This window comes from Mesocricetus auratus, unplaced genomic scaffold (genome assembly GCF_017639785.1).
Source record: "Mesocricetus auratus isolate SY011 unplaced genomic scaffold, BCM_Maur_2.0 Super-Scaffold_4256, whole genome shotgun sequence".
Taxonomy (NCBI): Eukaryota; Metazoa; Chordata; class Mammalia; order Rodentia; family Cricetidae; genus Mesocricetus; species Mesocricetus auratus.
The window spans coordinates 68,413,858-68,522,042 of NW_024429182.1; the positions used below are offsets into that span (position 1 = coordinate 68,413,858).

A 108,185-nucleotide genomic window follows, 5' to 3' on the forward strand; every position below is an offset into this window, starting at 1 on the left:
CAACTGTGAGAAACCTGCCCAGCCCCGCGCGATCGCCTGGGAAAAGTTCCCGCGGGTCGTCCAGCACCGAGGGCGGTCACATAGACCCGGGCCACAGGGGAAATGGACCAGTGCCCAGCATAGGGGACTGTGACCGTGAATCTGACCCCGCCGTGGGAAGGCAGCTTCGGTGGGGCTGGCAGAAACCCAGCGCCCAGACCTAGTTTCAAGTGAGAAAAGCAAAAAGCAGAGGCAATTGACAGCATACTTCTTCCTGACGCTTCTTTTTTTTTTAAAGCTGTTTTCCGTGGTGTGCGTGCCAGCGCACTCGTGGGTATCTGGGGTTGGTACCTGAAAGGGCTCGCCGGGAGCGTGCAGCGGCCGCCTACTTTGTACGGTTTGTAATTTCTTTTCACCCTGAGTTATCAGGGAATGTGTCTTTACCACACAAAAGTGCCCAGCCCTTGCAGTCCCAACAGTTGGGCAAATCAACCGGGTCCCTATCTCAAACAAAATATTCTTCTGTGATCTCTCATGTGACAATTTCAGTGACTTCTTTGGGAAAGAGAAGAGCAACTGCGACACCGGGAAGGGGGTCTCTGTGCCTGGGGCCAGTGCTGTATTGGAGGGCCAGAGAACTGAACGGTTTGTGCTTGTCCCACCTGAGTTGTCGCCTTGCTCCCACACACACCCGGCAGAGTGCTGTTGACCTTGGGGAAAGGAGGAGACACTGATATGACTGATGTAGCTCTAATCTGCATCTGGGTTGCTCCCTTGGGCACAATTCCTTTTCCAGTAAGAATGCTTTAAAAAAAAAATAATAACACCCCAATGCAACTCCCCTCAAAGCATCTCCCGCCCCCGTGATAAGTCCCTCCCACCACGGGGCAGCAGTAAAGGGCCTCCCAGGAGAAATACTTTGGGTCCCAGCTGAAATCCTCTGACCCTACAACAGGCCCAGGAAGGGAGTCCTTAACCCGAGATCCACTCACCTCCGGATATGCCGGAGACCTTGTGCTTTCTTCTATTGTAATTAACAAAAGCTGGGAGCCGAGAGGATACATTTGCTAAACTGATCAGCAAACTTTGTTCCATCCCAGTAGACCGACAGGAAAAATGGGGTGATAAATTGCGAAACTAAGACTGAAGACTCGAAAGGCTGAGTGATTCCCCCAAGGAATCAATCACGCCACGAGTTCAGAGCAAGGAACCAAATAACCTTCCGAACTGCGCCTGCGCCAGCCGGTCCCACCTTCCCCGCTGGAGTGAAAACACAATGTGGGGTCAGTGAGCTGGCTCACCATAAAAGTGCTTGCCACCAAGCCTGATGATCTGACTTCAGTCCTTGCGACCACGTGGTAGAAGGTGAGAAATGATCACTGAAAGTTGTCCTCTGAAGCCCCGAAGTGGTGGTGCATGCCTTTACAAAGGCAGGTGGATCTCTGTGAGTTTGAGGCCACAGTGGTCTACATAGTGAGTTCCAGGACAGTCAGGGTTACACAGAGAAACCCTGTCTCCAAAAAAAAACAACAAAAACAAAAAACAAAATAACATTAAAAAATCATATCCAAAACAAGGCAGGTCCAATAAATGCTTCCCAAAAAGTCTAAAGCAGTGGTTCTCAACCTTCCTAATGCTTTGACCCTTTAATACAGCTCCTCACGTTGTGGTGACCCTCACAAGACGCTTTGTGCTTTCTCTCTTCTAGAGTCTTCCCCTCCGCAGCCACGTATAGAGACCATTTCCTTTTCCTTTAGGTGCACTTTTTGATACATCATGAAAACTCATTTCTCCTCCATCAGGTCTTGGCACCATTCCCTCGAGAAGTTTTTTCCGGAGTGAAGAGGAAAGCTCTGATGCTGAAAGGGCAAGTCCCTGCCATTCTTTCTCAGCCCCAATTTCTCAGATTTAAGCTTCAGTTCTGTAAAGTTGATCTAGTCATGAATAATGAATGAGGAGACACCACAGCTGCCAGAGCCTTACTCAGCAACAGAGGCTACGGAGTTGACCCCAGCAACTATGGCTACTGCACAGCAGGAGAAAGATCTGTCATTCGCTTGTGTACAAAACACCCAGAAAGGTGGGGGATCGGGATGCCTTTACTTCATTAGGTCCAGATCAAAGGAATTGTATTGATGATTTTGACTCTTCCGGTACTAAGAGCACGCCCTTCCTCTGTTAGTCCCAGAAAGATTAAATCCAAGCTTCTTCATTCGCTTTCCAGTATCCTTCCGGCCCTCACCAAACTGTCCCTTGAGCCAGGCTGCCCACTAATCCCAGGACAGCAGGCAGCCTTTTCGACACATCCACCCCCAACACCACCATAGTAACAGACTTGTGAGCTGTTTCAGGGTTCCATTCTCTTGAGCATACTCCCTCCCTCACATCACTCCATCAGAGGCCTCACAGATGCACTCTGGCCATCTTCCCAGCGGCAATCCTGTTATCTGTTCAGTTTTGGTTCACTGTGAGAAATATTTCTCCAGCATGTGCCATGGGGCAGGCAAGCCCTCAGCAAAATTCTGTATATGACAGTGAGTGACTGAGCTCAGCCCCCAGGAACTCAAAGTCTAGCATTCCCTGCAAGAGTGGAAATGCTCTAGGTGGGTACTGCCCAAGTATGACAACTAAGTAACTGAAGAGTGGTTGGGGCAAATGAGAAACTGGGTTTTTATTTTTATCCAAGTTTAAATTAACTTAAACAAGGGGCTGGAGAGATGGCTCAGAGGTTAAGAGCATTGACTGCTCTTCCAGATGTCCTGAGTTCAATTCCCAGTAACCATATGGTGGCTCACAACCATCTATGGTGGGATCTGGTGCCCTCTTCTGGCGTGCAGGCATACATGTTGTATATATAATAAATAAATAAATCTTTTTAAAAATCAATTTAAATGAAATCTGCCACATGAGTTGACCCCATAAGCCTCAAGAAGCCCGTGCCTGTCACACTGAAGAAAGGGAGCATAAAAAACCAACCACAGGGTGACAGTGGGGTATCTGATGAGGGCTGGGGAGTTCAGGGCACTAAGGGGTTGACCAAGCGAAATGAGCCAGGTATAGGAAAAAAGGCAAACAGCACATGTTCTCACACCACAAATCTAGCTCATGAAACGCAGTATGATAGTGACCATTGGAGACTGGGAAGGGGAGAGAAAAAAGATGGGGAAAATGGGTGTCAAAGCATAGTTAGCTAGGAGGATTAGGTCTAGTGTTCACAGCATGGGCAGGTGGCTCCATGACTCGATGATTAATTTCGGTTTTCAACTTTACAGATCACCCAAGAGACAAGCTTCTGGGGGTGTCTATGAGGTCATTTCAAAGATGGCCAATGGAAGTGGAAAGACCTGCCATGAACAGTTGCAGTGGTGCGGTAGGGGAGGGGGAGGGGAGGGGTAGGAGTGGATACCATGCCGTGGTCTGAGGTCCCAGGCTACAGAAAAAGGAGAGAGTGACCTGAGCACCAGCACTCATCTCTCTGCCTCCTGACAGTGAGTGCAAGGTGACCCACCCCCCCACTCCTGCCCTCATCCTCAGAGCCACCTCCCTCCATGACGACTGACAGTACCCTCAAACGGGAGCCAAAATAAGCCTGTCCTTCCTTAAACTGCTTTTGTCAAATATGTCACAGCAATAAGAAAAGGGGCTAATTAATATAAGTTCAAGGTAAGAACGAGAGGCCTGGAGAGATGGCTCAGCAGTAAAACCACTGGCTGCTCTTCCAGAGGACTGGAGTTTAGTTCGCAGCACCCACATGGTGGCTCACAACCATCTGGGCCTCCACTTACATATCCTAAGGAATCTTATGCCTCCTTCTGGCCTCTGTGGGCACTGCACACACATGGTACACATGAACATGCAGGAAAAAAATTCATACACATAAAATTATTTTTTAAAAATTTTTTGAAGAGTAAGAACCTTGAAAGAAAGAAGGAAGATGGCTAGAATAGTCCAAAAGTTCCCAACATTTAGAAATGACAAGCATGGAGGCAGCAGAAAGGCTGTTCACACTGGATTTTAGCACAACACATCATGTACACATACTGGACGACCCTCTTGTACCCTATAAATGTGTGCAAATATATATCTACTAAAACATTTTCAAACTTTTGAAAAGGGGTTGGGCTGTATCTCCAAGGACAGGGAGGCTTGGGCAAGTAGAGCATGCACCTGGGGACAGTGTTAGAGGTCCCCATAGGTGGGGAGACTCCGAGCTGAGCAGTGAGTGCAGCTGAAGACAGGCCAGGAGACTGAAGGGGAGGGGCTTCCCAGATGGAGGGTGTGCCCCCCTAAAGAATTGGGACTTCGCCGGGCGGTGGCGCACACCTTTAATCCCAGCACTCGGGAGGCAGAGGCAGGCGGATCTCTGTGAGTTCGAGGCCGGGCTGGACCGACAGCCTCCAAAACAATACAGAGAAACCCTGTCTCGTAAAAACAAAAAAACAAAAAAACAAAAAAAAAAAAAAAAAGAATTGGGACTTCACTGTGAGGTGGAAATTTGTGCCTTTAATCCCAGTAGAGTCAAGCTGATCTCTGAGTTTGAGGCCAGCCTAATCTACCAATCAGAGTTCCAGGACAGCCAGGGGTACACAGAGGAACCACAATGAAAAACAAAACAACAACAAAATAGGACTTCACACAGATTCTGGGGACAAGTTCCAGCCAGCTGTTAAGCTGTATCTTTACAGAATCACTGTGCTGCAAAATAAATGGTAGATTGGGGAAAAAAATGATTCAATAACATCTTAAAATATAGACATGTCGTTCTGTTGAGGATCAATTTGCATTAGAATGATAATTAGGCTAATGGAACCCGGTGGGTTACAGAGACTTCAATGACTTTGTAACATTTCATTTTCAGAATGACCCTTCAGTGCACTGACTTCTTCAGAGTCAGTACAAAGGCAAGAATGCTGAGACTATTTTTTGAGGATTTCTAATACACTTTCGAAGTACTGCCATTTCTGCTAGTAAATCAGAAAGCATCAATAGTTATTCATTGCAGAAGGCTAGATCCCTAATCACCAATCCCAGTGCTGGTCGCTGCTCTGTTGCTCTTCAAAATGATGCATTTGGTGTAATTTGAAGACCTCTAATTTAAACGGTTTCTCATATTAAACCAATTGCACAAGTCCACATGACTGCACTGGTAGGCTTCTTCCAACACAGGAGCCTTAGGAAAGTTGGATGTGCCTGGCTTTTGAGCAGGCTCTTCACCATGAGATGAGGCTCAGATCAACATGAGTTCACCAGCATATGCCAAGGTGCAAAGAATGACAGGTGGTCAAGATTGTTATTCACAGACAAAGCATGAGCCAGGTCATGTTTAAGACAGGGTATCTTCAGGCAAAATTATTCAAATAAAGGCAATTTTAAGTCATACAGCCAATAGGTCTACTTAGAGACCACAGATCTAAGTTGAGTTTTTTGGTTCTTTTGGGGGGGGGGCAGTTCCAGATGCTTTGTCTGTGTAGTCCCAGCTGTTCTAGAACTCATTCTATAAATCAGGCTTGCCTTGAATCACAAATAATGCCTCGAGAATGCTGGGATTAAAGGCATGTACCACTACCATCCTGCTCAAACCTAAGCTTTTTAAAAGAAATGTTAAGTAGCATTCTTATATATTATTTGGCAATTTCATACAAGTATACATATATGTGTCTAAATCATACCCATCAGCCTCCACGCTCCTTGGGTCCTCCCCAACATGTTCCCCCTCCCCCTTTATTTCTTCCTTCTTTTCTATTATATTTTTATTATTCTGGGTTTTTTTTCAAAACATGTTTTTCTGTGTAGTTCTGGCTGTCCCAGAACAAATTCTGTGGTCCAGACTGGCCTCAAACTCAGAGATCTACCTACCTCTGCCTCCCAAGTGCTGGGACTAAAGGTGTGCACCATGCTTTCCTTTCTCTTTAATGTTGGGGGAAGTCCTGTGCATTTGTCAATAAAGTACTGTTGAGCCTATAGGGAACCAAGATAGGAGGGACTAGGAGTCCAGGAGTCGAGATGTAACGCCATTGGGGTAGGAGCCCGGAACTATTCTCCGGTAAGAGACATACTTAGATTAACAATTATGGGGTAATTACTTAAAGCAGAGCTAGCCAGTAAGAGACAAGCAAGGCCAACAGCTTCATAATTAATATAGCCTCCTGTGTGTTTATTTGGGGACTAGAAAGCGGCAGAGCCCAGGTGGCTGGCAGGGGATAAACCAAAGCGGCTAGCAAAGAAAAAGCTTCACTTAACAAAATGGTGATCAGGAGTGGGATCATGAATTTCCACGCAGAATGACAAAAGCTTTAAAGGAATTTTAGAAACAGAAGAACGGAGAGAAGCACAGATTTTGGTAGCAGCATTTTTCTCAGGTGTGCTCTGTTTTGCTAGCAACAAGCCGAGATTCACGCGGCTCGCTTACGGGAGTCTTCCTGACTGGGCATAAAAAGAAAAAAAAATCAGCCAGCAAGGTTGTTTTAAGAGACTCTGCTAACGATTGAAAGGTGTGTACGTACAGCTGGAAGTGGCAGCTTTTGCTGGATGTCAGCATGGACTGAGGCGGTAAGCTGGAATCACGCTTACGCCCGCCATCTTGAAATGGCAGTTTAAAACAGCCGAGGGTTTACAGATAAGACACGTGGCCAGAAAAACATAAAGATTTACAGTAAAGTCAGACTTGGATAAAGAAAAACCTCTAAAGGTTTACAGTGTGTTTAAAAATATACGTGAGATTGAGAGAGAAAATGAAACGACAAAGTGGTAAATAAATACAAAAGCCGGCGTTGTGGTGGCGCACGCCAGTAGGATTTACTCCAGAGGCAGAGGCAGGCGGATTTCCAAAGAGAAACCCTGTCTCAGAGAAAAATAAATTAAAATAAATAAAGTAATAATATATAAATAAATAAGCCACGTAAAGATGGAAAATACACAGAGAGTCTGGATACTGTACGCTATTATGTTTTTCAGTTTTTTCATTGCTAAGGAAGGAACAGCTACTGAAGTACACTTGATTATAAATGCTGCTAAATTAATTCAACTTATATCTTTTGAAAATGCCTTGACCTCAAAATTTAAGTATAAGGATATGTTACTCGGAAAAGGAGTTTTAATTTATGTTTCCACAGAACATAAAAAGCTGAGGATTCCTTCCAGGCTTCTGTGGTTCGACGAACCAAGACCCCCGGAAGCAGTGGATCAGATGTTCCAACAATTGAAACAGCTAAGATGATGCAGTCTTACAGACCCCGAAAATAAGGATTTATACAGGTTTCTGAGTTTTGTTATGATCCCTATGGTATGAACAGCGCCCCCTTCCAGCATGAAGCAGTTTGGAATGAGCGACGTCCTAATTCCCATCTTGTTTATAAATCTTTGTTTTCATTTAAATGGGTTGTTTATAATTGGCTAATGATCACAGCCGATCTCTTGTTAATGGTAAATAAGGGAATTATGGTATGGGCAGTGTTTTTCATTTATTGATACAAATTCAAGGTCAATTTTGTGATGCTTATATTTCTCCTCTTGATTAAGTATTGTGCTTATACTGATCTTTTAAAACGTAATGCATAATTGAATACAGACTATAGTTAGTTACTTATAATAGAATTTATAGTTAGGTTTTCTAGATATACAGAAATATATTTAAGATAGATAGGCGGTCTTCAAACCTCTCAAAGACCTTCAGAAAATGGCATTTAAAATGGTTTAGGGTTTTTCTTGACAATGAAAAATGTCTGCTCTTGGCAGCACCAATTATGTCTGAGAGGAAGATGGGCATCGAAGAAACTTGTTATGGAGTTTACTTTCAACATGGCAAGATTAGCCATTTGGACAAGAAACTGCTCTTGCCTGTACTGCTTGACTGTTGTTGTATAATCTGGACATGAAGGACCCACAGGAAAGTGACAGCTGAACTCAGTCTTACAGGGTTCCTGCTTCATGGAAGAGTCTACGAGACTTTCTGCAGGACAAAGAAAAATGACTGACAGACTGCCAATGCAGATGGACAGTTTTGAAATGTCCTGCTTTGCTGAGAAATCTTCTGGATACATTGTGGCCTATGGGCTGAAGATGGATGCCCCAAAGTTACAGAGGAACTTTGGGTGACTGTCCAGGTAGCAAGATATCTCTGTCAATCCTAGTGTTTATATATTATCCTTCTGTGGTCTTTGATGGAGTTGAAGACAGATAGCTATAATTATAGTTTTCCTTAGTTATGATAAGAGATAAGCTACATATAGGACTTTGGACTCACAAGAATGAGATAGATGATATTTTCTTTAAATCTTGCTAAAATATTATAACTATGTTCTTACTTGATAACTGTTCTGTTATATATAATTTGACGGTGTTAAAGTTAAGACCTTTCTTTTTGTTTAAACAGAAAAGAGGAGATGTTGGGGGAAGTCCTGTGCATTTGTCAATAAAGTACTGTTGAGTCTATAGGGAACCAAGATAGGAGGGACTAGGAGTCCAGGAGGATTCTGGGAAGGAGAAACACAAGAGAGTCGAGATGTAACGCCATTGGGGTAGGAGCCCGGAACTATTCTCCGGTAAGAGACATACTTAGATTAACAATTATGGGGTAATTACTTAAAGCAGAGCTAGCCAGTAAGAGACAAGCAAGGCCAACAGCTTCATAATTAATATAGCCTCCTGTGTGTTTATTTGGGACTGATGCAGATCTGGAACCAGGCGGGCGGGAAGGCTCCTCTCAAGGAAAGCTTCTCATAACATTTTAAATAACACACTAACAATGGTGACACACACCTTTAATCCCAGCACTCAGGAGGCAGAGGCAGGTGGATCTCCTGAATTCAAGGCCAACCTGGTTCCAGGACAGTCAGGGAGCCAGTAATACACAGAGAAACCCTGTCTTGAAAAACAAACCAAACAAACAAAAAACTAACAACAACAACAAAACCCACTGAGTCCCAGTTAGTGTTGCCCACATGCTCATAAGTGTGGGCTATCCACAGGAACATGGGCAACCTATCAGTAGCCACACCCTGAAGAATAATGAGGTCCCCACACCCTATACCTCCCCACCCATGCTAGAATGTTCATAGATTAGTCTTGTACTGGTAGCTGATAACCCATGGCAGCTGTGAGTTTGCCAGTATATCATCCAGGAAACAGCATTTTACATTATTCCTGTCTTGTTTTCCCTTCTGTTGCAATGGGAAAATACTCTGCTCAAAGCACTTTAAGGGAGAAAGGGTTGATTTTAGCTTCCATTCCAAAGGGCTAGACTCCATCATGACAGAGATGCCATGATGCAAGAACATGAAGCTCTGGGCTGGGGAGATGATTCAGCTGTTAAGAGCACTGGCTGCTCTTCCAGAGATCCTGAGTTCGATTCCCAGCAACCATATGGTGGCTCACAACCACCTATAATAAGATCTAGTGCCCTCTTCTGTCCTGCGGGCGTATATGTAGACAGAACACTGTGTGCATAATAAATAAAAAATAAATAAACAAACAAAAGAAAAGAGTGCCAACAAATGCCAGACATGTGTTAAAAAGAGAAAGAGAGAGAGAGACCCTTAGTACCTCCAGTGAAGCTTCCACAAACTTCCAAAACAGCCTGTTCCTCTTCCCAGCCACACATTCTCACTACCATAGGGCCACTAGCTATTCCCCAACATCCAGGTCCCCAAGAGATTCCTTGATCTGTCTCCCACTTTCTCACAGCCCACTTGGTCCTAGAAAAGAAGGATGCCTTGTGTCAGGGTAGAGAAGTATAAAGTAGAGACAAGGACACTGTCTTCTTGCCAAGCCAGTTTACTGTCTAGTCAGCCTGAGTGGGTATGACTTTCCCTACATCAGACAAAGGGGTCAGGACACCCTGGCAATTCTTCCTCGGACTGTTGGGTGACCTTGGGGCGAGCATCCTTTAGCTCTCATAGTCCTTGTCTGCTCCAGGAGATAGTGGAAGTCCCTGGTGCCAGAAAGAGTTAACAGACAGGAATTTGGCAAGCTTGACTAAGTTTGGTAGATCACAGTACTTAATCAAGATTGGATTCTTGTTTTGATCATGTCGTAAGAGAAAATTTTGGCTTAGTATTTTTAGACATTATTAACATATATTAATTATATAAAATTATGAGTCTCATAAGATTTTTTATACATGTATAGACTATCATCTGATTATATTCATGCCACTGTCTTTGGTTTTAAAGAAAACCCTGCTGAAGTATTTAGATATAAAGGGCCCACATGTTTAAACTTTGGACTTTTAAACTGTTGAGACTGTGTTAGACTATGGGGACTTTTGAAATTGGACTAAATGCATTGTGAATATTATTAAAGGTTTATGGGGGCCAGGGAGTGGAATGTGGTAGTTTGTATTTCACCCCCACAATCTCATAGGGAGTGGCACTATTAGGAGGTGTGGCTTTGTTGGAGCGGATATGGCCTTGCCAGAGAAAGTGTGTCACTGTGCAGGCAGGCTATGGGGTTTCTTATGCTCAGGATAACACCCAGTGAGTCAGCCAACTTCCTGTGCCTACAAGATGTAGGAATCTTGGCTGTTTCTTCAGCACCAAGCCTGCCTGCATGCCACCATGCTCCCTACCATGATGTCCTGAACCTCTGAATGGTAAGCAAGCTCCCTCAAGTAAATGTTTTCTGTATGTATGAGAAAAAAATAATGAAAACTTCTGTCTAGGCCTGAAACTACTTCAAACTAATGAACTTTTAAAGGAAAAAAAGAAGCCAGGTGTAACATCACATGCCCTTAATCACAGTACTTGGGAAGCAGAAGCAGGCTTTGAGGCCTGGATTTGAGGCCAGCCTGATCTACAAAATAAAGTCGAAGACAGCAAGGGCTACACAGAGAAACCCTGTCTGGAAAAATATATATATATGTGGAGGAGAATGACCCCAATGAATGAATGAAAAACTCTAGGGGCACCAATTACACATGAGAAGATGCTAAACCAAGCAGCATCAATCAACAAATGAAACTTTCAAGTGAAAGGATGAGAAAGTCAGACAGCAACATAGTATGGGTATGGAAAAATCAGAGTCCTGATTGGGAGGAATGCAAATGGTGTCATGACTACGGAATGGCCCTTCTTCAATTAAATGAAGAGCTCACATATGATCCATATTCTTACACCTAAGCATACATATAGCCAAGAAAAATGAAAACATGTCCACACAGAAGCTTGAGGTCACCATCCATAATGGCATTATTCATGAGTCAGAAGGTGGAAGTAACCTAGACATCTATATCAACTGATCAGTAAGCAAGCAAAACGTGGCATATCCACAATGAAATACCAGTCATCCATAAAAATAATGAATGTCTGACCCATGCTACAACATGAACCCTAAACTGAACCCTGTGCTAAATGAAAGAAGCCAGGCTCAAAAGAACACATTGTACAATTCCTAAGAACACACAAAGCGGAGAAAACTAAAGACAAGGGGCTTAGTGGTTGCTTAGGGCTGAGGAGGTTAAATAGCTCACAGTTTGGGGCTGCTTTTACAGATAAAGAACATGTTTTAAAGTTGGGTGTGGTGATACACACCTTTAGTCCCAGCACAGGCAGGTAGATGTCTGTGAGGTTGAGGCCAGCCTATTCTACCTTTTGAGTTACAAGCCAGCCATATTTATATAATGAGGCCATCTTGAAATAGATAAAAAAAAATGAAGTGTTTTTCTTTCTTCCCTTTTTTTTTTTGAGACAGGGTTTCTCTGTGTAGCCCTGACTATTCTAAAATTACTCTGTAGACCAGGTTGGCCTTAAAATCGCAGAGATTTGCCTGTCTCTTTCTCTTTGTGAGTCCTGGGATTAAAGGTGTGTGCCACCACCACCACCACCTGGCTGAAAGAGTTTTAAAATTATGATGGCCGCCAGGCATGGTGGGCTGTAATCTCAGCATTTGGGAGATTCATGCACGAGTACCAAGAGTGCAGGGTCATCCTCTGATACATGTCAAGTCTGAGGCACATCTGGGGCCACGCTGCCTCAAATACTAAGAGGCCAGTCATTGTGATGTGTCTGAATCAAACGCAGAGCTGGGTAACTTCAACCAGCAAACTGTATGCTGTTTAAATTACCTGTCAGTGTAGCTAAATAACTGGGATGGGGACGGAGCATCTTCTGATCTTAACACTCAACCGATTCTAAACGGCAGTGCTGAGAGCCACAGACAGCCCATTCTATGTACTGACACCATGTGGGGACATATGCATGTATATTTCAGTTATTCACATGACACTTGCATGTGTGTGTATGAGTACATATGCCCATGTGGGTACATGTGCATATAGAGGCCAGATTGGGAAGTCCTCCTTTGGTGCTATCTATATTGTTGCCTTGAGACAACAGTCTCTCACTGAAGTGGAAGTTCTCATTTGGGCAGAAACCACCCATCTTCGTTTCACATTGTTAGGGATACTGGAATACCCAGGCACACCCAGGTTTTTTCTTTTTGAACATGGGTGCTGTGGATTTGAACTCAGATCCTGGTGCTTACAGAGCAGGCACTCTTTCCCATGGAGCCATCCCCCTCACCTGGTTATTTTGTAATGATTCTGTAATGACCTTAAAAGGTTTAAAACTCTGGGACACTCAGTGTTTTAAATTAGCACTCATCTTTACTCAGCCAATCTGTGTCCAGATGGTGACTTCACCATCCTCCCCCAACATGGAAGTCTGACTTGCCCAATGTGCCCTCACTGCTGGCTATACAGCAGGCTCAGGTCTGAGGTTGCTGTGTGAACAGATGCTTGTGGCCCCAACCAGATTCAACACATTTGACTTTCATTTAGTTTCTTTCCTCAAACTTTCTTCCATCTTTAATGAGACTCTCAGCTGTAAGCTGTATGCATGCCAGATGGGTAATGGCATGGCACCAGCAGAGCATTGTCCCCAGTGATTCACGGCTGAGGTACTTTTCCACTTGGCCAGCTGCCAGCCTGCCATCTCCATCCTCCCAGAGAGCCCTAAGGCCTTGACTTGTAGCATTTGTGTTCTTCCCTGCCTGGCTGCCATGTCTGGATGCTCTTGCCTGGTCCTGCACCTGGCACCAGTCAGGAAATTCTCTCTCCATTCCTTTAAAAAGAATAGTCACCAGCTTGAGAAACTAGAACCCTGGAAGTCACACCCCCTTCCTTTCAGGAAGACCAACAGCTTGGAAAAAAAGAGAGAGAAAACCTATACACCCTAAGCTTCAGGAAGACCCAGCCCAGACACTTGGGTCACTCAGAGGAAACTCGGGAGCCCCTCCCTAATGGCTGAACTTTCCTGGTTTGAGGTTCGAAAGGAAGTAGCCTCCCTAGAGTGAGCCTTGCTGATCCACCAGGCAAGATTCAGGAGATGAAGCAAGTGTGTGTTGCTGCTCTGACAGTTTGACGAAATTGTTCTCAGACCCAAATCTAGTAGGGATTTATGGGGGGCAAGGGTGTGCTCCTTGGATGGAAGGGGGTCAATGGGTGGTGTTTTCTGCTTTTAACTTTCTACACTAACCATTAACACTGGAGGAAGTTGCCGATAAGACTACCAGGGAGGAAAGGTAAAGAAAGCCAGCTTTCCCATCCATGCCCACACAAGCTGGCCCTAGACAGCTCCTCCCTTTAGAGGTCCCACCCAGCACAGGGCTCAGCTCCTACCTGCTCTCCTTCTTCTTCCCCAGTCACTTCAGACCTAGCCTGCCCAACTCTGAGCTCTGCACCTGACTTCTCCTTCCGTTCAACCCTCTCCCTCCACCTACCTCTGCTCTCTGAATTGACCACTCACCTGGGGGTACACCCCGTGCCCAGCACCAGAAGATGAGCACAGGCTCCTTCCTCTTTTCAGTATTCTCACGACTAATCCTGAGATGGGCGACTTCTTGCCAACACTTTCCAATGAGATGTGTTTTGATTCGCACTCCTTTTGATAACTTCAGCCTATCTAATCCTCAAAGACAGAAGCTTCGGGGTTGGGTAGATAGTTCTGTTGGTGAAATTTTGCTTGTGGTGTGGACATGAGGACCTGAGTTCAAACCCCAAGAACTCAAACACACAAAAAAGCCAGACATGGTGGAGGGCATATAATCCCAGGCTGGGAGGCAGTGACAGGTGAATACCTGGGTTCACTGGCCAGACAGCCTAGCTTAAGTGGGAGAGCACCGGTCTAGTAAGAGATTCTGTCTGAAAACAAAATTATCTCCAAAAAGTCAAAGATGGCTGGCATCTGAGGAGCAACACCCTAAGTTTGACCTCGTTTGTGTGGAACATGCACACACACACACACACACACACAGATGCATGAACACATGAGAATCTTAGGTCTTTCCATATCTACATGTGTCTTACTCTCCCCTTTTTCCAGTTTCACCTTCCCTGTGCCTCGTAGCCCTGTCTGTTTCCTAGCATAACCAAACAGTTTGCAATCTAACTGTCTCCACTAAGGTGGCAGCTCCTGGGATTCCTTTGCAGATGGTACCTAGGTCTCACAAGGTAAGCTGGCACTGTGGTGCCTCCAGTTGGTGACATGCTTGGGGAGGTATTGTTTGACAAAAGTTTTCCTGGGGAGACTCAGTACATGTCTACTCATCCTGGCAAGGGAGCTCAAGACAGACCATACCGTATAGATACCACCCAAATCTGACTCGATGAGTTTTACTGGGGTTACTTACAGGAATAAGAGTAAGGGGCTACTTTTAGGAGCAGAAATAACTCAAAAGACAGCTCCATCACCTAATACCACCCAACACAGGTGGAAGCTCACAAAAGCTGAGAACCTGGAACATGCTACACAGCCTGCAGGCAGCTCAACGGGTTTGAGCATGTCCTTTCCAGCCTCAATTGTTCTAAACCTCTTCAGTCAGCTCAGATGGTTTCTGCTTCTTCAGGCAGCTGTTGGTCTGAATCTTCTTTGCAGTTTGTCTTGTTTCAGAGTCTTTGCAGCTTTTACTGCTTACTCTGGCAAAAAGAGGCCTGGTGAATCTGGTCAGTTTCAGGGACTTCCTGAAGCTATTTTGAGTTGCTTACTTTCCTGTTTACAGAATCTCTTAGGTTGCACAACAGGAAGTTCAGGAGATAGCCTTGCTGGAGGAAGTATGGGCATCGGGGTTGATGTTTCAAAGCTACTGCCATTCTCAGTTCTTTCCTTCTCTCTGCTTGCTTGCAGTCCAAGATGTGAGCCTTTAGCTTGCTGGTTCTGCCACCATGCCTATTGTTGCCATGCCCTCCTGTCATGGTGGACTCACCCCTCCAGAACCATTAACCCAAATAAACTTCTATAATTTGCCTTGGTCATAGTGTGTTAGCAAAGCAACAGAAAAGTAACTAACACAAAACCTCTATGTTACAATCCTCTAAGATCGTTCCTGTAGAATAGCCTAGAGTGTTCCTTCAATAACTATCTGGTGTGCCCTGTAACATAGGTGAACTTTGTGTGTCTGCCTCTCCTCCTCCTCATCCCCTGGGACCTAAGGAAATTTCAGGCCCACGTGAAGCCCTTGAATGCTAAGTGAATTTAATCAAGCACATTATTTCTTCTGCTGGAAAGAAACTGGCTAAGCATAGCCACAGACACTGTGCAGTGTTCATTAAGGCTTGTCCTAGTTTTAAGCGTAAGGACAAGAATCAATCATGAGCCAAGCTGTTAGGTCAGCAAAAAAAAATCCCCTAACAATTAGGGCTCCATGAAAGCTGTCTTGGAACAGCTTTCAGAATCAGAATAGAACCCAATGTTCAGCATGTGAATGCTGGGCTCCTCTCCCTGGGGGCCTTCCTGTCACCTTAATCAGGATGATGACACCAAGCAAGGCAACAGAAACTGGAGCTACAGTGAAACCATGTTGGTCTTCATGGACCATGAGGCAAAAAGCATTGGAAGTGATCAGAGGTGTATGCATTAGAGTGACAATGTGATGACTGTGAGTGTGTGTTGTTTGTTTGGTTTTTGAAACAGTTTCACTATGTAGCTCTGGTTAGCCAGGGATTTCCTATGTAGACCTCCTGGCCTGGAATCTACTAAGATCTGCCTGTCTCTGCCTCTCAGTGCTGGAAATAGAAGATGTGCTCTGACATCCTTGGCTTAAATGTTTAAAAAATAATACATCATAGGGCTGGACAGATGGCTCAGCAGTAAAGAGAAGCTACATGGCAGCACATAGACAACTGTAACTCCAGTTCCAGGGGATCAGACACCCTCTTCTACCCTCCATGGGAACCAGGTATACATGATGCATTTATTTCTTCTGTCTTTGTGTTCCTATTGCTGTGATAAATATCATAACCAAAACAATTTTGGGGGCTGGAGAGATGGCTCAGCAGTTACGAGCACTGGCTACTCTCCCAGAGGTACTGAGTTCAATTCCCAGCAACCTGGTGTCCTCTTCTGGTGTGCAGACATACATGCAGGCAGAATTCTGTATCCATTTAAATAAACAAATATTTTTTAAAAACAAGAAAGAAAGAAAAAAACCTTTGGGAGGAAAGGGTTAGTTTGACTTACATATCCCAGGTGACAGCCCATTAAGGGAGGCCAAGACAGGAAGCTGAAGGCAGGAACTGAAGGAGAGGCCACTGTTTGCTGGCTTGCTCCCCATGGCTTGCTCAGCCTGCTTTCTTATACTGCCCAGGACTACCTGCCCAAGGGTGGCACTCCCCATAGGGTCACCTGCACCCCCCGCCCCGGCAGCAATCACTAACCAATGTTCTTGTCTACAGGCAATCTGATGGAGGCATTTTCTCAACTGGGCTCCTTCTTCCCAAATAACTCTAACTTCTGTCAAGCTGACTTTTTCAATTCCAAATTTGTTTATCTAACTGCCTGCTGGCCATTTCTACTTGGATGTCTAGCTAAGTATCTCAAACATAACATGTTCACTACTGAGACTGTGGGCTTCTCCCTCAAGCCTGCCTACCTGCAGATCTACTACCCCAGACACAGCTCATCTATGCTTCTAGTTATTCAGGCCAAAAAACAGGCTGTCCCCTGTATTACTGGTGCCTCGCTCCCTCTCACTTGCCACACAGGATCCACTGGAAAATCTCTCACATTCAAAATATAAACAGGCAAATGGAAGAGTGGGAAGAAAGGATAAGGAACAGTAGGAACCAAAGTTATAAGCTAGGTATATATGATGGTCACCAGGCACAGATGTCCTAGATATATATTATGGTCACCAGGCATAGATGTCCCTGGGACTAAAGGCTCCCATTCCCATTTGGAAATAACAGTGTGATGGTTAACTTTGATTGTCAACCGGACAGAATGTAAAACCACCTGGGAAAGGGGTCACAATGAAGGACTGTCCACAACAGGTTGGCGTCTAATGAGGGCATGTCCATGTGGATTGTCTTGATTATGTTAACTGAGGTGAGAAGATCTGCCTACTGTGGGTGGTGCCATTCCCTGGGTAGGGTATCCTGGACTATACAGAGTGAAGAAAGTGTCAAGCGCTAGCATACATACACTAATCCACCGTTCTCTGCTCTTGACTGCAAATGACACTGTTGCTTCAAGTTCCTGCCACCTTGACTTTCCAGCAGTGATGGACTGTAACCTGGAAATGTGAACCCAATAAGCTCTTTTCCCTTATGCTGCTTTTGCCGGCATTTTATCATGATACATGAAAGGAAATTAAGAGGGCGAATACCAGGTAGGAGGACTTAACTGGGCAAGTTCCTCAGTCATGGAAATTCCCCCCACATTCTCTCCCTTTCTTACCTTCCACCTGAAGAAAACTAGGAAAAGGAGAGATTTGTGAGTCATAGCTTTTAAGAGAGAAAGGTCCTTGAACCTTGAAAAGAATAACTTAAATTCTCTATCCACTTGAACCACTGAGATTGCAAATCAACATCATGCATTCCTTGTCACGTAATACAGAAGTTTCCTAGAAGCACCTTGTTCTGGGCTTCCTAGACGTCCTCTCTACTACACTGCTTCTTATCCATGCCATCATTCTTTGATCATCTTAGCCTCTGGAGGTGTAGTTTTCCACAGGAGATCTTATTGTGTGTTGAACTTTCTATTTGTTTTGGCAAATTCTTTCATATCCTTAAGTCTGCAGTGCATGGAAGACAAGAATCTGACCCCAACCCCAAGAAGTCAAAAGAAGATAAACATCTACCAGTTATGTATATAAAACAGTTATCTTTACATTCACTCTCTACAGCTACATCCAAAGCCTGATGAGTCAACAAGATGGCTCAGTTGCTAAAAGCAGCTGCCACTAAGCCTGAGCTCAATCCCCAGTACCCATAGGGTAGGAGAAAATGGCCTCCCCAATGTTGTCCTCTGACCTGCACTTACATGCTCACACCTACATAAATAAGAAACCTTTAAAAAAGGTTTTTTAATCAGCACTTGCCTTGCACTGTGGTTATCAACAAGATATTTCCCTGTTATTCTCAAAGTTAACCAAAACGAATGTAAAAAGACATCTGTCATGTGAAATAGGTGTCTGACAATAAACTGAAAATCCCATTACTTACCAATCAGGAGATATGAAGGGCAGTTCTCAAGACTCCTACACAGACAGCAATACCAAAGGGACTAAGGGTCAAACTTCAGCATCTGAAGATTGTTTTAAATCCTTTAAATGCCTTTAGGGAATTGAATGAATTTGTGTTCAAGCTATAAGACAGCAGATGGGTCTGACTCTACGAGGACCAAGGGGAATCCTTATAGTGATGGGACTATTCCATTTCTGGACTATATCATGGTTATAATACTGTACTATAATTTTAGAAGATATCATTGGGGGAAAGCTGAGTAAAGGGAGTACTAGACAATCCTATCTCCTATTTTTTTATGACATTTCACTGTAGACATGCCCAGCTTCTCTTTATTATTTCTTGTATATGTGAAGCTACAGTTACCTCCAAAGAAAGTTTAATTAAAATAACTTGGGAAAGGTGATTTCAAATTTCTATGAATTTCAAAGCTATCTTATGCTGTTATGTAACTTGTCTCATTTCCTTCTGGGTAAAGTAAAATAGATGTCAAACTACTTTAAATATAGCAACCAATACCAGAAGGTGGCACTATTGTCACATGAACATAAAATAGTAAGTCACTTTTTAATGTCAGACAGTGGACTACCAAGATTTCATCAACTAGCATTGTAAACACTATCTAGTTCAGCAATATTTTTCAACACAACTCACTTAAAAATTTTTACTTCTATTATTTTTTGTGTGTATGGAAGTGTGTGTATATACATACATGGGTGTAGGTGCATATACATGAGCACTTGGGGAAGCCAGAACACTTCATGTATCCTACTCTATAATACTCTGTTGGGTTAGGGTCTCTCCTTGAACCTGGCAGTCAAAAGCCTGAAACTCATATAAATGTCCTCTACCAGCACCGGGGTTACAGGCACAAAATGACCACAACTAGTTTTTTATGTGGGTGCAACTGGTCTTCGTGCTGTGTGTCGAGTGCTCTTACCTACTGAACCATCTCTGCAGCCTCAAGACACATCTTGACGTTTGAGAAAAACACATTTTAAAAAATGTGACTATTTGAAAATCTGACTTTCTATTTTCTGAAGAAGTCTGAGGGCTATCTGCCCTGTCTGAGAGCTAAGGGGACCAAGGAATTTTAGGGAAAATGCAATCTTTACAAATCATTTGAAAATGGAGAAAGTTGAATCTCTGTAATGTGAAGATTACCAAATGGAAAATACAAAGCCATCTAATTAAGTATGCTTCTAATCATGTCTTGTATGGATTTTCAAACCGTTCCAAACACCAAGATTCTATATGAGATTGGAATTAAGCTATTGGAACTTTTTTTTTTTCTTTCTTTCTTTAGAGACAGGGCCTCACTATGTAGACCAGGCTGGCCTCAAACTGGAAGAGCTCTGTTTGCCTCTGCCTCTCAAGGGCTGGGAGTAAAGGAGTGCGTCACCACGTGCAGCCCTGTGTCTTTACACTTAATATGGACTTGCTTACAGTTTCAGAGGATCAGCCCATCACCATTCTGGGGAGTGTGGTGTTATGCAGGCAGGCACGGTGCTGGAGAAGTAGGTGAGAACTTATATCCTCATCCAAAGGCAGAAGGCAGATAGAAAGGGAACTGGGAATGGTGTGGGCTTTTGAAACCAATGACAGAACTCCTCCAACAAGTCCATACCTCATGATCTTTTCCAACAGTTCATCACATGCAAATATATGAGCCTACAGAAGCCATTCCCATTCAAGCCAGCACAGAGGGGATCTTAATCCCCAAGTTGGAGTTACAGGTAGGTGCTGGGATCTGAACTCGGGTCCTCAGCAAGAGGACATGACAGCTGAACCAAACAAAATGGGAATTAAGTGAAAATGAATTCTGAGCAGTTTATTCTCAAGTCATTACAGTGTTCAACAATTGTACATACAAAGATAGCAGGTGTAACAGTAAACATCAGGAGGCACATTCCTGTTCTGAAAGGAGACACGTTATGCACACAGAAAAAAATGCAGCAAATATTACGGTATTCAAAGGAACTGTTGACACTTCAGATGTGACATATTTACAGGAAAGTACGTTTTAAAATAATTAAATAATTTTCATAAGCTTACAAAAGAATGGAGATAAATATTAGGAGTCTCTGACGATCACAAGAACATATTTCTATGCTTTTGAATAAGGCTAATTCTATAAAAAGTCCCAAAATAGAGCTAATATTTTGCCACCATGAAATATATCAAATTACCAATACCAAAATATGTTCAAATGAACGTGCACTGTGGAGGCTGTACCAAAGAAAACAGCGCCAAGTTCATCAATACTGCCAAGTGTCTGTACACGGGTTCCTAGGCATGTTTATGAAAAAGGAACTTCCAAAAGAGCCTGGATAATGAACATGGCAGCAGAAGGGTAGTAACTGCTTAAAAACCTTGTTGTCCTATGGTTTTCCATGCAGTTGCAAAAGAGAAAACTACATAAAACTCTAGCATATTAGCTTATGAATACAAAAGGTGAGTGGTGTGTCCTTGTACTGGGCAACCAAGCAACACATCTTAATCCCTAGACCCCACCACAGTAGCAAATTTCTTATCCTCCAACAAGTAGTCTTAGAACATTAAAAGGCAAAACACTAATACCCATGACTCCAAAACAGAAGTGTGTGGGATTAGAAATACCATGGAGAAGCAGCCTGGGAAAAGCAAACACTTAAGACTTGCCACAAACAGTACTTGCTCAGACCAGTCTATCGATCAACACCAGAACTATGGGTTCTTTAGAGAGGTACTTCTATTTAGGATATCCCCACAATTAAATGCATACTCAAATTTGTTTTTCAAGACAGAAATATTGCACAGGTAGTAGAACACCAAGATCTGGTATCTCTAACATAAAATGCTATCTTATTTAATATGTCAAGCTATGCTACTGAAATTAATTTATTCAAACATTTAATTAAAGCCAATCATGTAGGACTTTGGAGCACAATCCTAAATGACATGAGAAGACACAGGCACTTGGATATAGGTTATTAATGATGAAAAGGTAGAGGCCACAACAATTTCACAATTAAGGGCAGTTATGACTTTATATATGAACTGAGGTCTTACACTGATCCAAATTCAGAAATAAGATCTATTTACCAAAAAAACAAAAAAAACAAAAAAAAATCAGCTAAGTAGTGGTGGTGCATGCCTTTAATCCCAGCACTCAGGAGGCAGAGGCAGGCGAATCTCTGTTAGTTTAAGGCCAGCCTAGTCTGTAGAGCAAGTACCAGGACAGCAAGGGCTACATAGAGAAACCGTGTTAAATCAGATCTTCCCAAAATTTACGATCAAAATTTTTTTACTGAAATAAAATACCGATAGATGCAAGTACTAAGTTTTTTCAAAAAAGTGTCTCAGGCTATGTGTTGGTGACACGGGTCTATAATTTGGGAGGCAGCAGAGGCAGGAGGATCACCATAAGCTTCAGGACAGCCATGCTACACAAAAATTAAAAACTGTCTCAAAAAAAGTCCCACAAAAAAAACTTAGCTATAGCTGAGCTCTAGTTCCCACATTTGCTGCTCCCCATACCTTCAATTCATACCTGCACCAACAGTCTAATAAAATCTTCTATGCAAAGTTTACCACTCACCTGAAAAGCCAGGATATCAAAAATGGTTAGAATTTCTAAATAGTCCACATTGCAATATAAATTTTGCAGCACCACAGACATTATGAGTTTAGGAGTTTTTGTTTGGCAAAGTCCCGTTTTATAATGTTAACCAATAAGAATGTGTAAATATTGATTAAATATTTCATAGGGAGTCATATTAGCTTTTTTAAATGACCAAAATAATAAGAAATTTTAATGTTTTAAGTTGTTATTTAAAATTTCAAAGTTACCAGGAAAAACACACACATACATATACACACATTTTTACCACCCAAACATATAAAGCTTCAGACAGACACTCAATATGGACACAGCTTTTTTCCTTCCTTTCTTAAAGAAATTACATTGACTTGGCCACTCCCTAGATTCTTGGCTTGCCAGCTTACAGAGTACACCCAAGAGACAATATATAATATGTGCACTGAAACCATTCACCCTCTCTTTTATCATCTTTGGCTAGAAGCCTCATGGAAGGACACTGAGGGGTGAGTGGGGCAGGCACCACGTGCTCCCACCTTACACATCACTGACTGGCAGGCTGGCATCATCTAAGTCCACTGGCTCACCATCTTTTCCCTGAGGGCCATTTTTACTTTGAGGTCTGGGCAGGGCTTGTTCAGTCACTTTGGAAGCTGGTTCTCTTGAAGAGACAGTCTGGACCTTGAAGTTCCCTGGCTTGACCTTGGCAAGAGATTCGTAAAATCCTCGCTTCTCCATGGTATGGCTTGAGACCAGAGAGTGGCTGCGAGAGGCTGCGGAATGTGAGGTGCCTGCTGCTGCCCCGGCAGGACGGACAGTGTATTTGGATTCTGAAGGACAGCTGGAATGCTCCTGGAAAGAGGAGTGGTGGTCAGACACAGCTAATCACAGACAGCAAAGTTAGTCAGTTACTCAGTGTGAGACTTGATTCTCTGAAAAACAAACAACACACATACACACACACACAAAGCAGAAGCATGAGCCATGCAGCATAAATGTGCAAGTTCCTTCCCAAAGCAATGCATTTTAGGGGTGAGTTCAAAGCAATGATAGCCAACAACCAATTCCCCTAAGAAACTGGTTCTGTCACCAAAGCTGAATTTGTCAGCTTATGACACTTAAGAAGACCTAGCTAACCTAAAATGAAATATGGTGTTCCAACTGCCAACTGAATTGTGTTGAAAGAAGAGTCTACCAGCATTTATTTAAGAGTAATGGGAATTATTCCAAGTATTAAAAAAAAATAAAAAGACAAAACATAAAAATAAAGGGCTATAAATCAACAAGAATCAAGACTTTTCAGACAGTAGTCTGACAATTTGTTTTTGCTTCTCTTAATTTCACTGCATCTAATTGCAAATGATTTAATTGTTTACTCTGGATAAGTCGCACATTCATATGGTTTAAGATTTTAAAAGTAAGAAAGGGTACAACTGAATCATTTAAAACTCTGATGAAGTAGGATCGGTTGTGAATACTGATTTTATTGTACTTCTAATAACAAATCTGAAGACACTGCCAGGTGCCAGGCAGCTCCTGGCGTGTGCTCATTTAGGACACTAGCTGCTTTGAAAACAGTACCACAATCAGCAAACACTACAGGCTCCCATTACATGGTAAACTTCACCAGAGCTATAAAATGTCATGCAATTCTGGTGACATAGTTTATCCAATGTGGATGCGTGCAGAAGTTTGCCTGGATCAGAACAAAGGCACATTTTAAGTGTTGTATAATAATAAAAAAAATCTCAAAATACATAAACTATGAAAATCAAAACTCTTGCAGCAATTCAATTAGTTTCTGAAACTCTGGAAGCTTCCATTAGTATGATTGCTTTTGACTTTTGTTTTTTACTATACATAGTCAACCTGATGACTACAGTAAAATAGTTTGCGTTAGTGATGACAACTGCAAAAGGCAGTCCAGTTAACTCAACCTTCTATGATCAGTTGTGAGTAGGGAGCGAGTCCAGGCCCTCTACTAAGAAGGCACATTTGCATGAGAGCCCACATACGTGCTGCATTCACCAGCTCTTGATGTATACCTCTGTATACAAGGGTTCGACAGCCTTCTGGCCTGCCGCATCTGGAACACAGTGCAAAGCTAAGATTAGAGTTAACCTATATTGGGAGAGGGAGGAAAAGAGAGAATTCTGCTGATAGTCACGGCTGGACAGTCCAATTTGCCCCCACCACAAAGCACAGAACGCAAACACCCTTCTCCAACTTTCCCTCTTCCCAACAGACACTGTTTTTGCAGAGAATCTCATACTTGACTGTTGAAAGAGTAACATAAAATGCAGGCAGTTACAAAACTAACACCCATGAAGGAGATTTCTCCAGTATTCCTAAAGGAATGCTAGTATAATGAAAAATGATTAAGGAATGGGAAAAGTGGATTACTATCTACTGATGGTTTATTATCACTATCAGGAAACTACTAAAAGTCAGTATTACTACCAGGAAAAATACTGAAAGTACAGGGTATCTAGGTATATACAGAATCTACATCATAAAGGCTATGGAATGGAACACTAGGACAGTTGGCAACAGCGCTATTTTTTAATTTTATTTGTTTGTTTATTTAGGTTTTTGAGACAGGATTTCTCTGTGGCTTTGGAGGTTGTCCTCGAACTAGCTCTCGTAGACCAGGCTGGTGTGGAACTCAAAGAGATCCGCCTGCCTCTGCCTCTGCCTCCTGAGTGCTGGGATTAAAGGCATCCGCTGACACCACCACCACCAGCGGCAACAGTGCTACTTTTAAAATGTAATCTCTCAAAAGGATTTACATTTTCAGAACAGTATTTATTTGAACAAGATGAACAACAAGTGTTTCTCTTGCTACATCTGAGCAGATCGTGTACTTGTTCCAATGTTACTACCAAACTACACCAGAGATAACAAGCTTTTCTATCAACCTGCTAAATAAATGGGAACACAAACTGTATTTAAGTTTGGTCAGCAGTATTCCAACACCACTAAGGAAAAAAAATCTTAACTGAAAATTGGCAAGTAAAGGGAAAACCAAGACATCACAAAACTGTTTTACTAGAACTGAAAGTGCCCTGAATGGTGAGGTCAATGCCACATCAAGAGAGCCAAACTGCCACACCTAGACCTACTAACAAGACTAGCTTCACAGAACAAAGGAAGAAAGGCTCTATTCTTTAGCTGCCCAGCTTGTGCATCAACACAATGTGCACAGAAAGTTATGTACATGTGACACTACAAGGAAACTCTGAATTAGGGTGCATTATTTTTGCAAGTCCAATTGGTATGAAAGTCAACATGCAAATAATCTCAACAAAGAAAGAAAGAAACTGAAGGATTAGGGTGGAGGAAGAAAGCAACTCCATAGGACAAAGTCTCCCCAAGAGGAGAAAACCTACAGAAGATGCTGATCTGCCAGGTCCCCGCTGTGCTACGATGGCGCCAGAGACTGCTTTAATCCAACTATGCATCTCTTCGGGGCTATCAGCCTAAAGGAAATCAAAGAGATGGTTCAGTCAAATTTCTCAAAAATCACCTTCTATTTCCATATATTCCATACCTTAGTAATATATTACCTGCAAACACATTCAAAGGCAATACTTTCTTTTTAAAATGTTTTCAAAGTGCTTTATTTATTTTTGTTTGCTCTGTTTTTTCAAGACAGGATTTCTCTCTGTAACCCTGGCTGTCCTGAACTCTCATTGTAGACCAGGATGGCCCTGAACTCGAGAGACCTACCTGCCATCCACCTGCCTCTGCCTCCCAAGTGCTGGGATTAAAGTTGTACTCCACTATGCCTGGCTTCACCTTTTTAAAAAATGTATTAGTGTGTGGGGGGGGAGAGAGGGGGGGAGGGGGAGAGAGAGAGAGAGAGAGAGAGAGAGAGAGAGAGAGAGAGAGAGAGAGAGAGGGGAGTGAGGTTCAATAAACTCATGAGTCATTGGTCAAGTGTTTCCCAGCTACAGAGTCAAAAGAGGGCATTGGGCACCACTGGAGCTGTAGCTACAGGCAGTTGTGAGAAACACACCATAGATTCTGGGGATAAAGCTTGGTCCTCTGCAAGAGCAGCAAGTGCTCTTAACCTCTGAGCTGCCTTTCCAACCTCCAAAAGCACTTTTTGTGTGAGCACGTTATTGGGAAGTAAACCAAGGCATTCAAATGTTCAAAGAAAACACTCTACCACTAAGCCTTTGTTGTAAAATTTGTGTTTTAGTTTTGACAGAGTACACTAAATTGCTCAGGCTGGCCTTCACTTCACTCTATCAATGTTGCCCTTGAACATCCGGCTTCAGCCTTTTGAATAGTTATGGTTACAGGTATATACCACCAAGCCCGGTTCTAGAAATTATTTTGAACCCAGGTGTTTCTGAACAAGGTACTATATGGAAACATACAATAGGCACTGCATGTTTTAAAACCAGATACATAAAATTGCCGATGATGTTTTTGGAAAGGAAATAAGAGGAAGAAACCAAAGAAAGTTCTTATTTTGCTGTCAAATGCTACAGTCTGAACTTGCTACATGTATAACTGCCACCTTAAAAACCATTCTGACACCCTTTTACATATTAATTTTAGGAATAATTTCTAGTAGGACACTGCATTAAAGAGACACTGGTAGTCAAATTCAAAAGTAGTCCTCTTCCTTTTTTTTTTTTTTTCAAGACAGTTTCTCTGTGTTAATAACTCTGACTGTACTGGAATTCACTCTGTAGACCAGACTGGCCTGGAACTCACAGAGATTCATTCACCTTAGCCTCTCAAGTGCCAGGATTAAAGGCGAGTACCACCAATGCCCAGCTATAGTCCTATTTCTTGATAAAGACTGCCAGTATGAATTTAAATAATATGAGAATTGAGGTGGTATGGCCACAAAACAAGCCTGAGAAGGTAACAACACATATCTTCTGTTATTTTAGAACCCCTTCATCCTTGAGAAGTGATCTAAAATTAGAATCTACAATTTCTAAAAAAGTAAAATACAGAGTGTTTCTGAGCCAATAATATCTTTTTTTTCTCTCTTAAATGATGATTCTTCACTTTATTGTGGCAAAACAGTTGTCCCTATTTGTTTAAGGTCATGTTTTTTCTATGTACTTTGTATAGTGCATATTGAATTTTGTGGTTTTTTAGCAACTCTTTATCTGTATTTTGAAGATATTCACCCCCTCTTGTAACTCCTTTCTCTCTACTTTCCCATTCCTTTCTACTCAACTTTGAGCTCTTCCCTCTACATCCTCTTCTCCACCAAGTCCAGTCTGTGTTGCACAGCTATTCTTGAGAGTGGGGCCTGCTCTGGTACGTGATCAGTCTACCAAGAGTCACATCAGTAAAGAAAACGTCCCCCTCTCCCAGAGACTGTCAAATGCCAATCAATTCAAAGAGCATTTTTAAAAGGTAGAACTTGGAGAGGGACAGGGCAGAGTACACTTTCATTTGGTGCTAGTAGGAACACAATGACCGAAGGCAATGTGACAAAGCAGAACGGCTGTTCTGATGGTTAAATCTAACCTAGAAACATCTAAGGAAATCAGAAATTCAGGTCAAATTTTAAAACAGATGCTCTCATTATCATACTTTCACAGTAAATGTATGAAAATTATGCAAATGAATATTTAGTCACAAAAGAACAGAATTTGTGGAGTAGCCATACATGGAGTAGGTGTGGTGTATACAATTCTAAAATATTTACAGAGGTGGTTTTATTTATTTATTCATTTCTTTGTTTATTTATTTGAGGTAGGGTCTCACTACACAGCCCTGGCTGTCCATGGATTCACCAGAATCCACCTGCCCCTGTCTCCTGAATGTCTTTAATCCCAATTAAAGGCACAAACCACCAGAGTCAACTATTTCCAAAAAACTTTTAATGGCATAGGAAAAACAGACACAAAAAACAAACAAGATTTTATACATTTAGTATGACCCTGCTTGCTGCAAAAATCAGTGTATGGATGTGGGAGTATATACATTTTATAAACTACCATTTATTTAACTTTTCAACAATAAGCAAATGTATTAACTCTCATAAACGAAAACATATGCTCTTTCCAGTAATTTTATTTATATACATGAGGCCTTCCTTTTTTATAACGTTAACAAGAAATAATATTAAAGAAAAACACTGAAAGATAATACATTTGAAGGCATACTGCTAAAATATAAATAAAACCGTACTTCCTTTCTTCCAAATGTGACTTTGGTCCATCTCACTAACTCATAACAGAACACCCCCATTTCTGAGCATATATTCCAGCACCAACCCACTATCTGACATCTTTCAATAAGCTGGCAAATTAGACTTGTCAAAACCAACAAGCTTTATTTATATTTATTTCACCTCTAAATGTTATTACTTTCTTGTAAGAGAATCTATAATCTCCAAGTAAGAGTCTTACCTGCACATAAAAAGTTCGAGACGTTGTTACAATTTCAAACAGGTTGTCCCTCATCATTATGTCACTGTTATGAAAAACAATCATCCAGTTGCATATAAATCACAGTTTAATAGTTTCTCTTTCAGCTATTTACTCAGTACCAAATATGTGTCAATAAATAAATGTTAAAGAGAAAACACTAATTTAACAAAACCACATTATTTTTCCCCAGGTTTGCATTCCAATTCACATGTTTTACACAGCTCATTTAGAAAAGATTCATGAAGCAACTTTAGAGTCCAAGTGTTTACAGTTTATTCAATTCAGCATGGCACAGCTGATGCAGCTCCTTGTGACACCTGCTCTCAGCACCTTGACACACTAAAATACCTCCATCTGTTAAATTTCAGAAATTTCTCATAATAATTTTTCCTTTGCATTAATGAGCTACTTCTGAAATGTGGTTTACAAATGAGTTGTTTCCCAATTTTTAGTGTTCAAATAAAATACTGTAATATCTCACAGATTAAAAAGCTGCAGCATATCTCAACCACAGTTAAAAATCCACACAAGAAGGGAGAAGCACACACTGTAAGCTCATGAACCAGGGGAGAAGCTATTCTTCAAACTGTGCTGTGCCAACGTCAGGCAGTCCCTTACCTTTGCTTACACTCTTGGACTTTATGAACTTCTTTAAGTGGTATTACCCGCAGAGGTTCCTTTTCCTGGTAAAAAAAAAAAAGCAAATAGACACAGGACATTTCATCTCAAGGGACAGCTATCTTATGTGGCGCTCAAGTCAATCTCAGACACAATTCCACCTTCTGAAACTCGCAGCAGCAGGACAGCTTGTTTTTATGTCCTAATAGACACCACTGTTTCAGATTCTGGTCTCAGTGACAGTCACTAAGCAGCAGACTTGGTTGTAGTATACCATCAGGACCAATAGGTGCTCTACTTCCTCTATTGGAATGTCATCTTGACATAGAAGGCACCGTGTAGCAAGCCCAGCTTTGCTATTAGCCTGTGCACATGTGTCTGAATACACTTCGGGAATGTCTGTAGGCAAGTTAAAGATTATGTATCTACACTAGGTACTTGTGTTTAACTTCTAAAATAGATTTTCCATGATCAAGGCATAGATATAAAGCCCAAACCTCAACATCCCTATAGTATGACCACAATCCATAAGCCACATTCTGATCTTACAAGTTTCCCCATAGGTATCCTTCATGGCAGAAGACAAGCTGACATATTTTTTGCCCAAGATTCAGTCTACAGCAGACTTGCTGCACTGTCCCTTCTCTTCATCTCCTTTACTTCAGAGTAGCTACTTCATTGGTCTTCTGTGATCTTACAGAGCTGTAAAACATCCACTTATTTCATAGACTGTGTCCTTGCCTGGATCTGTCTGATGTTTATTTATCCTGATGTCTAGGCCACATGCTTCTAGAAGGAACCATAGCAACCGACTCCTTGGCAGCCATTCCTACCAGGAGATGCACACTGTGGACTTGACCAATTGGTGGTGTATGACTCATATTGGTCACTACTGAGACACTTGGAGTCTATATGAAGTACTCGATTTTCCAACACAATTTTCCCACCAGTTTCACCAAATATAGAAGATTCTCACCTGAAATCATTACTGGCCGCTACATGGTGATTTTTCTAATACCACTCACACACATATCAATCTGGAGCTTGAAAAAAAATCCCTATTCTCCACTTATTTTCTCAGCTACAGACTCATGACTGATGGGAACTATCTGTGCAGTGAACATCTGTATTTCCCTAATCCTGAATAATGCTGAGAACTGTTACATACTTCTGAAGACTAGTTTATTTTTATCACTTAGTAGTGCTGAGGCTCTATCTCAAGGCCTTGGATACACTGGGTATGCATGCTATCACTTAGCTCCACACTCAGCCTAATTTCTTTCTAAATGAGTTGTTTGTATTTTCTGTTTCTTTTCCTACTAGATATTTTCCCTGTTTCTCTTTGAACCTTGAGACAATCAGAAATTTACAAAAAGACTAAGAGCACAGTCACTTCAAGCTGAGCTGCTGCTCTAGTCTGCTATCCTAAAGTCTTCAAATTATGGCCATCAAAGTCAGCAAGAGGCTTCCACATTGTCTTACAGGGTGAGAGTGCTTGCTCACTGTCTCTCTTTTCCTTTAGTACCAAGAGTTCTTCAAAAGAGGAACATAGAATCCTGCAGATCACAGCAGTTACTTTATTTTGTAGACTGTCCCCTCCCTTGGATATGGTTACTGTCACCTGTTGGACACACTCAGACTATCCACCTTTAACAGGAGCAGCACAGAATTGGTGCTGTGTTCTTTTCATGCTATCCTGCCAGGTGGTAAGCAGTTTCACCATCCTCGGCACCAATGAAGTTCACTGCACCTACTGCTTGATGGGACTGGTCTGCCAGGCCTCCACTGTCCAGCTGTTTTCTTCCCTATGCACTCAGATTGGGCTCTTGCTCCTATTTAGGCATCTTGTCTCTCACTGTAGTTACACGAACTCAGTCACCACTGAAGTGTTGAGTTACATCTATATGAACACATGGACAGACAGGCTGTAATGTTATAATTGTTATGTATTTTCATACTCTCACTGTCCATAATTTGGTGAGGGAACTGTTTGTAAAGCCGTTTCTGGGTGATTACCATTTTCTCAACATGTTCTTACTTTCTGACATAAGACATTCTAGGCTCATCTTGAATTTATTTCTTTTTCCCAGCTATAGAATCTGCTATGTCTCCACGGAGTCCAGGTTTCTTTCAGGGGAGGAGGAATGATCATTTTCTCAAAACAAATACACTCACATGAATTCACACCAAGACATATTATTTACATCTGGTTCTATGTTTGTTGAGTTATATCAAGACAGTGTTGTTCTGGTGCCTTCACTCAAATACAGCATGGAACATACAAAAGTTTCACACTTTTGTAGAAGAGGTAGAGAATTTCATTAATTTATGTAATAATCCACTGTAAGATTCAGGATACGTGACATCTTAAATAGTCTTTGATTCTGCCTTCAGAATATAACAAAGATATCTCAAATGAAACGGGAAAAGAAAGGACTAAGAAAAAGCAGGGCAGAGAAGGAAGACAAGTAAAGAATTGAATGCTGCTTTTGGAGGGTTCCTTTCACCACATCTTCCAATGCCCCTCAGACAGAGGTTAACATATGGGGGTGGTGATAATTTTAGACCCATCAAAATGGAATGCTTCCTTGAAGATATAGTAGTTTTATTCAAAACACATTAAAGAAAAATGTGACTAACCAAATGTATTACAACCAAGTAGACTGAAATTTAGATACCTCAAAACCAGAACCGGAATATTTGAAAAACAAAACAGCACACAAGCATACAATCACTACAGTATAACTTGCCAAGTATACTTATGAAGTAACTGCATACCAGTTCAGATTTGAAGTAGCCTATTGTGTTTTCATCCAACTGAAAATATCTTCTCTTCCAGTTTTTCATCTACCAGAGAAGACACAGACACAGGCTTCAAAGACTGTCCAATGAAAATCATCCCTTAATCATTCAAATAAGAACCCACAATCAGAAATACCAAGCACGCAGAAATAACACCCACCCCCCTCACACCCCACCCCGAGGTAAGTGGTAAATGGCACCTTCTCCCATCAGGCCTTGAATAATGGCCTCAGCTTTGAGCAACTCACTTTTGAGTTTGTGGATGACTCTGGTATTTCAGATTTTAAAAAAAAACTTTATTTTTATTTTATGTGCATTGGTGTTTTGCTTGCATATATGTGTGGAACTGGGTGCTGGGAATCAAACCCAGGTCCTCTGGAAGAGTAGTCAGCACTCTTAACTGCTGAGCCATCTCTCCAGACCCTCAGATTTTTTTAAGATTTATTTATTTTATATGTATGATTTCTCTATTTGCATGCATGACTTTATACCAGAAGAGGGTATCAGATCCCTCTACTGATGGTTGTGAGCCACCATGTGGTTGCTGGGAATTGAACTCAGGGGCCTCTGGAAGAACAGTCAGTGCTCTTAATTGCTGAGCCATCTCTCCAGCCCAGTATTTCAAATTTTGATCTCCAGCAGTGGAAAAGAAAGAAAAGGTATTTCCTTCCCTTCTTGCCAGCCCAGACTACAAAGTAAAGATCAGCATGGGAAATGTCTTCCCATCAGGTTTCTCTATCCACAACACATATTTCAAGTATTTCAGATATAACAGGTCAGCAATAAACACAAAATAGAACAAACCCATACAGAAAATATTTAACACACATTCATATGAATATTTATGTCAGTTTTTTAGCACCCAAAAGTATCTGTAAACAGTGTTGGAGGGATGGCCCAGTGGTTAAGAATGTTCAGTTCTTAGCACCCACACAGCAGCTCATAACTGTCTCTAAGTTCAGTTCCAGGGGGTTCCTACACTCTCCTGCTGGCCTCCTCTATCACAGCACACATGGTACACACATGGTACACAGATGCACATTTAAGTAAACACATACACATAAAATTAGATAAAAATATCAAAAAACTAAGGAAAAAAATCTGTAAATATTTTTTTTTAAGATTTAGGAATAAAGGTTACCTCTTTAAAAACCTAATGAGCCTACAACTAAACCTCACAGCCTGGGGATATTCTACCTCTACCTGTAGACAGCCTACCTTGAGAAACCTCTGGCCCCACCTTCCTTTCCCTGGGACCAGTGAACCAATAGGCAAGAATGTTCCCAAACTGAGCTGCCAGAAATTGGAGAACAATCAAGCAGAATTACCAGGAGAATCTGAAGTATTTCTTTATTCACATTTTTTTCCTTTTGTTTTCAAATGTTAACTTTATCTTCTCTTTGGATTCTCAAGATTTAGTTCATACAGAATAAACTTTAGAAAAGTTGATTTAAAAAAAAACAAAAAAAACCCATCAGTTGGGAGGTAGTGCTGCAGCACACCTTTAATCCCAGCACTCTGGAGGTAGAGAAAGACAGATCTCTGAGTTCAAGGTCAGCAGCCTAGTCTACAGAGAATTCCAGGACAGCCAGGGCTACAGAGAAACCCTGTCTCAAAAAAAAAATCAAAACAAACAAACAAAATGTCAAGTTTGCTATATGGCTCAGGCTAACCTAGAACTTTCTTTCCTTCCCTCCTCAGTCTCCCAAATACTAGGTGTTGTTCTTTTGTTTCAGTTACAAGTAGAGTAGATGGAACAGGAAACCATGCTTCAGTCACGAATAGATGAAAACACGAACCACATGAAAACACGAACCACGAGACTCAACAAACCCATGTGGAGTTTATTGAAAGGAAAGGAAAGAAGAAAAGGGGGAAGGGGGAGAGAAAGAGAGAAGGGAAGGGGTTAAGAGGGTCAGAAAAGGGAGAGAGAAAAGAGGGGGGGAGGGAGGGAGAGAAGAGAACATGTGGAGGCGCTCTCTTAAAAGGGGAAGCTTGCACATGCGTACTGAGTCCTTACGCAGCCCCATAATACGTAATGTAGCCATGACATGGCCACTCAACACAGGGCCGTTTGAGCCGCTTAAGTTATCTGTCTGAATGCTGATATGCATGTCTCACCCATTGTCAGGGGGCAGGGTCAGCATAATACTGAGTTCAAACACTAGGATTATAGGTGTAAACCACAGCACCTGGCAGAAAAATACCTGGAGTCTTAAAAATACTGGATGCCGGGCGGTGGTGGCGCAAGCCTTTAATCCCAGCACTCGGGAGGCAGAGGCAGAGGCAGAGGCAGACGGATCTCTGTGAGTTCGACACCAGCCTGGTCTACAAGACCGAGTTCCAGGACAGCCTCCAAAGCCACAGACAAACCCTGTCTCAGAAAACCAACAGAAAGACAGACAGATGCAGAAATCTCTTACCATGACACTGATAATGGGGACAACCTGGACTCACCTGTGGTGCTTGTTTAGCACCTGGAGCTGTGCCAAAAGCTATACCTGTCATTTGTCTCTTTCAAAAACCATAGACCATAGGTTTTATAAAACAGCCTCCCATAAAATAAATTTGGAAGCCTGGGAGATTAAGTAGCCCAACCTCAGAGCTGTTCTCTGGGAGCCACTCCGTCTGGTACTTCCACTTCTCCTATGGTTCTAAACCTGACAATTTCTGAGGGTGTGGGAAATAACAGAAGAACTTTCTGGGGGTTAAGATGGCTCAGCAGGTAAAGGCAGTTGCCTGAATATGAGCCTTGGAATCCAAGTGCAGGTGAAGAGAGAGAACTGACAAAGTTGTCTTCTGATTTCAAAGCAAAAGAATTGCATTCATGCTTCTTTCCCTCACCCATATATGCACACACATACACAAACTAAAGTTTTTAATTAAAAAATAAACAAGCGAAACCCTTTGTCATGAACCTAAACTTAGGAAAGCTCACTGCAACTAAATGTTTGTGGAAATATGCGTTAACTTACCCAGCTGCCCAAAGATCAAGGAAATACTATGCTGTGTGATAAACATGGAGCAACCCCTCTCTACCCTTCCCAGCAACAGACTGCTCTCCACTCTGGGCCTTTCAAAAATAAAGCATACAACTTGAATTACGACTTGCAAGCTTGCTAGCACATAACCATCCCAACTTCACATGTATGATTAAGCTACTCACCACGGCTCCTTGTTTCACACAATACCCGGCTTTGATAATTGCACTGTCTGGAGGTGGCTTAGGAGCAAAGTAAGGAAGATGGCTTTGTGACCGTTTCAAATTGTTTCGGTCAACAATTTCACCACATTCGTTTACTTCTTCTTTCTAAAACAAAGCAAAAGACATTATTTTCTTGCTTTAAAATATACTTCGTTTAATGCTGTCTTAGAAAATCTTAAAATCTGCGACACTCAATCAGACTTTCCATAGTTCTGCAAAACTTTCTTTAGTGCTTTTCCTTGGGGTTGGGCTTTTATACTGAAACAATTTAAACAGATTCATAGGAAGTTACAATAAATATAAAAAGTAGCAGAAGTCCTGTATACTCTTCAACCAAATTCTTCCCAAACGGGAAGGGCATATTTCCAGAGTACGTTACACAAACCAAGCATCCATAAATTCGATTCAGATTTCAATAGTTACATAGTTTGTCCATATGTAATACTGCCACATGTAGCTGCTTGTTGTGGGATATTTGACACTGTGTGAAGATATATTGCTGTGATTGGTGTAAAAAAGAGCCGAACAGCCAACAGCTAGGGGGACTTCCGGGAAGAGTGAGGAAGTTGGAGAAGATAATTGAGCACAGGGGAGATGCCAGGAGACAGAGAGGAAACAGGAAGTGAAAGTTGGAAGAGAGCTAATGACACGTGATAGAGTGTAGATTAATATAAATGGGTTAATTTAAGTAATAATAGCCAGTTTGGAACAAGCCTAAGCTATAGGCTGAGCTTTCATAATTAATCATAAGTCTCCATGTTGTCATTTGTAAGCTGGTGGCCCAAAGGAAAGTCCCACTATAAGCTGCACAATAATCGCCATAATCAACACAAAGAACTGCTCACTGCCACAGGGTCTGCTTGTGACTGCCCTTGTAGCACTGCTTCACAACCATTCATTTGTTCCCAACACAGTAAAAACTGTCACTCAACAGAACTCTCTGAAGGCTCATTCAGGTGGCTCTTGGGGTCATCAGTTCATCATCTGTGCTGCTATATCCAGAGCTGTGGGTGTACCACCATACCATGCTACTGACCACCTAACCCAGTTAACAGTGTGTCTTATTTACAGCTTCTGGCTACTAGGAATGAAGCTCTTATAAGTATCCACGTACAGGGTTTTGTATGACCATAATTACCTACTTCTTTAGAATAAATGCTTAGGAGAGTACTTACTAGACTGGAGAGTAATTACAAATTCACTCAAAGATGACAACAAAAAAACTACCACACTGAATTGTTTTTTTTAATTATCTATTTATTACATACACAGTATTCTGCTTGCATGTATGTCTGCATGCCAGAAGAGGGAACCAGATTTCATTATAGATGGTTGTGAGCCACCATGTGGTTGCTGGAATTTGAACTCAGGACCTTCGGAAGAGCAAGCAGTGCTCTTAACCGCTGAGCCATCTCTACAGCCCCCTGAATTGGTTTTTTTTAGAGTGGCTGAACTGTTCTATTTACATCTCCACCAGCAATGGATGAGAGGCCCAAGCATCTCTGCTCAGGTATAATCACTCACTGTATCCTTAGTTCGAATTTCTTTAAACTGGCTACAAATGGGGACCATCTCTCCTAGTGCTTATTAGTACATATTTCATTTTTGGGTGAATTATCTGTTTATGAATTTTGTCTATATTTAAGGATTTTTTTTTGGTTTGCTAATTATTGGGCTTTAAGAGTTTTTTTTTTTCCTCTGTAGATAAAAGTCCTTAGTTGGATAAGGACTTGTAAACTTTTCTTCTAGTCTCTTTTTTGTTTGTTGGATTTTTGGTTTTCAAGACAGGGTCTCTCTGTGTAGCCCTAGCGGTAGGAACTCATTCTGTAGACCAGGCTCGACTCAAACTCAGAGATCCACCTGCGTCTATCTGAAAAGTGCTGGGATTAAACGCATGTACCACCACAGGTGGCTAGTCTATCTTTCCTATTCGTCCTCTGAACAGGGCCTTTGACAAAACAAGCATCTGAAATACTGATGATGTGCAGTTATCAATCTTCTCCTTTATGGACAATGTACCTGATGCCAACTCTAAAGGCTCTTTGCTTAATTCTTGACCTGCAAAATTCTCCCATGTTGCTTGTTCTTCTCTTGGCTCTCTCCTCTTGCTCTTCTCATACCCTCCTCTTACTCTCCCCCCCTTTCTCTCTCTCTCTTCTCCCCTCCTCCCCTTTAATAAGCTCCACGTGGTTAATGTTAAAAAAAATATTCTCCCATGCTCAATCCTGAAAGTGCTAAGTTTTTATGGTTTTGTTTTTTTGTTTTGTCTTTGAGACAGCACTTTTCTGTGTAGCTTTGGAGCTTGTCTTGGAACTAGCTCTATAGACTAGGCTGGCCTCGAACTCACAGAGACAGAGGCCTCTGCCTCCCTCTGCCTCCCTTGTGCTGGGATTAAAGGCATGGGTGCCACCACTGCCCACCCCACCCCCATTTTTTAAATTCAACTTTGACCAAAAAAATTTAAAAAGTAACTCTAAACTTCCCCTCGAAGAAGCAGAGGCAGGCAGATCTCTGAATTTGAGGCCAGCCTGGTCTACAAAGTGACTTCCAAGACAGCCAGGACTAAAGATGGCGCCGGCTTCTGCCTACCACCCTCCCGGCTTTCTGAGTAAACAACTCCATATTTGGCCAAGGCTTGGATCCAGGCTTGCTTCCGTGTATGTGGACCTATCTGCTATCGCCAAGTGGCGTGCTAGGGTTGGCTATGCCTAGGCCATATAAGCTGTGGGCTGGCTTTCCCTGGGGTCAGAAGACTGTTCAAGGTTCCTGAATAAACCGCTTGGAGAAGAGTTCCTGTGTCACATCTTCCTTGCTGGTCGAGCCGTTCGCGGCAACTGGTGAGGACTCAGAACTTCTTGTGGTTAGGGCAGTGCACTGGTAAGTCCCCAGGTAAGAGGGGGATCCGCGTCAAGAGTGGGAAAATAACCATGACAAAGTGGGGTAAAAGGACCGAGACAAGAGCGGGGTTTTGTTGCTCCCTCTGTGGATAAAGACAGAGCGTCTTGGGCCTGCAAGAGTGCTGAATGAAAGTAAAAGGAGTAGAGGTCGTTTATGGATCCTTTTCTGCTCCTGGCTATCTGGGTCTTCTGAACGCATTTATCTGGTATTTCCTTTTTGCCTGCTGCTGGGAAACTCAACTTCTCATCCAATTTTTCTGGCTCTAAGTGAGTTACTTCGTTCAAAAAATTTAAAGATTAAAAAAGGTACTCTAAAAAGGTTCTTAGAGGAGTGTGATACCATTGCACCCTGGTTCTCGATCTCCGGGAGCCTTACTATCCCTTCATGGAAAAGCTAGGCAAGGACCTTGATTTTGCCGCAGATCAGGGGATGCTCAAGGCTGGGGTGAGGCCAGTTTTTGGTAAAGAGCTGTCTTGAAGAACAAAAGTGCAGTGAGGCGGTGGAGAATGGACAGGCAGCCCTAGAAATGTTACAGGAAGAGAGGTCTGAACATACAAGCAGTGAAAGGGAGAGCACAAAGGGAAAAGGGGTTTACCCTGACCTTAAAGGCCTGGATGGGATGGATACCTCCGACGCCGAGGAAGGGTCAAAGACAGAGGAGGAGCAGGAACAGCAACAGGTGACATCAGCGCTAAAAGGACTAAGGCTAAAGAAGAGAACAGACAAAGGAGGGCCGTCCAGGGGCATTAGCTTGCCGTCTGCTCCCCCTCCCCTGCCCTATAATGACTCGGGCAGTACGGGTACTGGAGCCTCCCGTTGCCCCCAGGTTTGGCAACAGGTCCAAGCTGACTTGCCGGTGGCATTTCCAGTGTTCACTGACCCACAGAGGCAGATGTATTATGAGCCCTTAGACTTTAAAACCGTCAAGGCCCTGGCGGAGTCAGTGAGAACATATGGGGTCTCTGCATCCTTTACTGTCTCCCTCGTGGAAACCCTCACCCGTCTCTGCATTACACCTACTGACTGGATGAATCTAGCCCGCGCCTGTCTTAGCCCAGGGCAGTACTTAGAGTGGAAGGCATTTTTCAGTGAGTTTGTAGAAGAACAGGCGGCAATTAACCAGACTATGGGTGGTCCCGAAAGAGCTGGCTGGAATAAGAAAATGCTCCTCGGCCAGGGTCCCTACACAGTTCAGCAGACAGGTTACTCCATTCAGGTTAATCAGATTGCTGTTAGAGCCTGGAAATCCATACCCAACAAAGGGGAGGTGACAGGTAACCTTACAAAGGTAGTACAGGAGCCCATGGAGCCATTTGCTGATTTCGTTACCCGCATGATTGAGGCTGCTGAGAGAGTGTTTGGAAATGCCGAGGCGGCCATGCCCTTGATAAAGCAGCTGGTATACGAGCAATGCACTAAGGAATGCAGGACTGCTATCACCCCTTATACAAATAGAGGGATGGAGACATGAACAAAAATCTGCAGGGAACTTGGCGAGCCGCTAACCAATGCTGGCCTTGCAGCCGCAGTAGTCCAGTTAACCCGGGGTGCGAAAGGGAACCCAGGTGCCTGCTTTAGATGCGGCAAAATAGGACATATGAAAAGGGAATGCCCAGAAAGAAAGAGTGAGGGAGACTTAGGAGGCGGCTTTGGCTGTCGGCAGCCCGGTCTACTCTCCCACACCCCAAGAACCGAGGAGAGCCACTACAGGCTCGGCGGGATTGGACCTCCGTTCCACCGCTCAACTCCTATTGACTCCCCAAAAGGGGGTCCAGTTAGTGGAGGCAGATTTTCAGTGACCCCTGGAGCCAGGCACGGTGGGGCTTCTCTTGGGAAGATCCTCCACTACCGTGAGAGGCCTCAGAGTGCATCCAGGGATAATTGACCCAGACTATGCCGGCACAATAAAGATCATGGTAGAATCGCCCAGGGGAGTGACGTTATCTCCCCTGGGGACCGGATCGCCCAGCTTTTGCTTTTGCCCAGTCTCCATGAGCAATTCGCTGCACAGCCTAAGAAAAGGGGGAAAGATTGTTTCGGATCCACGGGGACAGACCTAACTTTTCTGTCTCTGGACTTAAACCAGAGACCAGTCCTAGAACTTGACATAGATGGCAAACGGATTCTAGGCTTACTAGATACAGGTGGGGACAAAAGTATAAATGCTAAAAAAGACTGGCCTACAGGCTGGCCCATCAGGCTTCCTCTCAAACCCTACAAGGGCTAGGTTATGCACAGGCACCGGATATGAGTGCTAGACAATTATAATGGAAGGATGAGGAAGGTCATTCTAGCACTATACAGCCTTACGTCCTGGAACTTCCGGTTTCCTTATGGGGAAGAGATCTTCTTAAAGACATGGGCTTTAGGCTGAGCAATGAATATTCCCCTGCTTCCCAAAAAATGATGAAAACCATGGGGTATCATCCCACTTATGGAATAGGGAGGTACCTACAAGGAAGAAGGGAGCCAATCCAAATGCAGCAGAGAGATTCCAGGCAGGGTCTGGGTTTTTCCTAGGGGCCACTGAGGAAGGAATTCCCATTACTTGGAAGACAGAGGAGCCTGTATGGGTTCCTCAGGGGCTGCTGTCCTCTGAAAAACTGAATGTGGCAAAGGCCCTGGTGGCTGAACAGCTAGCATTAGGTCTTATTAAACCATCTTTGTCTCCGTGGAACACCCCCATTTTCGTTATTAGAAAAAGGTCAGGAAAATGGCGCCTGCTACATGATCTAAGAGCCATCAATAATCAGATGCAGCCCATGGGCCCAGTACAACGAGGGCTACCATTGCTCTCTGCTTTGCCGGCGTCCTGGCATATTATTGTGATTGGTATAAAAGATTGTTTTTTCTCTATTCCTCTTTTTGGAGAGGATAGTGAAAGATTCCCCTTTATCCTTCCATCTCAGAATCACGAAGAACCCAATCAGAGATCCGAATGGGTGGTGTTGCCACAAGGAATGGCCAATAGCCCCACCATGTGCCAACTTTATGTCGGGCAGACCATTAAGCCGCTGAGAAAAGAATTCCCTACCCTAAGATGTTTCCATTATATGGACAATATATTATTGGCTGCAAAAGCGGAAGAGCCACTGGAGAAGGCCGATGTAAAACTAGTGAAATTACTAGAAGGAAAAGGGCTATTTATTGCCCCTGAAAAGGTTCAAAAGGAAAAAATTATACATTACTTAGGTACCAAAATTAATGAGAGTTGTGTAGTTCCACAAAAGGTAGAATTGAGAAAGGATAATTTAAAGACCCAAACGATTTTCAAAAATTATTAGGAGATATAAAGTGGATTAGATGTTTTTTAAGGCTACCGAATTATGGGTTAAAACCTCTGAATGATGTATTGAATGGAGATCCGGCTTTAGATTCCCCTAGGCAGTTGACCCCTGAGGCAAGGCCTGCCCTACAGAGGGTGGAAAAAAGGCTACAAGGTGCCTTTTTACAGAGATGTAGAGAGGGACAACCCATCATTATGTGCATCCTTCCTACTTATTATCAACCTACAGGCTTGCTCTGGCAAGAGGGGCCATTATTGTGGTTATACCCCAAAATATCTCCTGCAAAATTCATTGAGTATTATCCCACTGCAGTGGCAAAATTAGCCTTAAATGGCATCCAACAGTGCTTACAATATTTTGGCACAGCCCCTAAAATGATTGTGGTGTCTTATTCCAGTCATCAAGTCCATATTCTTTGCACCACAATCGATGATTGGGCCATCCTGCAATGCGGATTTAATGGAGATATAGATAATCATTACCCTAAACATCCATTGTTAGGATTTTTCAAGGAACACCCTGTGATTTTCCCAAAGATAACTTCAAGTACACCAATCCCAGGTGCCCCCAATGTGTTAACAGATGGCTTCAAAACGGGTTGTGGAGCCTATATGGTGGGGGCACAACAACCTGTACTGCATCAGTTCCACCCCGGCTCCCCTCAACTAGTGGAGTTAAAGATTGTGATAAAAGTCTTCAAGGACTTTAACTTAATATCTGATTCTGCCTATGTTGTTAATGCTGTAAAAATGTTAGAGGCTGCTGGCCCTATAAAGACCAGTAGTCTGGTTTGTTTGTTGTTTCAGCAGCTTCAAAATTTAATTTGGCGTAGAAAAAATTGCCTTTTTATACAGCATGTTAGAGCACACACAGGCCTTCCGGGTCCTGTTAGCGAGGGCAATGATTGGGTTGATCAATGGACTAGAGTGGAATTTATTTTCCTTGGCTCCATCTTAGATAAGGCAAGAGACTTTCATAGGAATTTTCATGTGAATGCTAAGACCATACAACAAAAGTTCCACCTTTCCCGAGCTGATGCTCGGCAAGTGGTCCTGGACTGCTTTCAATGTGTAATTCATCATCACCCGCCCAGTTATGGAATTAATCCACAGGGGTTACTCCCCCTCAAAATTTGGCAGATGGACGTCACTCACGTCTCTGAATTTGGAAATCTCAAATATGTACATGTGTCTGTGGATACCTGCTCAGGTATCATGCATGTGACACCCTTGACAGGTGAAAAGGCGGGCAATTTTAAAACACATTGCCTTGAAGCCTGGGCTGCCTGGGGCAAACCCAGCCAGCTAAAAACTGACAATGGACCAGCCTACACGGCACAAACCTTTGCCTCTTTCTGCCAGCAAATGGAAGTACAGTTACTCCATGGATTGCCCTATAACCCTCAGGGTCAGGGTATTGTGGAGCATGCCCATCGTACCTTGAAAGAATGTCTAGAAAAACAAAAAGGGGAGAGTAGGCCAAGGCCGCACCCCTAAGGAAAGGCTTTCTCTCACCTTATTCACTATCAATTTTTAAAATTTGGATGCCCAAGGCCACTTTGCGGCTGATAGACATCAGGATCCACATGGCCCAGTCAAAGGGATAGTGAAGTGGAAGGATATTCTGACAGGCCTCTGGCGCAGGCCTGATCCTGTGCTGACGTGGGCATGAGGTTCTGTTTGTGTTTTTCCACAGGACCAGCAAGATCCAGGGTGCCCGAACGCCTGGTCAGAAGGATTCAACACAGAGAACATCTCGAGCGCCAGCATGATAACCCTCCTACTCCTTCTCATGATGAGCCAGCCGGGAATAGAAGCACAAAGATGGGGTATTCTGTCGGTATTCCCTAAGCCCATGCCGGTGATGCATAATGCGAGGGTTTTTCCACACCTATTTGTTTCCAATCGCAGCTTAGATCTCCCCTTTTTACCCCGAGATGAGCAGATTAGCCACATTGAGGATACACGCCATTTTGATTTGCAGGGCAGCCTATGTTTCTCTCTATTAAGTAATACAAGCTCGGGGTGCATTCTCCTCAAGTACCAAGCCGTGGGGGGGGGGGCGGGCAGGCTGGGATGTGTCACAGGGAAGGAATGTATCCTGGATTCAGGGGTGGTGGCCTGCCAAAGAAGGATCTGGTTACCCACCATTCCAACCCATGTTGGCCCCCTTTTTCATAGACGGCCCTCAGTGCCAGGGAAGCCTTCCATGGTCAGGCTACCAGAGTAGGGAGATCATTTGGGCAAAGGAGAATTATTTCTCCTTCTCCCCTGATATAAGTGTAAATAGTTCTCAGGCACCTGTCAATGAGTCCTCCCCACATTGGTATAAGTTAGATGCCTTTAATATTTGGCTGTTATGTGGAATCAATGGGAGTTGTATGGATTTATCTCCTTTGGCAATGGTTGGGGGGGCACTAGGAATCCTACCCACTCCTACAAGAGTGGAGGAGATGTAACCTCAAGTTCCCCCTTTCAGTGGAAGAGCGTTCATAATACCACCTTTTTACCCACCCCTGTGTGCGTTTGGCCGCCATTTGTATGGCTGGTGAGCAATGGTAGCACAAATGCCAGTGAACTCCATTGTAATCAGACCACATGCTTTTATGTTCTGTGCTGGAATGCTACGGCCTTCCCTCTGGCGGTGGTTACCCACTTGCCTCGTTATGTGCCTGTGCCCGTGGAAGCTCCCAGCAGTTGACATTGTTTAGAGAGAAGAGAGATTTTGGCATAACAACAGCCATAGTGACAGCCATCACCGTTGCTGCTGTGAGTGCCACTGTTTCCGCGGTGGCCTTGTCAGGCATGGTGCAGATTGCAAATGTTCTAAATAATCTCTTTGTCAATGTTGCTAATGCATTAGACCTCCAAGCTTCGCTTAATTCGCAGGTCAAAGGAGGTCTTATGATCGTTAATCAGCGCATAGATTTAGTGCAGGAACAGATTGATACTCTGTGGCAGTTAGCCCAACTGGAATGTGAGTGGAGAATGGCTGGACTATGTGTTACATCGGTACAATATCAAAATTTCACTCACGCAGCAAACCTGTCTAAAAGATTGTCTCCGTTTTTATTACAGAATTGGACATCTGAGTTTGAAGATACCATGAGAGAACTCAGGATGGCTATTGTGCATGTGAACTCCACTCAAGTAGACCTGTCCCTTGCTAGCAGCCTGACTTCCTGGTTAAATTCCGCCATGGACCATCTAAAGGAATGGGCGGGCTTGGGGGCGCTTACAGGCCTTTTGGTACTGGTCTCCCTGGTTTGCCTATGGTATATTTGCAAGATTAGAGTCACACAACAGTGTGATGCAGCCATGATCACCCAAGCCTTTACGGCCATAGAGGCAGGACAGTCCCCCCAGGCCTGGTTGGCCGCTATTAAGAACTGAAATTCATCTCCGACCGGGGTGCGAGGCTAAGCACTGCACAAGGGTTTGCTTGTAAGCAGTTAAGCTACCCTCAGAAGACAAGCCCGATTGCATGAAGGTTGTACCCGAGATCCTTCCCCTGGGAAAATAGGTACGGGATGGGTCTGGGTCACCACAAGCGTAGAGTCTGTGGGCATCACCAGCACATTATCCCAGGTCTGCACACCAGGGATCGGGCCTCTATCTTCACCCATTCTGTCTTTAATTAAAGAAGGGGGAACTGTGGAGAGCTGTGACGTGCCGCGCCTTAAAGATGGCACTGGCTTCGCCTACCACCCTCCCGGCTTTCTGAGTAAACAACTCCATATTTGGCCAAGGCTTGGATCCAGGCTTGCTTCCGTGTATGTGGACCTATCTGCTATCGCCAAGTGGCGTGCTAGGGTTGGCTATGCCTAGGCCATATAAGCTGTGGGTTGGCTTTCCCCGGGGTCAGAAGACTGTTTCAAGGTTCCTGAATAAACCGCTTGGAGAAGAGTTTCCGAGTCGCATCTTCCTTTCTGGTCGAGGCAGTCGCAGCACAGGACTACACAGAGAAACCCTGTCCTGGGGGGTGGGGAGCTAGTAGGGGAGGGGTCTACAAAACATCAAAGTCTTCTAAGATCAAAAGACAAAAGTAATGAGAATATTTAACACTGGCAATAGCCATCACTTAAATTCTTATTTCACCAACTATTACTAACTTAATTTGCATTAAAAGTACATTTCCTCATTGAAACCATACAGAGAAGATTAGCATGGTCTCTGGGCAAGGATGACTTGCAAATTTGTGAAGTGGTCCTTATTTTCTTTTCTAAGACAATGCAGGGGTCATAGTAAACAATAAAAGTGAGATGAAAGGTTCTGCTATTACAGGTCCAGTTGCAAAGGAATATGTAGACTTGTGGTCCAGGACTGCATCCAATGCAGGCAGTACTGCATAATTCTCCAGTGTATTTGTAAAACATATTCATTAAAAAATAAAAAAGTGCATTTCCTCAATAGCAATATAAGAAAATTAACTGCATATAAAAGTTTCAGGTTCATTTTTTTAATTACATAAATTTATTTTTCCTAATACCTAGGCACATCAGTACTTTTAAGATACAATCCAGCCAGAGTTGCAATCCTCAGGTTGCACGGAACAACACACACATACACGCACAAGTTTAAAAAAATTACATATATTTGCAGACTCTCACCCAGCATCTTTACTTCCAAGAATGAATTTATTTTGATGTAGACCTGTAACCTCTGCTGCTCAGAAAACAGAGGCAGGGGGAGCTAAGGTTCAAGGCTGATCTGAGCTACAAAGTATATTTGAGGACAACTCTATAAAGAACTAAGATATAGCTCAGTGGTAAGGCTCTAGCATAACATGCATAGGCCCCCAGCATTACTGTTCAACATTTAAGATAAAAGAATGTTTATCACAACATAGGAAAGAAGGAAAGGAAAGGAAAAAGGAAGAAGGGAAGAGAAGAGAAGAGAAGAGAAGAGAAGAGAAGAGAAGAGAAGAGAAGAGAAGGAAGGGAAGCCCTCCATTTGTCTATCAGTAAAAGCTTATAAATCATGGTAAATCCACAGCAGAACCCTGCCGCCATTAAAAGTGATAGAGAATAACTTCTGATGACTAAACACAAAGTTTGCAAAACACTTTCAGAATAGGAAACTAAATTAAAAGCTTTTGTAGTTAATAATTAATTCAGCAAAGACAATCTGCTCAGTTTTGATGAAAATACAAGTGTCAATATGCAGTCATGAGACCTACATTCAACAGAGCATTAATTTGTTACCTGAGTTGGAGTGATGATGGGAACACCACCAACAATATCAGTTCTGTAAGACACTTGCTTCTTGCCACAGTCACCTTGACGACTCAGGCTGTCAGAAACCGGCTGTGAGTCTGACTGCTTTGGTACCTGGAAGAGTGAGGTGGATTATCATGCAACCAAAATTGCACAATTGTATTTGCAACCCTCTCCATCATCACAGCATTTTCAACTAGTTGTCTGTAGATAACGAAAAACTAATAATCTATTTGTATTTATTACGATTCAAGCTCTCAGATTGCCCCAGTCAGAGAGCACTTTAGGATATAGCCATCACCATCAACTGCTGCTGCTTCTGCAGTCATTACTTCCTACACTTCCTCTGTCTCCCCTGGCCAACTCTCAGCACAGCTGAGAAGGAAGCAGAGCTTAGGTGCAGCAGGGAATATAAGTTGAGATGCCTGCTATACTATATTCTAGCCAAGTTTGTGCAATAAAATGAAATAATCACATGTGGCATCAATTACATACTGAGTATGATTTAAAGGACATTTTATTTAGGAATCCTCACAGTCCTTCAGAAATATTAACAATATGAATGACAAACACAAAGGTAAGACATAAAAATGTTTATTTAAAATTAAGTCATTTGCCCATCACCTGTGAACTACAAAGAAACTACTAACACTGTAGTCAAAGGCCCTACATGTTCTAATGTGATTCCGTCCAAGGCAGGGAATATACATAAGCTATTACCCAGGAACATCACTAAACACTGTAATCAGGCTCTATCCCCAGAATGAGTCTCTAGAACATTCCCCTCAAACTGCTTTCAGAAGGAGCAGGTGCTTGAGGGACAGTATTTCACAAAGTACACATCAAGAAACTGTTCCACGTTATGCTCTCTTTGTACATCACACCACATTAACCAATTTGGAGAAGAGCTGGTGTACAATGCAGACAAGGGTTTATTTCAAAGACACGCTTTTCAGAGTACTCAATAAGCACGGGCCATGTGTATGAGAAGATCCCATTCCATTCGTACCCGTGGACATTAACTGTTCATGAGTAAGAATGGCTTATATCATTACCAACAGAATAGAAGAGATGGAAGAGAGAATCTCAAGTGTTGAAGATACATTAGGAGAAATGGATTTATCAACCAAAGAAAACCTTAAATCCAACAAATCCTTAACACAAAACATCCAGGAATTATGGGACACCATGAAAAGACCAAACCTAAGAATAATAGGTATAGAAGAAGGAGAAGAAATCCACCTCAAAGGGGCAGAAGGCATATTCAACAAAATCATAGAAGAAAACTTTCCCAACCTTAAGAAAGACATGCCAATGAAGGTACAAGAAGCCTACAGAACACCAAATAGAGTGGACCACAAAAAAAAATTCCCCTCGCCACATAATAATCAAGACCCCAAACATACAGAATAAAGAAAGAATATTAAGAGCAGCTAAGGAAAAAGGTCAAGTAACATATAAAGGCAGACCTATCAGAATTACACCTGATTTCTCCATGGAAACTCTGAAAGCCAGAAGGTCCTGGATAGATATTCTACCTACACTAAGAGACCATGGATGCCAGCCCAGACTACTATACCCGGCAAAGCTCTCAATCACTATAGACGGAGAAAACAAGATATTCCATGACAAAACTAGATTCAACCAATATGTGTCCACTAACCCAGCCCTACAGAAAATTTTGGAAGGAAAACTCCAACCCAAGGAAGCTAACTACAACCAGAAAAACATAAGCATTAGAGAATCCCTCTCTACCAACAGCCAAAAGAACAAAGGGGCGAAATTCCACCCATAATTCCACCAACAACAACCATCGCAAATCGAAGAAGGATGAGCAATCAATGGTCATTAATATCCCTCAATATTAACGGCCTTAACTCACCCATAAAAAGACACAGACTAGCAGAATGGATTCGAAGACAGAACCCTTCCTTCTGCTGCATACAAGAAACACACCTCACCCTCAAAGACAGACATTACTTGAGAGTTAAAGGTTGGGAAAAAATTTTTCAATCAAATGGACCCAAGAAACAAGCAGGGGTAGCAATCCTAATATCTAACAAACTAGACTTTAAAATAAAATCAATCAAAAGAGATGAAGGAGGTCATTACATACTCATCACAGGTGAAACCCACCAAGACGAAGTGTCTATCCTGAACATCTATGCCCCCAATACAAAGGCATCCACATTCGTTAAAGAAACATTATTAGAACTTAAATCTCATCTAAAGCCCCACACAGTTATAGTGGGAGATTTCAACACACCACTCTCACCACTAGACAAGAATACCAGACAGAAACTCAACAAAGAAGCAAAGGGTCTAATAGAAGTAATGACCCAACTGGGATTAACAGATATCTATAGAACATTTCATCCACATAAAAAAGAATATACCTTCTTCTCACCACCACATGGAACCTTCTCAAAAATCGACCACATACTTGGCAACATATCAAACCTCAGCAGCTACAAAAAAATTGGAATAACTCCATGCATCTTATCAGACCACCATGCCTTAAAATTAGAATTCAACAACAACACAAATTGCAGAAAACCTACAAACTCATGGAAATTGAATAATGCTCAACTGCACCATCCCTGGGTCAAAGAGGAAATAAAAAAAGAAATTAAAGACTTCCTCGAATTCAATGAGAATGAAGACACAACATACCCAAACCTATGGGACACTTTGAAAGCAGTGCTACGGGGAAGTTCATAGCACTAAGTGCTCACATGAAGAAACAGGAAAACAGTTATACCAGAGAATTAACATCACAGCTAAAAGCTCTAGAACACAAAGAAGCAAACTCCCCAGGAGGAGTAGACGCCAGGAAATAATCAAATTGAGGGCTGAAATCAACAAAGTAGAAACCAGGAAAACAATACAAAGAATCAATGCAACGAAGAGTTGGTTCTTTGAGAAAATCAACAAGATAGACAAACCTTTGTCCAAACTTACCAAACAGCAGAGAGTGAACACGCAAATTAACAAAATCAGAAATGAAAAGGGGGACATAACAACAGACTCTGAGGAAATCCAGAGAATCATTAGGTCATACTTTGAAAACCTGTACTCCACAAAATTCGAAAATTTAAAGGAAATGGATGACTTCCTGGACAGCTATCATTTGCCAAAACTAAATCAAGAACAGATAAGCAATTTAAATAGACCTATAACCCCTATGGAAATAGAAGCAGTCATCAAAAGTCTCCCAACCAAAAAAAGTCCAGGTCCAGATGGCCTCAGTGCAGAATTCTACCACAAATTCAAAGAACAGCTTATACCAATTCTTCTCAAAGTGTTCCACACAATAGAAGCAGAAGGGTCTTTGCCAAACTCTTTCTATGAGGCTTCAATAACCTTGATCCCCAAGCCACACAAAGATACAACCAAGAAAGAGAACTTCAGACCAATATCCCTCATGAACATTGATGCAAAAATACTCAATAAAATACTGGCAAATCGGATCCAAGAACACATCAAAACAATCATTCACCACGATCAAGTAGGTTTCATCCCAGGGATGCAGGGATGGTTCAACATACGAAAATCCATCAACGTAATCCACCATATAAACAAGCTGAAAAACAAAAATCACATGATCATCTCACTAGATGCTGAAAAAGCCTTTGACAAAATCCAACACCCCTTCATGATAAAGGTCTTGGAGAGATCTGGGATAACAGGGACATACTTAAACATAATAAAAGCCATATACAGTAAACCAACAGCCAACATCAAACTAAATGGACAGAAACTCAACGCAATTCCTCTAAAATCAGGAACAAAACAAGGCTGTCCACTCTCTCCATACCTTTTCAACATGGTACTTGAAGTTCTAGCTATAGCCATACGACAACAAAGGGGGATCAAGGGGATACAAATTGGGAAGGAAGAAGTCAAACTTTCACTGTTTGCAGACGATATGATAGTTTACATCAATGACCCAAAGAACTCTACCAGGGAACTCTTACAGCTGATTAACACCTTCAGCAAAGTGGCAGGTTACAAGATCAACTCAAGAAAGTCAGTAGCCCTACTATATACAGATGATAAAAGGGCTGAAAGAGAAATCAGAGAAACATCACCCTTTACAATTGCCACAAACAACATAAAATACCTTGGGGTAACGCTAACCAAACAAGTGAAAGACCTGTATCGTAAGAACTTTGAATCTTTAAAGAAAGAAATTAAAGAAGCCCTCAGAAAATGGAAAGATCTCCCATGCTCTTGGATAGGTAGGATCAATGTAGTAAAAATGGCAATCCTGCCAAAAGCAATCTACAGATTCAATGCTATCCCCATTAAAATCCCAGCACAATTCTTCACAGACCTTGAAAGAACAATAATCAATTTTGTATGGAAAAACAAAAGACCCAGGATAGCCAAAACAACCCTGTTCAACAAGGCAACGTCCGGAGGCATCACTATCCCTGACCTCAAGCTCTATTATAGAGCTATAGTCCTGAAAACAGCTTGGTATTGGCACAAAAATAGACAGGCAGACCAATGGAATCGAATTGAAAATCCGGGTATTAACCCACACACGTACGAACATCTGATCTTTGACAAAGAAGCTAAAAATATACAATGGAATAAAGAAAGCATCTTCAACAAATGGTGCTGGCATAATTGGAGACTGGCATGTAGAAAAATGCGGATCGATCCATGTTTATCGCCATGCACAAAACTTAAGTCCAAATGGATCAAAGACCTCAACATAAATCCAGCCACACTGAACCTCTTAGAAGAGAAAGTGGGTGGTACCCTTGAAAGAATTGGTACAGGAGACAGCTTCCTGAACATAACACCAGTAGCACAGACAGTGAGATCAACAATTAATAAATGGGACCTACTGAAACTGAGAAGCCTCTGTAAGGCAAAGGACACAGTCAGCAAGACAAAAAGGCAGCCTACAGAATGGGAAAAAATATTCACTAATCCCACATCTGACAGAGGGTTGATCTCCAAAATTTACAAAGAACTCAAGAAGCAAGTCTCCAAAACATCAAAGGACCCAATTAAGAAGTGGGCTGCAGAACTAAATAGAGAGTTTTCAATAGAGGAGTCTAAAATGGCTGAGAGGCACTTGAGAAAGTGCTCAACATCCTTAGCCATCCGGGAAATGCAAATCAAAGCAACTCTGAGATACCATCTCACTCCTGTCAGAATGGCTAAAATCAAAAACACCAATGACAATTTATGCTGGAGAGGATGTGGTGAAAGGGGGACACTCCTCCATTGCTGGTGGGAGTGCCAACTGGTTCAGCCACTTTGGAAAGCAGTATGGAGATTCCTCAGAAAAATGGGAATAAACCTACCACAAGACCCAGCAACTGCACTCTTAGGCATATATCCAAAAGATGCCCATTCATATAACAAAGATGTCTGTTCCACTATGTTCATAGCAGCTTTATTTGTAATAGCCAGAACTTGGAAGCAACCTAGATGTCCCTCACCCGAAGAATGGATAGAGAAAATGTGGTACATCTACACAATGGAGTACTATTCAGCAGAAAAAAATAATGGAATCATGAGATTCGCAGGCAAATGGATGACACTAGAAGAAACCATCCTGAGTGAGGTAACCCAGTCACAAAAAGAGAAACATGGCATGTACTCTCTCATATATGGATTTTAGACATAGATCTGGGGAGTGCCAGCCTACAATCCTATTGCCAGAGAGTCTGGGAAACAGAAACTTCATTTACTGGCTGGTTAAGTACTGAGCTGAACTCAAGAAAGCCAGTATCAGAGAGGGAGGACTGATGATCAAAGGGATTAAGACTGGGCTGGTTGAACCCCCAGAAACAGCTGACCAGACAAAGGTTAACTCTTGAATCCCAGGCATCAGCCTGGGAATCCAGCATGGGACTGATCAAGACCCCCTGAATCTGGGTGTCAGTGAGGAGGCCTAGGTAATCTATTGAGCCTTGGACAGCAGATCAGTACCCATCACAAGTATACACACGGTCTCTGGACTCCCATAGAACAATGTGAGGTGCACTCTTACCCTGAACTCTTGGGGAAGGGTCTAGGCCCTGCCCTATATGAAATGACAGACTATGGACACCCCCATGGAGGGCCTCACCCTCCCTGGGGGAATGAGGGGATAACGGGGGGGGGGATGGAGGGGAGGGCACGGGAGGAGGGGAGGGAAAGGGAGAGGGACCTCGTACTGACTTGTGAAGCAACCTTGTTTCTTATCTAAATTTAAAATGGAAAATAAAAAAAATATTAATAAAAAAAAAAGAATGGCTTATATCTTAGGTAATGTCATTTTCTCCCACTGCCTCCCTTGTCAGGCTTTCTATCTGGCCCTGGCAGCACCCTCCAGCTTCAAATGCATACTTCCAATACAGCTATCAGTCACTGGTGGAAACAGGAGGGAGAGAGAAAGGGAGCCTGGCAGTGGTGGTGCACACCTTTAGTCCCGGTGCTAGGGAGGCAGAGGCAGGTGAATCTCTGAGTTCGAGGCCAGCCTGGGCTACAGTGAGTCCCAGGACAGCTACTGCTAAACAGATAAACCTTACCTTGAAAAAGCAAAACAGAGAGGGGAATGGGGGGAAAAGAGGAAGGGGAAAGGAGAAGGAAGGAGGGAAAGGGGAAATGAGGGGAAAGGAAAGGGGAAGGGAAAGGAAAAGGGAAAGAAGGAGATGAATCCTGAATGCCCTGAATTCTAAAAGGCTACACTCAAGTGCTTTTTAACAGTGATTGTAATAGTGGACAATGTGCTAGTTGTTAGCTAAAATTAAGATACCACACCCTAGAACAATTTACAGATAAACTCTAGTACATTTTCCAGAATCACATAATTTATTTCAGTCATTCTGTCAACTCACTGAAAACAGAAAAGAACAGTAAGAGAATTGGAAACTACAGAGCTGACACGAGACAGCTGCTCTATGGTGATCTGCACCAGGAGTGAGCAGTGGTATCCGCCAGGTAAGGGCTCTCCTACTTGTAGGGACTTCTAAAGACAAGTCTTTCACAGAAACTTAAATACACTAATATATGCTGCTTTTCCCACTTTTCTTCCAGAAGCATATCACACAAAAATTCCTTTTCTGTGCAACTGGCCCACTGCTGACAACCTTCACAATAAAGTCTATGCAAGCACAACTGCCCCACTCAAACTGAAGATTACAATAAAAATTATCTAAATTACAATTACCTTGTTTTCAAGAAAAGTACAAGCAAACTATCCAGATAGAAAATTACTCCCTTGGAATTTACAGAAAACTCTTAATGAAAAGTGAGTCAAATCCAAACACTAAGATAAAGAACCCCAACACACACACCCCACCTTCAAATCAGCCAACTGTTAATGAGCATCAAACAGCCACTCACAGGGCAGAAGACGAATGTCAGAAATTAATTATGCTCTGTTCTATTGCTTCTTCCTTGCTTTTTGTGACTATTTCTTGGGAGGGGTCTGAACGTGTTCTTAGCAGGCATTTACTATGACCACAATAGAACGTTCCAATATTAGAAAAGAAAATAATGACTAGAGAAGGAAGATATGAGCAAAACAGGCATTTATGACTAACATAAAAGGCTACGGGCTTCTCAAAAGTTACAGGAGAGTGAAATTCAGCTAACAAGGAATGAGGGCAGAGGTGGAGGACAGAACCTAAAGTATTTGATAAATTCTTTGACAGCAAGACCTGCAGTTAGTTCCTCCATCTGACCTGGCTGGCTGGCAAAGGCTTGGTTAACACTGCAGGACAGCAAGTGCACTGTTTAGACCAATATTCAGCTGTGATTTAAAAAAAAAGTCCCTGTGGAGTTTCTGTTTAAAAGCTAATGTAGACTTCCAAATTAGAAGTTATGGTGGAAAAAGACATTTTAGAAATAGTGAACTCTGCTTAGGAAAAAGCTATGGGTAACTTCATCACTCTAAACCAGCAAGGGTCAAGGAACCACTACACTGGTGGTAGACAACTACACATTTAAAAGCATGTCCTTTAAGAATATTTTTTCTAATACTGACTTTTTAAAAATCTTTTTGTTTCTTCTTTGAGATTTAGGAAAGAATTTGCAATGTACACAGACAGGGGAGGCAAAGAAAGACAGACTACAGTTGTGAAGGCAATGCACTAAGGTGCAACTACTACAACTGGAACCCTTAACTAATCACCATGCTCTCAGCCACATTGCTCTAACAATCTCTAAGGTGAAACAACATTCTGGAAAACTCCAATTTTAAATTTCTGTATGTTTTAAGTTATAAGTGACACAGTACTCAGAAGATCACTAAATTATAGTTGATCAAATGTCATTTGGAATGACTGAAGAGGAAGGTAAAACTATACATGTACTAAAATGGAAGTATTAATCTTTCAAAGATCCTACATATAAATCATTAGCCATTTAAATATGAAATTAGACATATCACACTCCAATATACTTAAATGTGCAAAATGCCCATGAGGTCTAAACTGGTAGGATCTTTAAAAAAATTTAACAAAATATCTATTTTTAACTACACACACACACACACACACACACACACACTTGGTTTTTCGAGACAGAGTTTCTCTGTGTAGACCTGGCTACCCTGGAATCTCTACTCTGTAGACCAGGCTGGCCACAAACTCAGAGATCTGCTTGCCTCTATCTCTCGAGTGCTGAGATTAAAGACATGTGCCACCACTACATGGATCACTACTTTTTTTTAATTTTATGTGTATGGGTATTTTGCCTGTATGTCTATGTACCATCTACATGCCTGGTGCCTGTGCAGGCCAGAAGAAGGTACTATATCTCCCTGCACTGGAGTTATAGACAGTTGTGAGCAGTCATGTGGGTATAGGGAACCAAACCCAGGTCCTTTGCAAGAGCAGTCAGTGCTCTTGCTCTTGATCACTATGCCATCTCTCCAGCCCCAACAAAATACATCTTATTAAAGCCTGTGAATTCTCTCATTGTCCTAAGTTTACCTAAAAATGACTCCAGTCAATTACCAGTTCTAAATCCACATCACTATACTTATAATTACTGATGATTTCTGTATCTTACTTATATTTGTATTTTCTAAGTATGAATTATAAAATTATAGAAATCATTTTCCAGATTTACCTAAAAACAGTAAAAATGTCACATAAAATAAAGCTGCAAGAGCTAATTAAAGCTAATTAAATATTACCAGTTTCTACTTCCTGCTAAAAAGCTTGCAATGACATGAAGAACTATTTAGTTCCACAAATAAATGAGAGCAATTCAAGGCATTCCAACTTCATAAAATGCTGAGAACATTCATTCCACTTTCCTTTAAATCACTAAAAGAAGCCAGTTCTACTTATTATTGTAGACTGTGAAAAACAAATTCAGGAAAGTACTACATATGGACTTGTAAAGACATCTTCCAGGTAGGGTATATTTACTAAAAGCTCAACATAATCAGCTAAAACGTTATAAGAACATAAACTTCTGAATCTGCTCAAAATATTGCTATCTTGAAACTGCATAAACCCAAAAATAACTTCTGCTTCACAAAGAGTTCAGATGTGGTATGTGGGCGTTTTCCGTCATGTGGTAACAAGCTGTTCTGATGCAAGACAAAAAAACTGACCTAAGAACAGCCTTGGTTGGCCATCTTAACTCCGCTGCTGTGTGGCATAGACACCGAATATTCACTTTAGATGAGGACTATATGCATTGATTTTCCAGGAACATGCTCTTTGACCAAGAGTAGATCAGGACCAGTAAATAACTATACTTCACTGAAAACAAACTTTAACTGATACAACCCCACAAAGGAGGAGCTCCTTCCCAATCCCTTCCAGGTAGCCAACTCTGTCTAAGGAGGAAAGGTACAGCAAGTCAGTCCATGGGCTCAGTAGCAGCAGCAGGAACTTCGCTCAGAAAAGTTTGGCTGACTTTAGGAAGGAGCTCTATGCTCACTGTACTGCAGAATTCAGGGTCCACCAACCAACAGGCTTGCTTGGCTGGCTTCCAACCTCATAGCTTACTTACCAGTGCTAAAGGCTGTACAAGTCACTCAACCTTTCTGGAAAGCTGAGGGATTAAAATCTCCCATCTAAAGCCTGCCTGCTGGTACAGTGTAAGTAGTCAGTAAGTACTGACTGTTGTTCATTTCAACCAAACAAAAGAAAAGAGTTGAATAGCTGTGAGTTGTAGCATCAGCAGGTAGGGAAGAGTAGCAAGTCCTGGAACTCCAGGGAAAAGGGCAGATGAGAAAAGGAGTTTAGAACCTCAGACATCCCTAGAGCACACAGGAAGTACCCTCTGGTTCCCACAGCTCTTCAGACTCAATCTCTATACCTGGGCACTCCCTTGTTCACACTCATATTCTCCTTTGCCTGTCATGGCTTAGAAACAGGGAATGCTTGTGCCCATCCCCAGAGTAAGTGGTCCAAAGCCTCTCATCCTACTCTAGACTTAAAATGGCTCATATTCAGAACTTATCTTTTAAACCAAGCTTGAATATGCAACCTGATGGTAAGCTGAAGATAATAGATACATTTTAAAATGTAAAGGTTACTTCTGTAAAGGGAAAATTTTAAATACATACTTACTGTAATTTTTATAGCTTTGTTCAAGACATTTACCCACTCCACTAAGTCTTGCTGATCATTGGCTTGTAGGAAGTATTTTCTCATCCCTGCATTCATAACTGTCAAAGAAAATATATGAAATAATATAGTTGTTACCTCTAAATTATGTTGAGAACAGTTGCAAACCTCTTAGCATATTTAACACTGCAACTCTTGGATTTCACAAAATACACTAGGCCATATAAAACACTGCTTTCATGGATGAGCTACACAGGCAAAACGCTTTCACGACCAGTTTTCATCAAATGCATATACCGCTAAATAGTGAGTCATTTGTCCAATGATGTATACTTCAATCCTAGCACTTGGGAGGCAGAGGCAGGGAGATCTCTATGAGTTCAATGCCAGCCTGGACTACAGAGAGAGTTCCAGGACAGCCAGGGCAGTTACACAGAGAAACCCTGTCTGGAAAAAAACTAACAAAAAAGAACATCACAATGAAACATCAGGTAGGCATCTTCCTCCACACTTTGGCCAGTATTTCTGGGTAATAATTTTCTTGATACAGACCTAATGAGTCACAGTGAATTAACATTTAAAAATCTTGTTGGGGGGGTGGGGAATGGAGAGACCGCTCAGCAGTTAAGAGCAATGGCTACACTTTCAGAAGACCTGTTCCAGTGACTCCAATACCCTCGTCTGGCTTCTGAGATCACTACATACAAGTGGTACACAGATATACATGTCAGGAAAATAACCATACTAATAAAATTAATTTTAAAAAGCATTTTTAAGATTTCTAATTTTTTAAAGATTTATTTATTTATTATGTATGCAGTGTTCTGTCTGCCTGCAGGCCTGAAGAGGGCACCAGATCTCATTACAGATGGTTGTGAGCCACCATGTGGTTGCTGGGAATTGAACTCAGGACCCCTGGAAGAGCAGCCAGTGCTCTTAACCTCTGAGCCATCTCTCCAGCCCAAGATTTCTAATTTTTAAAAATTTTTGTTTTGGGCCAGATATGGTGGCACATGCCTTTCATCCCAGGACTGAAACTCCACCAGCCTTTCCAAGTGTTGGGAATAAAGGCTTTTTTTTTTTTTTTTTTTTTTGGTTTTTCAGGGCAGGGTTTCTCTATGGTTTTGGAGGCTGTTCTGGAACTAGCTCTTATAGACCAGTCTGGTCTCAAACTCATAGAGATGCCTCTGCCTCCACCTCCCGAGGGCTGGAATTAAAAGTGTGTGCCACCACCGCCTGGCTAAAGGCATATTTTCTGTGAAACTTACAAATGCTCCCTTAGGCGCTGGGATATACACTTCATAAAACACATCTTTAATTACACCTATTTATATCATATGCATTTGTTGTAGGTGCTAAGGCATCTGAATAGCCACACTACTGAAATAATTCAAATATAAAATCAACTTCCACGGTCAGGCGTGGTGGCACATACCTTTAATACTAGCACTCTGGAAAGCAGAGGTAGGCCTACCTCTGTGAGTTCCAGGTCAGCCAGTCTACATAGTGACTTCTAGGACAGCCAAGGCTACAGAGTGAGACCCTGTCTCAAAACCATCCAAAAAAGCAAAAAGCTAAAAAAACTTCCCAAAGTCTCCACCACAATATTGGATAATTAATGTACTAGCACTCAGTTGAATATGACTAAGAGAAGAAGGAAATGAAAACCCTCAAGGGAAAAGAAAAGTTATTTCTCAAACACATAGGACTTTGAAATTGGACCCGAGAACAAGCTACTCTAAACCAAAGCTCCCTAGACTAAGTTGAAGATCACAGCAAAGTATATCTTATAGAGTGCTACAGAAAAATTCATCTGAAAAGTAAAAAACTATCACACACCATTATTGTGCTTTTGTATGTTTCAAGAGCAGTGGTTCTCAACCTGTGGGTCATGATCCCATTGGGGGATTGAACAATCCTATCACAGCAGTCCCGTAAGACCACTGGAAAACACAGAGGTCTTACATTACAGTTCATAACTATAGCAAGCTTACAGTTATGAAGTAACAAGGAAAATAATTTTATGGTTGGGGGGGTCACCATAAATGGGGAACTAGGACACTACATCTATCTACAAACAGCTTCCATTGTCAGCTCAGTATGCATTCAGACCTTGTCCAGCACTGGCTCAATGGTGACTTCCTCCCCCAAAATGTTGTTTGGGGAATCAGCTCACAACGCTGAAGAGATTTACAAGCTAAGTATTTGGAGCTGGAGAAATGGCTCAGTTCTTACAGAGGGCACAGTCCAATTCGAGTACCCATGTGACCCAGGGAAATCTGCCAGGTACCACCGGCACACACCTGGTACCCAGACATACACACAAACAAAACACCCATACATACAAAATAAAATAGTAAGTTCAAAAATAAATAAAATCTAACTGTGCACTACAACAGCTGGCACAAAATAAATGTATAATACACATACTTCTAAATGAATAAAGGCCTTTTCAAAGAAAAAAAGAGGCCAACATAACTAAACTAAAAAGATTCCTTACAGTTTGAGATGTAGCTACCTCCGTGTTTGCCGACCATGCACAGGCTCTGGGTTTCATCTCTAGTTCCCAACCCCCAAAACTAAAAACTAAAACAAACAAACAAAAAAACGAAACTCTTGGTATACTTTGTATTTTGAATTTTAAAAAACCTGCATGCTTTTATTTTATGGCAAGAGAGCAAAGAGACATCTGCTATAAACTAAGAAGCCAGAAATCACCAAGACTGATAAACTTATGCTGTGCTCCTGAGCACTGTCTAATCTGACTCTTGCTGTCCTCAACTATGAATCAGCAATGTCACACGTGCTTTCCCAGAGAAAAAGTGACAATGCATGTGAAGACTGGACACAACAATTCTCTCAGTCATTGCCCTCAGACCTCCAGAGTGTGAATTACTGGAAAGTGGTGCGCATGCAGCGCAGGGGAGGGAGCAGACATGAAAGGGAAAGGAAAGCTGTGAATACTACAAACCAAAGCTAGGACACCTCTGGGCTGTCAAGCTTTTTAAACGAGAGTGTCATATGAACCTAAGTCCTCAGGGGCTTATCTGCTTCCTGCCTTTTCATCTGAGTACATGTTTTACTTAAATCTTTACAACGGAGCAAATAAAACAAATGCATAAAAACTACAGCACAGACATTACTGTAACTGCAGCAAAACCTCTTCTGATCCAGGACTAAATGGCTGTGGCTCAAGTGTGGCCACAGATCTGGTGGTGATATGGCATGCACCAGGTCCTTTCTCACTTCCCTGGTTTTCTCTCACACTTTATTATGACTATCACTACTTTACTTTTATTTTTTTGAAAGTAGCTCAGTACATAGTCCAGGCTGGTGGCCTAGGACCTACGATCCTCTTAAAATGCTGAGATTACAAGTTTATAACTGAGACTGCCACATCAATTTCTCTATTACCTCTTTTTAACTTTTGCTGTTTTTTTGCCTTTTTTTTTTTTTAAAGTTAGCAAGATGGTAGTGGCGAATGTCTTCAATCCCAGCACTAGCAAGGATTTCTCTGAGTTTGAAGCCAGCCTGGTCTACAGACTTTCAGGCCAGCCTGGGATACACAGAGAAACCCTAAACCCTGTCTTGGGAGTTGGGGAGTCGAGGAGGTTTTCTCCTGAGTTTGCATTACTTGTTTCTTTTTTCTGATAATTCTTTTCAAATACTAAGTAATCTGGGCTGTCTGTTACTATTTTAAAAGAGGGAGGGACTAAAAGGGATAGTTGTACCCTCTTGGGTTATAAGGCCAGTCCTGGTGGAAATATCCAGATGTCAGTACCATTCCTCAGTTCTTGAGTATGTTCTGGCTCAACCCACCTAATACTGGCTGCAGCTGGCTGCAGGTTCCCTGGGGCTGCACAGGACAGGGCTCCGTTCAGTATTCAGATTCTCCTTTAATCCTCCTTTTCAGTTTCATGCCTCATTCCTTCCCTTCTCCGGGATTAGTGTTAGTTTCTATTTCTGGACACACCACACATCCCATTCCCTGCTGGGCTGGGGGGAAGGGTGGCTGACCACAAGAGCCAGATGGAGATAGAGACTAGATTTTTTTAAAGATATCCAAACAAAGAACCTGTTTTCAGTCCCCCTTTATTGTAACTTCCCCCACCCCCCCAAACAGGGCCCATTACCTAAGCCTATTAGACAGGGATGGGGCAGAGCACTGAAATGGTTAGCTCTTCATTGGCCTCTTTCTCTGCTTTGCAAAATGAGCTGCTATTCCTCCATCTGCTTCCATATTTATACACCGAGGGCCACCTGCTTATGTATCCTACCTTTATCAAAGATAAGGTTTGAGTGTTGCTTGTACCCTGTTTCAGGGGAATTAGAGATATTCTGCCACTTAGAATGAAGTCGGGTCTAGTATCTCTCTCTGAAGGCAACTATTTTACGAATCTCTTCTCTATTCCTGTCAGACGTAGAGTACTATAGAAAGACGAACAAGAGGCGCATCTTACTCTTTGATTCCAACTAAAATCATCTACTCTAACTAGGCCCAATAACTATGAATGTTGAGTTTATTACTTTATTCTATGTCCTCAAACTATCAAAGAGGATTTTTTTTAAGTGTTAAGAATATGTGCATTTAGGCTGGAGGTGTATTTAGCTCAGGGGTAGAGCATTTGCTAGTATGCCCAAGTCCTAGGTTCACTATCTAGCACTACAAAATAAGTATGTGGTCATATATTCTAACAGAATTCTCTGTTAGTCAATGAGCCCTAGTACCCTTTGATTCCAAGGCTCTGAAACATTCTCTTATTTAGTAACTGCAATAACGTATAACTTTTACACAAGTTTCTTAGTAATGACAAACACAACTGAGCAACTAACTTCAGGCTGTTCATAATGGCTTTTCTTATTGGATATATGTGGCTGCTACCAGATACTGCTCTGAACACCAACCTGTGGGAGAAAGTCACCCTCTACACACAAAAGAAAGCAAAGAACTTAACATTAACACTAACTTTGCCCCAAAAGTACCATTTTTAACTTCAATGTAAAACAGTCCCCTTTTTACACCAGTTAGTCTTAATTTCTGTCCCTTCCCACTTTTACACACTAACAGGGCATCGATTTTCTCAGTTTCACCTACCGCTCATTCTCTTAACACACTCTAAATTTCTCCACACATTAATGGGAAAAGCCACGAGGTACCACTCTGTTCATTCTCCCTGGCTCCTCTCTTGTTCCACGTTTTAGTTACTTGCCTCACTGCTGTTAACACAATATCCGACAGAAGCAATTTAAGGAATTCTCACTCACAGTTCCAGGTGATACAGGCCATCGTGGCAGGAAAGGTAGCAGGAAGAGGAAGTGACAGATCACGTTGCATCCATAGTCAGGAAGCAGAGAGTGAATAATGTGTGTGCTTTGCTCACTTCCTCTTCAAGCCCATGTATGCTAGGACTCACATTTAGGATGGATCTTCCCACCTCTGTTGATCTAATCTAGAAACTCCCGCACACAAGTGTTTAGAGGGTTGTTTTCATGATGATTCTAAATTCTGCGAGTTGACAATCAAGATTAGACATCACACCCCAGCATCCTGTTCTACACTGTTCTACATAAAGGAAGGTTCTTTTCTCCTTCCCTGACCCTTTCTACTGTCATTTTTACCTCCGATTTCCACATATAAGGGGAGGAAAAAAGTCATTTCTGGGCATATGCCTAAAGGAAATGAAATCAGCATACAAAAGAGACACCTGCAAACCCATGTTAGCACGATTTGTAATAGTCAGGATATGGAACCTGCCTGCGTGGATGCCAAATCTCCAAGTCTACCCATCCTTCTAATGTTCTTCTAGCTTCTCTCACCTCCATTAGCTCCATCCCAGTTTAAGACCTTAAGTACAGCAGTTCGAAAGTCACATGACTGACTCATCTATCAGCTTAACTCCCATGCATGGAGCCAGCACCCTCATTCACCTCAGGTCTGCTTCAGGCACTCTTGTACTTTCTCCCTTTTTCAAAATAAGGAAATATGTTGATTGTTAACATTCCACACCCTGACTTCTGCCTCCAGCATCTGCCTTCAACTTCCTACAGCACGTTCTCCTCCCCTGCACACCTCTGCCCATGAGGTCTTCTTACTGGTAGTAAAAAGTGGTCAGCGATTTACTTGGCTCCCAGCATGGGGTGTCCTCTTCCATGGTGGCACCCTTGGCTCTATATCCCTTGAGATCCTTGAGGAACCAATACTCCTTATTCTCCCACAGCCCAAGGTGTCCTAAGCATTCACTAAGCACCTGCTCACAGTTTATGTAACATCCTCAATTCCTCCTGCCTCCAAGTTGTGAATCTCTCATTCCCTTGCAAAAGACCAAGTCCTTTGCATTATTTATGTGGTCAATAGAGAAAATAAGGTAGAGAGTTAAAAACTACCTGAACTACTGCTGGGTGAGGTCCTAACAGTTACACATGAATGTGGGGAGGTTATGACTAGGATGAGAGGAGGAAAGGCACTTGGGGTTGGGAGCTAGGGTCAAAGTTTTATTCCCTTACTTGAATGATAGCTGTAAAGGAATTTCCTATAGATTCATTAAGCCATAGGTTTGTTTCTTGTGACTGTATTACTTTGTATCAGCCTAATTTAAAATAACAAACAGGGCTAGCAAGATGGCTCAACAGGAAAAGGTTCTTGCTCCCAAGCCTGATAGCCTTTGTTCAATCCCTTGAACCCACATGGTGGAAGGAGAGAACTGACTTCTGTAAATTATTCTCTAATTTCCACATGAGTACTATGAGACACACACACACACACACACACTTTTTTTTTAAAAGAACTAAGAGGAGGTTGATGGAATGATAGAATTTAAAATTTTTTTTAAAGTAAATATGGTTACTTACCAAAACAGAACTCTGCCTTTGGTCTCAACTTAGTTGCATCACTAACCTAGTAAAAAAAAGAGGTCTGAGTAACTCCTTCTCCACATGCTACAATATTTAGTTTCAAGTACTATATACTCTGCCACATGCACAGTTTCCCACTTAGCATACCAACCTGAAATTAAATTAAAAACAACCTAAAGATAGCAAATTAGATACAGAATCTGAGTCCCAATTGTAATATAAGACAAATGATATTTCCACATTTTCTTTGAATAAACTTCTTTTTTCCAGGAAATGTGAGGAAGGTGAAAGTGTACCTGTAGGCGTTATGTTACACATATACTTTTATAACATAATCTACAACACGCTCTCAATGAATACAGAAACTATGGATATCCCAAAGTTATTTCTATGTTGGCAGCCGATTGTAAGCAAACATAGTAGAGTGCAAGCTTGTTTATCTAAAGTCCAAAACTCCAGAAGGTCTTAATCTCTTTGAGACATCAACATGGCACTCAATATCCTCTGGTTCTAGGGTCATTAAATGCACAACAGCTCATCTCATAAGGTGAAACAACTAGTTACACTACATCAGTAGTGTGCCCTCAAAACCCTATTCATGACCACCTCTGCTGGGCTGTTCCCAATGACATGACTCATATTTTGTATTTCAAAATGCATTCTAGTCTGGGATTCCTGTCAAATCCCAACTACAAATTCACAGCCCAGACATGATGAAGTTTGTTCATGGGATAAATTTTAGGGAAAAATAGCATGTATAAAGTAGGGCAATAAAATGGTACAATCCAAATTACAGCAAGCTACAGGACAGAGTTGAAGGAGAAGCACTGCACAAAAAGGGTTACACTTTAACTAGGAGTAGTGAAGTGGGGGACAGTGGCCACTTCCTGCCTGCTTCACTGAGCTAATTAATCCTCGATTTCAAGAACAATTTCCCATTTTAAAAGACATAAGGCAACAAATGAGATATATGCAATGGGCAGTACTCCATTCTCAGCAGTTCATTACAACTACTCCTTCTCATATCACTCCATTGACAGTGAAAAGCACTTGGCAGTATATCTGCATCATAGTGTACATGTACTATAAGGCAACAAGAAAAATGGCGGTCAAAGTTCATTCTTGCAATGGAATCCTACTTCTCCAAATAACCATCTCTACAGAAGGCAGGCTGCAAGCTACTCTGAAAAAATATTTTCATTGTCTCAATTTACAGAAAATATTTGTCTTCTGAAATCTTATAATTTGGCTTGTGCAAAAATGCTTCTGTTTAAATATATAATCTATCTTGTCCAGGAACAATACAGATATATTTTGTCAATGAGAACAAATGCCTGTGTTATAAAACTGATAACAAAGTATTTTACCTATAAGGATGGGTATCTTAAATAGAGGCTATGGTAGTTTGGATGTAATTAGCCCCAATAATATCATACAGGATGGCACTATTAGGAGGTGTGGCTTTGTTGAAGTGGGTATGGATTATTTGGAGGAAGTATGACTGTGGGGTCAGCTTTGAGATTTCCAATGCCCAGCATTCTGCCCAGTATCTCAGCTAACTTTCTGTGGCCTGCATTTCAAGAAGTAGACAGTACCACATCTGTATGCACACCACCATGCTCTCTACCATGATGATAATGAACTGAATCTCTGAACCTGTAAGCAAGCCCCCCAATTAAATGTTTTCCTTATGAGTTGATATCATCATGGTGTCGCTTCACAGCAATAAAAACACTAAGACAAGGCACATCTGTAAATTGGTGTCCTGTTAAAGCAATCCACATCTGTCACAAGACAACAGCAAATGCTCAAAAGTACTGTGTCTCTACCATTAACAGTACTAAATATGTCCACAGTATTAAGTGAGTCATCGCCACTTGCACCTCATATTTTAAGTTATCAACAAATACGGAAAAACTTGTGTAAAACAAAGCCACACATCCAGACAAACTCATAGACCTAGCACCTCAGTAACTTAATCTTAACTTTACAAAACATTGATTAAAAAAAGAAAGAGAAAGAGGGAGGGTGGGAAGAAAGGAAGAAAGGAAGGAAGGACAGAAAGAAGGAAGGAAGGGAAGTTATGGTGGTCCACACCTTTAATCCCAGCACGTGGGGAGGCAAAAACAGATGGATCTTTGAGTTTAAGGCCAACCTGGTCTAGATTACTATGTAGTAATCTCCAGAGCAGTCAAAATTACAAAGAGAGACCCTGTCAAAAAAAAAAAAAAAAAAAAAAGCTTGCAGGCATGGTTTATCACTCCTTTAATCCCAGCACTCTAGAGGCAGAGTCAGGTACATCTCTGAATTCAAGTTCAGCCTGGACTACATTGTAAGTTTGTAGATCACCAAGGTTATATGATGAGACCCAGTCTAAAAAAAACCAAAAACAAACAAAAAAGTCATTAAACAAATATATAATCTAAATTTTTGAAAATTAAAATTCAGTACTAAAAAAATCTATTTCTTTTATTTATTTATTTGCTTTTTCAGGACAGGGTTTCTCTGTGTTGCCCTGTCTGTCTAGAACTTGCTCTGTACACCAGGCTGGCCTTGAACTCAAAAGATCCACCTGGCTCTGGCCTCCCAAGTGCTGAGATTAAAGGCATGTGCCACTGCTACCTGGCACAAAATCAATTTTAAGAAATAGAAATTAGTAAAAGCAAAGTGGAAAGGTAAAACCCTCATTCCTTCACCACGATGGCTGCACATTTTCCTCAGAATAAAACAGACAGGGGCTAGAGAAAGCACAAAGGTTAAAAGCACTCACTGCTATTTCAGAGCCCCAATTTCAGTTCCCAACACCCATGGCAGGTGGCTCGAAACCATCTAACTCCAGCTCCTGGGTTCAGATGCCCTCTTCTGGCCTCTGAAGGTACCCACATACACATGTGTATATGTACACACACACAAATAATAAAAATAAATCTTAAAAATATATAAAAACAAATGCCGGGTGTTGGGGGCACATGCCTTTAATCCTAGTACTTGGGAGGCAGAGGCAGGCGGATTTCTGTGAGTTCGAAGCCAGCCTGGTCTACAGAGCGAGTTCCAGGACAGCCTCCAAAACAATACAAAGAAACCCTGTCTCGAAAAACCAAACCAAACCAAAACAAAACAAATTTATTTATTTAATATATATATATATGTATACACACACACACACAATGTCAGAGACAATGAAATTTTTTAAATTGGGGGAAAAACTTTAAAAATGAATATAAACTTAACAAAACTTTTTTTAGAACTTTCAAGACAGAATCTGTTAGCTAACTTCTCTCCTACTCTTTTTACTTATTATTTAACTTTCAGACAGTGTCTTGCTGGGTAACCAAAGTCAACCTTAAACTAGAAATCCTGCCTCCACTTTCCCTGCTGACTAGGATTACAGGTTTCCCACTGTCCTTAGCAATTTCTCCCTTTTTTGACACCCACATACCTGACCATAAAAATTAACATTAATTCTATAATTTATCATATCCCACAAATTAATTTCATATTCCTTCTAGTTTTATCAACTTACAGAATTTCTAGTCACAGTAAGCAGGGACAATCTTTAGCATTACTGGAACCGGAACATCACTGCTAAATGACAGAGAGAAGCTACTCTGTCTGTCTGTACTCCCTCCTGGGGCCAGGAATTCACATATGAAAGTAACACAATGAGAAATGCACAGAATGGCGCACAAATGTAATCCCAGCACTCAGGAGGGTTGAGGGTTCAAGGCTAGCACTACATAGTTAGATTTTGTTTCAGAAACGCCATACAAAAAAACCCAAAAAATTAATTTTTAAAAATAATATAGAATCTACCTTTGAAATGTAGGTAAGTTTAATGGCTCCAACCCGTGATGATCCTGAAGGCAGGTTCTAAAAAAAAAAGGTATTAAAATACAATTATCACCCAGTATTATCTATTTATTTTATAATATAGTTCATATGTACTAAAAACATTTGAAATTTTTAAAAATAACATTTTATGCCGGGCGGTGGTGGCCCACACCTTTAGTCCCAGCACTCAGGAGGTGGAGACAGGTGGATCTCAGTAACTTCCAGGACAGCCTGGACTACACAGAGAGTTTCAGGACAACTAGGGCTATTACATAGATAAACCCTGTATGGGGGGGGGGTAAAGAAGTTAGAAACATACTTTATTCAGTTTACATAGTTACTCTAGATCTGACATCAAGATAACAACATAGGACTGTGGGTTGGCTCTGTGGTAGAGCACTAGCCTAGAGCACTAGCCTAGCATTTGCGAGGTCACAGGTTCTAACCCCTGTAGGCAAAAAAGTGAAACAAAGCAACAAGATGACAACTCGGATAAGGAGCTGAGTCTCACTCTGCTCCACTGTGGTGTATCCTATAGCTAAGGAGCTGTCTTTCTCATTGTAGCTAAACTAATATTCTTTTTTGTGAGCTTAAAGATTTATAAGATCAAATTTTGTTTATGAAAGCCATGAGAGAATTATTTAGAGACACAAAGCAATACAGTTATAAGTTTAAAAAAAAACTACTCATTTTACATTGATCCAGTAAAACTTCTTTATCAAATATATCTCTTTAAAAATATTGGTCTTTTGACTCCAGGAAGGGAGCAAACCCTTGCCTTGCTCAGCCATCCTGAGAGAAGCTTCCTCCTGCAGCAGATAGGAACAAATACAGGGACCACAGCCAGACACTATGCAGAATGAGAGACCTTGGAACACTCCGTCATAAACAGAGTGTCTCCATCAAATCCCTCCCCTCAGGGCTCAGGGAACCCGGCAGAAAAGTAGGCAGAAAGGGTGTCAAGAGCCAGAGGGGATGGAGGACACATCATTTAAATGGTTCAAGTACTAAGCTATAATCTATTTTAATGCTTGTTTTAAAAATATTAACTGATTCTCTTTTTAAATGGAAATGTGTACACTTAGAAGTTCCTTGGCTCATTTTGCCAAATATCAAACTTTTTAAGTCTCTTCAAATTCATTTCCTAGTGTAGACACTTCATTAATTCTGTATCATTACCAACTTCCTCAGCAAAACATAGCTATAAAATGAGTCCTTGTAAAAGACTAGAGTGAATTTTTAAACTGATGGCTAGTGGCAAAGAAATCAGTGAAAAAAGGAAGTGTTCCCCAAGGAGAGGTGAAATGAACTGCTTATTTTACCAAAGCTCTTTAGCACTTGGACATATGCAATAACATACAACCATTTGAAGTTGCCATTTTTCAGTAATTCAAAATAGCTCTAAAGTGGCAATTTCATAGGGCTTAATCTAATAGTTTCAGCAAGATTTCAGGAAGATGTATGTATATCTTAGTCTTTATATTTAAAGGTGAAACAAACTTGGCATTAATGACTATTGTACTGATTGACAGAAACAAGATTTTTAAAAGTTCACTTAAGCTAGAAAAAAACTGTAAGGACTGAAAAAAGACTTTAATTATATACAATGTTCAGAAAACTCAACATAATGATTACAAAAAGAACGAATGTCTTTTAAAAATTTCATGTGAGCTGGGTGTGGTGTTCCACACCTGTAATTCCAATGCACAGGAAAGGGAAGAAGGAGGATTAAAAGTTCAAGACCAGCCATAGCTCTATAGAATTTAAGGCCTAGCTTGGGTTTTATGTGCCCATGTCCCCCCAAAAAAAGACCAAAAGCCAGAAGTTCTCAGTGGAACAGCCTAAGTTTAGTATAGCTGGGGCAATCACCAGCACCTGCCTTAAAGCTTAGAAGACACTTCCCTGTCAAGATGAACTATTAATCCAAACACACTGCAGACACCTACAATGATTCCTTTGCCCTTGTTACTCTGAATCCAGGAATCATCATCACTCTTATACCTCTAGGCCAAGTCAAAACCAATCTTCTAGGTCAATTTTAAATGTCACTATCTCCAGTATAATACCATCTCCCTCTGCTTTTTGTAACTATGCCTGTTCCTGAGTCTAAATCTGTGTTTCATATGTGGTAACAATTTACTTCATTTTGTATCTATCTTTGTTTTTATCCGTTAAGTCACAAACTTTGATAAAGGGAGAATTGTAAGAAGAATCTGCACAAGGATAGAAAAAAAAATAACAAAGGGCTTTACAGAGAATTCAGGAGAACCATTTGTAAGGTCCTCTACAAAGAGAGGCAAATCAGGGAGAAGCATTGATAACATATGCCCTGGCTCTGCAGGAACCAATAGCTGAGATCTTGCAAAGAAGATTCAGTGTTATCTCTGAGGGAATCATGTCCCATCTAAACACAGGAGACCATAAACGACAAGAATCTGATTTATATGCTAAGGAAAAGAAATCAATATGAACTTTTGATTTCTGCTGCCCTGTTATTTCTCCCACTGACTCAGACCAAGTAAATGAAAATAACCATGCAGTTACTCAGAGAGGTAACTGCCTCCAAGTAAAAATGTCAGTAAGCTCTGCACGGACAGTGACAGAGAATGCTACTGCTAGCTAAAAAGCCTCATCAGACAATATGAGTACACAACTAATATAAACCAAATTAAAATGGAACCCATCCCATCCACCCAAATGTCCAAGATTGCCTGCAAATAAAGGGCTAAACCTACATGGTAGAGAATCAGAGAGTAAAATGTGTGAGAAGAGTCAAAGAATTGGATTTCAGCTCTGACAAAAATAATAATTGACAATTTCAAATATGATACATACCTTTTAGTCTGTGTTATTCAAGCTATATCTAAACTGAAGAATAGGGAAATGCTTTCCTCCATTAAGGAGACTGAATTAATACTAAGGTCATCTGCAGCCGCCAGTCTATATAAAACAATTCTTAGACATTACCCTATCAGTACAGGTTATGTGTCTGGCTGTGGTCTTTATTTGTTCTTATCTGCTGCTGTATAGATTACTACTGTTAAGGACTGAGGAATGTCTCCGTGAGTAAAGGCACTGTTATATATTTATTGGGGCAAGAAGGTAGGAGGAAGGGCACACACATGATGGCTCAAGTACTGAGGTCAGAGAACAGTTTTGGGAGTTTGGTCTCTCCTTTATCATATGAATTCCAAGAATAGAGCTCAGGTCCCGAGTTGGCCACAGTGCCTTTACTCACTGAGACATTCCTCAGTCCTTAACAGTAGTATTCTATTTTTCAGCTTCTTGTATCTATCCCAAAAATTTGCAAGAAAACAACAAGATTAAAGTCAATTTCAGTCACAGACTCATCACAGTGACTGACATTCAGGTGAACACCACATGATAAAAGAACTACCTGTGCCCCAGAGTATCAAATAGTTTCAGTAGTTTTTCTCAACAGTAACACTCACAATCTTAGGTATCTTAAATCTGTAATTAGTCAAAATGTTTCTACAAGAAGACTACTTCCCTCACAAGTGGGAGAAAATATATATGCATGGGTAAATTTTAATTTCAATCAAATAAACTTAAGTTTACCTTCTGAAGTTCAAACAGGAGTACAAGTACAGGCACCAAAGGGGGAGAAAGTTAAACCAGTGGAAACAAATCTAAATATGTACTATTTAGGAAGACAAATTTATACTCTATATCAAATATTATAATAAATACAACTTTTTTATGCTGTTACAAGGTAATCTTTGGTTTTTACAAACCTGTGGATTATCCATGTACCATACGAAGCTGTCTTCTCTGGTATCCAGGATGAAATACCGTCGAAGAAATTTCCCACTGTTTTCATTTTCTTCAATGTCTAGAAAACCACAAATGCGATTCTGTCGATCCACATAAGGCATTTCTGGGCTTGAACATTACACTGTAAAATGAAAACAATGACAGTAAGTTCCTAGGACAAAGTAATTTCTAAGTGAACAAACAGTCTCTTCCACAAACAGCACATTTTTCAACGTAGGTGAAGCAAGTTAACAGGAGCTCACACCAACATCAGACACACAGGCAGAAAGCACTTTAAGACTTAAGTGCGCACAAATGTGCACTAAATCCAACCTCAAACTGGTGTGAGCAAAGAGTCATTTTACTCAGTTAAATAACTCACTTGACCTCCTTCTGCCTAAAATAAAACCAAGTGTGTTAAAAATTAGCCATTCAAATTTTAATTTCCTCATAAATCAAGATGATCTACCTTTTAAGATTACTCATGGTTTAATTCTTTTAAGATTTATTTTTTGTGCCGGGTGTTGGTGGCACATGCCTTTAATCCCAGCACTCGGGAGGCAGAGGCAGGTGGATCTCTGTGAGTTCGAGGCCGGGCTGGACCGATAGCCTCCGAAACAATACAGAGAAACCCTGTCTCGTAAAAACCAAAAAAAAAAGATTTATTTTTTGTTTGTTTTCAGACAAGGTTTCACCAGGCGTTAGTGGCGCACGCCTTTAATCCCAGCACTTGGGAGGCAGAGGCAGGTGGATCTCTATGAGTTCGAGGCCAGCCTGGTCTACAAGAGCTAGTTCCAGGACAGCCTCCAAAGCCACAGAGAAACCCTGTCTCGAAAAACCAAAAAAAAAAAAAAAAAAAAAAAAAAAAAAGGACAAGGTTTCACCATGTTATTTCTGGCTGGCCTAAACTCAGTGTGTAGACCAGGTTGGCCTTCAGATAACAGAGATCCTCCTGTTTCTGCCTCCTGAGTACTGGAATTAAAGGCATGTGCCACCACACCTGACTGAGTTATTTTTAATTGTGTGGGGGTGGGACGCGCGAGCGCAGGGGGATGTGCGCATCCAAGCACAGGAGCCAAGTTCAGAAGACACTGCCAGATCTGTGGAGCTAGAGTTCCAAGAGGATACATGAGCTGCGTGGTACAGGAGCTAGGATTTGAACTTGAGTGCTCTTCAATAACAGTTCACACTTAAACCTCTGAGTCATCTCTCCAATCCCTCAGAATATTTTAAATTTACACAATAATAGCTAACATTTACTGACCACTGCTAGCCTCGGTGGCAGGTTCTCTTCTAAGCACAATCTTAATCTTCAAAGCAATTCTATGAACAGGAATCAGCATTTCTACTTCTCAGAAGTCAACACTGACAGGGGAAGCCAGCTTTCCTATTAAGATAGCAAGGACTGGGCATTGGTGGCACACTCCTTTAATCCCAGCACTCGGGAGGCAGAGGCAGGCAGATCTCTGTGAGTTCGACACCAGCTTGGTCTATAAGAGCTAGCTCCAGGACAGCCTCCAAAGCCACAGAGAAACCCTGTCTCAAACCATGCTCCTTCCCCCAAAAAAGAAGCCAAATTGGGAAACAAAAGCATACACAATCTGATTTCTTCAGAAAGTAAAGAGGAGCTACAGATTTAACCTGTTAGAGGGGTGAGAGGTGGTCTAGCAGTTAAACAGCAATGGCTGCTCCTCCAGAGGACCAGGGTTCAATTCCCAGAACCCACAGTTTCAGGGCATCTGATGCCCTCTTGAGCCTCTGCTGTGCACTTCATGCCCATGGCACACATACATATGCAGGCAAAACATCCCACACAAATAAAATAAAAATAAATTCTTACAAGTGTTACAGTACTCACTCAGTATATACAAGGACCTGGGTTCTAGCCCCACCAGTGCAAAAAATAAAAAGAAGCCACAAACATGGAAGAACATATACAGTATACCTCTATCAGATAAATTGTATCTAAGAACAGTTTATTATTACAGTTCAATAAAACAAACAACAGTAAAATGGGCAAAAAGCTTACATAAAGCTTAGGTCAGCTAGCAAAGATATACAAATAATGATGCTCATCATTATTCAGAAAGATATGGCAGATTTCTAAAAACTTCGAGGACAGTCCAAACAAAACAAACAAAGCACTTAATACCCACTGTCAGGGATGAGAGACAAGCAAACTTTCATACACACCGCTGGGGTGCAAAACAGTTCACCAACTCTGAAAATCAAGTTAGCAACAGCTTCCAATAAAGTTAAAAATACATACAATACAAACCAGAAATTCCACTTCTGGGTATTTATCAAAAATCAAATGAAGGTCTGTTCACTCAAAATTCTATAAGCAACTGTTTACAGCAACATTACTCCTAAGTGTCAAGAGTCAGGAGCAACCCAACTGACCTGTGCTGAGTGCGCGGCGTGCTCTAGCCAGTGCAAAGGAGCTTTACTTGGAAAGGAGTGAACTACTGACACACAGAGCAACAGAAATCTCATCTGTTCTGTGCTAAGTGAAAGAAGGCAAACTAAGCATGCTGTGGAAACAGAATGGATCACTAGGTGAAGAAGCTGACTGCAAAGTGGTAAATCCAGGGTGTGTGTAATAGAATGTTCTGTGTCTTACTTGTGGTGAAATACAAACTATGCACTTATCAAAGCTATAAAGTCTACAGGACAGAGAAATCAAGCTGGAACTGAGTTGTAGAGTCCTTCCCTGCTGGCCTGAGAAGGCTGCTAAGGTAAAAAACAATGATTTCACCCACCTGTAGACCTGTGTGCTACAAAACTGAGCACCAGGCAAGAGGTACCCTCTGGAGCAACAGTAGCCAACTATTTTAGGGATAAACCAACCACTTTGTGATTGGGATTGGAGGACTGCTCCACAAAAGGAACAAACATCTGGTATAACCTGGTCAAAAGCCTGTTGCTAGGGAGGTCAGAGGTCCAAAGGGAGAACTTAATACACCATTGTTGCCCTAAATGGACATGTTGTCAAACTACCATAAACTTAGATTAGTGCCACTGGAAGTCTAAGACCAAGAAGTTCCTTTCTGCAGGAGGCAATAGTTAACGCAGAGGCTCATAGCTGGCCAAAATGCCGAGAAACAGTGACTGTTCAGAGCTCAGTCCTACACAGGATAGATATATACATCACCATCCCTACCACCTCTCAAGGCCCACTAATGAAGTGGGGGGTGAAAGGAATTAAAGAACTGTAAGGAGGAGGGAAGTGCCACAAAATACTGCCATCCAGACACGACACTGCCATTGCAATTACGAACAGCTGCTATGGATACCTTCACAAGACTGGACCCTTCAACATTCCATCATAGACAGAGGAAGTACCTATGGGGCTCCATCCTTTCCTGACAAGCTCTCCTGCAGCCACTGGGGGACTAGTTGAGGAGAGTAAGGACTTGAAATAGAAAAGAAGGTAGAACATAGAGGGTAATAGGGTGAACAGAACCACAATACACTGTATATATGTATGCAACTGTAAAATATAAAGAAAATATAATAAAAGAATTAACTTCATGCAAAGAAAAAAGAACAAAGCAGTCATTCCACCGTGGTAGAAAAGGTCACCATACTTGGCCAGGGAAAGGAACAACTACAAAAGACTTAAAAGATTTGAGGGTCGTGTTTTGATTGTAGTAGTTACACAGTTGTATCTTGTACCAAAATTCACAGAACTGTACATTAAACTGATTAAAATTGATTGCATGTAAATAACATTTCAATTATCCTGGGCTTAAACAAATAGTAGCATATATACCCAACAGAACAGCTCAACTGAAGCAGACTGGCAATACAATGTATCATCAAGGACATATTAAACAGTAAGCCACTTCACTCATAGTTCTGCCCTGGGACCAACCTATCCCATCCCACATATCAGCTCAAGAGAAATGAAAACATGGAAGCACAGAAAGATTGACAATGCTCAGAGTAGCTTTATTTACAGGCTATAAACTAGAGACAAAGACACCCCTCAGCAAGTCAACAGACAATAAATGCAGCACAACTAAATGATGGAATACTGGTTTATAGTACAAAGTAATTACTGACATGCAACAATTTGGATGAATCTCAAAATCATTATTATATTAAGCAGAAAAAAAAAGGCCAGGCACAAAGAGCTGCACAATAAAGAACACAATTCTAGTTGCTTGGAACTGGGCAAAAGGGGGAAGATAATCATCAAAAAGCAAATTTAAAGAAGGTTAATAGCAATCTTGAGCTTGGTGTGATAGTACGTGTCTTTAATCCCAGCACTTGGAAGGCAGAGGCAGGCACATCTGTGAATTCAAAACTAAGTTCATCTACAAATTGAGCTCCAGGGCTATGAAAGAGATACTGTCTCAAAAAACAAACAAACAAATAAAACAGCAACAATTTTTAAGCAACCACTGATAAATAACTACAAGTAATTTTTAAAGAATTTGGATGGCAAAAAATAATATGCAACTTATTCCACAAAGGGCTACCTTCCACTGCCAAGAAATATCAAGGAAAATATATCAAAAGTTCAACACAAAAAAAAAATGAATCAGACATGAATAGATATTGCACAGAGAAATTACAAGCAAGACTTTGTGTGCTTCCTCACAGAAAAGCACTATATCCTGAGAGCCTAAAAAAGAGCAAACAGAAAAAAGATATGTCTGTACAATGTATCTGAATCTAAAAGTCTGTGAACTCTAGATCTTTGAAAACATGAGGGCAACAGCAAATGAGTGATCAGATGTAAACACCTCTAACGAACATTAAAACCAACAGACGAAATGTCCAAGAAAAAATAATCATACAGCCTCAAACTATCATTTCACAGTTTTCTTACTATTCACAAAGAAGAAAATGTATCTTTTCAAAGGAAAGCTTTTTTTTCTAGGTTTTTCGATACAGGGTTTCTCTGTGTAGCTTTGGAGCCTATCCTGTCACTGGCTTTGTGGACCAGGCTGGCCTGGAACTCAGAGATCCACCTGCCTCTCTGCCTCCTAAATGCTGGGATTAAAGGTGTGCACCACCAATGCCCTGCCTCAATGGAAAGATCTTATAGTCCCACCTTTACCAAGTGTTTTAAAATCTAACGAAGCCAGAAACTTGGTCTTAATGGATGACTTCTCTCTCAGTAGAACACACTATATGATTCTCCTGGCATAAGACATCCAAAATAAACACATAAAGCAAGTACATTAGCAGCTATCTATTTATAGGAGAGTAGGCAGGAAATGAGGATGGGAAGGTATGTGGGATTTTTTGGGGGGGAGGGGTGATACAAATATTCAAAATTTTGGTGACAGCTATACAACTGTAAATACACTAAAAAATCAATGAACTGTATGTAACTTTAAGCAAATGAATTATACTGAGCTGTATCTAAGTAATTGTCTTTCATCCTAGAGAGCATCAGAAATCCTCAGGGGCATTTCCTCTCCCAGACCTGTGAATGATGGTATGGTCTAAGGCTTTGTTTCTATTTAAACCTGGTCTCTTGGGGAGCTCACTTTCACATGTCTAAATAGTAAGGGTTCTAGACTGGTACCTTCACTCTTAAACATCCTTGAACTCTAGACTCATAGATACACTGCCCACACTATGTAATCCACTTACTTCCCTAACATATGTCTCCAACTCATAGAACTGAACCCAGACACTCCCCTCATAAACCTGACCTTCTTGTCTTGTCCATCTAAGAAAACCACTGTACCCTTCTTCAAACAGTTCCAGCAAAGTATCTCATGGAGTCATGCTTGATTAAAGTTCTCCTCTCTCACTCCATGTCCAATACACCAATAAATCCTGTTGGTTCTATTGTTTAAATATATACAGATTCCTTCCACTTTCCATTCTTGCTGCTATCTAGATTACTGCTTGGACTGTTAGTCTTTGCCCCATTGCAACCCATTCTCAAAACTGCAATCAAAGTGATCCCATAATTTAATAAAACACAATTCACGTGTTTACTCATTAAAAACACAGATATGTACCTCTTTTTAGATGCTGTCCTAAACATTAGTTTAATCCTTAAAACAATATCACAGATGAGAAAACCAAAGCCCAAGGTCACAGGGTTGGGAAGAGGCAGAGACAGGATTCAAATGCGGGGAGCCTATGTCCCCTAAAACTACAGTTTCCCAAAAAAGGCCCAGTAAAGTGGATGTGAACTCCAGCTGTGTGGCAGAATTTCCAATGCCTTGAACTGCCTGATGATGTCTCACCTACCCCCTCCATACAAACTACAGAGGAAATTCTGGGATTGAATCCAGTCACCAGTACTTTCCTGTTCATTCAAGGTTGAAACACTGTCATTCCAACAGGATCCCATATCAGTCAGAGTAAAAATGAGGGCCTTTACAAAGACCTAAAAGACTTCACCTCCCTGTTCCCCGCCATCCCAGTACACCCCCACCTGCCCACTCATTCATCTGTCACCAAACTAACCAAACAAGCTCCCAGTGTAGGGCAGGGAAGGGCCTCTTAACGTTACTTCCTTCTGTGAGGACTCTAGGCCCAACCCACTTCTCATCCCCCTTCCCTGCTTCACTCTTCTCTTTAGCACAGATGAGGACCGATTTTTCATGTTGCCTACACCCCCACTCTGGAAAGCAAGCTTCCTGAGAGCAGGGATTTTGTTTTTGTTAATTCACTGCTGTTTCTCCAAAATCTACAAGAGCACGGCAGAAGGTGTTCACAAACCACCATCTGAATGAAGTGTGAAGTAACCCATAATTACTGCATCAAATATTCAGGGGTTCCAGATACAAAGCTGCTTTTTCTTCATCAGATAAAAAGTCATATAGCAGACTTAACTGGTTTGTTTAGATGACAGGGAAAAAAAAGAGGCCCTAACACTATAATCCTACTTGAATTCATATTCTCAGTAAAGCAAGCATCACAAAAAAAATTACATGATAAACCCACCTCTCCTCAAATCTATTCTTCACCTTGATATATGTACTAAGGCATAGTTGGATTTAAAACTCAGTCACAAATTATCATTCACAGTTTCCATCTCATCAGTTGGGAACCAGGCAAGACAAGACACAAAACAAAAATAAGACAGAGAAAGAAGAAAAAAAAAAAAAAGAAAGAAAATGTAAATGTTACACTGAAAGACCTCCTCAGGCCACAGAATGTCATACTGTTTGTTAATCAGATGTTATATGGACCAGAATCCCACACAGCCAAAGCAGAGGACATTCAGTTATTCTCCCTTACCCACGGGGATTGGCTTCAGGGCCCCATGGATACCAAGGTCTCTGCTGCTCAAGGTACTAAGTGAAGTGGCACAGTGTTTCCCCATAACTCTTATTCTTCTCCTTCTGCTGTACAGCACCTCTACATTACTTACAACACTGAGCGCGCCGCGCGCACACACACACACACACACACACACACACACACACACGCTGCGCATTAATATGACAAGAAAAAAAACTGGACATGCTTAGGACAGATGAAATCTTTTTAATCTAAGGGTGGCTCAATTTTTGGACAAAGAGTCTACACTGTATGGACATCTATGCAGTTAGGCATGGCCTTCACCTACCTGCCACTGGCACTCTGTACCATTAACATCCTTTTCTTCAGTAGAAGCAACTGACAGAGAAAGAGGAAAGAAATGTTTCATATATTTGTGGAAAACAATGGAGACAGGAAATGTTCACTACCAAGTAGTAGTAGGGGTCTCCATTCTATTCACTAAACTTGGAATGCCTAGGAGACAGGGAGACTGGCATTGCATCTTCCAATTCACTTTCAGCCTGCACAATAGACTATACAACAGACTCTGCCTCCCTGAGCAAGGAAACAATGAGAACTGATTATAAAAAAAAAATTAATAAAAGCAGCAGGGCACAGAAAGGCAGTTTTAAGTAGCTGCCTTCAAGCAAAGAAGTGAGTTTCCATTGGAATGTGTGGCAACTGCAGGCATAGCTATACTCAAGTGGTCCTGGTGTTATCAAAAAACCTGACTACAGAGAAAAAGACCCTTAACCCTCTCCACCTTCACACACTAAAGGGAACAAGCTGGTGGAGTGAAGAATGGAAAAGGCTTGGCCACAGGAATTTCATATGCAGGAATTGTGCAGTAGAGAGTCTCCAGGCAAAATCTAACCAGAAATATTAGCTTGTGTGTCAGACCTGCCACCATTAATTAAGGAGAAACAGATAAGGAATAAGTGCATTTTTCCATTCTTCTTACCATCCCTATCCAAGCAGATCCCCAAAGAGGAACAGCAAAAGTTACATAGTAACAAACAGCAATCCCTCTGTATCCCAGGAGCTTTTTAGGCAGTAAATAGCCAGATTGTGAGTTAAGAGAGGAAGGAATTTTAAATTGAATATCAGACTGATGCTTTAAATTGGAATAGATTAGACAAAACCTTTTTTTGGGGGGGGAGCTAGACAGGGTCTCACTATGTAGACCAGGCTGTCCTGGAGCTCAGAGATCTGCCTGCCTCTGTCTCCCAAATGTGGACTGAAGGAGTGTGCCATAACACCTGGCTCTGACTAGAGCTTTTAATAGCTGTAAATAATAAAAAAGCTATTCTTACTCATAGGGTATGAAGGAAAAAGAGCAAGATTCTTCAAAACATGACTGGAAATAGTAAACATTAAAACTACCTTACACCAGGCGTTGGTGGCGCACGCCTTTAATCCCAGCACTCGGGAGGCAGAGGCAGGCGGATCTCTGTAAGTTCAAGACCAGCCTGGACTACCAAGGGAGTTCCAGGACAGCCTCCAAAGCCACAGAGAAACCCTGTCTCAAAAAAACTACCTTACATTTATTGTCACTAGCTCAGACTGCTCAATAATCCAATGGCATATGGACCTGCATAACCACCTTTAGTAATGGGAGGGAGCACCTGACATGGAAATTCTCAGGGAGGATTTACTGTACCCGCTAAAAAGCTGCATCAGAAACCCTCTGAGATCACTCCCAACTCTGGCACTGCTAACAACTATCTTTTCTTCAAAAAGAAAATAAACAGAATCCAGAACCAAGTACTCAATGAATCTCGAAGAAGCAAGGTTGCCTAAAGGCATAGAATCACAACTTTTTTGAGTGTAAAGTTATCAGATTGAGTTTTATTTGGAAATAGCATCTTATTCTAAAAAATCATTCAAATCCTACATGACTCTAATTTTCTCTTACATTCAAGAAACATTCCAGTTCAAAGAAAGTATGGTATAAAAATTGCTAAAACACTATCATTTAAGATCAAAGCTATTCAAATTGTCCAATGGCTCATCAAACAAATGTTCACTTAAATATATTCTGGGAATCACAAATGTGCATATTCTTTATCACACAGAGCCTACAAGGAAAACTATTAATCCTTAAATTATTTAGTTACTCCTTAATTATAAGAGTCCTAGTTATGCAGCAAGTTATCAACAGAACGTCTTTTTCTTTTCTTTTCTTTTTAAAGACAAGTTCTTTCTATTAATGTGATTCTGATTGTCCTGAGTCCTGGAACTCACTGGTATCCACCTGCCTCTGCCTCCTAAGTGCTAAGTTTAAAGACAGCCTCAAGAGGATGCCTTCTTTTTATATGAAAACATTCCATACAAGTATTTCTAAAAAATGGCTGAGTATTATAGGCAAGCATCTAAAGACTGAATGTTTCTGTCAAAAGGAAATAATTTCATATACAAGTCAATCCGTTCTCAAATGCTGCATACTCATAGTCTAAATAAATGAATAAATAAATAAAACTAGAATTGGATGTTTATCTCGCACTGAATTAATCTTATTTTATTATTGCAGGTCTGAGATCATTTTTGAAATTTTAAATAAAGTCTTGACATGCCAAAAAAAAAAGCACTGTTCAGACACATGGAAGATGATGATTTCCCTATCTTCAGCTCACAGCCGGCATCCGATCCACTAGCACAGCTCTTGAAACTTTTTAGTCAAAGCAAAGTAGCTCCTGGCCCATCTGTACCATCTTCCTTATTCTTACTCCACAGCTATTTTAACAAGAACAAGACAAGTGCACACCACACCACATGTCCATGGCAAAGTCTGACTTAAATCATAGTAATAAATCATTTCTTAGATTTCCTTCTGGGTTACAAATTATATGGGTGTGGGGGGGGGGTTGCAATCTGACCAGATACATAACAGTAAAGAACTTTCATTAAGTCTTAGGCCCAAAGGTCAGTTTTTCAGCAGAAAAGTCCACATAAAGATGTAAGTTTCTACCTTTCTCATTGCCCATAGCATCTTATCCCATCTTTGAATACTGCCCACAATAACTGTTTAAAGAAAAGAATCCAATGCTATTCTTAACACCCTTAAATACTTCTAAAAAGGTCCTTCCTGCTTATGAACTCATGGCCGTTTCCTCACAATTGTATACTTAGCCTGTCCCACTGTCTCAGTCTCCGCCAAACAGATGTACACAGCACCTCTTTCCTATTTTGCTACACTACTAAACCCAGACAGAAAAGAAAAAAAAGATACAAACCTACTCCTTTTCCCCCAAGAGCAACAGTGAAACTATTAGCAAACAGGATAAAGGGAGATAGAAGGCAACATGTATATATCACTTCCCCACTGTAGCAAGCTATTCCCTTTACTACAAGCACAGACTCACAGTATGTCCCTTGACAACGGGTTAGTTCTCGGGAGAAATCTGTCATTTGGCACACTACAGGATTTATAACACTATAAAATAAACTATTAATCTGAATTCTGCCTGGCTTAATATTCTTGTTTAAACGTATCCCTGCTCTTAAAAAAAAAAAAAAAAAAAAAAACCTTTCCCTAAGAAGAGAGTACAAAATATGGAATACTTAAACTTGAGGAAAAATGCTTTGCCACAAGTGTTGGTAAGAGAAACTAAGACGCAGGCACTGTATTCAAAATGCATGTTACTATTTTTGAAATAATAGTTCCTCAACTCCAGCTGTAAACTAAAAATGTTTTTTCATTTTTACCCCCAAAGCTTGAGTCACTTAACGTTCTCCTAAACTTTGCAGTAGCTTCTTCCAGTGGCGGTCAACACAAAAAGCAGGACACTAGCTACTCGGAGAGAAATAAAGCAGACTGCTCTACAGTTTTAAGATAAAAGACAATGGTATAAACCTTGGAGTGGGCTATTTGTTCCGGTCATTAAACACACAGGAAATAAGCTTTTCTAGTTAGAAAACTAATTTACAAAGGGCAACGACTTCATTTGGAGTACAGAAATCTTACTAAAATAGGTAACGACCTACGTATCCAAGCAAGTATTAGAAAGAATGGGAAGGCGAACTAGAAAACGAAATGCCATAAACTACCTGAGTATCTGTTCCTTAAACCTGTCCTCGGGACCTGACCCCAAACAGCAAGTCACTTTCTGAACTGACTTGGCCCTCGGTCGAGGCTCTGCTTGGGTGTCGCAGAACAGGGATTCTAGCGAAGGCAGAGCACCACGAACAGCAGGGCGCTTTCAACCTGACACCACTTTCTTCCCGGACGCTCTCCCGAGAGGGTCAATAGAAAGCATCTGAAAGGAACCACAAGCCGGGCAGGGCCGCCCCTCGAGGCTGCCCTCCTCCAAGAACCGAGCGCGGGGTTCAGGCGCCTCTCCCCGGTCCCACCCGCGTGACCTTGGCCGCGGCACTCCCAATCTTGCCGCCCGCTGTCCGCACACGCCTGGAACCCGGGCTGTGCAGGAGCGAGCGGCAGGGATGAGGCGGGCACGGCCCTGGAGCCGTGCCGCTCGGACTCGCGTCGTCACCGGGAGCCCGGACAGGGGGCGAGCCGTGGCGGCGACAGCGAGGACCCGAGGAAATGTGGGTCTTGGAGGGGACCTGCGGGGCGGGCCGCGGGGCACGAAGGAGCCCGCGCACAGGTGAGCCCGGCCTCGCCCAGGTGCACGCGCTCCCGCGGACGCGCGACGAGGCGCGGCCCCGCGCCCCCTCGGCAGCCGGTGAACGCCTCCCACTCGCCGCAGCCTCGCGCCCCTCGCCCCGCTGTGCCCTGCCACACGCCCACACCCGAGCTGCGCGCCTCACGCCCCCACTTTACCGCGGCCTCCGCCCGGAGCACCCGCGCCGCCGCGGACCCGGCTCCTTCAGGCACTCAGCTGCCGGGAGCGGCACCCACGACGGCCCGCCCGCGCACTGCGCACGCGTGCACGCGCCGCCTCTACCCCACCAGACGGCGACTGAGATTCCGGAGCGGGCACTCCCAGCCGCGGACACTACAAGTCCCGGCAAGCCCCGCGCGCGCCCGGCGGCGTGGCGGGCGAAGGAATCGGGCGCCTTCCTAGTTCCATGGGCGGTGGCTCTCGGCCGCGCGCGGGGCCCTGGGTCCCTGCGCCGCGCTGCATCCTGGGGCTTGCAGTTTTCGAGGTCCACGAGGCTTGGCTTGGGACATGAAACTCTGGGTTCTCTGATGTCATCACCTGGAGCTGCGAGGTGCAGGGATTTTTAAAAACAGGCTTGGTTCCTTTGCATATAATTTTCAAGTTGTCCCACAGTTGGTCCAAAAAGCATGAATTCACCGGCTGGGCACCAGTTTTTCAACTCATAACCATTTTCTTGAAATGCAATTTCGCCTCATCCTTATAATAATGTTAATAGTTCAAGAGGCCAAAGGAAATTTAAAGAATTAGCCAAAACCCTTTCAGGGAGATATTTAGAAATATTCAACACACTCGTTGAGCAACTACAGTGTATGAAGTCTGCCCTTGTGGAACCTATGTTTCAAAAGGGGAGTTAGCCTTTTAAAAAGTATAATTCTTGAAGATATTAATACGTGAGAGAGAAGAGTGAGGTTCAGAGACAGGGGAGTCAGGCTTCATCAGAGAGGTCATCCTCTCCTGCAAAGTTCTCTGAGAAAGAGATATTTGATCTGAACCCCGAAGAAGGAGGAATATCCAAGCATGCAGAGAACTGGGAGAGAATTGCACGCCCCACCTTTCACAGGGAGTTGCACACTCCAGACTCTCAATATGAACATTTGAGGAGTTCGTGTCCCTCGCATCCTCTCTCTGCACAGCTGTGGGTCATGCCCTCTCACTAGAAAACCTTTATCAACACTTCCCATGACACCCTTCCTCTGTCTGCATGTACAGAAGACTCTGTAGGATCTGCTAGTCTCAGAGGTGGATGAGAGGGTAGAGGTGGAAAGTAGCTGGCAAATTGCCCTGCGCTGACTCTCCCACTCCTCATCTCCCCATCGCCAGCTGCTTTACATCCAAGATGATCCGCGTGTTACCTTCTGAGAAGTGTCAGCTGCACAGCCTCGCTGAGGACCATCTGTCTCTTCTTAGGAGCAGGGGACTCATTTCCTCATCTACATAATGGCTGAAAGACTATAAATTAGCCAGAGCAGACACTTTTATTTGGGTCATGCACCGGGTTTTTATTGATTTCACTGAGTGGGTAGATGACATTTTTGAAAAGTTTTCACAGAGAAATCCAGATGTCACCTGTCTGATTTTTTCAGGTTTTTGAGCCTACCTTCCTTGGCTTCTTGAAGAAATCTCTGGCTTTTCAGCTCTTAGAGCCCTAGAAGATTCCACTGGGAGTAATGAGGACACCTATAACAGAATGCTTGTTTGCATTTTTGTAACAAAATAGCCTGAGAGAAGCAACTAAGTTTGGAAGGGCTTATTTTGGTTCACAGTTTGAAGCTACCGTCCATCCATGGCAGCTGAAGAATGAGACGGCTCGTCACACTGCATCTGCAATCAGGAAGCAGAAAGAGATGGACACTGGTCCTCAGCTCACTTACTACTTTTTATTCTTTCTGGGACTTCAGTCTATGGAATGATGTGGCCTGAATTCAGGGTGGATCTTCTCTCCTCAGTTACGCTTCACTGGAAATTCCCTCACAGATATATCAGATATATCCTCAGCTCTCTCTCTCTCTCTCTCTCTCTCTCTCTCTCTCTCTCTCTCTCTCTCTCTCTCTCTCCCTCCCTCCCCCCTCTCTCTTCCATCCAGTTAGCAATTAAATCGACCAACACAATCTGAAAGTCAAATACAAGTTCAGTGTCTTTTTGTGAGAACCCTAACCCTGAAATCAGACGGCTAAAGCAGTGAGTCTCTGACTTCCCTCTGTCCCTCTGACATCAGCCAGAGAGCCATTCTCCGATTGTCATTACCATTTGACTAAGTAGTGTGCAATTGCATAACGAACCCTAAAGCTCATTGGCTTTGAGAGCTAAATATATATACAGGGACTTAAAGCAGAGATGTGACTCGGTTTGCTCAATGACACACAGCAAAGTAAACTTTGTGGTTGGGATCCCAAAACTTGAACTTGATAACTCCTGCTGATCTGTCTTTAAGTGCAGAGGCTGAAGTGGGAGTGGGGGTGGGGTGGGGTGGTAGGTTCTCTTCCGCTGCCCCCCCTCAGTTCATTGTACTTTCAGTGTTATTTAAAGAAAAATAAAGCGCACGCATATGAGATTAGTCTGACAGCAAGCCAAATGAAAGTAGGCCCAGTGAACGAACTGAGGCCTGCTGAGATACCGCCTGGACCCAGTCTCAACCCAAGGCTCTGTGATTCCCCTCCGAACCCTCGATGTCCCAGCATCACCAGCCTGTGAATGGATAACGTACTTGGATGTTTTATTCCAAATACTCCTTGGTTTCTTTCCACACACTTAGAGCAAGACGTGGGCCCCTCTGATAAAGCCAAGTAGACTGGAGAAGTCAGGAGACCAGTCCGATCGCAGATGGCATCCTGGATGTTATCCCCTCAGACAGGGTTTCTCTGTATTGTTTGTTTTGGAGGCTCTCCTGGAACTCACTCTGTAGACCAGGCTGGCCTCGAACTCACAGAGATCCGCCTGCCTCTGCCTCCCGAGTGCTGGGATTAAAGGCGTGCACCACCACTGCCCAGCTGTTATTCCCTCTTTGATAGTCTTTGACTTCCTTTTGGGGGGAGGGGAGACTTCACACCTCACTTCCCTGCTTCACTTTCCCTCCTCTGCAGTGCTCATATATTATTTATATAAACCCGAGGAGACCATCACATACATACCTTGATAGTCTCTTTTGCCTGCTGTCTGATAGAACAGAAGCCCTACCCTGACAATGTGTGATCTGATGTTGGATGCATTGCTGTTCTCTGAGAGTCTTCAACAGAAACATGTGCCTCCTTTCCTGCTGGAGTCATGATCAGAAGTCAGACCACAGGAACAATTCCTGAAAGCAAATCCCTGTCTAGCCAGAAGTCAGGGCCAAGGTGGAGCAAGGATTAAACATAAACAGAACACTCTCTGAACCCAGCTCTGTTCTATGTTCCCTTTGGAAACTCAGAATCAGAGAGCTCAAAACAAAAGACAAAAACAAACAAACAAAAAAACACAACTCTTCCCTAAAGTTTGCTATAAACATAAAAGTAGAGCCAGGAGAGTATCAGGGCTTTGCCTCTGCAGCTGCAGTGGAGAAGCTGACTCCTGGCTCGCTGCCACACCCACACACCTGGCAACAAGCTAGTGATAGGGAGGATGGTTCCCGGTAATTACCCAGGGCTGGTCGGGTTAAGGGACTTGCCTGGACTACAAATGAGGTGGCCGGAGCTCCTCCAAGACCCCAACCCAGCGAGCCCAGCTTCAGGTGAGATTGGGTCTCTGGCTGGGACCACCCGCCCATCACCCATCCCCCTCCATCTTCGGGGCCGCTCCCGGCTTCCAGAAGAGCCGCCCACACAGGAAAGAGATCAGCTCCTCCAAGACCCCAACCCAGCGAGCCCAGCTTCAGGTGAGATTGGGTCTCTGGCTGGGACCACCCGCCCACCACCCATCCCCTCCATCTTCGGGGCCGCTCCCGGCTTCCAGAAGAGCCGCCCACACAGGAAAGAGATCAGCTCCTCCAAGACCCCAACCCAGCGAGCCCAGCTTCAGGTGAGATTGGGTCCCCGGCTGGGACCACCCGCCCATCACCCATCCCCTCCATCTTCGGGGCCGCTCCTGGCTTCCAGAAGAGCCGCCCACACAGGAAAGAGATCAGCTCCTCCAAGACCCCAACCCAGCGAGCCCAGCTTCAGGTGAGATTGGGTCTCTGGCTGGGACCACCCGCCCACCACCCATCCCCCTCCATCTTCGGGGCCGCTCCCGGCTTCCAGAAGAGCCGCCCACACAGGAAAGAGATCAGCTCCTCCAAGACCCCAACCCAGCGAGCCCAGCTTCAGGTGAGATTGGGTCTCTGGCTGGGACCACCCGCCCATCACCCATCCCCCTCCATCTTCGGGGCCGCTCCCGGCTTCCAGAAGAGCCGCCCACACAGGAAAGAGATCAGCTCCTCCAAGACCCCAACCCAGCGAGCCCAGCTTCAGAAGAGCCACCCACACAGGAAAGAGATCAGCCCCTCCAAGACCCCAACCCCAGCGAGGCCAGCTTCAGCTTCAGCTGCAGTAAAGAAGGAGACCAGTGGAGACAGAAAGCCCCCACCAGCACCCACTGGAAGAAGAGATGGGAAGAAGACAGAATAAGAGATCACTCAGCAATAGAAACACCAACACGACCCCACCAGAATCCAGGGATCCAACACCAGCAAGACCTGAAAAGCACTACATAGATGAAGAAGAGGAGACAGACCTTAAAAATTATTTCATGAAGATGATGGAGAGCCTCAAGGAAGAAATGAGGAAATCCCTTAAAGAAATAGAAGAAAAAACAAACAAAAAAATCCATGAAATGGGGGAAAAATTCAAGAAATAAACAAATCTCTCAAAGAATCTAAAGAGCACCAAGAAAAAACAACCAAGAAAATTAAGGAAACAGCTCAAACAGTTGAAGGATTGAAAGCTGAAATAGAAACGATAAAGAAAACACAGAATGAAGGGATGCTGGAAATAGAAAAGCTCGGTAAACGGTCTGGAATCACAGATGCAAGCATCACCAATAGAATACAAGAGATAGAAGAGAGAATCTCAGGTGTTGAAGACTCATTAGAGGACATAGCATCGTCAACCAAAGAAAATCTCAAAACCAACAAATCCTTAACACAAAATATCCAGGAAATATGGGACACCGTGAAGAAGCCAAACCTGAGAATAATAGGTATAGAAGAAGGTGAAGAACTTCAACTTAAAGGTACAGAAAACATATTCAACAAAATCATAGAAGAAAACTTCCCTAACCTAAAGAAAGATATGCCTATGAAAGTACAAGAATCTTACAGAACACCAAATAGGCTTGACCAGAAGAAGAAGTCACCTCGCCATATAATAATCAAAACATCAAACCTACAGAGCAAAGAGAAAATATTAAGAGCAGCTAAAGAAAAAGGCCAAGTAACATACAAAGGCAGACCTATCCGAATTACACCTGACTTCTCAATGGAAACGATGAAAGCCAGAAGATCCTGGTCAGATGTCCTACAAACGCTAAGGGAACAAGGATGCCAGCCCAGACTACTATATCCAGCAAAGCTCTCAATTACCATAGATGGAGAAAACAAAATATTCCATGACAAAGCCAGATTTAAACAATACGTATCCATGAATCCAGCTCTACAGAAAATGCTAGAAGGAAAACCTAGAGCCAAGGAAGATAACTACATTCACAAAGACACAGGCAATATAGAATCATACTTTACAAAACACTAAAAGAAAAAGGGAGGAGAAACTACACAAAATAACTTCACTAACAATAAATCAAGCGCAAACAAGGATCACCAATCAATGGTCATTAATATCCCTCAATGTCAATGGCCTCAACTTACCTATAAAAAGACACAGACTAGCAGAATGGATACGAAGACAGAACCCTTCCTTCTGCTGCATACAAGAAACACATCTCAACACCAAAGACAGACGTTATCTCAGAGTAAAGGGCTGGGAAAAGATCTTCCAATCAAACGGCCCCAAGAAACAAGCGGGCGTAGCAATCCTAATATCTAACAAATTAGACTTCAAATTAAAATCAATCAAAAGAGATGAAGAAGGGCACTTCATATTCATCAAAGGAAAAATACATCAAGACGAAGTCTCGATTTTAAATATCTACGCCCCAAATACAAAGGCACCTACATTCGTGAAAGAAACATTACTAAAGCTCAAAATGCACATAAAATCTCACACACTAATAGTAGGAGACTTCAACACTCCGCTCTCACCGCTAGATAGGACCTCCAGACAGAAACTTAACAAAGAAACAAAAGAATTAATAGAAGTTATGACCCAACTGGGTTTAACAGACATCTATAGAACATTCCACCCAAATACAAAGGGATATACCTTCTTCTCGGCACCACATGGAACCTTCTCTAAAATTGATCACATAATAGGAAACATAGCAAATCTCCACAGATACAAAAAAATTGGAATAACCCCCTGCATCTTATCAGACCACCATGCATTAACATTAGAATTCAACAATAACACAAATCGCAGAAACCCTACAAACTCATGGAGATTGAACAATGCACAATTGCACCATCCCTGGGTAAAGGAACAAATAAAAAAAGAAATTAAAGACTTCCTCGATTTCAATGAGAATGAAGACACAACATACACAAACTTATGGGACACTTTGAAAGCAGTGCTGAGAGGAAAGTTTATAGCACTAAGTGCCCACATGAAAAAACTGGAGAACAGTCATACTAGAGAATTAATAGCACAGCTGAATGTTCTAGAACAAAAAGAAGCAAACTCCCCCAGGAGGAGCAGACGCCAGGAAATAATCAAATTGAGGGCTGAAATCAATCAAGTAGAAACCAGGAAAACATTGAGAAGAATCAATGAAACAAAGAGTTGGTTCTTTGAGAAAATCAACAAAATAGACAAACCTCTGTCCAAACTAACCAAAAGACAGAGAGAGAACATGCTAATTAACAAAATCAGGGATGAGAAAGGGGACATAACAACGGACTCTGAGGAAATCAAGAGAATCATCAGGGCATACTTTGAAAATCTGTACTCCACAAAATTTGAAAATTTAAAGGAAATGGACAATTTCCTGGATAGATATCACTTGCCAAAACTAAATCAAGAACAGATAAATAATCTAAACAGACCTATAACCCCTAATGAAATAGAAGCAGTCATCAAAAGTCTCCCAAACAAAAAAAGCCCAGGCCCAGATGGCTTCAGTGCAGAATTCTACCAGAAATTCAAAGAAGAGCTCATTCCAATACTCGTCAAAGTATTCCACACTATAGAAGCAGGAGGCTCACTGCCAAACTCTTTCTATGAGGCTACAATTACCTTGATACCCAAGCCACACAAAGACACAACTAAGAAAGAGAACTATAGACCAATTTCCCTCATGAACATTGATGCAAAAATACTCAATAAAATACTTGCAAACCGGATTCAAGAACACATCAGAAAAATCATCCACCATGATCAAGTAGGCTTCATTCCAGGAATGCAGGGATGGTTCAACATTAGAAAATCTATCAATGTAATCCACCATATTAACAATCTGCGAAAGAAAAACCACATGATTATCTCACTAGATGCTGAAAAAGCCTTTGACAAAATCCAGCACCCCTTCATGATAAAGGTCCTAGAGAGATCAGGGATAACAGGAACGTACCTGAACATAATAAAAGCAATATACAGTAAACCAACAGCTAACATCAAACTAAATGGAGAGAAACTCAAAGCAATTCCTCTAAAATCAGGAACAAGACAAGGCTGTCCACTCTCTCCATATCTCTTCAATATTGTACTTGAAGTTCTAGCTACAGCAATAAGACAACAAAAGGAGATAAAGGGGATACAAATAGGAAAAGAAGAAGTCAAGCTTTCATTATTTGCAGATGATATGATAGTTTACATATGTGACCCAAAAACTCCGCAAGGTTACTCCTAGAGCTGATAAACAGCTTCAGCAAAGTGGCAGGATACAAGGTAAACTCAAAAAATCAGTGGCCCTATTATATACAGATGATGAAGTGACTGAGAAAGAAATCAGAGAAACATCACCTTTTACAATAGCCAAAAACAGCATCAAATATCTGGGGATAATGTTAACCAAGGAAGTGAAAGACCTGTATATCAAAAACTTTGTGTCTTTGAAGAAAGAAATCAAAGAAGATACCAGAAAATGGAAAGATCTCCCATGCTCTTGGATTGGTAGGATCAACATAATAAAAATGGCAATCTTGCCAAAAGCAGTCTATAGATTCAATGCAATCCCTATCAAAATTCCATCACAATTCTTCAAGGACCTGGAAAGATCATTAATCAACTTTATATGGAAAAACAAAAGGCCCAGGATAGCCAAAACATCCCTATACAATAAAGGAACTTCAGGAGGCATCACCATACCTGATTTCAAGCTCTATTATAGAGCTATAGTCCTGAAAACAGCTTGGTATTGGCACAAAAATAGGCAGGTAGACCAATGGAACCGAATCAAAAGCCCTAATTTTAACCCACACACCTATGAACACCTGATTTTTGACAAAGAAGCTAAAACTGTACAGTGGAAAAAAGAAAGCATCTTCAACAAATGGTGCTGGCATAACTGGGTAATGGTATGCAGAAGACTGCAGATAGATCCATGTTTATCGCCTTGTACAAAACTTAAGTCCAAATGGATCAAAGATCTCAACATACATCCAGCCACACTGAAACTTTTAGAAGAGAAAGTGGGAGATACTCTTCAACGAGTTGGTACAGGAGACCACTTCCTAAACATAACACCAGTGGCACAGGCACTGAGATCAACAATTAACAAATGGGACCTTCTGAAACTAAAAAGCTTTTGTAAGGCAAAGGACACAATCAAAAAGACAAAAAGGCAGGCCACAGAATGGGAAAAGATATTCACTAACCCTACATCTGACAGAGGGCTAATCTCCAAAATTTACAAAGAACTCAAGAAACAAGTCTCCAAAACACCAAAGGATCCACTTGAAAGGTGGGGTACAGAGCTAAATAGAGAATTCTCAGTAGAGGAGGTTAAAATGGCCAAGAGACACTTAAGAAAGTGCTCAACATCCTTAGCCATCAGGGAAATGCAAATCAAAACAACTCTGAGATACCATCTTACTCCTGTCAGAATGGCTAGAATCAAAAACACCGAAGACAATTTATGCTGGAGAGGATGTGGAGAGAGAGGATCACTCCTCCATTGCTGGTGGGAATGCTGACTCATACAGCCTCTTTGGAAATCAGTATGGAGATTCCTCAGGAAAATGGGAATTAATCTACCACTAGACCCAGCAATTCCACTCTTAGGCATTTATCCAAATGAGGCAGGTTCATACAACAAGGGCATCTGCTCCACTATGTTCATAGCAGCATTGTTTGTAATAGCCAGAACCTGGAAGCAACCTAGATGCCCCTCAACTGAAGAGTGGATAGAGAAAATGTGGTACATTTACACAATGGAGTATTACTCAGCAGAAAAAAACAATGGAATCTTGAAATTCGCAGGGAAATGGATAGCACTGGAAGAAACCATCCTGAGTGAGGTAACCCAGTCGCAAAAAGACAAACATGGTATGTACTCACTCATATATGGATTTTAAATATGGATCAGGATAGTGCCAGTCTGCACTTCCACAGATAGAGAGTCTGGGAAACAGGAAAGAACCTAAAAGATATGCATATATGCATAGTACCCAAGAGGAGAGGATGGGGACAAGATCCTCTGAATGGATGGGGAACAGGGCGAGGGGGGTAGTGGGACCTGGGAAGAGTAGAGGGGGTAAAGAGGAAGGGAGTTGGTCATGGGGGAACAGGAAGTTGAGGGGGTGGGGGTAAAATAGGGGGAAGAGGGAATCATAGGATCGAAGACAGATCAGGCACCAGAGTGACCTCGAGTGATCTAAAGGTATAACATCAATTGGCAAGCTAGGCAATAGTGGAAGGACCACCTCGAATGCCCATTCCTGATAATGAACTTGATGTCTATAACTATCCGGGAGCCTTCATCCTGGGACTGATGGAAGCAGAGGCAAACACACAACTAAGCACTGAACTGAACCCAAGGAACCCAGTGACAGAGAGAGAGGAGTGATGAGCAAATTGGCAAGGAATGGGCTGGCAAAACCAGCAGAGACGGCTGATCTGAAAAGGGGAGTGCTCTTGGACCCCAGACCGACAGTGGGGAGGCCAGAATGGGACTGATCTGGACCCCCCAAATGTGAGTGTCAGTGAGAAGGCCTGGGCAACCTATGGGGCTCTGAGCTGTGGATCAGTGTCTATCCCTGGTATATAATCTGTCTTCATGTGCCTATGGCACAAAGAGAGATGTTCTCTCAGCCTGGACTCTTAGGGGAGTGCCTTGACCCTACCAAGAGTGAAATGATAGACTCTAGACATCCCCTATGTGGAGGGACTTGGCAATAGGGTGGGAGGGAGGGTGGAAGGGGAGTGCGGGAGGAGGGGAGGGAGAGGGAACTGGGATTGACATGTGAAACAAGCTATTTAAAATTAAAATAAAAAATGATTAAAAAAAAAAAAATGAGGTGGCCGGAGTCTCCCTCAGGAGCTATGTCGTGCTCAGAACAATCCTGCTCCAGGAATGAATGTGCTGGGTTGCTGCTTGCACAGTGCAAGAGTAATAAGGTTTCCAAGTGGGTCAGCAACCAGCCAGAATCCCAGGCACACAAAGAAAAATGAAAACAGAAAGAGCACACAGGTAGCCAGCTCTAACACCTGGAAAGAGCAGAATTAAGTCTTTCCTGATTTCTGATCATTAGGCAACCAGGAAAGAGCATAGCCCTCCGCATCTGGATCAATGTGATAGAAAATCTCCTAGTGACACTAGAATGCCCAAAGTCCCTGATCACTCTGTGATATCTGGGGGCTAGGAGCTTCTAGCCACATGAGACATCTGGTTACATCATAATCTAATTCTTCTGACCACACATGGAGGTTCTAAGATGCAGGTAAGCCCTAAAATTGAGGCTCTGGGAACTGCTGACAGTTCCATGTTGGCAACATAAGCTCTTCAGCCTGTAGGAAATCCTCCTCAGATCACTGTCACACACCTGTCCCACTACAGCCAAACTCCAGCTGTAGTCAAAGGTCACCGGCTTTTCCCATCCATCTCACCATTTGCCAGAAGTGATCATTAGCATTCAACAATGAGAACCAAAGTCTCGAGTATCCCAGAGGGTTGCATTCATGCTGTCTGCTTTCCCAATAAAAGGAACATGGAAACACAGCTTTAACCATGATCCCATGATCCCATGGCTGCCTTGTCATCCCCTCCCCACCTCAGGAAAGGACCACGAGGAACTTGGGTTCTACAGTCTATTTGCACTGACCGTCTGGGTGATCTCAGCCCTTTACCTGACTTCTCTGAATGTTAATATTGCTTCTTTGTAAATGGAGGGGATAATAGTTCTTCTTTTATGGTTTCCTAGGGAGTCTTAAATGAAATAACAGATATAAAGTTTGGCCCACAGACTGGCCCCATCACTGTGAGTCATTAAGTTAAGTAGTTTGCCCCAGCTTCTTAGGCTGCCATGGACTCTACACTGGCATGGGATTGGCAACTTGGGCCTTTGGGAGTTTAACACGTCTGGAGAGCAGGGCCGGGTAGATCCAGAGCTAGAGGAAGTGGAAGGACTCCAGATAGCAGTCTAAATGTGGCGATTCTGGTTTGTCTTCTCAGGTGCACCCTGTTATCATAGCCACAAAAATAAGCACATCTGCCTAAGAGAGAGTAAGGCTTGACTTTGACAGTTTCACCATTATCATCCCCTGTGACTGCCTCCCAGGAACATTTTACACTTAAAAGACTCCCAGGTTGCTCCCTCCGTGACAACTGGCCCACCCCCAGCCAACAGCAGAGGCAATTCTAAATTCAGCATTCCTTCACCGCCCCCCAGGCATGTAAACACATCTTTGTTCCCAGCTGGCATTTAATAACTGCACTTTATAGTGAAACAAAAGCTGCAATCAGAGTCCAACAATGGAGGCTGCAGTCAGTGCTGAACAATACCTCGAATTCCCTTGGTGATCTCTCCCATCCGCAGCTGTGAGAACCAGAAGTTCAATCGTGAATTCCATTCGCCATTATTCACCCAGCCCCACTGTGGCTCCTTTGAATCATGGCTTTCCTGCCTCCTCAGCGGGGCTTTCGAGGGTCTGAGATGGCATGCCAAGCCTGAGCCAGGGCCAAGAGCAGGTGTACCCGCAGGAGCTGGCTCTGAGAAGTCTGTACAGTGGTCATATGACACAGCCCTGAGCAGGGGCAGCCATCCCTGCACCATTCATGCAAGACTTACTCCAGATGAAAGAGGACTAAATACTGAGGACACTGTGGTCTCACACTCCACAGCATGTCCAGCTACTGGCTGCCGTACCCAGGTCCTGCAACTTTGGAGAAGAGAGGTCAGTGAGACCGCTCCAGCCAGTGTCAAGGTCTCTACCACACCATTGAGTCACTGGGGCCTATTAGCATGATTTGGACTGAATCCCTGGCCCCTTTTTTGTTTTGTCTAGCTGAGGTTTTGTGTAGCTGAGGTGGACCTCAATTTTCCTAGGTAGGCAAGGATGATTGTGACTTTCTGGTCCTCTTGTTTCCATTTCCTAAGTGCTGGGACTATAGGCCTGTGCCACCACACCTGGCTTATGTAGTAATGGAGATTGAACCCAGGACTTCAGGCATGCTGGGCAAACTGAGCTCTCTCTCCTCTCTCTCTCTCTCTCTCTCTCTCTCTGTCATTTAACTTTATTTTATGTGCATTGGTGTTAAGGTGTCAGATCCCCTGGAACTGGAGTTACAGAGAGTTGTGAAGCACCATGTAGGTGCTGGGAATTGAACCCAGGTTCTCTGGAGGAGCAGCTAGTACTCTTAACCATTGAACCATCTCTCCAGCCCAAGCCACATCTCTTAGCAATGTTATCTTTCCTTCTTTCTCTTTAAACTTGTTTGAGTTATAACTAAAGTCTCAAATTATTAAATATAAACCTCAATGAACTGTATCTACCACCCAAGATACACTTCCAGTATCCTACAAGACTCCTAGGACAGCTGGAGATATCTATTCTTTTGGCTTCTGTCATCATAGACTGCTTGGTTTTGCCTGCTCTTTGAACTTCACAGAATGGTTTTAACACAGTATGTTATGTAGTCTTTGATGGCCTGAAATATTTTGCTCAATGTTGTTTCTATGAAACAAAAATGTCGTTGTGTATCACATTGCTGTGTGCTATTGCACTTTGTGAATGGCATATAAGAGACTGTGCTACTGTGGGACATTTGAGGTTCCAGTTTGAGACTGTGGTGATTAAAGTTGCCTTGAACCTTCTTGTGCACCTCTTTTGGGGACATTTGTACTCTTAACCCCTGGAGGTTAAGATGGTCATCCAGTGGCAGTACCATTATTATCTTGAGAAATGTAAGAATCTGATGTTAGAATCTAGCTCCTGCTTGAATCAGCTGTGCTCCTAGGATATTGTCTGTGAACCGGATCAGACTTGCCTGTTGGTACCACTATTTCACCTGGGAAGTGAGTCTACAGCAAAGGGGTGCCACATCCTGTCCCCCACCCCCTTTCTACCTCCTGCCCGGAATCTGAGAGCCTGGCTGCGGCCTCCTGCTGTGACCATCCCCCCATCCTCAAAAGGGATAAGAAGAGACTTCACTCTCCACCTGTGGCTCTGATTTTCTCCAGAGACCTCGCCACACTGTCTCCTGCTGGGTGATGGATGCTAGGACCTCAGAGCCCCTGCCAAGGTTACCTCTCTATGTGTCCATGAAGCTAATTAATAACTCTTCTATTAAATTCTTTAGTACCCAGTAATCTGTCTCAGTGTCCTCTTGAAGTCACATCCAAAACCCGACAAGAAACAGCAACACTGCTCTCAGAGGGCTTCCCCAACTTCCTTCCCACCAGCAACGAACGAGCTTCAGAGTTGCTGTTTCTCCACAACCTCACACCCTTTACTACCATTGACCTTTCTCTTTTAGGCCTTCTAGTGGGTACATAACAGACTCTTATCACGGTCTCATCGATCAATTTTTTTTTTTCATTTTTCAAGATACGGTTTCTCGTTTCTTTGTGTAACAGCTCTAGCTGTCCTGGAACTCGCTCTGTAGACCAGGATGACTTTGAACTCACAGATAATCCGCCTATGCCTGCCTTCCTAGAGCTGGGATTAAAGGCATGCTCCATCACAGTCTGGCCTTTTTTGGTTTTGGTTTTGGTCTTGTTGATTTTAGAATATCTCTACATAATCACATACAGCCTGGGCTGGGACTTTAGGATCTTATCGGCCTTGGTTTGTAGATTAAAAAAACTGAAGGTAAGAAAAAGAAAGAACCAAAGACCAGCACAGGGCTCCCTACTCCTGAGCATAGGTTTCTGCCTATGATGTGTGTCAGCTTTCTGGTCAGGTCTGGCTGAGCAAAGCTGTATGATTTTGATGTGTCAGCGGCACCGGGGAAGGGGCTGAGCGAGCTGGAGGAAGTGGTGAAGCTCCTGGGCTGGCTCTGGGGGCTCGCACAGGCGTATTCCTGAGCACCATGGCCAGAGGGCAGAGAAAGCGCTCAGGCGTTAGCACCTGGAGAGGCCAGGAGGGCAGTTGCTGGCACCGTACGCTTTGCCCAGCTGAGCCAATCTCCTTGTGCGTTCTCACTGCAGTCCCAACACCTTTGAGTCAGCAAACAGAAGGTCTGGTCACCTCTGATTCCTTCCTGCCTCTCTGCCCCACAGTCAGTTAGTACTGAGTATTGGCAGGGCTGACTTTTTGTTTCGTTTTAATTTTGCTTTTTATTTTATGTGTATGTGTTTGCCTGCTTGTATGTATGTGCACCATGTTTGTGCCTGGTGCCCTGAAGGGCAGAAGATAGTGCTGGATCCCAGGAACTGCAGTGACAGCTGTTGTGGGTCACCATGTGCGTGCTGGGAATGGATCCCAGGTCATTTCCAAGAGTGCTCCTTTCCAAGTGCGCCTAACTGACTCTTAGCCATTAGGTAAATCTATCCACCCCCTCTATCTCAGTCTTCCTCGCCCGAGCTGGGCCTTGCCGTCTGTGCCTGAACCCCATATCAGCCTCCTTTTAGAACCAACTTACATGTGCAAACTCAATAGCTCTGTTCTGTTTAAAAGTGTTTCATGGCTCCCAGGAGAAGCTCTAAGCCAGTGGCTGTCAACCTGTAGGTCGCGACTCCTTTGGGGGGATTAAAAGACCCTTTCACAGAAGTCTCCTGTGAAGTGCTTATGTTACGATTCACAGAAGTAGCAAAATTGCAGTTAGGAAGTCGCAAGGCAAACAATTTTATGGTTGGGGTCACCACAGCACGGGGAACTGTGAAACACCAGGAAGGTTGAGAGCCACTGCGAGCAAGGTCAGCACAACTGTCTTTTGCTGTCTGAGTCAGCATAGGCTTTGCTACCGCCTGATAAATGGTCCCCGGCTGAGTCTGCACAAGGCCCCTGGGTCTGAAATCAGCTCTGCTGAGTACAGTTGATGTGCAGTAAACCACACGTGTATAAGAGTAAACACAGCACAGTTCATTCTAAAAATACACCTTTGAAAGCATCACCACAGTCAAAAAAGTGAGCACATCTGACTATCCAAAGTGTAAAACTGCTTCTCTTCTAACCCTTTACCATTTCCCTTCCTGCTCTCCAGGAGCTGCCACTACCAGTATTGATGCTTTTAGATTTTCTATAAGTGGAATCATACAGTATGTTCTCTTTTGTGTGGGGTTTCTTTTGCTCACCTGTGAGATGTAACTACATACAATGAATCAGTAGGTTTTATTGCTGAATATCATCCAGGTGTATGGATGTGCCACAGTTTGTTTATCCATTTACCTGCTGGGAGACTCTTGGGTTGTTTCCCCTCCTGATCCTATTTTTTTATGTTGCTTCCTCTACCCAGAATGGCTTTCCCCTCCAGCCCTATCCCACCCTAACCTCAGACAAATAAAATCTCTTTGCCCTGAGGGACAAATATTAAGATCTCAGTAAAAGCTCCTCTCCTCAGAGGAATCCTTCTGAGCTTTCTGGGGAAAGGGGCCATCTCCCCTCTGCATGCATCCCCCATTCCACATCCATTGTATTCAGTATTACTGACTTCAGCCTAGAGCCAAGAGACCAGATTTTCTCATTAGCAGGGCCTTGTCTCAACTGTCTGACTAAGACTCTGCCCAAGAAAGCCAGGCATGGTAGAATAAGATCTTAATCCCAGCATTCAGGAGCAAAGGCAGGCGGACTTCTAAGTTCAAGGTCGGCCTGGTCTACAGAGCAAGATCCGAGACAGCTAAGGCTACACAGAGAAACCTTGTCTTGGAAGAAACACAAACAAACCAAAAACTCTGCCCAAATGCAGGGTCCCAGGTACTGGGATAAGAGAAGATTGGTAGCCTGTTTATGAGAGGCAGGTCTGCTATTAGGCTGTGGGCAAGTCTTGGGGCAGATCTGGCTTTGGGGTGAGTTGGAGACAAGCTCCAGGCCTAAAAGGGACTAGAGAACATAAAGGTCAACATGACAGGACATTCATGGGACACACTGGAAGAAGCATTGGTACTACGCAGGGTCCCCTTCTGGTACTGCCCCAGGTGACTTCCAAACCCTCACTTGAAGCTTCAGACATTGAGCTCCATAGCCCTGTGGATCCTGGGAGAACAGATCCTCCAGATGGATCAGTAAGTCCAGCAATAAAGGACTAAGAACTAGAGTCCAGTATCCTGTAGTCCATCTTAGGTAGTACCACGTGGTCCTCATCCTTCCATTGACACGGGTTCTCAGCAGAGCTTTGGACCTGTCCAAAAGGCTGCTCAGAGGATTCTATTTCAAAATTCATTGCAGAATTTCTTTTATTCTTCTCTTGTTCTTCAATGAGTCCATAAGGCCATCAATATAGTTTTAAACCCAGTATGACAAGCAAGCAGTAATGCTGAGAAATCCGCATACCCAGGATCTGCCTCTAGTTAGGCTTTTTGTCGCAAAGAGAAGGTAAGTAGGAGGTGGCTCAATTGTTAAAATGACTGCCATACGAGAAAATGACTTCACTTCAGACCCTAGCACCATGTAAAAGAAGCCAGGCATTGTTTCCTATATCTGTAACCCTAGCCCAAGCTGGTGAAGACAGACGTCCCCAGAGCTCAGTGTCTAGCCAGTTTAGTCGGTCAGTGAGCACCAGATTCAGTGAGAGACACTGCCTCACAAAAAAATAAGGTGGAGACCAGTAAGAAAGACATCCAATGTCTGTCTCTGAACCACACACACACATATCACATCACACACATCACAGCCATATACAGTACCCATATACCACACACACATACACATCACACACACCTCACCCCTCCTACACCACAAGACATACAAAGCATACATATACCACACACATATCATATAAACACACCCCATAGGCATACACAGCACACACATCACACACACACACCTCACCCAAATCTCTCTCACACACAAACACACACACACACACACACACACACAAGATCGCAGTGGATTATACTCATTTTTAATAAAGCTTTCACTGACTGGTAGCCAGGCAAAAGTATAGGTGGGGTGATCAGACTGAGGATGCTGGAAGAAAGAAGGACCGAGTCGAGTCAGGGGACTGTGAGCCAGTCGCAGGGGGAGCAAGATGTGCTGGAGGACAAGTAAGGCCACAAGCCACATGGCAAAACGTAGCTAATAGATGTGTAAGTATTACTTAGGAAAACTGCTTTGTTTTGGTTTTTCGTTTGTTTCTTTTTGTTTTTTGAGACAGGGTTTCTTTGTAGCTTTAGAGGCTGTCTTGGAACTTGCTCAGTAGACCAGGCTGGCCTGGAACTCACAGAGATCCCCCTGTCTCTGCCTCCTAAGTGCTGGGATTAAAGGAGTGCACCACACCACCGGGCATTAGGAAAACTGCTTTAACATTATGACAGTGACTGACCTTTTACAGAAACCTAAATGACCATGTCTCTGTGATCTAAGCTTTTTGACACCAGGTTCAAGCCCACTGCTTGCTGGCTGTGTGGTTTGAACCACTTGCTGAAATTTGGTTCTGGGATCCAGTCTGTCTTCTCATTGGAAACCCAATCTCTGCTGCGTGAGAAAAGCTGGAAGATGGCGCTTGGTACATAGCACCAGCAAACGCTTTTATGGTGATGTCCAGTAGGCCACTGCAGGAGTCACGTGGGACTCTACGGAGCCTGCTTCATCATCTGCTTCCCGACAACAGTTGAGTTTGCTTCTCTGGAAGTTCTCCTGCTTATCCTGAGATGCCCTCTTGCACTCCATTCCACTGCCCACATGCTGCCCGCCAGACTGTTTGTTTTGGATGCAGGAGGCCAGCCAGGGAGTGGCAGGCCTGCCCATACAGTTCCTTGAAACAAAAGTTGATCCCTGAGTCATAGCTGAGAGAAACCAGCACATCTAAGCACCCACAGACATGTCAGAGGCAGAATGCCCCAGGGCAGAGTGACAGGGATGGGAGCCCTGCAAGCCTGACAATAGGTGGGAGACTTATCCTAGGGAAAGGTAGAGGAATACATGATAAATACATAATACATGCAGAGGACTAAGTCCTATGGAGTCCGAGCAGGCACTTTGGCAGCGAATGCTCCATCTCACCCCAGGCCAGTCTCATCATTGCTTGTCTCTGTTCCAGCCACAGCTTTAAAGCAGACTTTGCATTCCAGCCTCCTTTACAGTGCTCTCCTTTACTGGCAACATCCCCACTGTCCTTCAGGTCTAGCCTGCTATACCTACTCCAGGAACCCTCTCCAGGCTGTCAGCATATGACTGTCAGCCTTCACTACCAGAGCCCATGACTTTTTCACACACACACACACACACACACACACACACACACACACACACACACACACGCACGCACGCACGCACGCACGCACGCACACACACAGTGGAGAGGTCACTTATAACTGCTGCCCTAGGCCACTAATTCTTGGAGGATACAGTGCTGTGAGAAGGATAAAACCTTCCTAGTCAGAAGTTCAAGCTCAGAGTCTGTGTAGCAGCTTCATACTCTTCAGCATCTCCACAGCTTCTCTGAGTCACACTTTTCTCCTTTGCCCGTAGGCCCACACAGGCATCTCTAGGGGTTATGGTATCAAGGGAATTTTAAAGTGCTTGGGTAAACACTCAGATCAAATAAAAGCTGGAGATGACATGGCTGAAATGCCAGGGAGGCCTGATGGGCTACCCTGGCTCAGTCTCCTGCTCTTGATTCTCTTTAGACAGGCCATCCGATCCTTCTGGGATTATTTTCCTCCTTTGTGGGTGGAAAGTTTAGTAACTGCGTATGGAACTTAAGTGATAGTCCAGTATGCTAGGAGGTCAGCACCATACCTGGCATATGGTAACCTGGCAATGGATGTTAGTGCCTCTCCCTCCTCACTGCTAAAAGATCTTTGGACTTTGGAGTTTATATGCATCTGCTGGTTGCCTAGATGATTTCATTACTGACTGACCAAATGAACAATAGATGACAGATGAGTAAGCAGGTTGATGGATGAATGGAGAGGGGATGAATGAATGGGGGATGGAGGGAAGAAAGGATGGTTGAAGGGTTGGGGGCAGAGGTATTGGATGAGTGAGTATAACTAGGGTTAACTGAAGTATCAAGCTGGGATCTCCATGGTGGGACCAGTGGCCTTACAAGAAGTAAAGGAGAAGCCGGGCATGGTGGCACATGCCTTTAATCCCAGCACTTGGGAGGCAGGGGCAGGTGGATCTCTGTGAGTTCGAGGCCAGCCTGGTCTACAGAGAGAGTTCCAGGACAACCAGGGCTACATAGGGAAACCCTGTCTCAGAAACAAAACAAAAGAAATAAAGGAACTTTCTCTGTAGACCAGGATGGTTTTGAGTATTTTACTACAGAACACAAAACAAAGATAACTCTGTATGGCAAAAGATTCCCCCAAGGCTTGAGATTGATAGCAAAGCAAAGTAAAAGAGGGAAAGGAAAAAGCCAGCAGAATGCTTCCTGACCAACCCCAGGTGTTGAGTTTCCTGTGCTATGTATGGGACATGGCAAGCACATGGGGTTACAAAATCATGGACTGTCTGGGACATGCCAAGTATACAGGGTTACTGAATCATGGGCTGTATAGGGCATGCTGTTCACACAGGGTTATGAAATCATGGGTTGAATGCTCAGAAACAATGAGCTGAAATAAACCTGTTCTCCCATATGTCTACCCCAGCTGTTTCAGTCACAGAGACTAAAAGTAGCACTGTGGTTTCTCAGCTCTAAGGTTTCTGTTTGACTCTTCTTTGAGCAGTCTACTGAAATTTCTGTTCCTGTGTTGATCATTTCAAACACCCGTGAGCATGTGTGCATAGTATATGTGCACATGCGTGGACGTGAGCATTCCTGTATGTGTGAAGAAGCTACACGATGAAACCAGGTGGCCTGTTCTACCACCTTCTGCCTTAGCCTTTGAGACAGCATCTCTCACTGAGACTTGAGCTAGGCTGGCAGCCAGCAAGCCCCAGCACTCCTGCTGCTTCCCCTCCCCACAGGGCTGGGTCTCACACACACACACACACACACACACACACACACACACACACACACACACACACACACCTTTGAGGCCGGTCCTAGCTTCTTAGGTTAGGGTTCTGGGATCACACTCAGATCTTCACGCTTGCATAGCTGGTGCCCTCACCCTACTGAGCCATCTCTCCAGCCCCGGGATGAGAATTTCTAGATTGCTTGTTCGTTTGCTTCCTTACAGCACTTTTGCAGTTGATTTACTGGCATTTATAATGGCTACTCTAAAGTCTCTGTCAGGCAATTCTAATCTGTGTCATTTCATGTTGGATTCTTTTTTTGTTTGTTTGTTTGTTTGGTTTTTTGAGGCAGGTTTCTCTGTGACTTTGGAGGCTGTCCTGGAACTCGCTCTGTAGATCAGGCTTGGTCTCCAACTCACAGAGATCCACCTGCTTCTACCTCCTGAGTGCTGGGATTAAAGGCATGCATCACCAATGCCCAGCTCAAGTGAACATCTTTAATCTTGAAACAATGAGTAAAATTCTGTTTTCTTGAAATATTAGACATTTGGGTACATATTCTGTTCTGAGGCTCTAGATATTACTATCTCTGTGTTCCAGATCTTCTGTAGTATTCTGAAAAATCACTCTGGCAGGAAGCTAAATACCCTGAGCTGGGCTAGGTAGTGATGGCCTCTACTGCCACAGGAGGTGGGTAGGAGGTGTGGGGGAACGCTTTATAATGCTTCCCACTAGGTTCCAGCTGATACCACCTTGGTTTTGAAAGTCAGGGGTGCTCATTTTTCTCCCCAAGCAGACTCCAGTGGCATTGAGGTCTAGGGGTCATCTTGTTACTACTGATCAGTAGTGAAAAATCGAGTAAATTTCCATTAGCCCTTTTCTGACACCACTCTAGCTAGGAAGAAGAGGGAGGGAAGGACCATCGCGGTATCAGTAACTCAGGCTTCCAGGGCTACCTTCACTCTGACATGGTGTGGTTGAGAGGGCAGGGAACCTGTTGCTGCAAGTCTTCTCTTCCCACTTGGCCTGCTCTCACAATAACACCCCAGTGTGTGGGGTGGGTGCTTGAGTGTGAACCAGATTACATCTCGACAACAGTGCAGGTCTTCCCTGCACACACTGCTTTATTGGCTTGAGTGTAGGTGGGGTCACTAAAGTCATGTTGAGGCTTGGTTCCCAATGCAATGGTGTCAGGGCATTTGTGCTCCTGAGGGAGCTGCCCTCATGAGTCTATCCATTTTGCTCTTGAGGAAATGGATTCGTTGTTGCCAGAGCTCATGATTATGAAGCTGTGTCAGCTCCTCTGTCTCCTTCGCTCTTCCCATAGGTGCTCACTTCCCCTTCTGCTTTTTCACTGTGGCTGAGCAGCAAGAAATCTCATCAGAAGTCCAGGAGACAGCAGCAGCTTCAACCTTTTTGATTTAAAAAAAATTACATGATCTACATGATCTAGTCTCAGACATTCTTTTATAATTAAGACTGGACTAAGAAAAAATATGGAAAGTGTGCTTTTAAAATGTATAATTGCCTGTACCTCCAGAGAACTAAGTTAGCTATAGCTATTTAAACATTCTTCCTTTGGTATGCTGGCCAGTGTTTGGCAGCATTATCTGATGGAAATACTTGATAAAGAGTCTATCCTTCTCTTTAACTCAAAAGCACTCTCCCTGATCTTTAAACTCAACAAAACCTTCTGGGTCTTTGGTAGAAATGGTTCATTCTCAAAAGGAAAAATCACAGGCTGAAGGCAATCTCCGTAGACAGGTACAGCCCACCCCTCACATGTATGACTAAGAAGCCCCTCTTCCTCCCCGAATGACAGATTTCAGATTCCAAACATTTAATTCCCTTTGCAAGACTCAGAGTCTTGGGGCCTTGGGAAAATGAACCTGTCACATGGCCCAAGCAGGCCCTACTGGATGGTCTCTGGTGTGATTTCAATCTCACAGCAAAGCTACTGGGACCCTTTGAATTGTAATGCATCACCTAGTCTTGTTCTAGGACCCCCTCACCCCCCTTTACTTCCCGTCACAGCTCTGGAGCTGTCACCACAAATTAAGGAAGGGTGTCCACTTTCCCTCCTCAGTCAGTCACTAATACAATGTCTGCCCTAGCTTTGGATCCAAGAGTTCAAGAGTTCTCCAAGAGTGTAAGCGTCTGTGAATGCTTTGAAGGATTCTCCCCACTGCTGACCCGCGATGTGTACAAATGTGTACCGAGGCAGTAGCTGACAGAGCCCTCAAGTCACAGATCTCTCCTGAACTTTCAGCTATTCTGTCTGCAAGGTGACAGTAACCAGAGGGGTCAGGGCTGCTGGATGAGACCTCTGCCTGGGTAGCAAGGGAAGACTGGGGACCGGTTCAGAAGACAGTCAGCTAAAGGATGATGTCATGTTCCTGCCTCCTCCTTCACACGAGCATTTGCCCTCCAGCTATTCCAACAATATGGCTTTTAAATTGTACCTGATTTTTTGCCTGGCTCTCTCCTCATCTATGAGCCTAATGTCATCCTGTGCACAGTTCTTGTCTTGATTGTGGCTTTGGTGTCCATTTCTTATCTCAACCACTAGGTTGTGAGTGACAGAGGAGAAAATTCAGTTCAGATTTCTATAATCTCCTCTCCTTCTCTGTCTCCCTGCTCTCTCTCTCTCTGTCTCTGTCTCTCTGTCTCTCTCTCTCTCTACACACACACACACACACACACACACACACACACACACACACACACATGCTTGCACACCCCTACCACTGCAGGGTAGATGCTAAGGAAAGAGCTTTGGGATGTCCAACAATGCACAACCAAACAAGATAATTCTTGGACAAAAAGAACTGATAACAGAAGTTTTCAAAAACAATAGTCTTTTAATCCAAAAGAACGTATTGCCAATGGTTCAGTGGTGGGATTTCAGGCAGGGGAACAAAATAGGCATGAAAGAGGCAGAAAATGTGGCAAAAGGCTTTCTTTAAGATCTGACTGGCAGGTCTTACCTACACAATCACACATAATTCTGTTGTGGCCATATCATTTTTCATTTTCCTTAAGACAAAAACTTATCTTCATTAACTTAGAAGAGCCACAAAAGTAGTCATTACTGGAAAAAAAGTATTCATTACTTTACCAATTAATGTGTGTGTGTGTGTGTGTGTGTGTGTGTGTATGAGCATGTGTGTCTGTGTGAATGTGAGCATATATCTCTGTGTGTGAGTGGTGAGTCTGTGGGGTGTGTGTGTGTGTGTGTGTGAGTGTGGTGTGTGAGCATGTCCGTGCGAATGTGTGTGTCTGTGTGTAAGTGTGGTGTGTGAGCATGTGTGTCTGTGTGAATGTGAGCATATATCTCTGTGTGTGAGTGGTGAGTCTGTGGTGTGTGTGTGTGTGTGTGTGTGTATGTATAAGCATGTGTGTCCTTGTGAATGTGAGTATGTATCTCTGTGTGTGAGTGGTGAGTCTGTGGGGTGTGTGTGTGTGTGTGTGTGTGTGTGTACAGCAAGCAGTGTGGAAAATCCAGAGGTTGATGTCAGTTGCTTTTGTCAGCCTCAGTTCCAGCACTGCTGCCACTTAGCTGTGAACCTAGGACTGCTCCCTGATACCTAGGCTCCCTCTCATGTAAGATGAAGATAGAGACAGAACTTCACAAGGTTAAGGAGTAAACCCAGTGATGTACACTGAAAGGCTGGCATCACAGGGCCTGCCACAGTAAATTCAAATAGCCAATCTCTGTTATTGTTATAAATACAAAACTATTGCTGCAGTTGCTATGCAGCCTCATACTCCATCCTCTCACCATGACGTCAAACACTTCCATGTCCAGTTGTTGAGATTTTTTGTTTTGTTTTAAAATTTTATTTATTTATTTATTATGTATACAGTGTTCTGCCTGTATGTATGCCTGCAGGCCAGAAGAAGGCACCAGATCTCATTATAGATGGTTGTGAGCCACCATGTGGTTATTGTGAATTGAACTCAGGATCTCTGGAAGAGCAGTCAGTGCTCTTAATCTCTGAGCCATCTCTCCAGCCCTGTTGAAATTTTTTGTAGGATGGGAGGAACAACAACAAAAATGATGTTCCCTGTTGAATGAGTAGACGATGCAGTTGAGAAATGAACCATGGTCTCATGCATGGATCAAAAAGATAATCAAGTGAATCCTAGTAAGGGTGTTAGAGGTTCCTAGTCTCCCTCAAGCTGCCTGGGAGACCAAGATGCTCAAAGAGTCTGCACATCCTCTGGTCTGGAATCCTCAGTCTAAGTGCTAAGTATGCCATTGAGCACCACAAACAGTGGGTGATGTTCCAGGCACACCAAGGACATCCAGTCAGGGTGGCTGCCTTCCCAGATCATTGGTCACACTTGAAAGATGAGGAA

At 42.8% G+C, this 108,185-nt stretch overlaps 1 protein-coding gene and 1 non-coding gene across 11 annotated transcripts; one reads left to right on the forward strand and one right to left on the reverse strand.

Annotated features, from left to right (window-relative positions):
• Positions 1-20,249: 20,249 nt before the first annotated feature.
• Positions 20,250-83,619, reverse strand: Plekha1 (pleckstrin homology domain containing A1). Of its 10 annotated transcripts, none has more exons than XM_040752906.1 (14): positions 83,472-83,577; positions 78,999-79,048; positions 71,428-71,588; positions 67,655-67,711; positions 63,839-63,884; positions 56,993-57,090; positions 46,437-46,562; positions 35,010-35,153; positions 31,820-31,888; positions 29,042-29,106; positions 28,403-28,466; positions 25,403-25,492; positions 23,951-24,134; positions 20,250-22,865 (listed from the first exon to the last, which is right to left on the reverse strand). In XM_040752906.1, the coding sequence occupies exons 3-14, from the start codon at positions 71,566-71,568 to the stop codon at positions 22,651-22,653; spliced, it is 1,299 nt and encodes a 432-aa protein (XP_040608840.1). In that variant the 5' UTR covers positions 71,569-71,588; positions 78,999-79,048; positions 83,472-83,577; the 3' UTR covers positions 20,250-22,650. The 10 variants fall into 10 exon arrangements, with proteins under 10 accessions (XP_040608840.1, XP_040608843.1, XP_040608851.1 ...); XM_040752909.1 differs by lacking the exon at positions 83,472-83,577 and adding an exon at positions 82,739-82,869; XM_040752917.1 differs by lacking the exon at positions 78,999-79,048 and having other exon boundaries at positions 24,029-24,134; positions 83,472-83,619.
• LOC121135534 lies at positions 45,343-45,450 on the forward strand. The gene has a single exon (XR_005872640.1). It is a non-coding gene; the product is annotated as a U6 spliceosomal RNA (small nuclear RNA).
• Positions 83,620-108,185: the final 24,566 nt, after the last annotated feature.

Excerpts from the sequence above, each read along its gene's own strand:
- Plekha1 (XM_040752896.1), bottom strand. The coding sequence starts at position 71,568 with ATGCCTTATGTGGATCGACAGAATCGCATTTGTGGTTTTCTAGACATT. Across the intron at positions 46,563-56,992 it reads ACAAAGCTATAAAAATTACA|GTACCAAAGCAGTCAGACTC; the intron begins GTAAGTATGTAT and ends TCACTCTTCCAG. Across the intron at positions 35,154-46,436 it reads CCATCATCACTCCAACTCAG|AAAGAAGAAGTAAACGAATG; the intron begins GTAACAAATTAA and ends GCTTTGTTTTAG.